The sequence below is a fragment of the Callospermophilus lateralis genome, chromosome 4, assembly GCF_048772815.1.
Source record: "Callospermophilus lateralis isolate mCalLat2 chromosome 4, mCalLat2.hap1, whole genome shotgun sequence".
NCBI classification, from domain to species: domain Eukaryota; kingdom Metazoa; phylum Chordata; class Mammalia; order Rodentia; family Sciuridae; genus Callospermophilus; species Callospermophilus lateralis.
In genome coordinates this window covers 81764789-81908967 of record NC_135308.1, presented here as the reverse complement: position 1 = coordinate 81908967, position 144179 = coordinate 81764789, and positions in this window count along the sequence as shown.

Genomic DNA, 144179 nt, shown 5'->3' with positions numbered 1-144179 from the left:
GTCATTTCAGAGCCTCTTCCAACCCAATCTTAATGTTCAGTTGAACCTTATTGTTACCAACCTACAAGTATTGAGTATTACAGACGAGCATTCAGGATGACGTGTCCAGCGTCCTGTACCACTCCAGGAATTGTACACGTACTAGTCTCCCAGCTGGTGACAGGGAAGAAATGGATTGAGACGAAGGCTAAACGACTCACCAGTTTCATGTCATTTCACCTCTTTGTGGCCACATTTTCCAGTAAGTACAGTCACTATTAATGGTTGATGGATCTCTACAGAATCATTGTGGCTCCACAGAGATGTCAGCTACATATTTGGGCATTGATATGGTGCTCCATGGACCATACCAGCTTGGGACTGGTCCCTGTACTAGCCTGGGATTGGCAGCATATTCCTATGTTGAGAACATTTATATTTAAGCTGTAGGGTTCTATAGCAGTACCTGTAGCTCTCCCATATTTTAATTATATTAAGGAAATGTCTCCTTTAAAATTTGAATTATTAAATTCAAAACTATCATTGATGTTCAACTTCTCATCAATAACTTTAATCCAGTTGTTTTCCTGCTAGCTGAAAGAATAGACTGTATGGCAAAGTCTTGGGGTGGTTAGGTTTTGCCTAGCAGGACAGACCAAGGAAGATTACCTTAACATATTCAGAGCAGAAAGACAGCACTGGGTACTGGTGTTGGGTTGTAAAGGAAGAAAAGGGAATTACCAAAAATAGACTTTGCATACTCTTCAGTTTCATCTAATTTAAACTCTGATATTTATACTGGATTAGCCCCTTATTTTTTTTTTTTTAAATAAAACTCTGCAGCATTTGGTCTGCTAGGAAAAAGTAGGTATTGTCCCTGAAAATACTGCCAGAGACTCTGTATTACAGGCACTTTTCCTGCAAGATTCATATAGGACACCTTGTCATATGAGGTGTCGAGGCCCGGGTGGCTATAGCGTATCTCAGCAAAGAATCATAAACTTTACAAAGAACTGTGACTAAGGACTTCATTTCGCACTAAAGAGACTCCAGAATATTCCAAGTCTTTTTCTACAGCAGTTTTTAATCTGCTGCCATCAAATGACCATCAAAAGTCTTTCTCAGTCTTGGTCATACAAAAAGCCAGATGTGCTAAGTAAACAATGTATACTACCAGTTGGGATTCAGGGTGTCTCATAACCTTGGGTGGAAGAAAATGTTCCTGAGGTTTTCTTGTTTCTGTAGATGAATTTCCTTTATTTTGTCACTGAGGCTCTCTGTTACCAAATTACCAAAATTAGTTGGCATTGAAGTAGGGACTCAAATTTTCCCTTCTTTTCAATAAGGAAACAGGGAGGGTCGAGAAGGTCAAATAACTTGTCAAGCAGCTGGGAGATTTCTAAGTCAGAATTTCACCTTGGGCAGACTACATCCTGAACTGTGTTTTTAAGGACTCAGCAACCCTTCCTCCCAAGGTGCAGATTGATCTGGTTGGCGTCCTGGTAATCTATAGTTCTGGATGTTGGCAAGAGCACTCTTCGAAAAACTTTGTTGAAGTTATCTTCTATGTACTTTTTCCTCAGCCCTAGGCCACAATGCCTTTATTTATCTCAGCTTCCTGAACTATGAAGATTAATTTATCTTGTTTCCTAAAAAAAAAAATTCTCTGTTCACCAACATAACTTAGAGATAGGCACTCTGTCCTCCATATTTATACAAACAAGGCACAAGTCAAATACTGTATTTTTTAAAAGAAAAGCCTGAGAGATATCATGATATAAATCGACCTACAGCAGCAATGCATGCCCCTGACCATGTTAATGATGTTCCTGACCCAATGAAAACCAGAATAATAGCCTTGGAAGCATTTTGAAAGCAAAAGGGACATTCCAATAAATGATGATCTTGTTATCTATATCGCTACATTGTATAGGATTTATTTGGCAGTTTTACAAATAAGTAATATCAAATGACCATTTTCTTTTTTTAAATTTTTTTTTATTAGCTACACATGACATTACAATGATCTTGGCAATTCATATATTTGAATCAATTGGGGTATAATTTCTCATTTTTCTGATTGTACAGATTGCAGAATCACACTGGAAAATGACAATTTTCAATTTCAAAATTGGAAAACCATAGTATATATAGGTTGACCAGAATGTTGAATTGAAATAATAAATTTAAGTGGTAACACTGAGTCACAGAGGGTTTTAAGTAGTGATAATTTATTTCATAATTGGTAACTATTAGATGGATAGTATTCAGAGTACATTTTCAAAAAATTTTGTGGGTTTCCTTCCAATTTCTAACAAATCCATGTATATTTCTGGGAAGATATCACACACACACACACACACACACACACACACACACACATACACACATGTATTTATACAGCACAAGTATAAAACCAATGTCATGTGCATTTCTACACAGGGACAGGACATTCAGCACCAGCCACAAAGTTAGCATGGAAGAGAGGTGGAAAGCCAGGCTTTCAGTCAGGCAGGTGGTTTGTTCTGGCTCATCTGCTTCCTGTTTGACATAGGCATGTTACTTAACCTTTTTGAGCTTTAGTTTTCTCACCTACAATATAGTGGCTTCCTCATAAGTTTTTTTGTTGTTGTTGTTGTTTTTTTTTTTTTTTTTTTTGTGTGTGTGTGAGAGAGAGAGAGAGAGAGAGAGAGAGAGAGAGAGAGAGAGATAGATAGATATGAGGTCAAAGCATTTGAAGCACTTAGTGCAATGCCCAGTACTTATGTAAATAGCCTTTGTGAGACATTGTTATTTTAGGAATATTGAAAAGAAATATTCTCCTTTTGATGGTGCACTCGAGTTTGATCCCTTTACTAGCATATTCCATTCAGGGCACCTGAGAATACAAATTATACTGAAAGGGGGCTATTCTTGAGATATGGTTTCACTGTGACCTCCGTCTCCACATGGGTTTGTGTGTTCCCAGTTGGCAATATGAGAGAAGGTGGAAGTTTTTAGAGGTGGGGCCTATTGGTAGGTCCCTGAGGTTGCTGCCCTCAGAAGGGATTATGGTAGTTCTCATATGACCCCAGTTAGTTCCTGCAAGAGTGAGATTTTATCCAAGAGTGAGCTGGGCCCTCCCTTCACTCTGGCTTCCTGTCTTGTCCTATGATCACTCCCCCCTACAGATGCCTCCACCACAAGACCACACACTATTAGGACCTCACCAGAGTTGGGCCAATGCCAGCATCATACCCTCAAACCTCTAGAATTGTAAGCTAGATTAATTTCTTCTCTTTATAAAGTTACCCAGCCTCAGATATTTATAGTGACAGAAAAGAGGCTAATACAAATTGTGTATCCTAATATTTCCTCAATGATCACCAAAGCAATTTTCCCCCAATTTTTTTTAAAGAGAGAGAGAGAGAGAGAGAGAGAGAGAGAGAGAGAGAGAGAGAATCTCTGTATGTGATGCTGAGGATCGAACCCGGGCCGCACTCATGCCAGGCGAGCGTGCTACCGCTTGAGCCACATCCCCAGCTCTCCCCCAATTTTTTTTTTCAATTTTGAAGTTTCAAACCTACAAAAGAATTGAGAGAATATTGAAATCCAGATTCATTTCTGTTTCATTCACCAATTAACATTTTACCACATGGGTTTACTTTCTCTGAGCCCTCTACCCTCCCTCTCCACCCTCACCAAATCATTTGAAAATAAATTAAAAGCATCATGATGATAATTTACCCCAAACACTTTAGCACTTGATCATGATAGTTGTCAAGAAAGTCAAATTAAACACAAGAATACTTTATAAACTATAGCTCATATTCAAATTTCTCAATTCTATGTCTTACATAGCCTTTTCCCATCATTTGATCTAGATGCCAACAAGTCCATGCATTGTATTTAATTGATAGGTCTCTATAATCTCTTTTAATAAAAAAAAAAAAGAACCCTACCTTTTTAAAAAATATCTTTTGTAACACTGACATTTTAAGGAGTCCAGGTTATTTATTTTGCATATTGATTCATGATTTAGATTTGTCTTATAGTTCTTTCATGATTAGATATAGGTTAAACATTTTTGCTAAGAATACTCCATAAGTGATGCTGTGACCTTCTTAGTACATCAATCTAGAGACACAGGTCAGCCTATCCCATTATTGGTGATGTTAAGGGAGTTCACTTGGTTAAGGAGATTACTTCAGATTTCTCCTTCACACGGTGTTACACCTTCTCCTTTGCAATTAACACACAATCTGTGAGTGATTCTATGAAGCTATCTGAACATCTCTTTTTAGTAATATTACCTAGTGGTTTTAACATCCATGAATGATGTTATTTGAGTGATTATAAAATAGTTACATTATATTTCTATCATTCTCTATATCTATTAGCTGACTTTCTTTTATAAAGAGACCCCCCCCCCTTGAAGAAATATTATGGACTCAAGGAACATTTGTTTTGCTAAGCATATTATTATAACCCATTGCCATTATTATTCTTTTTGGATGCTCAAATTTTACCAAATTTTGGCCATTGTGACCCTCTTCAAGTTGCCTCTTCTGTTCTTTTAGCACATTTTAAGCACTACTTTAGCTTCTGGTATAAGATATTACAGGATCATCATGTTCTAGACCTGGAACCAATCACCATTACTCCACAATGCCCCAGTTCCTTTCGGTGGTGTTTTGCCTATGAGTGCTAATGACTAAGCTATCAAAATGAATCTGTGTGTGTGTGTGTGTGTGTGTGTGTGTGTGTGTGTGTGTGAGAGAGAGAGAGAGAGAGAGAGAGAGAGAGAGAGAGAGAATTTTTAAAAAGCATTTTTAAAAAGCCATTACCTTTTGAAGAACTGGACTTCACACTGAGGATCCTTCTGGCTGCTTGGGTAGCATTTTCTTGTTTAGTGGAGCATCTCTGGGGGAACAAGGAACAAGGCCAAGGGCAGTTTCTTTATTAGTGGATCAGATATAATGACAATTTGACTTATACCTGTGAGTTTTGGCTCAATGCTAATCAAAGCTTTAAGTTAAACACACACCTACAGTATATACACAGACACAAACCCTGCCTGTCTATAATATATACATTCTGGAATCATATATATAGATATATAGATATATAGATATATAGATATATAGATATATAGATATATAGATATATAGATATAGATAGATAGAACAGATGAGAATATATATTATTGATATATAATCAAATATTATATATTCAATTATACATAGTAGAATATATAATAGAATATTATATATAAAATATATTTATATGGAAAGTGAAAATCCTTCCAGGCACTATCAGTCTTTTAAATTCCAATCAACCTGTTCAAGCCTTTGGGCCAAGAAAAGAAGAGCTGGTGGTGTCTTGCTGTCTTGGCAATCTGTCCAGGGCTTTGCTGAGAGGTGCTTTCCAAGTTCAAGTGTATTCATACACTCTGCTCTCAATCTTGCCAGCTCAGCTAAATGTCTTTCTTTGAGTCACCTCTCAATTATTTGCTTTGGGCATCTTCTTTGGGTTCTTAATGCTCATTTGATATTCCTGCAGTAGACAACTGGCATCCATCCCGTGCTTAATCTTAGAGGACAGTTGGGGGTAAATGTTCTCTGAGCTGGTTCAGTCGTGCTTTCATCTACCTTCTCTCCTTGAGACTGGCAGCAGATCTCCTCTGTTTCCTAGGCCCCTCATCTCTATTTGTGAATACTATTCTTAGCTAAAATTTTTTTCTATGTATAACTGAAAAGTCTTATCTTTGGAAATTATTTTGTCATTCAGTAATTTTAGATTAAAATTATTAGCTCCTAAGCTTCCAGTAGGTGTTAGTTGATTACAAAAATATATGTATAGCATTGGATTCGAGCATCCTGAATGACTTTGGTCATTTCCAAAAAATCATGTGCATTATGTCTTTCATTCCTAGATTCAGTTAAATTTAAAATTAAATGTTTTCTGGTTTCTTCCATAGCTCAATTCTTAATTTTCTCTGGAATTTCACCAAATGAATTTGTACAGACTCAGAATAGCTCCTAGCCCAGACCCCAACAGTCCCACTGAGCACTTGGAAATCTACCTTAAGATTTAAGGCTGTGTGTATGCCATGTACCTGGCCTCCTCTCAGAAATCGGGAGAAGGTCCACTTTGCTTCCAGGAGTTTTTTTTGCTTTCATCTATCAGAGGATACAGCCCTATCCTTATCCCCATCACACCATCACTCAGTCCAGGATTCAAAGTCTCAGGAAAAAAGACAAGCTACCTTAGGAAACCTCCAAGCACCTCACCTGACCCAGCTGTCTCCTGGAGCTTGACAATTAAATGTCTCCGGTAGTGTTAATAGAAATGGCCTCATTGTGATCTTTGAATTACAGCCTGTGGAGTCTTTCCCTATGAGTCCAGGTGTGCTGTCAGGAACACAGTGTGACTTGGAGAAGTACTAATTTAACAATACACAAATCCCACAACATACATACGGCTCCCGGAAAGCAAGGTCTCATCTAGCTATGTCATGAATTCCAAGGGATTCCACTGTGTTCCTTAAGCGCTCAGGACCACAAAAGGCATGAACACCTAGTATTTAAGGCCTGAGCAGTCTTGGTGGAGGAAACCATGTCTGGATCTGGTTACTGCAAAGAACAATCAGTCAACATACATTGAGGGGCTATGGGCACAGCAGCCTGCTAGTCAGGATAGGAAAGAGCAGGATGGCTAAACAAGAGGGGCCTCCTTCTAGATGACTCTCACACAATTCAGAATGAACATAAACTATACAGGGGATTTGCCGAGGGGAAGAACAAGGCTGGAAGGATAGAGGTTGTATGTAAATTACCTTAATGGCCAGTGATGGGTGGCATTGGAGGGTGGGCCCTTTCATGCGGATGTCATAGGCTTGGTGCCCGACACAAGAAAGGAACTCATTAAACCTTCACTGAAGGAATGACAGTTGGCAAAATGTCTTAAAACTCGAAAATGTGTTGGGCAAATGAGTGGTAGCTTTGTTCCGTGATGTGTGGTCAGCGTAGGGTACAATGGTCACTGGAGGCCCTCCTCCGTGCAACACCAGATGTTCTGTCACAAACTCCTTCCCTCTTGGCACCTTCCATCATCTGGTGGGACAACGATACAGGATCTATTGAGACAAAGAACTCTTGCTTGTCTTCTTATGGAAAAAGGTCACAGATTTTTCTCCTTTGTAATGAAAGGATGACAAAATTGTATTAATTAAAACATGAGCAGTATATTATAAATAAAATGGAACCAAATGCATACATGCCGGTGGTTAAATGCAAACGCCTCCCCTCCATACAATGTGCTTGGGTTCTTCTGGTTAAGCTCCACTCTCTCCCATAATCGTTCTCTTTACAATTTCCAAGACTGGGACAAATGCGGCTCCATGTGGTGCCCCATGGAAGCTGTGGTGAGGAAGGGCATTCTGAACACTATGTGTGTGGTACGTTCTTCCCAGAATCACTCCTGTTTTTCATAATAGATAATGTCTCTCCTGAATATGATTACCTCTTCCTTCTGTTGCATCAGTGACAAATTTCCATGATTATACACATAACATTTATAATGACAAATGTGCTGATAAGAACCCCTTTTGGCTGATGACAGCAAAGAGCAAGTACACTATAATTATGACATAAAGTGAGATTATGGAAATTTCATAATATTGGCTAGAATTCATTCCCAGACACTAATGTGCCTGTGTCTTTTCAACCATTTCAAAGTTATCTTTAATGTTCTGAGATAAATAATAATGTCCGTGAGATAAAGCCTGTTCTCTTGACCAATATGGCGGGAGAAGGAGTTATGAAGGTCCCCTGCAGATCACCTGGTTACACACAAGGGTTGGAGGACAGGGAACCCAAAGCCAGCCATGTGCTTGTCCCTCTGAGGAGTCAGCTAACCTGCCTACCAGAAATTCAGCTTATACAGCCATTTATCAGACTGCACACTCCAGAATGGTGGGGACAACACCTGTCTTGTTTCCATAATGCTGACTCAAGGCTTCTCCCTTCTTTTGCTGAATGTTTACTGGGTGCAAATAAATGAAGAAATGACTGATCTGGAAGGCCACACAGTAAGACACGGACCTGAGTAGATGGTGGGAGATGATTCCAGACCTGACCACCTCATATTCACACACATAATCCTTCTCCCAGCTTTTGATCTTTCAGGGCCTATTCTATGTCCAGGAAGCTTGGGCCATGTCTCTGCTGACAGTTAATAAATCTCCTTGACAAGTCAGCTAACAACAGGGGATAAGGGCGAAGCCTTCATGGAGAATCTGGAAAGTTCAAAAAAATGCAAATACTTCTGGTGCTGATACCATAATGTGAGTACGATCTTCAATTGTGCTGTGTAATATAGTCACCATCAGGGTTCCTTATGATGACCACCTGAACCCCTGACTTACCTCACCGAGACTCAGTTTCTTTGTGGTTCTCTTTTCCCTAAACGTGGGGATTCCTTTTTACAAGTTTTGTTTTGTTTCAGGAGAACTTTTTATTTAAATATAACATACTTACAGAAAAGTACACAGAGCATGAGTTTAGTTCTAGAGTTTCTGAGGTCCCAGAAACTCTAGATCAATAAATTAAATAAACACCCAGATCAATAAATTAAATATTACTAGTACTCAGGAAGCACTGTTGTAAAGCCATCTAGTTACTATCTATCTCCCCCAGGAGTTCCCAATATCCTGACTTCTAATAGCATGGATTGTTTACCTTCTTTGTACTAATTACAAATGGAACCGTATAGTCTTTCTATAGTGTACACACATTTCTGTCTGGATTCTTTTGCTCCATATTAAGTTTGAGATTCTTCCATTTGTTATGGGTAGCAAACTTGTGTTCCATATATGACCATAACAATGTTTATTTATCATCTTACTTTTGATAGACACTGGGATTATTCAGATTGTTTCTAGTTTGAGGAGGTGTAAATAGTGATGCTACCATCCTTCTCCTGCATGTCTCTTGGTGTCCATGGACTTGCCTTTTGGCTGGTACCTTTTTAGGAATGGCTATTTGGTTATAAGACGTATTATGTTTAGTAGATATTACCAAACAGTTTTACAAGTGGTTCTATCAATCTCCATGCCCAGGTGCAACACTCAAGAATCCAGAGGCTCCTCGTATTCACAATGCTTAATACCACAGGAATTTTATTTTAGCCATTCTAGAGATGTGTAGTAAAATCTGATTGTGGTTTTGAGTTGCATTTGAGTTCTTTTTCAAATGATTATGGGCCATATGAACATCATTGTGAAATTCTCTTTTAAGTCTTTAATTCATTTTTCTAGTAAATAGTTGTCTGTCTTTTTAAATGATTATTATTGACTTGTAGGAGTATCTCTGAGGTATAAAAACATATTACAAATATGTTCTCCTACTCTGTAGTTTACATTTTATTTCCCTTAGTATTTTTGATGAATAGAAGTTCTTAATTTTTGTTAATTTTAATTTATCATTTTCCCCTTTTATGGTTGTGATTTTCATTTTCCACCTAATAAACTGTCTGTTTGGCCAAGCTTATGTAAATATTTCCCTATCTTCTTCTAGAAGCTTTGTAGTCTCGCCTTTCATACTCAGATATACAATCCATTGGAACTGATTTTGAGGCATGGTGTAAGGTAGGGTAAAATTCATGTTTTCCCATTTAGATTTTCAATTAGCTCAGCACCATTCACCACAAGGTTAGATTCTCCCCGCTGCACTGCATTGCCCTGGGTAATAAGTCCTGACTTCCAGTGTGTGGCTTGTTTCTGGACTGTATTCCTTCTATTTGTGTATTTGTTTATTCTTGTGCCAATCTCACAGGGTCTTAACATTTTTATTTTATAATAAGCTGTAACACACAGTGGTAGAAGGGCTTAGCTTTGTTCTTCTTCAAGAATGCCTATGGTTCTCCATCCTTTTTCATAGCCACATAAATTTTAGAATCAGCTGGATAGATTACACACACTCCTTCCAGAGTTTTGATTACAATAGTTGAACTTATAGAGCAATTTATAGATAGTTTACATTTTATAATATTTTAATACAAGCATGGCATCTATCTATTTATTTTTCTTAATTTCCCTTAATAATGTTTTATAGCATAGAGTATAGTGGAATCGCACAATTCAGTGAGATTTATTCATGGGCACTTTATGGTTTTGAAGCTTTTTAAATTGTAGCTGTTAAAAAGATTGTAGTAAAAAAAAAAAAAGCACAGTTAAGAGAAGTAAGTTCTAGTGTTCAACAGCATAGTGTGGTGGCTGCAGTTTACAACAACCGATTATATATTTTATAAAGAAATAGAGAAAAGAAGTTTGTAAGCTCCAACACAAAGGAATGACAAATGTGTAAGCAAAGGGAGATGTTTGTGAGTCTGATCTGTAGCTGACACATTTTATACATGTATTGGATTATCAACTATACCCCAGAAATATGTACAGTTATCACATTTCCATTAAAATAAGATTTAAAAAGTTAAAAAATTATAAGATTTTTAAAGTTTATCTTTAAATTATTTATTATAAATTATTATAGATAAATAATTATCTATCTATTTATTGATTGATTGATTTGGATGCCCAGGATTGAACCCAGGGGTGCTAAACCCTGAGCCACACCTCCATCCCTTTTTATTTTCTCTTTTGGGACAGGGTCTCACCAAGTTGCTGAGGCTGGGATGAAACTTGTGATCCTTCTGTCCCAGTCTCCTGAGTAGCTGGAATTAGAGGCATGTGCCACCACACCCTACCTAAATTTTCTTTTTAAGTTTACTGTTTAAAATGTTGCAATTACATAAAATACAAATAATGTATTTTGATCACAAATGCGGCATACTTGTTAGTTTTACCTGTTCAATTAGATTTTCTGTACTGTTTTTAGACTTTCTACATAAGTTGTTGTCCCATATGCAAATAATATTGCTTTATGTCCTCCTTTTCAATTTTTATATATTTTTTTCTTATCTACTGCCCAGTTGGGCCCTACAACACAATGTAGGAGTCTTTTTCTGGATGACAGGAATGGCAAAAAGAAAAAAAAAAAAAGAAAGCACATGTGCCATTGCTCATGTTGATTAGACTCGGGCTACTGATGGTGGTAGTTTAATTTCCAGTTGCAGGGACACTTGACAGAGTGTTTCACCATCTGAGTTAAAGTAAGTCCTTTCCTCTTCCTAGGTTGAGAAATCAGGGCTTTTGATTTGCTTTGAAATAATAAGGTTGGTGGAGAAGAGTTTGTCTTATAGAAATGGAAGGGAAAATCCTATGGGATAAATGGTAGAACTGTCATGCCTGTTTGCCCACCTGTGGTGCAGCTGGTACAACCTGCGTGTCTATGTGCTGAAGTCTGTGTTGTTGGGAGAATAGATAGAGGAGATCGTCAGGAAGGATGTGCCCCCCACCGGGGGAGAATCTGGCTGAATACCATTACCAAACCTGGATTGGGGAGCATCTCATTCAGTCATCTACCCATAGCAGGAGTCCCTCAGAATATCTTGACTAACTTAGGATTGCAGGAAAACTATGGCCACCCCCACACCCAAGAGCTTTCTAGTCCCATCCTACAAGCCCTTCTGTGGCCCTCATTGATTCTTTTCTGCAGTTGATGAGCCTGCAGAGTTCCCTGACCTCCATCCTTTTTCCAAGTGGTACTCAGGCTCCATTGGTACCTTTGCTGCTTTTGTGGGTTGAATTGAACTGTCAGTTAAATAGCCGGAAGTGAGCATGCCATGGCCAAGCTCCCACTCCTGAGCATTCTGAGGTGCCTGCGGGGATCCACCCCTGCCTGTAGTTTTCAGTACGCACTGGGACCCTTTCCTGGGCAGAGTGGATAGAGAAGACCTACTTTATTCCAGAAAGAAATGCTAGCTACTAATGGAGCATCCTAGATCCTGTATTCTTTGTCACTCTTTCCTAAGGTAAAGTGGGAGGTATTCAACCCTGCTCTAGGTTCCCTTCCGTTTTTGCAAGTTCCTTTCTTTTGCCCTGGTCAAATCTAGTGACTAGTTTAAAGGATGAGATGATCCCACTTCTCGCCTTTCATGTCCTAACTCTCTGGGTTTCACAGTACCTACTCCCCAGGAGGCTTGTCCACTTTAGAACTCTGACTCTATTCCTCCATTGCTCAAGGTCTCAGGTTCTGGATGACAGGAAAGGCAAAGTCCTCTGGGGGTGGGATGTGGTCCCGTCACAGGTGTGTCACCTGGGTTTTATGTGGCATCGGCTCTAGCCTCCATCATCTGCTCCTAGAGTTCCTTTAGCCTGCGCACTCCCTGGGGCAGGAGGCATAAAGCACATGCCGCCAACAGAATTCTTTATCAGCAAGAAGTTTTCTGTGTAAAGAAAGAGATTCAGCAGGAATGACAGATCACAATTCACCCTCTCTGTTTCCGTCTTGTCTCTTTTCTCTCTTACCTCTCCTAGCCCTGTCTATTACTGCTTTCAGTTTCTCAATCCTGAAGGAGGGGACAAAATCAGTGACCCACAGGCCTGGAGAAAAAGCAGTTGCTCCAGGGGAAGGAGGGGGGTGCAGCTGGGGGTTTAGCATGAATGGAGCTGAAGGCTGAGCAGCTGGAGCCTCAGGAGGGTAGGGACTTAGAGTTGCCCTGGGCAGTGTCAGGGGGCTGGGCTCCTCCTCACGCCTCATATGCATTCCACACACCACCATTGGGACTGGGACATGAGCTGCACATAATTAATTTTTATTGAAAGAGTTTTTTTGTCTGCAGACATTGTGTTCTGCTTCTGCCATGAAGATAAAGTCTCCAGTACAATTTTGGATTTAATTATAGTCCTATTTCGAGGGAATGAAAAAAAAAAGAAAACCCATGTCAGAGGCACAGATAATTGGTGATGCCAGGTGGAACTGAGACATGGGTTCCGGGACTCAGAGCAGTTGCTTCCGGCTGATTCAGATTTCACGATCCATCCAGCTGGCTTTGGTTGGGTTCTGGCCTCCCTCCCCTCAGCCCCCATTTCTAGAACCAGCACAAACTATGGGCCCTGAAGGACAGAGATGGGAGGATGTGACTTCAAATTTGTGCACATAACGCTTCTCCCCAAACTCTGCCTTCCCCTAGTATCTGGGGACCTGAAGCCAGGCTAGGATTTTTTGCTCTGCTGTTAACCAGATTTCTTAGAGCTAGGCAGGGCCTTGGAATCAGTTTCACACATGCGCTCTGGGATTCTTGTAAATTGGCAAGTTTGGGACCCATTCCCTTCTGGGGGTGAGGCTGATGCTTCTGAATAGAGTCTCTAGCTGATGAGAGACGGGGCAGACAGGATTGCAGGGCAATTGCGCAGCTGGTTCAGAAACATCCCATGGTCGTGGAGAGGGAGGAAAGACAAGCAAGGAAAGGAAGCAGGATCAGAGAAGATGGATGCTAGCCCCACCATCACTCCAAACCAGAAGAGGCTGGGAGCACGCTGCCTTAGCAAAGTGAGCAGCAGCTTTTATGGGCTGGACAGGGAGACAAAGAAATTGTGTGAGTGGCTAAAGCAAGACATTTGACTTATTTGGACCTATCTCATGGGAATTCTCTGGAGGTTGGGTGGTGGTTTCTGATTGGTTAGGCTTACGATTATTTTGAAATGGCATATGTAGGACCCAGAGCACCAGAGTCCTCTCAGCCAAATGACCTCACACTTAATGTTTTCTAACAACATTTACTGGAAAGGTGCTGAGCCAACTGTTCCAGAATGGCATCAGTGGTAGCAGCAGTGGGGACAGTCTGCAGTTACAGGTGTGCCCCACTTTTGGAAAACACAGTTGGCCTTCTATCCCTTGGGTTCTACATCTGTGGATTCAACCAACCATGGATGAAAAATATTAGAAAAAAGGCAATAAAAATAACACGATAACAATACAACCTCCAAACTGAGGTCAATCAACTATTCATACAACATTTGAATATCATCATGTTAGGCAATTATAAGTACTCTAGAGATGTTTTAAAGCATACAAAATGATGTACTTATCATTTTATATGTAGGATTTGAGCATCCTTAGATATAGGTATTGTTGATGGTTCTGACACCAATCCTTTACGCATATTGAAGTACAACTGTATGGTATTCACATATGTGAACCCAGAATTTAGTTGATTCGAGGTGAAAGTGGGCTCATGCAGTCATACTTAGTGAACAATCTCAATTTTAATTTCATGAATATTTTGACTTCTCAAAGAATTTGCAATCTATTCTTGATTCAGCTCTATCATATAAAGTCTTAAGTTACAATATTATTTTGAGAATGGATAAGAAGCCCTGAGTTCAAAAAGTGTATCAGTAGAAGGCACTTTCAGTGGCTGTGGACTAGAAGAATTCAGCCTCTTAAAAAAAAAAAAAATAATATATATATATATATATATATATATATATATATAGAGAGAGAGAGAGAGAGAGAGAGAGAGAGCACTTTCAGTGGTTGTGGACTAGAAGAATTCAGCCTCTTTAAAAAAAAATATATATATATATATATATATATATATATATATATATGGAAATTTCAAAAGTAAAGCCTCTGGTAGTAAAGCTACCAGTGGTTCAGTCCAACCATCGGAGAGCAAGCCCAGCTTCTGATTGCAGAGAGCTTCGGTAAGGAGGAGCACCCTCCCTTTTCCTTGTCATTAGCCTCAACATAGCCTTCAAACACATTCTTATCCTGGTAACACTCTGGATTCTCTCCTGGGCAGGGCAACAGGTGTCAGGCTCTGTGATACAATGTCTGGGATCCAGGAAATGAACCTCTTGCCTTGTGAACCAATTCTCTCCTATCTTGCTCCCCTCCCCAGGGAGTACCCAAATTTCTGCTGGACGATGTGCTCTGAAACATTGAAAAAGAACTTAACCAATAAAAGCACCCAGGGAAATAAAACAGTGGCATAGATAGAGATTAAATAACAAGCAAATGATTATTTCACCAGGGGAGAACAGGGGAAGGTGATATTATAACTAGAAAACAACCCAATCTGCACCAATGGAGAGGGCTCCCTAGTCCCCTCTGACTGGGAAGCATCTCCTTCCATCCATGGCTTCCTCTTTGTAACCTCATATTTAAAATTCTGCTGTTTATTTCAGGTACATTGAAGTGTCTCTTCTTTGTGCCCTTATTGCTCCCAAATTATACCACCTTGTTTGCCACATCACATTGAACTAATTCCCCAGGTGTATCTCCTCCAGTATAATATGAGCTGCTTCCAGGTAAGCACAGAGCCTCCCTCCCTATGTGTCCTGTCTCTGACCATAGTGCCTGTACTTAGTGGACACTTAAGAAATATTTTTTTCCAAGCTGAGTTTAACAGTGGTAAGAGAATGAACTTGGGATTCAGGAAAGTTGTTGACTAATAGCCTCGGCATTTGCCAGCTTTGTTGTTGACCTTGAGCAAATAGTAGAACTCTGAGCTTTAACTGCAAAAATGAACATAATAAAACAAACCTCATGTGGTTGGAAAGATTTCATGAGATAATGAAGATACTACAGGCAACACAGGCATTTGCTACTTGTTTGTAATACTATTGGGAAATCCAAAGTGAAAGAGCATCAGCCCTGAAAGTGCATCCATTGCACCCACGATTGTTCATAACCCCCTGAAGGACATCTCTCCACACGCACTTGATAGTCTGAGCGAGGAAACAGGGAACTGACTGCTGGACAAGATCAGAAAGGAGAATGGAATCCTTCTAGTTTGGGGGAAGTCTCAATTCTTCCATATATAAACCATCTTCCAATCTCCTTTTCTCTTTCCTCAGTACATTATTCACAGATTTATAGAGTTACTCGAGCTTAAAAATTAGATTTCACCCTTGGTTTTAATGTCCTCTCTTTCTTTCCCTCCAGGAGGCTTGAGTTGAGGGGTCCTACCTGACCCTGCCTGGCACTTTTCATCAGCAGTGGTAGAATGGCAAAGGACTTCATCTAAACTAGGAACACACCCACTCCTCTTCTGTCTTTAAAGTCCGCTTCTCGTAGGGTGGGATGGGCTGAGACTAAGAAAGGAGTCCCTGGTGCCATGGGGGTATTATAACTGGCAAGTTGGTGGAAGATGCCCCTGGTCTTGATCTGCAGGGCTTGTGCTAAAACTGAGTGTGACAACCAAACCAGTAGCAGTGTGGGCAGGTGCGAGAGGATGGCATTGCCATCAGAGGAAACAGCACGTGCAAAGGCTCACAGGACAGGACAGCCCGCTCAGCTCTGAGACAGACAGGCACTTGAGAATAACCAGCAAGATACTAGATAAAGTTCTGGTAAAGTGGGCAAAAGTCAAGTCAGGAAAAAGAACTTTCCTGCCAGGCAGAGCAAGCTGAGTTCTAGGCATGTGTGATAAAGAACCACTAAAGGTCATTTAGGACCGACTGTGGCTTATGGGGAAAATCCCCACCCTCCTGGAGTATGGATGCAAGAGGACAAGGTGGGAGGGCAGCACACCTTGTGGGTGGCACACCTTGGCTGGAGCTCTTGGCTCTTCTGCTCTGCTGAGCACTGCCCGCCAAGGTGCTGTCAACTCCTTCAAGCAAAGGTTCCAGTCACATCTTCCTGCCCCTGCTCCCTGGGAGATCCCAAGTGCAGCTGGGCCAGGAAAATGGTCAGACTGAGTGCAGAAGGCAGCACTGGCTGCCAGTTGGAGAGAGGAAGTTTCCTTTTATGGAAGGCCTGGGATTCTTCCTTGACAACAGCTCTTAGAATCTTGCTTAGTAACGGAAGAGCCCCCCTCCCGCTTTTCAAGTTCTCCCAACAGTGGCTCCCACGCTGGCCCCACCAGCTCTCAGCCTGCCAATGGCACCCCCTGCTGAGGCTGCAGAAGAAGCTTCCAGCTAGATCTGACCAAGGTTTTTGAGCACCCTCTGAAACACATGTGCATGTATATCGATGCAAGCACGGCCTTATACTCACACACAGAATTATCCTGACTCTACCAAGGGAAGGAAATGCATGTTGAGAGGCCAGGGAACCAAACTGTATCCAATGTGATGAAAGTTGGTGGTTTACTGGCATTGGAGAGACACAAAACCCAACAAAACTAGGAAATCTGGATTCCTACTCTGCCTTGTACCTATCTAGTGAATTGAGATTACTTAAATTCTGAGCCTCAATGTCACCAACTATAATATAGGGACACTATCTATCTTTCAAGATTGTTTTGAGAATTAGAGAAGTGTTTGTAATATGTCTTACATTGAGTCATGTGATCCTTAAACTACTATTCATTTTAATAACATTCCTGCTCATATCAGCATTCGAGGCTTCTCAAAGATAATGTCTATCCAAGCTCCCCACCAAGATGCATTTAATCAGTTGATTTGTTAGAATTATAGAAAACCTACTAGATTTAGAGCACTGCATAAGTATTACAAGAGATTAAAAATATATACAATAATAACCCTATCTTTGGGTAGTTTACACAGGATGTAAGAATGGAATATTTTGCTTTCAGGAAGAATTTTAATAGTAGGTTCCATTTTACCTCCCTTACCACATCTACTTAACCCTGATTTTTAGGGCTCGTGGCCCTCTAATAAAAAAGAAAAAAAGAGAGCACATCGCTCAGCTTAACCCTCAGCTGCATATTCTTAACACATAATGCTTTGGTGATTTTAAAAAGTGTATGTAAGGCCAGGTTTGGTGGTGCATATCTATAATCCCAGAAGCTCAGGAGGCTGGAGAGTTTAAGGCCAGCCTCAGCAAAAGCAAGGTGCTAAGCAACTCAGTGAGACTGTGTCTCTAAATAATATACAAAATAGGGCTGGGATGATGTGGCTCAGTGGTTGAGTGCCCCTGAGTTCAATCCCTGGCACCAAAAAAAAAAAAAAAAAAACGTGTATGTGCACATGCTTCTGAATGTATATGAGAGGGTGAAAGAGGGCTCAGAGGTACTGAAGAGATGCTGAGTGATGTGATAGGAAGAGCACCCCTTGCTTAGGACACAAAAGGACAACTACAGAACATAAGCTCTTGGCAAGACACTGAAGTCTCTGAAATGGCAATTATAATCTGCTCTCAAATCACAGAGGAGATATTGGATCAAATAAAATAATAGTCATAAATATTTCATAAAAGAAATCTCTAGCAAAAGGTGCTAGATAAGCTGTATATAAGCCGAACATTACACGGGTGAAGGTTGGAGGACTGGTGAGTGAGATGGGGAGGAAGATCGGGCTGCAGAACATGGTGAGTGGTCCCTCCTCCTGGCATCAGCACCCCCAAGAGCTGCAGGGAGGAGGAGGCAGGAGATGGTTCTCCCCTGTTCAGAGGCCCAGCCCCTCCTCTATTCCATCCTCCCAAGTTCCCCTACCCTTGTCCTTCTTCCTTGCCACTGACATCCTCAGTAAGACTGCCTATAGGTTGGCAGGCTACCAGGTGGGCTTCATCTCCTCCATCAACATTCTGCACATTAAGGTCTTTTAAGAGGGATAGTTCACTCATTAGAGCTCACAATCAAAGCTCTTGGTGTCCTAGTTTTTTAAAACCCATTAGATGCAATATCATCATCATCATCATCATCATCATCATCTGTTACAGCATTTTGCTAAGTGCTTTACATGTATTATTTCATTTACTCTTTGTAAAAGACCTACGAGGGAATTTCTATTATTATCCTCATTTTACAGGAGAGGAAATTGAGGTTTTAAGATTGAGTAATTTAACTGAAGTCACGTAGTAAGTAACTAGAAGACCCTGACACCAAAGCCAGGGCCCTTAACTATACCAGCAGATGGTCTTCTGTCACCAGTTTCTAGGTGAATTTGGCAGGATAACCATAGGCCTCAGTTTCATTCTGTGAGATACAAGGGAGCTAGAAAGGATGCTACTGAATCTTCCCTCCAGTTCAACTGAAAAAAATAATGTGATTTGGGGATCATGTCACTCTCAGAATGCCACGGAGGAAGATCTTCAAAACTCTCTACCTCCTTTTTGGAGTCTGGCAGAGAAATTTGGCAGTTGGCATAAGAATCTGGTGGGCAAAGAGGATAAGGAAAAGGAAGAAATCTAGAAATTCTTTTGTGTGTGTGTGTGTGTGTGTGTGTGTGTGTGTGTGTGTTTCTTTTTCTTTAACTTTTCTTTCTGGCAGCCAAATAACACATCTTGTCTTGGAGAGGCTTTCATGGTGTATAATTTAAAATCTATAAATAGATGACTGTTATTAACAAACACACACACACACACACACACACACACACACACACACATTTTTCTCTCTATTCAGACATCAGCATAAATATTGCAGATAGAGAAGATAAACTAAAACAGGAGGCACCTTTCCTTCTCCCCCACCAGCTGCATGGCTTCCTCGGTCTCTTCCTCCGCCTTTTGTTCTCAACTCAGTCTGTTCTTGTAGGTTTTATTTGCACCTCTCTCCCCCCTCTGCTGCTCCACTCTGTGTTCTTGCGGTCATCTTTCTGCAACATTCAACTCTCCCTCTTTCTCTCATCAGTAATCGGTTCCCTTATCCCTTTCCAAAGGCAGTTTCATATGCTATTAGTCTTCCCTAGAATTCCACAGGCATGAAGGCAATCACATCCGGTAGAAAGAGCTAGAAGAGTTATGGAGGTTCACATCAAAAAGAAGCTATGTCAAGAAAGACAGGACTGATAATAAAACATGTGTCAGATACTATTTGTTACAGAAAAATATTAAAAAGAGGTCTGCTGGAAAAATATAAGTATGATAGATTCATTGATGATTGACAGGTTAAAATACCTTTATATAATGATATCATTTCCAAGGAGCTCCTCAATATATGAGTTCGATTGATCCTCAAACAAGTGAAGAGGAGGGCATGGGGGGCGTAGAAACTGAGGGGGACTGTCTTCTTCCCCATGATACCATGGCCAGTGAGTGGCAAGTCGAGAACCAGCACCCCAGGGCATTCCAGCACAGGTCTTCTCACCATGTTTCTATCATCACAATGACTTGTAGTGGTCTGTTTCTTGTCCTCCTTCTCCACTCCTCTGAAGGTTCTTTAATTGCATCCCCACTGCTGGAAAAACACTGACAGAGGGAAGGAGGTAAATAAACATTTTACTAAAGAATAAATGAATGAGAGGATGGGTGGATAGATGGCATGTGTTCATTTTTCCCCTAGAAGACAGTGGTAAGCCGAGCAGTGAACAAGGAGAAGTTTGACTTGGGACACCTGGCATCACCTTGTACCATGCTCTTTGCTTATGAGTTTCCCAGGGCCACAGCAGATCAGGATCCACATTCTCCATCTACTGCCATGATCCCAGTCCTTTAATCCATCCTCTCTTGTCCATCCAGACATTCTCAGCTCATTTACAGCCCGACTCTACCATTAGCTGCCTTGTTTCATAATCAGGCACACATGTCTTCCTTCCTATCACTTACTTTAAGCTTGCTTGCTTTTCTTCTCAGTACTGTGGATTGAACCAAGGGCTGCTCTACCACTGGGCCACACATAACACACACACTCCCTGCCTTCTTAAAAAAAGTTGATACAGGGTTTTGCTAAGTTACCCAAGTTGGCCTCAAATTTGTGTTCCTCTCACCTCAGCCTCCCAAGTTGCTGGGATTATAGGCATGTGCCAGTGTATCCAGCTACTTTAAACTTCTTAAGCAGCCATCTTATTTAATTTCCTCATCTACTATTGAGGGAAGAGGATGTTCATTTCATGTCTACTCTAGGCCAGACAGCATCATAACCTCAGGATTTTCACAGTTTAATGTCTATTTTATTGATGAGGAAACTGAGGCTCCAAGAGCTTAATTTATACGCTCTTAATTTATTATAACACATAATAGGAGTTAATATGTATCTCCCTAATGGAGGAAAGAAAGATGGCACAGATAGTAAGTGATTAAACCAGAATTCAAGGCCAAGCCTTTCTGATTCCAAAGCTCAAATTTTCTGCAACAGATTATTCTCTTCCAATTCTAATTCCAATTATAACGTCCCTTCCAATTTGCAAGCAACATGAAGGACTTATGAAATCACCAATGAATTAAAAAATTTAAGTTCTAATAAACCCTGCCTGACAATAGACCTTCCAAACAGATCCTACAAAAGAGCTAAACAATAAACTCCTCCTCCTAGTCTTCAGTCATATGTAATCATTATGGTAATTCTTTGAAACTATTTTAATCATTTCTTCCAGGAAGCATGAGGAATGGTATGCATAATGTTTATCACTGGTACAGTTTTTTAAAAATATATATATATACAAGGAGAACTATTACTAGTTCCATTTTTTTTTTTCAGGCTAAAGCTATTTCCTGTGTGACCCATGCTTACTGAGTGAGGGAAGGGATGGCTCTGGAGCTAAGGGACTACTTCCCTTGTCTGGATGTGTCTACTCTGGTCCCTCTACTATCAGAATAATAAAATCCTAGTTTTGTCATTAAGTTTCTTTCATTTAATTTTTTAAAATATATTAGTTTTCATGTCTCCAAAAGAAGACCCAGAAACTGAAATAAAGGCTGTCAACACACTTGGTGGCTCAGCTATTAGGAGCAACTCTATTAATCAAACGCTTCTGCACATTGCCCATTGTGATCTAGAAGAATCCTGGAGTTCGGCAAAGCCCTAATGAGCCTACAGAGCAGGGAAAAAGAGATTCAATGATTTTCTCTCTTGTTCTGGTGTTAACTATGGCCTCCTCCTCATTTTCCTGCCAATCTTATTTGTCCTTCAAAGTCCCAGAATATCTCACCTCCTCCAGAAAGTCATCTGGCCATAATCCTGTCCTTAGATGCTGGCTTCTCCAAGTCCCAGTTCCCCTCATGGTCTAGCTTTCTTAATTGTTCCTCATGTTTTACACTCTCACCAACTGGATTCTAATCATCTTACAATATGGACCCAAGCACTAGAAACACAGTACATGAATAGTAAATAAATTTTAATCTCTTCAAAACAGGAAATGCACAAAAGTTATAGACAGGGTTAATCTCTGTTAGTAGATTAATTGAAACTTCTATTTAATCCAAATTAACCAGAAAGAACTTCCCATTGCTCACACTTAAATGAAGGCTTTTGGCTTTCTGCCAACTGGGCCAACATCTCCTTGAAAGCATGCATCAGTGACACATGGTCACGCCTAATGAGGCCCCCTGATCTGACATGAGGAGCAAGCGTTGCTGCTCACGGCTACCACCCAGCAACTAAAGCCACAAGGGAGTGGGGTCTGAGGCTGACTCAGAGCTGTGACTATATTCAGTGTCCTGGGCAGCGCTCTGAATCATGTCATTGCAAATTTAGGCCTCTGCTGAAATAGGCAGGCAATTCACCACCTCCTGGTTCTCACAGCCTGCCCTGTGCCTGTCACCTGGGACCCAGCCCATCTCCAACATTGTTCCTGGCCTGAAAAGGGATGTCTCTTGGACCACAAGTTCCCAGGTCAAGGAATTATGAACTCTGGAGGCACAAGAGAAAGTGGTGTATTTCGAGACAGGGGCTTTGACATCCTTTCTCCAGACTGGGCTGCACTGCTTGGTCTGGATTCTTTTCTTCTTGCCAGGTTTTGTTGGACACTAGTGGCCGACAGTGTCACATAGTTACAAGCCCAAGCTGCCCTCTTGGGTTTTTGAATTTTAATGTAGGAAATTATGTATTTGCTAAAAATAACATTTTAACAAAATGTCCTCTAAAACCAAACCGCAGTGGGGCTGTAACATGACAAAAGAAAAGACAGAGAAGTCAAGGTCCAGAATTCAAAGTCAGAACCTCCTGGATTCTGGTTTGCAAAGCTGCTGGAAACCTGCTACTACATGCCTTAGGAGAAGATGAGGAGATGGAAGCCAATTGCTGCTGAACTCACATCTAAGGTAACAAAAACTTCCCCCAGAACTGTCCTTGGTAGTGCCCAGTCCTCATGTGGGGGTGAATTATACGTGTTCAATTAACCTCGGGGCCCAGCACCAATTAACAAGTCTATAGATAATTCCTATTTCAGTCTCAAGCTAATGTGTTCTATTTCTGCTGTTGTTTATTTGTTCTCGCTGTCTGTACAGGTACAATTCAATAGATAACAATCGCTGAGTCGGGAAAAGTGAGCAATTGTGACTCTATTTACTCTTTTTTTCATATCTAAATTTTAAAACACTTTTTGAAATGCTAAGAGGCTCTGAAATATTTAAGTAAACAGACTATTAGGTTGAGAAGCTAAGTGTCAAACAACAAAGAAACAATGTAGCAATTTGCTATTTGGTAGACAAAATAGGGAGCTACCTTGAAAGAGACGAAAAATAAATAAATTCTAATAAATCCTGCCTGACAATAGACCTTCCAAACAGATCCTACAAAAGGGCTAAACAATAAACTCCTCCTTTTGAGATGAGATTTTCCAACTGAAACAGCTTCATAAACATTCATCTCATCCCAGCCCATAATCAGTGAGGCAGGCAGAGGTGATCCTCCACAAGTCACACATGAGCAGATTGAGGTTCCGAGAGGTTCAATAGCTTTCCCATGGGTGCACAGCTAAGTAGTGATTGAATCTATGCTAAAAAATCACATCTTTGCCCTTCAAATTTAAACTATTTTCAGGATACAGTGCTCGGAGAACCAAGCATTACATTCCTCCAACAGCTTTCACAGGTAAACCTTCCGGTGTCTCACATGTGGCCTCTCCCCACCCACTGGCTGCTTCAGCTGGACTACGTTTATAGGATTATGATTATTATCATTACTCTATTGGTAACTATTGAACAGGTCCTTATAAAATCCTTTCAGCTAAGGATTTCAAAGCAGTTCTACAGAAGGGAAAACCCAGGCCCCGTGGCACTAAAACACTATTCCAGTCCCCAGACCATGCCAGAAAGGAGCAGAATATCTCTTCCTATCATTATCCCCTAATGAATCCCAGACTAGAGGTCAGCAACCCACAACAGAGATGTCCTAGCAATGCTGTGTCAGACATGGTGTCCACTCTGGACAAAAACTCTCAATCAGGGCCCCTTTCTTCCTCAAACCAGGTGAGACAGTATTTATGAAAAAATTTTAAAACTGGTGAAATACCAACTAAATGCAGAGCATTACAGTCATCTTTATGTTCTGTAGACCCAACAGAAACACATGGCTTTTCTCCTATTGCTCCGCATCCCCCCTTCTAGAGTTGCCAGACCAGCAGCCATTCTGCCCACAGTAGGCACTTGGTAAATGCATGTTGATATTTGTATCAGCTTGAAAACTGGTTTAGTCAGCTTTTTCATGCCTCATTAGATGTGACCAGAACAATGGAAAGGAGGAACAGTTTATTTGAGGACTCACAGTTTCAGTGGTCTTAGTCCATAGAAGGTCAGTTCCCTTCCTCGGGGCTCAAAGTGAGGCAGAAGAGTGGGTGGAAGGACCCAGCTCACGTCATGGTCTGGAAGCAGAGAGAGACAGGTCTCCACTTTCCAGATATAAATATATACCCCATAGCCATGCCCCCAATTTCTACCTCCTCCATCCACACCCCACCTGCCTCCAGTTAACCACATCAGGAATTAGTTCACTGATTGGATTAAGTCGCTCCTAAGTCAATTATTTCTCCTCCAAACCTTGTGTTGTCTCACACATGAGCTTTTGGGGGACACCCCATCTAAACCATAACAAACACCTTAAGGATATCCTTCCAAGAAATACTTTCAGGGACTCAAAAAAAGTCCTTCTATGTTTTATTTAATTAACCTATAATTTCAGCACACCAGGGATGGATGGGTTCTTACAGTAAATCTTACAAGATCAGCCCTACACATGCACTAAGAGCACCTCAGACACTAAGAGATGATTGTGTTTCTAGAACAGACCTGCCATTTCTCTTACCCTCATTCTGTTCCCTTCTCCTTGTCCTTTTCTACTCCGCCTTTGTTTAGCAATTGTCCTCTAAAAGATGGTACTAGAGTCATCTCTTCCAGCAAGAGGTCCCCACCCTTAGATGCCTGCACCCTGTTGAAATCATTGACTTCCTCCTTCATCATTCAGGCAACTCTTGAAAGGTCTTACCAGATTCTGTCTCACTAGCATGCTGCTGGCCCACCGACGGGCTCAGTCTGGGTTTAGTAAGTGACTCTACAATCCTGATGGTTGTTGCAACGAAAAAATAGAAAGCTGGATGAAAGAGCCTGCTCAAGTTCTTTTCTCCACAAATCTGCCACAGACTCTGGGTATCCTTGGCTCCCAAATAGACTCGCGTGAGGAGATTTCACACTTTTTGTTATAAGGAAATTTAGCCAGTCTGTTCAGCAACAACTCGGGGTCAACTATCCTCATGACTATCAACAAATGGAAACTGTTATCACGGGATGAGATGTATGGGCTTATGTATAAAAAGTACCTAAAATGCACATTTGCAGTTTGACAAATGCATAAAATAAATACCCACATGTTTCCCAGCTGGGACAAGCAAAGGATCTGCATTGCACAAGTCCCCTTGGGCCCCTTTCCTATGACTACTTTGTCATTCGTCCTAGAAGCCAGGGCAGCACTGACCTTTATGATCAGCATTCCTTTGCTTTTTCTTTCTGTGTTTTACCACTTCTGTATGCAACTTTGAAGTTTCATTTCCCCTTTTTGAAGTTTATAAAAATGGAATCACTCTGTCTATATGCTTTTGAGTCTCATTTCTTTCATTAGACATTGCATCTGTAACCTGTGAGTAGTTGGAGTTGGGGCACCATTATTGTTGTGTAGTATTCCACTGTGTGAATATACTACAAAGTAATTCATGTATTCTACTGTTGATGGGCATCTAGGCTGTAGCTGAGTTAAGGTCATTATCAACAATGCTGATGTGCACAGTTTTACACTTACTGCTGGGTGCACCTATGCACAAGAGTGGCTAGGGGAATGTTGCTGTATTTCTGGTTATGGATGACCTACTAATAATGACAGAGTGATTTCAAAATGGTTGCACTAACTTACATGCTCACTAGCATTGGAGAAAGGTTCCAAGTCTTCCACTACCTCCTCATTGTCAGACTTTCCTAAATTTTGCTCACGGAGTGAGGATACAAAGAATTCTCTTATGGTGGGTGTTTTATTTACTGATCAATAATCTTGAATTTAACCAGGCATGGTGGTGCATGCCTATAATCCTACCAACTCAGGAGTCTGAGGTAGGAGAATTGCAAGTTCAAAACCAGCCTCAGCAATTTAGTGAGACCCTAAGCAACTTAGCAAGACCCTGTCTCAGAATAAAAAATAAAAGGGGGCTGGGGATGTGACTCAGTAGTTAAGCATCTTTGGGTTCAATCCCAGTACCAAATCATCATCATCATCATCATCATCATCATCATCACCATCTTCTTGTATTTAGCAGCATTTGTATTTCCTTTTTGTGACACACGTGTTTAAACCTATCACCCCATCACCTCTTTTTCCGATGTGGTCATCATTTTGTTGTTGTTGTTTATTTGTTTGTTTGTTAGTTAGCTATTTGGAGAAATTCTTTAAGTAAACAACTAGTCTGTTGTTTGTAATATCTGTAATTAATATTTTCTCACTTTGTGGTTTATATTTTTACCTTTTTTATGATGGTGTATTTTTCTTTGGGATTTTTCTGTCCACCTGTCATTCTTAATTCATTGAAATGGACTTTTTAGCCTGAAGTAAAGTTCCAGCTTCATTTTTTACCATGTGTATACCTCATTGTCCCATGAATATGTTGAAAACTCTTGCTTTGTCCAATGATCTTGACATGTGACAGAGCCAGTGTCTTGGTTTTGTGGATTTGTTTTTTGAGGGTTTTTTTTGTTTGTTTGTTTTTTGTTTTTTTTCAGTGCTAGGATCAAACCCAAGGCCTCATGCATTCTAGACAAATGCTGTACCACTAAGTTATACACCCCCTACCTGCCCGGGATAATCTTAATCCTTTATATATTGGTAAACATTTTTAATTCAGTCAACTGATTCAAAGAAAAAAATAAAATTCATGAAGTTTTGTTTGGGTGTGCATGGAAATTATAACTCAAGTAACATCTTTTAAAAAATCAACTGTTTTGATTCATAAACTTGGTATAAATGTCATTTATTTGGTTATCTTTTTTAATGTCTCTCAGTAACATTTTTAATTTTCATGGTAGAAATATTAGAAAAAGATATTTTGTTAGATTTTTCCCCCCAAGGATATCATTTTGTTTTATACTATTGTAAATTGTAGTTCTTTCATTTCATTTTTCAGTTGTTGCCTGATTATATGAATTAAATTTATTGCTTAAGTATTGAATATGAATACAACTATGTCTAACTCTTGTATTAATTATAATAATTTCTGTATGGATTCCTTTAGATTTTCTACACATAATTACATCATCTGTGAATAGTGACAGTTATTTTCCCCTACTTTTCCATTTTTATACCCTTTATTTCTTTTTATTATTTTACTGAGCTTCTGAGGAACTTCAGGACAAGGTTAAATAGAAGTAGCAATGGTGGGGATTCTTATCTAGTTCCAAATTTCAGAAGAAGAGTTTTCTAAGTTTCGGCATCACATGTGATATTTGCAGTAAGATTGTGGTAGATACCTTTGGTCATATTAAGTCCTGTTTTGATCAAGAGTTTGATCATGAATGAAAGTTGACTCTTACCAGAAATTTTCTCATTTTTTTCTGTTAATATGGTGAATTACATATGAATTGCTTTTCCATTATTACACTAATCTTGCATTTCTAAGAAAAACCTAAATTAGTCCTGAGGTTTGGTGTTTATTCTCTCTCTCTGCTGAGTTCAGTTTGCTAACTGCAGTTTGTATCTTATATGTAGAATCTTGAGTGAGATGGGGCTTTAATTTTTCTTTCTTCTTTGCCTTTGTTAAGTGATTGAATCAAGATTTCAGGTGGCCTCATATAGCATAATGGATGATGTTCCCTTTCATTCTATTGTCTGAAGGGAAGTATATAAGTTGGAACTATTTCACTCTTTAACTTGTTTTTTCTTTTTCACCCTTTAATGCTTATAGAATTTACAGGTAAAACCATCTGGCCCATAATTTCAACATGAAATGCTTTGGGTACATTGCATTTTCCCAGGAATGTACAGATTTTATATTTATTTTCATATTTATTATCTTTTTTCATGCAGTATCTGTAGTAATATGTATTTTGTGCAGTATCTGTAGCAATATCCACTTGTTCATTCCTGATGCTGATTATTTGTATATTTCTTCTCTACTTGCCCAATTATTTGTCAATCATTCTTATATTTTTAAAGAAACACTTCTGGTTTTGTTTGATCTCATTATTTCTATTTGCATAATTTTCTATTGTATTCCACCAGTTTGTCTCTGATCTTGTTTCTTTTCTTCTACATCCTTTGTTTTTCCTGATTCCTGAAGTTGGCACATCCAGCCTTTCTTTTTCTCCAGTCCATGTTTTTTTTGAGGCAATATATCCTAACCGCATCCTATGATGTTGGAGTAAATAAAAGCGCAAGGGATCCTGATTTGTAACATACTGATTTCCTATTTCTGTGTTGTAAATATTCCACCATGACCAATTTTAAGCTACAGGTAATTTCACAACCAGTTGGAAACTTTTCTGAACAGTTAAGCCAGATTTTGCAAGCTGTTATGAGCTACCACTAGTTCCATATCTCAAATTTTAAGTACTATTTTCACCATTGTTTAGTTCAAAATTTATAAAATTAACAATATGTATTTTTTTGGCTGAACTTCTATAATTTCTAAGAATAGTGTGTCCAAATTTCCAATTACATGGGAATCTCCTAATTATTGTTTTTCAATTGTTGTTTAATTACATTTTTATTGAAGATCATTCTTGACATTATTTCAACCTGGTAAAATTTGTGAGATTGATTTGAAGTCTAGAAATGATTCATTATTTTAAATCTGATATGCTTGAAAGGAATGTTTTCTGTAATTGTTTGGTGTCATGTTCTATATCCATCCATAAAGTAAAATTTTTAATCTTGTTTAAATCTTCTATGCCATTGTGATTCTTTTTCTGTAAGATGTGTCTATGACCAAGAGAAGTATATTAAAATCCCCCATTCTGATTGATTTTTTTCTCTTATAATTCTGTCAGTTTTTATTTTATATATTCAGAAGCATTCGTTTTCAATGTTCTTACATATCAAATTTTAATTTTTTACTAATTAAGCCATTTGTCATTGTGAATTTATACTATCTCTAGGAGTGCTTTTTAGTCTTTTTTGTTTCATATTAATGTATCCTGCTATGGGTAGCCTGCAATATTGCTTCCATCCTTTTATCTTTTACCATCTTGTATCCTTATAATTAGACATATTTCTTGAAAATAATATATATAGGAATGTGTATGTAGGTATGTGTGTGCGCAACACTATGCACACAAGAATATATATGAGTAAATGTATATGATAAACACTGTTACATAATAATTTTATACAATCTATGTGTATATATATTTAATATTGCTTGAAAATCTTTGTTTTTCTCTGGAGACTTTAATTATTTAAATTCTTTTCTTCTGATTTCTAATATTTGGGGGTTAAAAAATTTACCATCTTATTTGTGTTTATATTTTCCCTGCCACTTAAATGTTTTTCTTTCTTGTATTGCCTTTTTGAGAATTTATCTCTTATTATTTGTATTTTCCATCTGTTAACTCTTTTACTATTTAAAAGATGCATTTTAAACATACATACTTAATTTCTGAAAATTTAAATTTATTCGATATCTTTATGCTCATTATAGGTACATTAAAGACTCTAGAACATGGAACTCAGCTTTCCCTCTCCAACATTTATGTTGTTATTGGATATTTTTATTCTTTTTTTTCTTCTTTTTAATCTGATAAGACAGTATGCTCATTATCTCAGTAGTCAAGTACACTTTTATTGGTGTACATATTTATATTCTTGTCCTTTCTTTCTTCTTGCCTGAAAGTACATGTGAAGTCTGGAGACCCAGGAGAGAGCTGGTGAGACAAGCTTTACCAAGAGCATCAGTGGCTTAGCCTGATGGAGCCAGATTCCAGGGGACACCTAGGAGCTGACAGTGTAGGCAGAGCAAGGGTCAACAGTGAGAAGGTGAGAAAAGAGAAGTGAAGGAATTCTAGCTGAGGCAAAGAGCCAGATCTTATGTAAGCAATCAGAAATCAGAGATTGGGGCAAGAAAGTGATAGACAAAATTCAGCAAATTGTCTGAATCCCAGGTATAAAGACTCACAAACCAGAAGACCTGCAAATTGAGGTCTCTAGCTCCATCAGGAAGCTTCTCGTGTGCCTTTTGCTGAGTGGGCACAAGCTCACAGATGTGGTCAGTCGTTGGAGGGAGCTAGAGGCTGAAGAGAAACAGGGATCAGGAATAAGAGGAGTTCTCTTTCCAAATATTGACATTTGTGGTCACAGTATGGACCACACTACGGCTCAGTGCCCAACATTTAATAGGCACTTAATCAGTAAGTATCTGATGACTTATTTACCAACTCTCATTGGACAAATGGGACTATGTCAGTATTTAGAATAATAAAAATATGAATTGGATATATTTCCTAACTTCAAGGCAGTTAGATCTAGGGCTTGTGACTGACATATTTCTAAAACATAAGGCAGGATGATGTAGATACTTAGCAGAAGTTAACATACAGGGTGGAGCCCTTAGTTTCACTTGAGATTATCGGGATGGTTTCATGGGGTAGGTGGGAAGCTTGATTGCAAAGTCACCTAGGGATCATCTTTATGACAATGACAACCACAGGAAACATCACTAATACTCTGAACTGGTACTTCTGGATCTATAAGCCCTGGAGCTAAGGACAAGGACTTGTTTGGTGGTGGACTATGTTACTGGTGAAAGTGTCTGACAGATTCCTCCTTCTATCCTCCCCCTTTCCCCCACCAGTACCATAGGTCTCTGCCTTTTACAAATTTTCTGCCCAAGATATTTACAAGTAGCCACCTGGTGCTACTTGTTACATTCTGCTTTGTATTCCAGATGTGCTAATCCTTCAGCACTCTTTGGTTTCTAAGGATGAAATCCAGGCAAGCCTCATACCTGCATGCACTTTCTGCACAGTTCTCCCAACCCAAACCAGATATCAGCAAAAGTCATAAGCTAATAAGTATTGAATAAATTCTGGAATAAATGCAGGAATGCCTAAAGAAATGGGGGATTAACTCTTTTTTTGTTTTAGCAAAAACAAAAATAGACTTGTCAGGTGAGTTCTCAAATGAAGGTGGAGGAGAAAAGACAAGAGCATTTACGTGTTTGGGCCTCAATTGTTCAAATAAGGGAATATCAAAATGATGAGTGCTCAGGGAATAAGAGAAGGGCAATGCAAAGAGACTAAGAATCGGACCAGGGCAGATTCTTGAGGATCCCCAAAGCCCTTAACGACAGACGTTACTGGGATTCAGCTCTAAGTTGAGGGCCAGCCATGACCTGCACCAATTCCACTCCTATCTCAGACTTTGAGTCTTGCTGCAGCAAAGAAAGCGAGTAAAGGCATGCTGCATGGCTTCTATCTTCCACGGGTAAGAACCCTCCAGCTCTCCAGGTCTGCACTCTCTCTCAGCTTTCCCTAGTCCTGTGTGAGCACTGCAGAAGTTTCCAAATGGCAAACAAAGATACAGGCTGCCTAAGATTCCCTCAGCTACATTTTCCTGCCTGTCCATAGCATCCCAGGACCCCAGATTGAGTGACTTCCAAGGCCACCTAAACATGGTGGTCAAGAGTATTAGTGGCAATTCTTGTTCTATCAAGGAGAAAATCTCCATCTGAGCCCCTCCCCAAGCCTGCCATATTCTCCACTAAGCCCTCCCTGTGATAGTTCCTGTCTTGTCACTTGTCATTTTGAATCTGCTCAGCACTTATGTCACCCTGCCTTACAATTACATGTACAATTTACGTGTTGGCATGCACATAGAGTCTTAGAGGTGAAGTCATGTCATATTTGTATCATCACAGGATCTAGCACAGTGCCACTCATCAAGGAAGAGTCCAACAACAAGCCAGTTGACAGACAGCTATGGTTGAATGCTTATAAAATGCCAGGTTACACTCAGAGAAGGTATTCTCTGAGAAGTAGCTTTGGGTTGAGAGTTGATTAGCGTATTAGTTCCTGGGCATGCTGTCATAAATTTCTACAACATGTGGCTCAGAACAACAGAAATTTATCATCTCACAGTTCTGGAGGCCATAAATCTGAAATCCAGATGCCCACAGAATTGTTTCCTTCCAGTGTCCATGACAGAGAATCTGTCCCATACATTTCTGCTACCTTTTGGTAGCATAGGGCATTCCTTGGCTCACGGAAGGTTCTCCCTCTGTCTTCACACTATCTCCATCTGTATGAGGCTTTGTGTGTGTCCGTGTCCAACTTTGTCATATTGCATTAGGGCACACCCAAATGATCTCATCTTAACGGGATCAGTAACAAAGACTTGATTTAAAGAAAAAAAAAGGTCACATTCATTGTGATTAGGACTTCAGCATCTTTGGGAACACACAAGTTGACGCATAACAACTAGCATTTGGATGTGTGCAGATTCAAGGACAGGCATTTTAGACTGTAGATAGGAAAGAAGCTAAGGCACAGAGATGGGAAGGGGAGTGGGTTTGTGTGCTTAAAAGGGCGATTAGCTTCATTCTGCTCTGTGATTAGTGTAACATAATGAATATAAATATCTGAAGAGTGTATCCATGTATGTAAAAATTGTTTATATATAAATTCCCAGTATAGATACTGACTCACTTAATCTCTTGCTCTGGATTTCCCAGTTTTTGTGTTTCAAAAGGTTGCAGTTGGCCTGAAAATGCTGCGTTGGCACATTTAGCATCCCCTTTAGTTTTACAGAGGTATGTTATTGCCTGATGTGATGAGTATCCTTCGTGAAACACATGGTTGAGCCTTTGATCAGGAAGAGAGAGTTCAGCACAGCATGGCTCTCAGAAAGGGAACTGTCCTCCTCAGCCACTAACTCCTCAGAAGACATTATGTAAACCCTCTCATTGCCCATTCTGAAAGCACTGTGTCCTGTCCTGAATTGACAGCTCCCAGGAGACTGGCATTTGCAGACTGCTCCAGGCTAAGAGTAGAGTTTGTCATAGTGTCATCTTCACTCAGTCACCACCTTGTACTTCAGCGTACAGGAGCTATGACTCAGGTGCCACTTCTAAGAAGTGCCACGGGGTCACGAGTAAAGAGATGCATCATGAATGTTTTTTAGTGTGGATGATGGTGATCTTAGCCATGGCCAAGGTGATGATGGAGGTACTGGTGATGATGGAGGTACTTGCTATGAAGGTGAGAGTCATAGTGCTGGTGACAATGATGATGGGAAATGTAGCATTTTAAGCCATTACTTTAGTGCATGTCGCCTCAGCCTGAAGCTTGCTGAGCATTAGAACCAGATATCCCTCCTGATGCCTAGCCCAGAACTTTTCCTACAGTGAATGATAATCATTCAATATGATCATTTCCTAATGAGTTCACAGTTCCTTACTTAGAAATTGAATCCTCATCCTACAACTTATTCATTCTGTGATTCTACAGAATTTACATCAACACATCTTGACACTCTGCCTCCTCATGATGAGCCCTCAAGTAATGGGCTCTGTTAGTATTATTATCTTAATGTGGAATTCATTCAAAACAACCAAAAGTCTCTCACAGACTAGTCGTGGAAACCCTGAACCTCTTTCCCCACTTTCCAGCAGCCTAGTGGTGGGTGAATGAGGAGGTGCTGACACAGTTCTTCAACCCAGACCCTCAACAGCCATCTGTTCCTACCCCTACACAATGCTAACTGTGGGCTTGCAGTGAAGATAAGCATATAAACGACCAGCTTATTCAGTGACTCAGCAATAAAGGACTGAAATTGCTATTGATTCATTAAATCAGGCCTCTACTGCCTGTGAATAATATTTCTAAGCCCTTTGTGCTAGGGAAGGAAGGAGGATTTGACTCAGGCCCCCCTCCTCGCCTCAGCACTCCTCAGAAACACAGGATGAAAAGGTACAAAGAAGGTCAACGCTTCATCTACAGAGATTTTTCTATTAGCTTCGACTGGATGGCCCTTCCAATTCTTTTTCACCAATCCCTTTTCCTTTTCTACTGTTGGTCTATCTCTTTCTGTCCTCTTGCCATTCCTTCAGGGAGTTTTAAACTAACTCATCTTGTTTCTGCCTAATAAGAAAGGGAACCATATTTGGGAAAAGGCCAAGGCCGGTTTGAAATTACTGATCTATAAAGATAGTATGTATCTTTCAGGAAAGTGGTGAGTAGTTAGAGAAAGAAGACTGACCCATCCTCTCTTTAGGTCTGAAATTACTCATCATGCCAAAGAATGGAGCTCAGGAGTAGAGCACTTGCCTGAGGTATGTGAGGCTCTGGGTTCAGTCCCCAGCACTTCGAAAAATAAATTACTTATCAAGATGGGAAATTCCTCCTCATTCCCTCTCCCATGGGCATATGCGCGCGCGCGCACACACACACACACACACACACACACACACACATTTAAGTCCTTCAGGTTGAAAAGATATTTATTAAGCAGCTCTGGAGGGTGATGACTGTGTAGAAGAAGAGGCAGGTGCATGACCAAGAACTTGTTTCCCAGACAGGGTGACGGTGCTGTGATGGAGGTCCAAACAGTTTGCTGTGGGGACCTGAATGGGTCCAGCTGGATGGATTGGAAAAGTCAGCTGCGGCCCATTTCAATCAGAGCTTTGTTTTTCCCAGCTTTGTTAGTAGTTGATTGTCTCAATTTTGGTTAGAACGGAATCAGCTGTTAGCATTGTAGAACTCTCCAGACCAGCTATGCTTCTGTGTTTCTTAATAACAGCTCATATTTATTTATGCAGCTTTTCCACACAGCCTCCAACATACATTATTTTGTTTTACCCTCCCGCTACCCCTGTGAACCAACTCTGGCAGAAATTGGGGCCGGCTCACTGCTGCCACCCGGTAGGAACCCAAATGTGTTTTTGTTGAATGAGGTTGGCTGGCTAGCTGGAGGAAGGAAATTACCTTTTTAGTTTAAATGGCTTTCCTAAAATGTCACGGGTCTTTAATGACAGACTCGGAACAGAATCCAGCCGTTCAGTAATTTTTGTCCACTGTCCACTGTCTTACTCTGCTTTTATGTACCAAGCAGTCAGGAACTAGCCCTTCACCAGGTGGGAGTAGCACTCTTCCTTGGAATTTCTGACCTTACCGAAGTGGACATATTTTTCATAGGGCCTTCTGGTTATTTTCATGCTCTGTATTGATATGCAAAATGCAGTAAAACAGCAAAAGAAATATTTTCTTGATTATAAGAGTCATCAACACCATTATCACAACTCATTTGGAAGCCTATGATCTGCGTAGAACATTTACATTGATTAAAGTCACCTTTTCACACTTGCCTTCTTTTGCCGGATGGACGGAACGTCTCAGTATGAACGAACCTAAAACTTCAAGCAAAAGTGATTTATGGATTTTTCTATTAACCACATGTATACCTAAGTTTCTATTCAAAAGATGATATAGTCAGAGCCTTAAAGACATGGTGGGGAGAAAAATCTAACACCTACAGTATTAATCCCAGGTTCATCTTTGTATACCACCTTCCCAGGTTTGTCATAATGCATAGTAATAATTACAGTTACAGTTTCAGACTAGTTTTTTTTCTTTCATCCATTATCAGTCTATCATAAATATTTTCCATTTTACTCTGTAGATGCTCTAATTACCATTTTAATAATTACATAATATTCTGTCACAGTGATGCACCATCATTAGCTGAATTTTGCACCTCATTCTTGGGCATGATTTCCTGTTATTTGTTACTACCGATAACATTGCAGTGAATATATTTTAATTACAGACCACCGTGTTTCACTTTGATGCCCATGACTCAGACAGAAGCCCAGAATGGGGGCTTGATGTGTAAGTTCATCCATGTTCATTGGATAGTTACTGCATGCTTAACATCGTGTTATAGATGCTAGAATATTCTAAGGTCATTCTTTCCCTCAGGAAATTTACAGTTTTGCTGAGAAGGAGCTAGATGTACACAAGACCCTTAAATCCATACAAGAGAATACAGCATGACATTTTCATATTGGATAGACACCAAGGGCTCTAAGATTTATAAAAATAATCTGCAAATCAAAAGGAATAGTGGGAAGGTAGAGGACAAAGCACAGGGTCTGGCTTGCTGGTGTTCACACCTCCCAGAGGGCTGGGGCCTGCCTTCGCTCTGTCTCAGCGCAAAGCTTTACTTCATGTACATACCGACTGATTGCAAGTCCAAAGAAATTAGTGACAAGGAGCAGGTGACCCCCAAATCATCAGAAGGAGGCATGCAGTGAGGGAGTCAGGAGATAAAGAAACTCTGAGAATGGGGTCTCAGTAGGGAGGAGGTGACCAGGTGTGTCTGATGGAGGAGCCTCCACCAAACACAGAAAATACCGTTGGGGCCAGGACTTAGGCAAGAGGCTGCAGGAGACTGGAGGTCTGTGTTTGCTTCACTCTTCTGGAAAGCAGAAAAACTGTCAGGAAACACATTAATCCTGCTAAACAATGTGATGATATTTCATTCAGATATTGATTTAATAAACATGTATTAGATATCAGCAGGGCCATTGTGTTCTGAGAGCTGTGCTAGGCTTTGGGGCTGAATTTCTGAATAAAACGTGGATCTTATAATCTATTAAAAGAGACAGATTTACCAACCAATATCTGTCAGACAGCAGAATAAAATGAGTGCTCAGTTGTAGAAAGGAGTCAGACGATCAAGGGAGGCTCCTGAGTGGCATTTGATTTGGGCTTTGAAGGCAGAGGGCTTCCACAGGCTGAGAATGGGACAGCAGTAAGGAAGGCATCTGGCTTGCGCAGAGACCCGGGGGCAGGAACAGTGTGCTTGAAAGCCACGGGTGGTCAGTTAAGAGAGGAATAGAGGCTTTGCACAGAAATATGGTTAATCAGAGACTGGAAAATGTATGGGGCCGGGTCAGTGAGGATCCATGGATGCCAAGGAATGTAAGCTGAGTTCTCCTTCCAGGGACAGCTGCCGAAGGAGCTGATAAAGCTCCCCCACTCTTTGGAAGCTCTGGATTTAGCTTGAACCAACCCCCCAGTTTCTTGTTGCTCATAAATTTGCTCCAAGACTGATTATCACTGGGGCCCTGGCATATGCTGGAGCACCTGTCGCCTCTGGCTGCGGCCACCCAGCCAGCTGACCTTTGCCCTTGCACATGAGGCGAGAGCCTCTGTCCAAGCTTTGCTCTGTTCCCATCTCTTGGATGCAAACCAGCCTTGCCTTTGCCATCCCCATATTGAATCAGAGACCCCACAGACAATGAGCCCTTTGTGCCTCCAGGAGAGGACAGGATCAACTGTATATAATCTAGGTCACCAAGGAAATAAGCTACCAAGGCAGAACTGCCCCAGGAATGCTATCAGGAGGCTTCTACAGGAACCTAACTGGCATTTTGCCTTGACTTCTCCAATCCATGTACCACTGGGTGTCATGCCCAGCACTAAAACACAAGTAGCAAAAAGGCTGGTCTCTTTGACAATTAAGAGCAAAGAATTTTCTTTCCAGTTCTTCTAAAAGAAATCTGTCTTGAGAGGCCTCACTTACATGGTGTATCTGTGGAAGTTTTGTTCATTTCAACTAAATTTACTTGAGTGGTTAGAATTTGCACAGCATTATATCGAATGTTGTTTTGAATGCGTGGGTGAAACCGATACAGATCCTTCTTTCAGGAACACACAGTTTTCAATAGAATTGAGACCCAGTCTCAAGAGAAGGCAGGCGAAAAGCTGTAACCTTTGAGAGGAGAAATTGATTTCTTCCAGCTTAAGAGAGAGAGAGAGAGGCAAGACAGAGCAAAACTTCGGAAAGAACGTCATATCTGAATGAGGGTAAAGGGAGGCATCGAAGCATGAATGGAATTTGGGCAGTGGTTGATGGGGGCAGGTGGATGAAGAGCTTCGGGTGATGGGGACAGAAAAGTTAAAAGCCCAGAGGTGGAACGGGGTGGGATCTGGAAGCCACTTGAGATCAGAAGCATTGCCTTTTATCTTGGTATCTTCAATGCCTTGCCCAGTGGTTCAATAAATATCTAGTGAGTCTGTGAATGAGCGAATAAAGAAAAAGGAGTTTGATTTAGTTGAAGCCTAGGGAACATAAGAGGAGTAATGAGAAAGGATGTTGCAAAGGCCATGCCTTGAATGAATGTGGACTTTATTCGGCAGGGAATAGAGGAGCCGTTGAGAGGTTTTAGCAGGGTTAGGTTGTGATGAAAGCTGTACTTCAGGCAGATTAACCTGATGTGTAAGACCGCCTTGAGTGAGGTACGGAGACCGTTTGGGAGGTTATTGCTGCAGTCCAGGCAAGGGGTAATAAGCACCTGAATTAGGGCAGCAGCAATGGGAACAGAGGAGGGGTCAGATGTGAGAGATAACAGGGAGGCAGAATTGATGACAGGCTGGTGGGTTGTTTGGGAGAGGGAGAGGGAGAAGCAGCGATAACAGGGAGGTTTGAAAGCCTAGGTGGCAGAGAGGATGGTGATGCCATCAACAAAAATAGGTAACACAGGAGGTGGTGCTGGGATGACAGGGAAGCTGATGAGCTCTGTTTTGCACACACTGAGATGCGGAGATAAGTTCTTTTCTACCTGTAACATGAATCAACCCTTTATCGAGGAGATGCGTGAGGGTGGTGGATGGGCTCCCTGGGCCCAGCAGCTGCCTCGTCCCATTTTTATGGACTAGGTCAAGACCTAAGTCATTTCCTGAATACTGATTTTACAGACAAACTCGAACTATGCTTTACACAGAGACTATTTTGGGAAAAGAATATTCTGTTTTAATAAAGATTTGCGATAAAAACCTGCCAGCATTCTTCCTTTTCCTCATTATTAATGAATTAGGAGATACTCAAACCTAATAAAAAAGCACATAAAAGGCTCATAAGCATCCTTCAGATCTTCTTACCAGTCAGTCATTTTCATTTTATAAAGCTAGAATTTCCAGTTTTTAAATATTGTATAAGAGCAGAATTTGACTGTAGTTTCAACATGCTATTTCCACAACCACACACAAAAAAGTGTTGAATAAGCACTCTCTATGGACTGGTACCATACTGAACACTGCAAAATAGTGAGAAAAAGAGAAAAAGGAAAGGTTTCCACATTCAATGAGGCCACAGTCTAACAGAGGGGTTAAACAAAGCAATGAACACATTTATTATGATATATATACCATCATAGAAATGTAAGCAGGCAAGAGCTGGTAGCAACTTGAGATTTATTTTATATCTTTAGAGAAAGGATGTGGGAAGACTTCATAGGGGAGGTGACATTTGCCAAGGGATTTAGAGCATTATTTTGGAACAATGAATAGAAGCATTCTAAGCAAAGATAGAAAGTTGAAAAAAATGAAGATGATTGTAGAGGTTTAGGGAAAGAAGGAAAGGAAATGAGTAGCCAGATCATGGAAGACCATTGTATATGTCAAAGGCTTTCATTTTGAGAAGGTGGTTAAATTTGCACTCTTGTTGGGGTTACCATGACAGTGCTTCTGAGAATGTCTTTGAGACATATGAGACAGGGAAGGACCAGTTACAAGCGTTGCCATAGTCCAGGTGACAGATGATCAAGGTTAGAAGGGATGGAGAGTCAAGAACAAACATAAAGGATAGCTTCAGGACATAAAATCAATTGAACTTGTTGATTAATGAAAGAAAAATAGGGGTCAAGGATAAATCTCAGGTTCCTGGATGATGACACCTGTTGAGAAAGAAAATGCAAGAGAAAAAACAATTTGAGGCAATTTGAGACAAAAAAGATGAAAGAGTGCATTTGCATTGTTCCATTTATATGAAATACCAAAACAGGAAAAACTGATGTTTGTGGAATAATATCAGAAAAGTGGTTTCATCTTGGGGGGTGGGTGGCAGTATTGACTGTAAAAGAATATAAGAGGATTTTCTGTGCTGATGGATATGTATCTGAACAGGGTTATGGGTTACTTGGATGCATGCATTCATCAACCCAGTGAATGTCAAGTCAAGAGACAATTGGTAAAACGTGAGCATGTATTGAATAGAACTGCTAAAATTTCTGATTTTGATTATTGTGCTGTGATTATGTAAGAAATGTTCTTGTTGTTAGAAAATACAGAGTGAGGTGTTCGGTCCTAAAGGAGCATATGCTCTAACTTACCCTCCAGTGGTTCAGAGAACAAAAACCATACACAAATTGGGAAAGAGAGACTATGGGGAGGGGGAAGAGGAAGAAAGCAAGACAAAATACAAATAATTGGGATACAGGGCATAGGGGACTTGTAAATCACTGCAACTTCTTGGTGAAGTTTGAATGTAAACTTTTCTGTAAAGTTTATATATAAATAAAGTAAGTCTAAACCAAGACTGGAAAGAAAAGGGAGGTGACAAATTCCCAGGAATTTAGACATGGAGAAACAGAATATGGAAGTAATTGAATTGACTGAGTTACTCCTAGGTCTCTAATTGAAAACTAGATGGTGGTGATGTTACAAATGGGAGCGGGTCCACGTGGGGCAATGAGGGAGGAGCTAGTGGGTGAGATAGTGAGATCATTCAGCTCCATGTTGATTTTTATCGCCAGTGTGACACCTGGGTGGAGCTCTATACAGGCAGATGAATGAACTGTATGTCTGCTCAGTAACTCAGTAACTCCTGAAGGGGGTGAGGGGGAGTCTTCAAGTCACATGTTCATTTTATTTCATTTACTATGGCCTGACTTCAGTCACTTCAGGTCACGGTCCTGAGGGTCTTTTGTTCTCCTGGGCCTATAGCTCCACTTTTTGAAATCAGAAAGAGTCTATGGAAGATAAGGATTTGATGGGTGGAGGGAGCAGGAATAGTTCCTTTGACTGCTTCAGACTGGGAGACTGTTCACAGGGGACAGACCAATATGCCCTCTTCTAGCACCGTCACTGCTGGAGACCTCTCCATCTCCGGCTACCCACCTCCTACCCCAAACAAGAGAAATAACAGCCTGAGAGTCCACCAAGAGCTTTTGACCAGTGATAGAACATTAGTTTGAATCCCAGGCACTTCAAGAAATCTCACAGAGCTCTACTTGTCTGGTCTGATAAAGGCTTTAACCCTCACAATCCATGCCCAATTCCCTCTCAGTGGGCCCTGCTTAGTTGTTAAATTAGCCTCAGCTCTCCACACCGACCAGCATTGTCTGTAAATCAGCATTTAGCCGGTTTTTACTAGGTGCCAGACACAAAGGCTCTTTTTAATTGTTTTCCAATTCTGGGTCAGGCCCAGAGCTCGGCAACCCACTCCAGCTGCTTTTAACAAGCATTATAAAACATTCAGGTGGGCAGAAATTGTACAAAGAATAATATTAAGTTCCTATGTGTATTAGTTTTATATTATTGCACGACAAAACCCTACAAACATAGCAATTTAAAACCATGCTCATTTACTAGCTCACAATTCTATAGGCAAGACATTCAGGCCCAATGTAGCAGGGTCTCCGACCAGGGTCCTACAACACTCAGACCCAGGGAGAGTCCAGACCGATGATTCATCTCATCTGTGGTTTGGTTCCTTTTCCAGGATAATTCAGGTTATTTATAGAATTAAGACTTTCATGGTTGAGGACCAAGGTTTCTTTGCTGGTTGTCAACTGGGACCAGCCTCAACTCACAGAGCCACTCTTGATTCTTTGCCACATGGTCTCTTCCATCTTCAAGTCAGTGGAGGGGAAAAAAATCTCCCTCATGTCAAACCCCTCCTATGCTTCAAATCTCATTCCCTTTATAAAATGCTGAGCTGATTGTTTTAAACCCATCTAGAATAATCTTAAGGCCCATCTTGAAGTCAACTGGTTTGGAACTTTAACTACATCTGCAAAATCCTTTCACAACAGAAGCTCCATTAGTATTTAATTGAATAACTGGGAGGAGGTGTGCAGGCACCAGTTTGATGAGAGTCTTGAGGACCCCCCTTAGAATTCCGCCTACTACCCCATGCCCCTGCCATTTAGCAAGAAAAAAATATTCTATTGAATTGATGCCCCCCGTCTACAGCCATACCACCCTGAACGCGCCCGATCTCGTCTGAATTGATGCCCCTGCACACCATTGCCTTTGCCATTTTACTTAGTGTGGTGCTTATCATTTTTTTATGCTTTCCCTACATACATACATATCCCTTCTGGATGTATAGTTGTTTAATATCTATAAAACCCAGCATTCTGTATGTGTTCGGTAACTGTTTCACTATTTTTCCTCAGCTTTATATTCATGAGATTCATCTATGTTTATCTGTATAGCTTTAGCTCTCTTATCTTAGCTGATCTATGGTATTTCATTATATAACTACATACTGAGTCATTCATTCTCCTGAATGAATGAAAATGTGAATTGTTCTCAGCTTGTGAATACAAATGTTTCTGATATGAACATTTCTATATCTGCTTCTTATGCCTATGCAAGCATATGCCCAGGAGAAGAGCTTCTTGGTCATAGGGTATGTATGTCCTCATCTTTACTAGAACTCACCAAATGGTTCTCGGAAGAAGTTGCACCATTTTACAAACCCATTCCAGCTACTACTTACTAGTAATATAAATGATCAACTTATTGTGCATTCATTATGCACCAGGTAATAAACTCTTACACGTATTATTGTATCCCATTATCACAAACTTATGAGTGAGGTATGATTATTTGTCCCTAATAAACAAATATGAAAACTGAGACTTAGGGGAAGTATCTTTTCTGAAGTCAGAAAATTCATGACAGTGCTCGGATTCAAATTAATCAACCCGATTCCAGAGGAAATGTTCTGATAACTATACAACACTGACCTCCCTTTCCCCTTTCAGAAGAAAGCAGGATGCAGAGGGGAGGCAGAGAGTGGAGAGAAAGTAACTCAGATAGACATGTGTCCCTCTCACCTACCATGGTTTTTCTCAACCAGACGTCCCTGAGACTACATTCCTCAGACTCTATCTGAGTCAGCTGAGATTAAATGGAGATGTCTTGAATGGAGCCAGGCCTTCTAGGTAGAGGATGCTGCCCTCAATACCAGCCTGTGGGAAATAGCTCCAAAAGATAAGCTACCTTGGGCACTGAGCCCCTAATCGGAGCGGCAGATGGCCCTGGTTCGAAACTGTTTCTTTGCAGCTATATCACAGTCTGGCTACGGGTGAGTCACTTCCCAGAGCATTTTGGTTTCCCATCTGCAAAATGCAGTGACAATTCTAAACCTGTGCATCATGAGGGGAGAGTCCGGAAACAGGAGACACAACTTCAGATTCAGCCTGACACCAAGAAGAAGAAGGGCACTAATTCTGTTCTTCTGGTGAGAAGGATTTGCTACTGTGTTGAGTCACAGATTTTTGCCTTGGCTCTACCTAAGCCTAATTTCTCTCCAGGGCTGAGCTCCATAAAATGCCTGGCCGACATAAAGGGTGGCAGAGTTTACAATGTTTCATCATAATAGCCTGTAGGGTATGCATGATTCAAATATATACCTCAGCAAAATAAAAAAAAATGAGCATGTTGTCACCCTTTGGGGTCTCTGTCCCAGGGTCAAAGCTGTAAAAATATTGGTCATGTTTATCAAATTTTGTCTGTTATAAAAGTGATATGTGCATTTAATTTTAAAAAATTAAATGTTCAAAACCTATAAAGTGGGTAGTAAAAATAACCCATAAACAACTGTTAATATTCTGGTGTATTTCCTTCCAATCTCTCTATATGTAAATAAGATAATGGGATCGCATTATGTGAATCCAATTTTACATCTTATTTTTTATACTTTATGCTATACTGTGGGCATTTTCCAAGGTCATTAAATAGTCTTCAGAAACATGATTTGCAATAGTTTCATAAAATTTCCTCCTATGAGCACAATATAATTTATTTAACCTTCCCCCATTTGAGGACATTTATGTAGGTTGTTTCCTATTTTTTTTTTTCCTCTTATAAATCATAGTGTACTTAGGGTTTTTTGTATGAATTTATGATTATTTTGTTAGGAAATATTCCTAGAAGTGAAATTACTGGGTCAAAGTTGGCAGATTTTAAGGGGCAAATAACAGAAAATTAAACTCAAACTTGGATGGCTACCAGCCACAAACAGGGCTATCAATGTTCTCAGCCACATCCAGAGTGAGAGAAGGTATTTGATTCAGATTTCCAAGCAAGAGTCTTGGAATTCACCCTTATTAGAATATACACCCTATACAAACACTGTGGACCAGCGCTTCAGATGTTCCAACTAGTTTTAAGCCAATCAGAGACATCTAGGAAGGTAGGGAGGGGATCAACTTCCCCGATTGCAAATAAATGGTTTCTTGGAGAAGGATGATATCCAAACAAAGACCTGAACTGTATTAAGAAGGAGAAAGGCAGAAATGAGGGCTGAATAGACACCAGTAAATACTCATTCAAGGATGAACTTTTTAAAGGGGTTTGACATGAATGTACAAATCACTTCCCATAATGGTCGCACCAATGTAAAACCAGGAATGTGCTAGAAGGTCTGTTCAACTGTGCCCTTGCCAACATTGATTATTTTATTTTAAAACATTTTTAACTTACTTAAATTTTATTGGATGGGCCCAAATAACTTGCATCTTGATTTAAATTTAACTTTCCTAATTACTATATGCTCTTGGCCATTTAGGATTTCAGAATTTCTAATGTAAAATGTAGATTACAAATATTCTAAAGAGCTCCAAACTTTAGGCTGATCTAACCCCTTCCTGACAACTGAGAAACGAAGAATGTAATATTTGGGGCCCTGTTTCTATCAGTGAGAGGAGCCTAGACTTAATTCAGCCCTTAACTGTATGTTCCTTTAGTGGGCTCCAGAGCACCCAGAAAGTACTTTGTGCTTCGGAAAGAAAATTCCCTCCTAGACCCAGCTCTAACTCTTACTTTATCCTCAGATTCCTATTGGGGTTGGCTCTAAGCGGAAGGGGTGTAGAGCTGAACCCATTTCCAGTCACAGTTCTGGCTTTCACTCAAGCAGGAAAGACCAGTCGTGCTTCCAAGTCATGGTACTCCAGAGCTCTGAGATTCTCTGCCACGCCCACTCCTTAGGGAGTAAACCTCTTAAAGAGCCATCTCAGAATCTGAGACAGGACCAGTACTTACGCTATCGTGTGACTACTTGCCAGGTGGGTCTCTCTAGAACTGGCCCTCATGATCCTAGTTCATTTCCATCCCCTTCCTCGGGCCCACCAATGATATCTCACCCTGCATCTCAGCCATGTCTGACCAATACTACCAATAACATGGAAGTCTAGCCCTTCACCATAAACCACGGCTTGGCACCTTTTGAAAGCCTCTACTGCTGAGCTTCCTCCTTCTGGGGGCTGCCATTAGGAAAAAGAAAAAGTTATACATAATTAAAAGGCAGAAACGGACTCAAGATTATATTTTACCTTCTAGGAAATGCTCAAGGAAGAGTCAGGAGGAAGGGAGACCTCATCAAATAAGTTGTGGGATGAATTATAATATATTCCTTTCTCAGCTCAGTCCTAGGCTTCTCAGACTTTCAAAAAGGAGAAAGGAGTTCATAGCTACTTTTCTAGAAAAGTCTGCCAGGATGCTAGTTCAACATGCTGAACATCTTAGAGTAGTAGCTCCTTAATGCATAGAATACTGTGGATCACCTGCATTTTTCAGCAAAATGTGCCAGCCTTGGGCTAGTTGCTGGGAATATTAAATGAATCAGATTATGGCCTCTGCCCCCAAGAGTAGAAAGGTTCCAACAACCAGAATGCATGCAAAAAAAATTATATATATATATATATATATATATATATATATATATATATATATATATATATAGTATCCAGGCTATGATAGCCACTAATTTATCTCTGGCACAAAGAAAGAAGGGTTCAGACTAACTCCCTAGAAGAAGCACCCTCAAATTGAGTTTTTAAAAGTATATAGGGCTTCTTCAAGTACACAAAATGGCATGAGATGTGCTAAGCATGAATAAAAGCTGGAAAGAAGCTAGAAGACATAGAATATTCTGGAATATTCAAAAGAACTCTAGGTAATTCAGCATTGCTAGGTCATGAGAAAGAGGGAGATGGAGTTGCAGAAATTGATCAAGCCTGCAAAAGGGTTTTTAATGTTTATACTGTGGACTAGAAAGGAAAGGACATGGATGTTTATTTCAGATGTCCATATGGAGATTAAATGCAGTGCCAAACTGAAGGCAAGTAGGAGATGACTGTCATGATCCAACTATAAGATAGAAGAGGGAAAGCATATGAGAGATGGTAAAAATTAGAACACACCAGCTTTGGTTGCCAATTAGATATGGAGTCCAGGGGATAATAAGCTATAAAGTGAGGCTACTAACTCAGCCATTCATACATTCATTTAGGTATTCTTTCTCTAAATGAGTACAGCATTTGTAAGCTACTAGTTAGGCACAAAAGATATAAGATAGTCATGAACCCTGTCTTTATGGAAACTTAGAGAAAATTAAACTAGTGATAGCAATGTAAACAATTGGTGTTATAATAAGGAAAGTACATAGAAACTGAAGGTGGTGAATCTTGTCTAGGGACAAACTCACCGAAAGAGTGAGTTTTACACTGATACAGGGAGGATGCGTTGAAGTTAGCTAAGGAAAAGAAAGGATGGAGAACAAAGTGTCCTACATAGAAGAAAATAATTCATGAAAACCCAGAGTAGAAGAAAATGGCATATCTGGACATTGAAAATGGATAAATATGGCTGGAGTATAGAGAAAGAGAAAGAGACAGGATGTGAGGTTACAGACGAGGCTACATTCAGAAAACAAATGCTAGTTAAGTCATGTTGCAGTTCAACCTGACCCTAAGGCTGAGGAAGCAGGCTGCAGAGTTTAAAACATAGTGTAAGTTCTTTCAATCCTGCAATGTAGTTTCTCAGGTGAGTGACACTCTCAGATATGCATTTGGAAAATATTCTGTCTTATGAAAAATGGTTTGAAGAACAGCAAGAATTGAGATAGAAAGACCCAATGGGAAGTCAATGCATACTCCAGGAGATCAGAACCAAATTAAGGGGAGCCAGCTGGAAGGACCTGGTAGTGAGGATCAGTTAGTTTATAAAACATCCATGGAAAAGCCATAAATTGGCTATAATTTTATGTTTAGAAATGCTTTCCCAAGCAGAAGTCTATGTGACTGGAAGTAATGCTTTGATAAATCTCTATGATCGTGGAGCCACCTCCCGGCCTCAAGCATCCTCTGCAAACCCTACCAAGGGACATAAGCTGACTTACAGCAGATAAATTGTTTTATCTGTGATGAGACACTTACATTGAGTTCCTCACTTGACTATTATGAATAGTGCTACAATAAACTTGAGATTGCAGACATCTTTTTGACAAAGTGATTTAAAAATTTGGGGGTAAATATCTAGAAGTAGAATCAATGGGTCATATGGTATTTTTATTTTTTGAAAAAAACTCCATATAGTTTCCCCTAATATTTACACTGATTTACATTCTCACTAATAGTGTAATGGGTTTCCTTCTCTCCACATCCTCACCAACACTTGTTATCTTCCATTTTTTTAAACATAGCCAATATGACAGGTGTGAGATGATATCTCATTGTGATTATAATTTGCATTTCCCTAATGATTAGTGATATCAACCATTAACAAATGAATGGATAAATAAAATGTGATATATATGCACAATGGAATACTAATAAGCCTTAAAAGAAAAAGAGATTTTGCATTTGCAAAACATGAATGTAATTGGAGAACAGCATATTAACTGAAATAAGCCAGGCACAGATAGACAAACACTGCATGTTCTTACCGATAATGAAATCTAAAATAATCAAACTGAAGAAAGTAGAGAGTAGAATAATGTTTACCCTAGGTGGGGGGGCTCATGGAAGATGGGAAGATAGATGATGGTCAGAGAGAGGGTGTACAGCTATAGTTAGGAGTAATAAGGTTTCTTTTTCTTTGAGATATATTGCACAGCACATAAAATATAGTCAATAATAATATACTGTACATTTCAAAATCATCAACAGTAAATTTCTAATAACAAAAATAATTATTTGAGGTGATGGATATACCCATTAGTTGATTTAATTATTCCACATCATTTTCATGAATCATACCGTCACTTGTACCTCATATATATATTTATATATGTGTGTGTGTGTATCTGTTAATTTACAAGTCAAAATTAAAAGTTAGAAAAATTAAAATAAAAACTAAGACAAGTAAATAATTTCATAAGGAAATATACAAGTGTGATAATTTGACATATATGTTTGTATGTGTTTGGACATATGTATGTGTCATGTATATATTATTATATACACACAATGTGTACTGATCAAATCAGAATAATTAGCATTTCTCTCTGCTTAAATATATATCCTTTCTGTGTGTGTTGGAAATCTATGGATGCTTCTAGTTCTTTTTTTTTTTTTTTTTTTTTTTTTTAAAGAGAGAGTGAGAGAGGAGAGAGAGAGAGAGAGAGAGAGAATTTTTTAATATTTATTTTTTAGTTATCGGCGGACACAACATCTTTGTTTGTATGTGGTGCTGAGAATCAAACTCGGGCCGCATGCATGCCAGGCGAGCGCGCTACCACTTGAGCCACATCCCCAGCCCCAAGCTTCTAGTTCTTTATAAAATACATACAATAAATTATTTTGAACTATCAGCACCCTCCTGTGCTATGGGAAATGGAATTTACTGCTCCTCTCTAGCTGTATTTGGGTACCATTAACTACCCCTTCTCCTCCCAGCCTGTAGGCTAACTCTTTTATACTCTCTGAAGTCAACTCTCTTGGCTTTAGTGCTCCTTCCATGGGTGTTGCTTTTCTTGCAATTTCTCTCTAAATAAATGATGAATACACTTAAATGATGTTTTGAAAGTATACCAAAACAAAACAAAAAAACCAAGCCAACTTGGAGAACCCACACCTCTAACATTCCCCTCAGATGCCAGTCGGTGGTAATCTGGACTGTGGCAATGGAATAGAGAAGTAGATGGAGACAGACAAGGTCTAGTTAGGTGGTGGCATTATTAGGATTGGGTGATTGGTGGGTGTGGTGTTAGTTAGACTATGAAATTATGAAAGGCTTCCTGCATTTCTGATCTTGCTAGCTGGTGGAATTTGGGATAATAGAAGAGAAAAGGCTGATTTGCAGAGTGGGAAGGAATAGAAGATTTTAGGTGCGTCGACTGCAAGTGTTTGCATTCTATAAAGATGGAGTTATCTTTTGAATAAGAAATGGAATTCTGAGCCTAGAGCTGAAAACACTTCCTGGGCTAGAAATAGAGATCAGAAAATCATCAGTAAGCAAATGAATGGAAAAAACTCAGAAAGAAAGAATGTCAAAGGGCTAAGAACAAAAACTGGGAGAGAACCGCATTCAAAGGGCAGGTAGGGGCAAAGGAAGCAGAGAATGAATGGAAAATGAGCCGCCCAAGAGATGAGGGCAAACCAGATGAATGTGAAGTTCTAAAAGCCAAGGAAAGAAGATAGGAAAGGAGCAATGGTCAATAGATTTCAATTTGTAAAGTCAGAGAGGGAGAAAAAATGATCCAGAGGAGTTTCTTGAAATGATGTAAGCATTTCACAACAGTGAAGCTTATTTTATAGAAAGCAAATAGACCTCTTTAATTCTGGTTGCCGTCTGGCCCTTCCTCCTTCTCCAGTAGAGCCAACTAATAAGTCAGAATAAACATCCAAAACTCAGCCACCCATGGCCCAGTTGTGATGGGAAGGAAGATCAGGTCTTAAGGAGGAGAGACTTGATTTCCCACCAAGAGCACCCAGGGTGTCTGGAGATAACTGTTAGAGAGGTAGCCTTATAAATAGGAGAGCTTCCTTTCCCTTGCTCACAGCCCTGGTTACATCCTCTTCTTTTCTATCCTGGGGACCCCATGGTAGTCCCAGACATGTCTCTGTGGCCTCCCCCAGCCATTCTACCATCCCTCACTGTCTCCTTCAATGCCTCTTCTTCTAGGGTTTCCATCATTTCCAAACTTACCAATGCTCAGCACACCCAGGCATACCATCAAGAACTGTCTAGTGAATCAAAGAATCAGGAAAATAACTCTAAATAATTCCAGTCCTGTGAGGTGAAGAAAATTAGAGTTTGTGATGAGGAGGCCCTAGCTGAGCTGCCCTCACTGTCCTGCAAGAGAGAAAGTGCTAATTGCAGTAATAAGTCCTGCTGAGATCTTGCAGGGTGAACATAGCTGACTTCCCACCTGATGAGACTTCTCTCCCTGCCTCACTCCCCAGGAGGAAGAGGGGTAGAAATCCTGGGTGATGCTCCACCCCTGAAACTTGGCTAATAGCCCACAACCTCTTGGGACTGTGCAGAAGCGTAATGGCGCATCTCAGTGGGCTGAATGGGAATGAAACAAAGCCCATTACCTTACTCAAGCTTGGGAAAGGACACTGGGAATTAGACTATGGTAGAGACTCTCTTGGGTAAGGAGCTTCCTTGTACTAATCTAATTACAAAAACAAGGCATGGAAAGGGGTCTTCTCTCTATTCTACCTGTAATGTAAATGATTTCATTGAGTGAGTTCCATTATTGCTCTTGAGTTCTCTCAGATTTCGGTGATTCATGGTCTCAAGGGTAAATCACTAAACATCAGGTTTAATCACGAAACATTAGCAGGTATAGCATTTAAAAAACTACTACTAGTTTCTAGTCTGCAAACTGGGTAGTTATAGGATTGTCTCTTACATGCATTGTCATGGAAACCAGCATGCAGCCTGAGAGTAATCCTGGCAAAATTCCCAAGCATCTGGTGGACAGAGGATGTTTGGATCTGTATGAAACCGGTTTGCTGTGCAGTCTGAACGTGATGGGGTGTATGCATAAAATAATTGTGTTTTTTCCAGTCACTGCTTCCAGCTATGCTCTATAGAACCACCCTTTCCTACAGAGCACATCCCTTGATAAAATTTTGGTAGATTCTATAACTTTTTGGTCATGTTTGGCTCTTAAAGTGCAGCTCAAGTGAAAGTTTCAGTCATCAATGGACTTAAATCACACCTCCTTCCCCTCCCACCTGCAAAGCTTTGAGCTTCAGAGAAGCTTCCTGAGGCTGAGCTAACAAGGTGCAACAAATTGGGTGGCTGAGAGCAATAGAAAATTATTGTCTCAACAATCTGGAGGCTGAAAGCCCCAAATCAGGGCTGTGATCCTTTTAAAAGCTCTCTTGCCTTTTCCAGTTCGTGGCCCCAACTGGGTTACAGCAGCATCTCTCCATTGTCACCTGGTGTTCTCCCTATGTCTGTCCACTCGTCTTTCCTCTGTATATCTATGTCCAACTTTCCCCTTTCATTAGGAAATACATGGTCACATTGGATTGGGACGTACCCTAATGACCTCATTTTAATGTCATTGCCTCTGTGAGATTCTATTTCCAAATAAGGTCACTTTCTGAGGTACATAAGCATATCTTTTTGAAGACACATTTTAAGCCCTAACAAGCTGGGACCTGGGACTGTGCTTGGTCTCTGAGCCACCTCTCCTGCCCTCGTCTGACTCCTCTGTGCTGTTGAAGTGGGGAGAAGGCAGGGGGAGGGGTCTATGGCTGGCTACTGCTGCAGTCCTCTCTCTGATGACTTCTCTGCTTCCCTAGCTTACACAGACTGGCCCCGGAAGCCCTCCAAGCATCAGTCCTCCAACTGTGGGCAGTGTCTCCTGGGGCCCAGGTGTGAGCTCTCATGTCCTAGGAGCCTCCCTGCAGCACAACTCTTGATGTAAACAATTCACCTCCAATTTGACCTCTTCTGCCCCTCAGTCCTCCACCTCGCAGACTGTGAACTAGAGTCCACCCCAGCCTCCTGGGGAGAGGTCCTCGCCCTAGCCCTTGGTAGGCCTTGTACCAGGCACCAATCCCAAAGCAATAGAAAACATTCCCTTTGACACACACACGCATACACACACACACACACACACACACACACACACATCTCATACTAACATATCACTGAGACAAGCCAACAACAAGCAGGTTAATGTCTTGGACAGTGCGGAAGTTTCCTAAGTTGATATCAACTCAGTTATTGGCATTGTCTACAGGGCAAACAGTCCTTGCCTTTACTCCTTCTTTTCCTAAGCCTTATGATGAGTTCTGAACATCATTTCCATGCACCAAGAATTTCTCAAGGAGATAGTTGAAGAAATAGTGGTCACAATTTACCTATCAGGGGAAGGCATTAGAAAAGGATTACATAGAGTGATTGCTACCACTTGTGGGTCAAGTTCTTATGCCTCTAACCATGCTAAATGTTTTCATAAGTCTTAGCTAAGTTCTGTACCAAGCCCTCTGAGATAGGAATTGTCACTACCCCTGTTTAATAGGACACTTATTAGCGCAGTTAAGGCCACACCTGAGATCAAGCTGCTACTGAGATCTGCAGCGGGCTGCTCAACACAGACCAACTGCAAGTTCACACCACCACGGAATCCTGCTCACCTCGGGCACTGTCCTGGATCATTTCCCAAAATATACATCCCAAGTCCACCGAACATTCAAGTCATTTAGTGTCTTTTGTTCACCCCACTTTAGCTTCCACACCTCACTGTTGCTGACCTTTAAGGAATCTGCTTTGGCCTCCACCTGTGCTGAACTGTTCTGCTAGTGAACTCGGAGCCTGAAGTGAGAATTCATCAATATTTTAGGTTTAAATAAGCGTGCAAGGGACAGGGAACTTAAAAAAAGACACACAGACAGGGATGGGAAAAAAATATTCCCCTCAGTAGAAACCAAAGAGTGGGAAAAGGGAGAGAGAAATTATCACATTAGTTCTCTTTATTGATCAAAGGTCAATTTGAGATATTCAGGATAAGAAAGAAATGTATGATGTAACAAAATTTATGTGCACATCTTTGAACATGAATAATGGGGGAGGCAATGGGATGGAAAACAGAGAGCAGGAAGCCAACAGAAGGTAAGAAAGAAAGAAAGAAAGGGAGTCCCGATTGAGGCCAAGAAGGAGGGGGAGTTTTTGTTGAAGTTCCTCTGGCGTTTTCTCAGCGGAGCCCGTCGAGTGAAGACCACCACCATCCAAGGCCCCAGCGATGCTTAGAAGAAGTGTCTGACCACAACATGAGGCTACTTATAAATGGATGAAAACAAACAGTAGAGAATACAGCAAGGGACAATTGGCAGAGTGAACTATAGTGGACTCAAGTCCCTGGTTTCTGTTGCTGATGTCTTTGGATAAAAAAAGATACTCACGATTCTCAATAAGCAATGAGAATAAGCATCATACATTTCTTTCTTATCCTTGCTCTTCTGAGGAAGAGAGAGGAAGCACACTCTCCCCGTGGGTGGAAAGAAGGCTGGGAGCATCACAGGAAACACACACATTCCCATCTCTTCTCCACTCATCGCTCGCGGCTGGCGGTGCCTGATCCCCTGGCACACACAGGCTGCTGTTCACTGGAAGTCCACCACGTCATCTGCCACGGGGATGCAGCGATGCAGTCATCGATGCAGTCATCGATGGAGTTTGGGCCCTAAAAGAGTGATCCATAGGTGATTAGCATCAAAACTCCAAGAAATGGAAGATTTAGTCAGGTACTTGGTACAAAGAGAGAAATTTGACACAGAAGTATGGATAGCTGTATCCAGAGAAAAGAAAAGGTCTAAAACCCCCAATACCTTCATCTCTGTGAATGGCCACTCTATTTTCCAATCTCTTGGTCATCTTTTTTGACTTGATCCTGAAAAATTCTTCCTGCTTTATGGAAGTCACATATACTCCCAAAGGCCTCCATTAGTTTATTTGTATACAAATCTAATTTAACAATTAGAAGATTAACAATTAATCTTCTAATTGTTAAATCACAGCACAGTGCCATAGAAATGTTGTGTCACAAGAGAACCTGTGGTTTGCTTGACACACCCAACATTTTCAACCATACACACCAATGTAAATGACAGTCACGTAAGCCACAGATATTGGGGGACCTGCCATGGGCTGGGAATTACCATCCAGTTTCCAAGTAAGTTAGCTTTCAGGTAAGTTTCCCTGCTTTCTCACTCAGGGAACCATACTTACATGCAAGTCAGTAAATTAAAAATTATTATTTTGGAGAAATTTGATGTTCTTGATTCATTACTATAACAGGGGAAATCATTTATAAACTTCCAAATTTTTAGACTTTATTAGTAACAACACTCTTCTTAATAAACACCAGGGTTGAAACTCTTTAACTGATCCAATTTTCTACCAGCTTTAGGGAATTTATTTTTTGTGATATTCATAACATGGTCATCCAGTTTTGGGTCAAAACTTCCCAAGACGCGATGATTGGTTGCATGACGAGACCCTTGTTTTAGTCAGCTCTTTCGCTGCTGTGACTAAAAGATCTAACCAGAACAAATATAAAGAAGGAAAAGTTTATCTGAGGGCTCACAGTTTCAGAGGTCTTAGTCCACAGAAGGCAGGCTCCATTCCTCAGGGCTCAAGGTGAGGCCAAACATCATGGCAGGAGAGTGGGGCAGAGGGGAGCAGCTCACATGGTGATCAGGAAGAAGAGAGAGAGAGACCGCTGGCCAGATACAAATATATACCCAAAGCCACCCCCCAAATCTCACCTCCTCCAGCCACACCCTACCACTTGGGTTACCACTAAGTTAATTCAGGGGATTAATTCTCTGATTGGGTTAAGATTCTCACAACCCAATCATTTCTCCTCTGAACCTTCTTGCACTATTTCACACATGAGCTTTGGGGAACACCTTACATCTAAACCATAACAACCTTCCAAGGGCTTTTTTTCCATCACCCCAACCTTGAACTCTGCAAAGCAGCCCCCACCTCATTATTGAAGAGTGACAGATTGTGCCCTCTACAATCTGCATCCCTTCTCCTGAGCCTTGCTCTGAGCTTAACTCTTAGATTTGCCTTTGCCCTCTGAACATTTCTGTGGGAAAATCCCCTCCTTTACCTTGAATCCTATGCACCTAAATTGAAGTTTTCCTTCCCTTTCCATACAGCTGAAATCTGAAGTTCCCTCTCCTGATTCCTGAACTCCTCTATATGATATTGTCTGTTGTTTCTGGAAGATATTGAGCAATCTAAAATTAATTACTTAGCATAACCTCACTTTATACTTAAGAAATTTGAGAGGCAGACCACGTGACCTGGAGAAGGGGCCCAGCGGCCCGCTGGCGGGGTAGACAGACCACCCCAATTGGAGGAGGGACCCAGCCGCCAACTGCGCCTGCACAGTAGGCAGACAGTGCAACACGGAGAAGGGGCTCAGTGGCTCGCCTGCACGGTAGACAGACCTCCCCAGTTGGAGGAGCCCAGCCTCCTGCCGGTGCGGTAGACAGACCACTCCAACTGGGGGAGGGGCCCTGCCGCCTGCCCGTGCAGTCACCTGACCAAGCTCTTGACAAACATAAAGTTTCCCCAACACCCACACCTCATCAAACACCTTATGAGAAAAACTGATGGAACACATCTTGGAAAATTCTACCAACCCTTAAAAACCACCAACCGGCTGGCGTGGCTACCAGTGCGGTTCTGCAGCGGATCAGGCACCTGGTTTACATCCCAGAGAATAAGAGTAGAGAGGCCACAGGTGGAAGCTCAAGTCCTCTCACACTGACTACCACCACCATCCTGAACCCAGAGACTCAAGCTAGGAATAGACAATGCCACCAACTGGAAAAAATGAAAACAGAGTTCTGAGAGACATTTTTTTTCTTTCTTTTTCTCTCTTTCCCTGTTTCCAGCCTTTCACCCAGTTTCCTCTATTCTTCCCCCTCTGGTCCTCACAACCTCAACATATGTGAAACCAAAAATTGTGCACGAAAAAGGTCTTTAACAACTGAATCACAGGAATAATATACTATAGAGGAATTGCATATGCTCCACCTCCCTCCCCCCTTTTTATTTCTTTTCTTTTTTCTCGTATTTTCTTTTTCCCGCTCTCTTTTTTCTCTTCCTTTCCTTGTTATTTGTTTTCCTCCCTCTTCCTCCCTCTATCCCACTTGCAACCCCCTAAATTTTACTATTCATAAGTAGGGTAATCTTATAAATACAGATAGGAATTTGAATCTATACATTCTTCCATAAATTACCCATCTATTGGTTAGAGCTTTCCAAAGTTACTAAGTTAGATTAACCTCATACCCTTTCTCCTCTCCCCATAAACATAACATCCTACACCTGAAATTTAGTTTCCTTCAAGCTACCAGAAACGGTATGTCTTTCATGAAACTATTGACTATATTTGTAAACGATAATCGAAACCAACATTTGTAGACATAGAGTCTAGCTATAAATGTAGTAATAAGGAAAACGTGTGCTTAGATGATGTATTATTGATATTGAGAACTGTTAACATTGTCTTTCTCCACAAAAGGGAGACTTTGCAACTATACAAGAGCAATATAAATATATAGGGGGAAAATTCAATAACACAACAGTTTCACAAAGCAGAAATGTGAGCAGCATGAAAAGACAAGGAAAGAAAGGACCACAAGCAATGCAGGTCAACTCAACTTTAGAAGAGGTAATAGCTGCAGCAGATGGAATGTCAGATAAAGAATTCAGGATTTACATGCTTCAGATGATCTGGAGTCTCAAGGAAGACATTAGACAGCAAAATCAGACAATGAAAGATCACTTCGACAATGAATTACATAAACAAATCCAAGAAGCAAAAGATCAACTATACAGGGAGATAGAGGTTATTAAAAACAAACGGAAATCCTAGAAATGCAGGAAGCAATAAACCAAATTAAAAACTCAAATGAGAGTAATACCAGCAGAGTAGAACACTTAGAAGATACAACATCAGACAATGAACACAAAGTATTTCAACTTGAAAAGAACATAGACAGCTCAGCAAGACTGTGAAGAAACCATGAGCAGAACATCCAAGAAATATGGGAAAACATAAAGAGACCAAACTTAAGAGTTATTGGGATACAAGGAGGTATAGAGGTCCAAACCAAAGGAATCAGCAATCTGTTCAATGAAATAATATGAGAAAACTTGCCAGACTTGAAGAATGAAACAGAATCCCAAATCCTAGAAGCCTACAGGACACTGAATATGCAAAATCATAAGAGATCCACACCTAGAAACATTATAATGAAGATGCCCAACATACAGAATAAGGAGAGAATTTTAAAAGCTACAAGAGAAAGGAAGCAGATTACATTTAGGGGTAAACCAATCAGGAAAACAGCTGATCTTTCAACACAGACTCTGAAAGCTAGAAGATCCTGGAACAACATATTTCAAACACTGAAAGAAAATGGGTTCCAACCAAGAATTGTGTATCCAGCGAAATTAAGCTTCAGGATGGAAGATGAAATTAAAACCTTCCACGATAAACAAAAGTTAAAAGAATTTACAGCTAGAAAACCAGCTCTTCAAAACATCCTCGGCAAAACATTACAGGAAGAGGAAATGGAAAATAACAATGAAAACCAACAGTGGGAGGTAGTACAGTAAAGGGAAAAAAACAATCAAAGAGGAAAAACAAACCATGTTAAGTAACATAAATAAACAAATATGGCTGGAAGAACAATCCATATCTCAATAATAACCCTAAATGTTAATGGCTTAAACTCACCAATCAAGAGACACAGGCTAGTAGAATGGATAAAAAAAAAGATCCAACAATGTGCTGCCTACAGGAGAGGCATTTGATAGGAAAAGACATACATAGACTGAAGGTGAAAGGTTGGGAAAAATCATATTACTCATATGGACCTTGGAAACAAGCAGGAGTGTCCACACTCATATCAAATAAAATAGATTTCAAGCCAAAGTTAATCAAAAGGATTAACTTAAATTAAAGAGGGACACTACATACTGCTCAAGGGAACCATACACCAACAAGACATATCATAAATATATATGCCACAAAAAAATGGTGCAGCGATGTTCATAAAACAAACTCTTCTCAGTTCAAGAGTTTAATAGATCACCATACAATAATTATGGGAGACTTCAACACACCTCTCTTACCACTGGACAGATCTTCCAAACAAAAGTTGAATAAAGAAACTATAGAACTCAATAATACAATTAATAACCTAGACTTAATTGACATATATAGAATATACCACCCAACATCAAGCAGTTACACTTTTTTCTCAGCAGCACATGGATCCTTCTCAAAAATAGATCATATATTATGTCACAGGGCAACTCTTAGAAATTATAAAGGAGTAGAGATAATACTATGCATCCTATCTGATCATAATGGAATGAAACTGGAAATCAACAATAAAAGAAGGAAGGAAAAATCATGCATCACTTGGAGAATGAACAATAGGTTACTGAATGATCAATGGGTTATAGAAGACACCAAGGAGGAAATTAAAAAATTCTTAGAAATACATGAAAACACAGACACAACATGTCGTAATCTATCGGACACAATGAAAGCAGTTCTAAGAGGAAAATTCATTGCCTGGAGTTCATTCCTTAAAAAAAGAAAAAACCAACAAATAAATAATTTCACACTTCATCTCAAAACCCTAGAAAAAGAAGAGCAAAACAACAGCAAAAGTAGTAGAAGGCAAGAAATAATTAAAATCAGAGCTGAAATCAATGAAATTGAAACAAAAGAAACAATTGAAAAAATTGACAAAACTAAAAGTTGTTTCTTCAAAAAAATAAATAAGATCGACAGACCCTTAGCCATGCTAACGAAGAGAAGAAGAGAGAAAACTCAAATTACTAACATACGGGATGAAAAAGGCAATATCATAACAGACACTTCAGAAATACAGAAGATAATTAGAAATTATTTTGAATCCTTAAACTCCAATAAAATAGAAGATAGTGAAGGCATCTATAAATTTCTTAAGTCATATGATCTGCCAGATTGAGTCAGGAGGATATACACAACCTAAACAGACCAATATCAATTGAGGATATAGAAGAAGCCATCAAAAGACTACCAACTAAAAAAAGCCCTGGACCGGATGGGTATACAGCAGAGTTTTACAAAACCTTTAAATAAGAACTAATACCAATATTTTCAAGCTATTTCAGGAAATAGAAAAAGAGGGAGAACTTCCAAATTCATTCTACAAGGCCAACATCACCCTGATTCCTAAACCAGATAAAGACACTTCAAAGTAAGAAAACTACAGACCAATATCTCTAATGAACATAGATGCAAAAATCCTCAACAAAATTCTGGCAAATCAGATACAGAAACATATCAAAAAAATTGTGCACCATGATCAAGTAGGATTCATCCCTGGGATGCAAGACTGGTTCAATATACGGAAATCAATAAATGTTATTCACCACATCAATAGACTTAAAGATAAGAACCATATGATCATCTCGATAGATGCAGAAAAAGCATTCGACAAAGTACAGCATCCCTTTATGTTCAAAACTCTAGAAAAACTAGGGATAACAGGAACATACCTCAATATTGTAAAAGCTATCTATGTTAAGCCTCAGGCTAGCATCATTCTGAATGGAGAAAAATTGAAGGCATTCCCTCTAAAATCTGGAACAAGACAAGGATGCCCTCTCTCACCACTTCTGTTCAACATAGTTCTCAAAACACTGGCCAGAGCAATAAGAGAGATGAAAGAAATTAAAGGCATAAAAATAGGAAAAGAAAAACTTAAATTATCACTATTTGCAGATGACATGATTCTATACCTAGCAGACCCAAAAGGGTCTACAAAGAAACTACTAGAGCTAATAAATGAATTCAGCAAAGTGGCAGGATATAAAATCAACATGCATAAATCAAAGGCATTCCTGTATATCAGCGACAAATCCTCTGAAATGGAAATGAGGACAACCACTCCATTCACAATATCCTCAAAAAAAAAATTAAAATACTTGGGAATCAACCTAACAAAAGAGGTGAAAGACTTATACAATGAAAACTACAGAACCCTAAAGAGAGAAATAGAAGAAGATCTTAGAAGATGGAAAAATATACCCTGTTCATGGATAGGCAGAACTAACATCATCAAAATGGCGATATTACCAAAAGTTCTCTATAGGTTTAATGCAATGCCAATCAAAATCCCAATGGCATTTCTTGTAGAAATAGATAAAGCAATCATGAAATTCATATGGAAAAATAAAAGACCCGGAATAGCAAAAACAATTCTAAGCAGTAAGTGTGAATCAGGAGGTATAGCAATACCAGACCTCAAACTATACTACAGAGCAATAGTAACAAAAACAGCATGGTACTGGTACCAAAACAGGCGGGTGGACCAATGGTACAGAATAGAGGACACAGAGACCAATCCACAAAATTACAATTATCTTATATTTGATAAAGGGGCTAAAAGCATGCAATGGAGGAAGGATAGCATCTTCAACAAATGGTGCTGGGAAAACTGGAAATCCATATGCAACAAAATGAAACTGAATCTCTTTCTCTCGCCATGCACAAAAGTTAACTCAAAATGGATCAAAGAGCTTGATATCAAATCAGAGACTCTGCGTCTGATAGAAGAAAAATTTGGCTCCGATCTACATATTGTGGGGTTGGGCTCCAAATTCCTTAATAGGACACCCATAGCACAAGAGTTAATAACTAGAATCAACAAATGGGACTTATTCAAACTAAAAATTTTTTCTCAGCAAGAGAAACAATAAGAGAGGTAAATAGGGAGCTTACATCCTGGGAACAAATTTTTACTCCTCACACTTCAGATAGAGCCCTAATATCCAGAGTATACAAAGAACTCAAAAAATTAAACAATAAGAAAACAAATAACCCAATCAACAAATGGGCCAAGGACCTGAACAGACACTTCTCAGAGGAGGACATACAATCAATCAACAAGCACATGAAAAAATGCTCACCATCTCTAGCAGTCAGAGAAATGCAAATCAAAACCACCCTAAGATACCACCTCATTCCAGTAAGATCGTCAGCCATTATGAAGTCAAACAACAACAAGTGTTGGCGAGGATGTGGGGAAAAGGGTACACTTGTACATTGCTGGTGGGACTGCAAATTGGTGCGGCCAATTTGGAAAGCAGTATGGAGATTTCTTGGAAAGCTGGGAATGGAACCACCATTTGACCCAGCTATTTTCCTTCTTGGTCTATTCCCCAAAGACCTAAAAAGAGCATACTACAGGGATACTGCTACATCGATGTTCATAGCAGCACAATTCACAATAGCTAGACTGTGGAACCAACCTAGATGCCCTTCAATAGATGAATGGATAAAAAAATGTGGCATTTATACACAATGGAGTATTACTCTGCACTAAAAAATGACAAAATCATGGAATTTGCAGGAAAATGGATGGCATTAGAGCAGATTATGCTAAGTGAAGCTAGCCAATCCCTAAAAAACAAATGCCAAATGTTTTCTTTGATATAAAGAGAGCAACTAACAACAGAGTAGAAAGGAAGAGCATGAGGAGAAGATTAACATTAAACAGGGACGAGAGGTGGGAGGGAAAGGGAGAGACAAGGGTAATTGCATAAATTGAAGGAGACCCCCATTGTTATACAAAATTACATACAAGAGGAAGTGAGGGGAAAGGGAAAAAACAAGGGGGAGAAATGAATTACAGTAGATGGGGTAGAGAGAGAAGATGGGAGGGGAGGGGGGGAGGTGGGATAGTAGAGGATAGGAAAGGCAGCAGAATACAACATACACTAGTATGGCAATATGTAAAACAGTGGATGTGTAACTGATGTGATTCTGCAATCTGTATACGGGGAAAAATGGGAGTTCATAACCCACTTGAATCAAATGTGTGAAATATATATGTCAAGAACTATGTAATGTTTTGAACAACCAACAATAAACATTAAAAAAAAAAAGAAATTTGAAGCCAGGGGCCCTATATTATTTTTTACATGACAGTAGAGTGTATTTTGACACATCATATGTATATGGAGTATAACTTAGGATCCTATTCTTGTGATTGTACATGATGTGGAGTTTCACTGGTTGCATATTCATATATGAAATAGGAAAGATATGTCTGATTCATTCTGTTGTCTTTAGTATTCCCCCTCCTTTCCCTTGATTCCCTTTGGTCTAATTCAGTGAAATCTTATTCTTCCCCATGCCTTATTGTGTATTAGAATCCACATATCTGAAAGAACATTTGGCCTTTGGATTTGGGGGATTGGCTTATTTCACTTAGGACAATAGTCTCCAGTTCCATCCATTTACTGGCAAATGCCATTAATTTCACTTTTTATGGCTGAGTAATATTCCACATACACAGTGTGTGTGTGTGTGTGTGTGTAAAACACATTTTTAATCCATTCATCTGTTGAAGGGCACCTAGGTTGTTTCCATAGCTTAGCTATTATGAACTGAGCCACTATAAACATTGATATGGCTGTCACCATAGTATATTGATTTTAAGTCCTTTGCATATAAACCAAGGAGTGGGATAACTGGGTCAAATGGTGGTTCCATTCCAAGTTTCTGAGAAATCTTCACACTGCTTTCCAGGGTGGTTTCACCAATTTGCAGTCCCACCAGCAATGTGTGAGTGTACCCTTTTCCCCACATCCTCACCAACATTTATTGTTACTTATATTCCTGATAATTGCCATTCTGACTGGAGTGAGATGGAATCTCAGGGTAGTTTTCATTCACGTTTCTCCAATTGCTAGAGATGTTGAACATCCATTCATATATTTGGTGACCATTCATATTTCTTCTGTGAAGCATCTGTTCAGTTCCTCTGCAGGGGCCCCTATGTTACTAATCTTTGCATCTTTGGATAGGCCCACATCTGGCCAATTACAGGTGCTCGGTACATGAGTGTGCAGGCATCACTGAATCCTCCTGAAATCCAGGTTTGAAAACATTCAAGACGCGTGTCTGATCCACCTCTAAGCATCATGCCCCTATGCACAGTCTTCAGTGGCTTTCAATGGTGTGGAGGGAATGTGCAAGCTCAGCGGCCCAGCTTCGACCGCCTTCATAATCCAGTCTTAATGCTCCTCCCAGCTTTGCTCCTAACACTTCCATCTTCTCAATTTTCATCTGCTCCAACCAACCTGGCTCACTCATTTTCCTCTGACAGACTTTCCCGCCCTGCCTCTGCACGTAGGTCATCCTCCACTCTCCCTCCCTGGTAATGTCCCCCATCCTCCTCCATCACCTTCTTAGCCAGTCCTCCCCATCCTTCAAACTGCAGCTTGAGTCTTCTATCTTCTGAGGAGTCTTTCCAACCCACCTGTTTTGAACGCTGATGTTTTTGTGGTCTATATCTTTCATTGTGTCACTAAACACACAACGCCTCGTGACATCTCCTATGCTGCCATTGTCTCGGTGGCTATTTCTCTCTCATAATGTTATTTAACTTCTCACTGATTTATGTCCTGCCTCTACAAGTAGATCACGAACCTGCCAAGGGCAAAGACCCTGTCTTATAATTCTTTGTATCCCCCACAGTATTTAGTGTCATATCTTAGGCACAGTGGGCACTCAATAAATATGTTGATTTATTCTCCCCCATCTTTCAAAGTCCAGTTAAATTCCACCTCATTCACATTCCTTTCCCTTAAGACGCCAGCACACATTTATTCTCCTCCTTTAAGTTCAATCGTACTTTGTGTCTATCCTGTTCATTGCATGCATTAAGAGGTATAATCCTATCTTGTGTATAAAATGTGTTCATCTAACTAAATAGTCTGCTTCTTGAGAACAGACCCCCATGGGCTTGGGACTTTTCTATATTCTTTTTTTTTTTTTTCCTGGGGCTAGGCACTGCATAAGCTCTCAGTAAATATTTTTTTCACTGTGATCTAAAATAGCTTTTAAATTCCAGTTATATGTACTCTAACAGGATATAAATTTAAAAAGATGCCCCAATAAGGCTCCAATTGAATATGTATACAACTGTTATCACAGCTTGCTATTCTTAATTTGTAAGTAGGAACCAACAGCAGAGCATATCATTTCCTTGTCTGGGATTCTGCTGTGATGAAGATCTACTTGAAGAGTTAGAAACAGACCTAAACAAAAGCTCACAATCGTAGAATGCGTTGTGAAGGCTCCTCTCTCAAGCTGGGGTTGGCTCAAAGAGCCCGTTACCTCCTGGGAGTTGCTCCTTGAAACACTGCATATTCAGATAGTCACTAGGATAACTGATGGGAAGATGCCTCATCCCAAAACCCTTTGCCTTTTATTGGATAACAGATTTGTTCATTGATTCATTCACTACAGACACTGTGTTAGCACTGATGATACAAAAGTCAACAGAGTAGAAATGCCCTGGCCCTATATAGGAAGAGAACAGCTAAACAAGTAATCACAAGCAAATAATGGAAAAAAATAACTGAAAAAATTTCTATGTGAATACAGCCTTAGTCTGTTCAGGCTGACTGGGTGACTTATAAAAAATAGAAATTTAGTGTTCACAGTTCTGGAGGCTGGGAAGTTTCAAGGTCAAGGCAACAGTCAAGTGTCTAGTGAGGTTCCTCGCTATTTCCTTGTTCATAGATGGTATCTTCTGGCTGTGCCTTCCTAAAGTAGAAGAGGCAAATGAGCTTTTTAGGGTCCTTTTATAGGGCACTAATCTTATTCAAGAAGGCAGAACCCTCATAATCCAATCACTTCCCAAAGGCCCTCATCTTTTAATACTATCACACTAAAGATTAGGTTTCTATATGAATTTGGAGGGAGGGAGACACAAATATTTAGACCATAGCAGACAGTAGGGATAGATTCTCAAGAAAACCCATGTAAACTAAGGCTTGAAGGATGAAAAGAACTCAGTCAAGACAAGAGCTAGATAAATAGTGTTCTAAGGCATTGCATGTGCAAAGGACCTGAAGTAGATTTGAAGAACTTAAGGAAGGGCAGTATGGCTAATACATAGTAAATAAAGTGACTTTCATGAAGACAATCTATTTAAGACACTGGAGACACGATGACCTTTAATCCTTGCTGAGTGCCAGACTCTAAGCCTCTCCAGACTGTGTTCTTGGAAATTTGACCCTTAGATCAGATCACCCTGGATTATGGCTGATCATGGGGCAGAAGAAAGACACTGTGCTGTGGGACAGAGACCAAATTAACTTCTCAGTTCTACAGCCACACTGCTGCAAGTCTTTGAACCATCATTTCACCTCTCTGAGCCCATTCTGCTGTCTGCAGGCTTTCACCCATACATTCGTTCTTTCATTCAACCCAACAACTGCATACCAAGCACTGCTTCATGCTGAAGCATATTCTAGATACAATGGATACGTAGTGAGAAACACACAGGACAGAATCCCTGCCCTCGTGGGGTGTCCATACCAGGGGGATCAGTCACTCTTTATTTTTGCTGGGAAAGTTAACCAGCAGGGAGACTGTGTCTAGGTGTACACCACAGAGCTTTCCTTTAACCTCCTGAGTGCCAGACAGACCATTTGGTCTTTTGTAGGTACTATTTCACTTGGTCTTTAGGACAGGTCTGTGAAATAGGCATGATTTCCCCTTTTTAGAGTGTCCACCTGTCCTTCCTGCCCTGCCTCTCTGGCCTGTGCCTAGCATGGACTCAAGACATGGGGAAATGCTACTTCTTGAGCACTGGGGTGGGGGCAGGCCCTGGGAAGTGCCTCCAGCCTTGGGCCTCTTCAGATTTCCTAGGGTGTTACGTAAACCTGCTCACCCTTTATATCGGCATGAGCAAGGCTGGAATTCATTTAAACGTTCTTAAAAAGGGGGTGAAAGTTGAGGTCATTATGAAATCATATCTAACTTCTGAATCACTTGTGTTTTCCAAGGTAAAGGGAGGGACGAGGTGAGGGAAGAGGATGGTTCCTTGTTTTCTGTGCCCCTGGAGGCTGTAGGTGTAGCTGGGTCAAGCAATGAAGTGAACAGTGATTGAGAGACCTGCAGAGAAGCAGGAGAGAGAGGAAGTGGGAGACCAAGAAAACTCAGCCAGTGAGTGGGAGCACCGTAGGAAGCAGAGAGGGAGCAGAGACCCTGTTGAGGAGCAGGAAGATGAAACATTTGGGGACGAGACTTGGAGTTAGAAGATTTCAATGCCATGTCAAACCCTCCTCCATCACTATACAAAACCTCCTGGTTCTGCAATCCTTGTGGCATGGGTGGATTCACTGGGAGGGAAGGAAAAGGTACTGAATTCTGCTGACTAGACTGAGAAAACATCAGCCTCCCCAGATAAGTGGAGTGAGGCCATCTGCCTCCATGCCGAGGGGGAAGCTGAGGCTCACAGCCTTCCTAGAGTCATGTGGGAGCCGTTGCTGAGCTCTTCCGGCTTCCACAGCCAGAGTTCTTCCCACGCCAATGTGCTATGTCCTTGGCAGAGATTCCAAAAATTTGGACCTTAAAATGTTTTTGGGGGGCTGGGGTTGTAGCTCAGTGGTAGAGCATTTACCTAGTACATGTGAGGCACAGAGTTCGATCCTCAGCACCATATAAAAATAAATAAATAAAATGAAGGTATTGTGTCCAACTACAACTAATATATATATATATATATATATATATATATATATATATATACATACATATATCGTTTTTTTCTGGGGTTTTATTTTTTCTTCACAACCTGACCTCCACTAAAAATGAAAGAAAAGAAAGTAAAACAAATAAACTGAGTGTTTCATGGGAACACAATGGGAGGTAGGTTAAACACCTGTGAAATCGTGTATACAAGAAAATGTTCAGTTTAACTATAAATCGCAGGAGAGTGAGCAAATGCAGCCTGCACTTGTCTTTCAGTTATAAAATGAGGGAAGCAGAAGTGGTCCTCCATGGGAGACTGTTCAGAGGCTTCAGGACATACACCTCTGCTGTCAGAAAATAAAGGAGTGTATTTTCAGAGGTAACATTTTTAGTAATATAAATATTATTATTATTATTATTATTTTAAATTTTAAAGTTGGCTTTCCCTAAAATAATGCCTGAAGGCTGGGCAATAAGAAAAATGAATAAAAACCTAGAAACTGAATGCCTTTTGGTGTGTTCCTGTCCTCAAACTTCTGCTGGGACAGGACTTATGCATCATTTGTATAGCAAATAGCTCACCTGAAGGAGCAGTTTCTGCAGTGGCTGCCTGACAATCTCTCTTTTATTAAAAAGGCACATGAAAGTATTGGAGCGCATTAGTCTTCTTGCCTGCATCTGGCAAGTCTTTTAGCCGTAGTCTTCTTACCTGCCTCTACGTCAGTGCATATTAACTTTGCTCTGGACTGAAACCCATTGGACTCTGATCTTCCTAACCATAAAATGGCAGAGAGGCACATGCATGCAAAGTCAGGAGTGGGCTGGAAGATGGGGATTCAGGCACAGAATCTCCATCTCCAGGATTTCTCAGAGTTAGGTCCCTGGACTACCTGCATCAGAGAGATCCAAGATGCTGATTAAAATCATACGCAGGTCCCTCGCCCTATCCCACACTTAGGGAAGAACCTATAAGAAGTATATTCTTGAGGACCTACATTTTTCCACTTTCCACATGAGCCTTATGCCCAGTAAAGTATGAGAAACATACTCTAACATACCTGGGAACTCAGATTTAAAATTCCTGATTTAGGACAACCTAAGCGCTTATTAAAATGCAGATTCATATTCAGAATCTGTGATGGAGTAGGGCTAAGATACCAGACAGAAATCTACATCTTATTCACTCAGGTGGGTTGTAGGTCAGTGGTGCAGTGGATCACCAGTTAGACTATGGATCAGAAGATTCTAGGTATGGCTCCTGGCTGGCTCTCTTGGCTCATCTTACTCACTCTGGTGATTTGGATGTAGAGGTTCCAACACCACACTTGCAAAGACCTCTGGGGAAGGTGATTTTGGAGCTTCCTGCCTGTTTTTGTCTCGCATGTGGAATGTGCTTACCACTAGAGCTGACTCTCTAATACACAGGCTTCTCCCATCAAGCTTATTTACATAATTCCCCCCAAGAAAAGTTCCTTTAGCACCTGTCATTCTCTGATAGCCTAACCCAGCTGGGAGCAGTATTAACTTGAAAAATGTTAGAAGTTTTGTCATGCCAGGTAATATAATTTCAAATGTATTTATAAATGTTAGGGTCCTCTACTACTTCAAGCCCTAATAGGGAACAACAGTGGATATTTTCACAAGAGTTGAAAGATGGATAGCCCAGGTACTGAGTTTACAATTCCACCACTGCTAGATTTGAAGTCAGTGAGAGTGTAGGCTATAATGTCTTTAGGTTTGTGTGGACAACTCTGATATAAGTTGTACAACATAATTGATGCTCAATAATTATGATTTGATCCTCAGACTCCTTAAGCTTGGTAACATCCATCCATGTCATTGATTTCCTTTTATAGGACCTAGAGAGCTGTGCACCTAGGTATGTCTGGGGTGGCAGAACTGGGTGACCAAACCCTTATCCAGAGTAGACCATGTGTTATTCTTTACAAACCCATCCAGACAACATTTCAGTCACTGGTAATACAGAAGGGAGCTGATCCCAGTGATTTAGTTCTCTTTCAACTTTCTTTCCTTTAAGGAGAGAAGGTTGTTGAAAGTGAAAAGAGATGAATGCTCCTACCTTGAAAAATACTTCGAGGCAAAGAAATGGTCTGGCAGGTTTGTGTGCTCCAAACTAAGCAGCTGGAAAGACTACCAGTGAATAGACAGTTTCAAAAAAGCAATTTGTCTTAAGAAAGTTTCCTTGGAAACTTAGTTTAAAATTGGCTTGGACAGGAACCCAGCCTCATTGATTAAACACTGACTGAAAGACCATAGGGTAATGATAAATTGCCAAGGATCCCATTTGAGGGTAAGTGTCTAATTGGTGCCATAGGGTTTGGAGTGAGACCTGTCTTTCTTCACAGCTTTATTAATGATCTGGAAGTGGTTGGAAATGGTATATTCATGCTCAATTGGGAGCTAGTACAAGCAAGAGAACAGTAGAATGATAATACAAATAGACTAAACAAAGTGGAAAATAGCCCCATAGCATTCAGCTTAGAAAGATACACTTTGATAATTTTTTTTAAAATAGGAAGACAAAGGGAAGCAGGAGTATTGAAAAGAAAATATTTACCAAGTTTAACAAACCTAGAAATACCCAGATAGAGGGGTGAATGCACAAGCCTTTTGGAGTGTTGAATAGCCAGAGGAGGGATGATTGTTCAGGCCATGAAAGAGTGTGGAAAGAGGTCAAAGCCACTTTGTCCCCACATAATAGCAAAACCGGCCCTAGCATGCCCATGCATTCTGAGTGTGCCCCAGAAGTAGCAATATGATGATAGCTCTGTAGTTGGGGTGTAGGTTCCTGACACTCACAAATTAAGGGAAGGGTCTCAGGAGGAAATAATCAAGAATTAGAAGACCGGTACCTGGTTGGAAGTCAAGACACTCTGGCTGGAGCCAAAATGTCTCAGATGTCATGAGGAAAACAGGTCTAGACAATGGTGCTCACACATCTGTCAGTGTCCAAATAGATTCTCATGACTTCTCATGTTGATATTTCAATGCACAGGCTCAGGCCAAGAAATAAAACAACTTAAAATTTGTCATGAAGAAATAAATACTACATCATAGGAATGTATTATTTATTTCTTCATGAATCTGGTATAAGACAGTGGAGTGACAAGTTCTCAAATTCATTTGGAAAAAAATAAGATATCCAGAATAGCCAAAGCAAATCTGAGCCAAAAAAAAGTGATGCTGATGGCATCACAATACCAGACCTCAAATTATACTACAGAGCTATAATTAAAAAAAAAAAAAAAAAAGAAAGAAAGAAAAGCATGGTACTAGCGCCAAAACAGACATGAAAACCAATGGAATAGAGTAAAAGAAAGAGACAAAACCACATAAATACAGTTATCTTATAGCAGACAAAGGTGCCAAAAACATACATTGGAGAAAAGATAGAATTTTTAACAAATTGTACTGGAAATTTGGAAATCCATATGTAGAAGAATGAAGCTTGACCTCCATCTCTCACTGCATAAAAGCCAACTCAAACTGGACCAAAGACCTAGGATTAGACCAGAAACTCTTGAACACATCAGCAAAGGAACTGACTTCCTGAACAAGATTCCTATAAAACCAAAATTCAATAAATTGGATGGCATCAAATTAAAAAGCTTCTATACAGCAAAGGAGATGATTAAAAACATGAAGAGAGAATCTACAGAAGGGGAGAAGATCTTCGCCACCTGCTCCTCTGATAGGGCATTAATATCCAGAATATTTGAGGAATGCAAAAAACTTGACACCAAAAAAAATCCAAAATAATCCAATTAATACATGGGCAGAAGAACTTAAACAGAGACTTCTCAAAAGAAGAAATAGAAATGGCCAAAAAATACACAAAAATTTCAACATCTCTAGCAATTAGGGAAATGCAAATCAAAACTACATTGAGACTTCATCTTATTCTAGTCAGAATAGCAATTATCAAGAATACAAATAATAATAAATGTTGGCAAGGATGTGGGCAAAAAGGTACACTCATACATTGTTGGGGGGACTGCAAATTAGTGCAGCAACTCTGAAAAGCAGCATGGTGATGCTTTAAAAAACTAGAAATGGAACCACCTTATAACCCAGTATATATCCAAAATATCTAAAATCAGCATACTATAGGGATACAACTACATCAATGTTTATAGCACCACAATTCACAATAACCAAGCTATGGAACCAATGTTGGTGCTCTTCAATAGATGAATGGAGAAAGAAAATGCAGTATATATACACAATGGAGTATTTTTCAGCCATAAAGAATAATGAACTTATGATATTTCCTGGTAAATGGATCAACTAGAGACTATCATGCTAAGTGAAATAAGTCAGGCCCCCAAGTAGACATTTGAATGTCTACTATCTTTCTCTGACATGCAGAAGCTAGTTCAAAATAAAAGGGAAACAATTTGGTGTGGGGGGATGCAGAAACCATCAAAACAGAAGTCAGATTGGTGGACTAGATGAAGGTGTTTCAGGGGAGGGAGAAGAGTTGGGACAAGGGAAGAACAGTGGAATGAATCTGACCTAACTTTCCTGTGTACATATATGAATATACCACAGTGTATTTCATTTTCATGTATATCCACAAGATACTAAATTTAAAAAAATACAAGCATAAACATCAGTATAGAAGAGGGAAGAAAATAGGGGTAGGAAGAGAAAGGAGAGAAAGGGGAAATACTGGAGACTGAATGAGAGCAAATTATATTCCATGCTTTCATAATTATGTCAAAATGAATCCTAATGTTGGGTATAACTAAAAATAACCAATAGGGGAACAAAGAGTGCTGGAATGAGAGTCAGGAGAATGGGCCCTTGAGTTTCTGTCTCTTTGCCACCAATCTGAACATGTCCATAGGACCTTGGATACCAAGACCCCTGGTTAAGGGAGCTGAGGAACCAATTCAATGGAGCAGCACCACTCTCTGCCTCTGCCCTTTTAGCCAAAAAGTTTTTATCCCTTTTTTGGGAAAGATCAAAATAAGAATGTTGTACTCCCTTAAAACAGCTAAAGGCCATTAGTAAGAAGTAAGTCAGGTACAATAGGAAGAGGCTGATGTTCAAAGTATATTTAAATAGGTTCATTGTACCTGGAGCTTAGAAACTGAGGGCAGAAATGCCACAGAGAACATATATTAAATTGAATATTTTCCTCTCATGTCCACACAGAACCTCAGAAGGTGACCTTATTTGGAAATAGGGTCTTTGTAGATGGAATCGGTTAAAATGAGGTTATTCTGGATTAGCACAGGTTTCAATCCAATGATGGGTATCCTGCTCAGAAGAGAAAAACAGACATAGCCATATAGGGAGTCTGAGAAGACAAGAGGCAGAAACTGGACTGTCAAGGCACCCACAGACCAAGGATTACCAGCAACCCCGAGAAGCAAGAAGAAGCAGGGACAGACTCTTTCCTAGAGGTGCTCCTGCTGACATCTTGATTTTGGACTTCTAGCGCTCAGAACTGTGAGAGAACATCTTCTGGTTTTTAAGCAAGTCGGTTTGTGACACTTTGTTATAGGCACCCTAGAAAACTAATAAAACAAGATATCCATTTCATCCCTATTAAAGGTAGAGAGGATCAAAGCCAGTGAAGAAGCTCCATCCACTATAACAAGAGGCCCTGGGGAAAGGTCCAAAGCAGAAACTTGGGTCGGCAGCTAAGAATGCTGGTTTGCACTGGCAACAAGAAAATTTGAGACATGAGGGAAGTTCTTAGTCTAAGATATTTGTGTTAAAAGCAGAAGTAATATTTTATTAAACCCTAAATCAATAAATGCCAAATCAAGAAACACATAGTCCGATATAGATTTTCTTTAAATTTGGAAATTATTTAAATACAGTCTTGGGAGATACAAAAATTCAATTATACATTTTCATTAAATATATGTATTTAATCTCCTTTGTCAAAATAGTAGTTATAATTAGCCCTTAGCAGCCCAAGAAAATCCAGGTGGAATCTGGATATCAGAAACCAATCTTTTGAGTGAGCGATGCAGGAAATTGGGACTCGGTGGCTGCCTGAAAAGGAGGCCAGAGGCTGAAGAGGCACTGACCCCTGCAGCAGCAGAGGCAGAGGCCAGAGGACCTAAACCTGCCCAATGCGGTCACCACCAGATCATCAAGCAGACCCAGAGCACCATCTCCAAAGCTGCCACTGTCACTGCTGGATGCCACACCCTGTGCCAACCACTCTGCAATGAAAGGGAAGCACAGGTTGCCCAATGCCAGTGATGTGCCCTTGGTCACAGAAGAGATGGCATTCCAAAAAGCAGCTCTGGGAGCATGTAGGCAGGAAGGAAAGGCAAGAGGAAACTTCAGAGCAAAAGAAGAAGGATAAAGACAGACAGGGAAAATAAAACAGACCCAGAGGAGCAAGATGGGAGTAGGGATGAGGACGCTGAAGATGAAAAAAGGTTAGAACAAGAACAGAACCAAGAAGAGGTCATGGACAATTGAGTAGGGTGGGCAGACATGGCACCAGGGGCGCTCCCACACTGAGATGTGGCACCTGTTTGTACTTTATGTGCAGCTTTTCCCTGCTGGGCAGAGCCGTCTCAGGCACAGGTCCCTGAGAAGGTCAAAATAAAAACTCGCTAGAATTATCTCCAAAACCAGCCCTTCCCCAGACTCAGAGCATCTGAGGTGCCAGAATCTTCTCTTGCTTGATCAGTCTGAAGGTTGTGACTTTTTGGTAACGGATTCTGAACAGCTAATGACATTAGTCGATTTGATATCTCTTGTTTACTTGCATGTATGGCCAGGGAGACTTTGATCCCAAGTCTCCTGGCCCCTCCCCAAAAAAGTAGTAATTTCCAGGCTGCCTGTCATGTTTCATATCACAGAGGCAGTGCAGGCTCAGGAGGAACTGGAGCTTTGATCATAGTCAGCCTATGTTTGGTTATACAGTATTTGGCAATAGTAGCTGATTAAGAATAGTCCAAATGGTTTAGCTTTAGGAAGGAACTACTAAAAAGTTGTGGGAGAACAATGAAATCTGTCATCTCTTCACTTGACAGTTGCATTAATTTGAGTTTCATTTCCTCTAGACCCACTTGGCTTGCAGTCCTCTTAGATTGACTGCAGACAGTCAGCCTGTAGGATGGCTGCACTCTGGGGACATATGCTTTTAAATTAGCAGTGCTGATTGGAATTAGTCAAGCAAGGGTGCCAGTGCCTTACTTTTACAAGACAGATGGCATAGTGTTAGCTGTCCTTCACTTCTTACCACGGTACAGATATATTGTCACCTCCTGCAAGGTACAAAATCCCTGGCTTCCTCTTCTTATACTCCATCTCCCAGACTCCTGTCTTTGGCTTTAGTTCGTGATGAGTTTCAGACTTTGTTTCCTCAAGGCACAACTTTTTCCCTCCGTGCTTCTCCTTGATTCCTTTCTCTCTTCTGCCTCTTTTCCACTTTGTCTCCCTCTTTTACTCACTTCATCCTCTAATCTAAGAATTTCGATTACCTGCTTCACTATCCCAAAGTGCAGCTTCCTTTGATTTCTTAGTTCTAATCTCAGATCTTAAAAATGATTTGATGGAAACTGCTCTGAACCTTGGGGAAATCTGATGGTGCTCATGAGTCTGACAGCCCCCCACCCACCCACTCCACCCCAACAATTTCCTTTAATTGCTTCTAAAGTATCTCTGTTGGTCTTTCTTAGCCTTTTTCTCTTGCCATTCAGTGCTCCAAAGCACTTCTTATCTCCAGGGAGCACTTGGGTTGACAAGGTAGTGTGGTGCAGTTTCACACCTGTTAATTTTGTTCAATGACTACAATGAAAAGTTTGTTGATAAATGAAGACTGTTGGAAAGATTATAATGCTTTGTACACATAAAGAACATTTTTGTTTAAAGTGAAAAAAAAAGAAAAAGAAAAAAACACAATCTTTCTGTGGTCCCAGGCATCGAGCCAGGTTGTGTACCTGCTTTGTGCTCTGGGTACACTAACAGGGTCTGGGGTACCATGGTTAAAGCCAACAAGTAACCTATGAGAAGATCCTTTCCTGAAGTCCAACACACTCTCCTAAAACCCCACCCATAAATTAAATCTTTAGTAGTTTTGCCTCCCAGCCCTTCTCCACTATAATATAAACACTAACTCCATAAAGGGTGTTACTGTAAGCCATTAAAACCTCAGCAGCGATTGAGCTATCAGATCAATCCTCATGTTGAAAGAAAACTGGTGTGAATGGAGAAGAAGGGGTAAGGGAGAGAGTAGGGACCAGGGGATGGGTCTGGAGGCGGGGCACAAGGAAGCTGTGGTGAGGGGCTGAGTAACTGGATCCCAAATAGGACACCAAGCACCCAAGGGAGGCGACACACACAAGGAGGAAAAGAAACCAGAGGAGAGTTTTGAGGATATCAAAGCAAACTTGGCCAACTTCACAACTCTGCCATCTGGAGTTCTGAAATTTCAGGTGCATGAAATCAGGAGAAACACAGCAAAGCCAGTTTTAGTATTGTTGGTTTACTTACTAAGGTATTTGTCTCAGAACAACAGCAGGCAGCGAATGCTGCAAGATATATATAAAATTGCTTTCCCTCTGCTACCTGCAGTCTGTTATTCTCTCATTTTTGTAACAAAGAAAAAAATGGGAGGGGGGGAAAAAACCTCTCTTTGGCAGGTGCAGCTCTGGTCCTGCCTTCCCTGAGTCGAGTTGGGGATGTTTGTATATGGGCTCCAACTGCCCAGTTGTTGACATTCCAAACAGACCTTCAGGGTGGGGTCCCTGTTCCAGAGGCCAGTCTGACTGGGCTCAGATATTCGAGGCCCAGAGATACAGCTCAAATGTCAGGATGCAAAGCAGAGAAGTGGACAGGCCCAGCCGGGACCTTTCATGCCAAGCAAGAGAGTTCAGCATTAGGCTGCAGACAGTGCCTCCCACACTGATCATGATTCTTGATCATGGGTCTCAACCAAGATATGTACCTGTAATATAAATTCTGGGACTCATCCCCAACCTGATGAGTGAGAGTCTCAGAGGGAGAGCCTGGCCAGCTTTGTGCTGGCATCCACCTCAGGTAGCTCCTGCAATCAAGAGAGGCCTGAGAACGCCCGAGTGCCAGGGAGGATTTTAAGCAGCTGTGAAAGGTGGTCAGAGTTGTGATGGCTGAGCACCAGACCATAAGGTGGGAGGAGACGGGTGGGAAGGTGATGAGACCACCGCTGGGGAGACTGTTTAGGGGGCTGTTTCAATCACATAGGAGAAACACAAAAACAAAACAAAAAGATGAGTGCCTGAATGGAAGCAAAAGCCAGTGGAGACAGAGGGGCACAAAGGCCTTAGGATCAACGGGACTTACAAATGAGCAGACAGCCCTCAGAGGTCCAAAGCTCATGCTGAGTACCCCTCAAGGAAAAGTCTTGACCTACTAGGTTCATTAAAATAAGACCCTGTAGGAAGCAAGAGTCCTCGTGGCACTCTGTGGAAAGTCTAAATGTGCCGAGACACGCTCTTTAACGTTCTGACCCTTTTCCTGTCAGCCATTCTCTCTGATTCCTGGTAGCCTCGGTTTCCCCATCACAGTGACCTCTGTGTTTCTAAGCTAACCTTGTCTCTGACCTTCAACCCCTTCTTACTCTGCCTTACAGACTGCAATTTCTGCTCCTCCATAAAAGTCACCTCGTCAACAGGGTGAGGGCTCTGGGTGGACCATGGCATAAAAGTTGTGACAGTCATCAGTGCACCCCAGTACCCAGCAGCTGCATTCCGTGTGACTGGGTCTGCAATGGCTTGGATGTTAAATGTCCCCCAAAGCCTCTTGTATTAAGTGCCTAGTCCCCAGGGTGGCAGTATTGGCAAGTGATAGGAACTTTAGGAGGTGGGACCTTGTTACTTTGGTCATTGAGGCCCCCACCCATTTATTCTCATTTTCTTTCTTTCTCTCTCTTTCCCCCACCCTTTCTCTACTTCCTGACTCAAGATGACCACATGCTCCTACGCACACTCCCACCATGATATGCCACCATCTGCCACCATCACCAGAACTGAGCCAATACAGGTGCCATGTCCTTGAATCTCCAAACTGTGAGCTTAACCTTTTCTCTTTGTGAAATTAGTTGCCTCAGGTATTTCATTTTAGTAATGCAAGCTGACTAATACAAGCTTCTCTTCATCATTCCATCCACGCCATCTGTTCAGGAGCACCCTGTTTCCTACCTCTGGGATAGCTTCCTCCTTGGGATCTCAACTGGCACACTTTCCAATCTATTCCCAAGCATTTCTTTCTCCTGTGCCCACGCCTCATGATTTTTTGTTGCTTCTGTTATTGACTCTGTGACTGAATGTTTTAATTAAATTGCCATAAAATGCCTTTGTGAGGTTGTTTTCCTTAAACCCCTCATTCATTGGCCACCATCTGTGTTATTTAACCTTCGCAGCATTCCTGTCAACCTTCAAAGGTGGTCTGACAAGGGAAAACTAGGTTTCCTATTATTTTCTCTACTGGGGTTCTGCTAGGTGGGGTTATATCAGTTTAGCACCTGAGATCTGCGTGGATGGGAGATCTGCAGGGTGATTTTCTGTCTATATTACAGAGGAGGAACGTGCAGAAAGAAGATTGGGGGACTTTTTCCTCCATTGTCCCTTCTCCCCAGTACAGTTGCCCCTTGCTATCTGATAGGGATTGGTTCCAGGAAATACCTCTGCCCCCATGGATACCAAAGTCCATGATGTTCAAGTTCCCTATATGTGTTTGCATACACTTCCTCCTGTGTACGCTAAATCATTTCTAGGTTACTTGTAATACCTCAGACAGTGCAAATGCTCTGTAAATAGCTGCTATGCTGTATTGTTTAAGGGGAAATGACAAGAAAAAAGTCTATATATATTTAACATAGACACAATGTTGGGTTTTTCTGGCTTTTTTTCTCCTCTAATTTTCGATCTGTTGTTGGTTGAATCAATGGATACAGAACGTGTGGATATAGAGAGGTGACTGTAATTTGCCTTTCTTGGTTTTTGTTTGGTTTTGCTTTTGTTCTCTCTTTCAACTTAATCCTGATCTGACAGCTGCATGGAGAATGAATTGGGGGAATATTTTGATGCTCAGAAAGCGTGGGTAGGATTAAATTCCCAGCACTCAGAAGCAGACAGAGTTGGGTGGCCAAGGCTGGAATAACCAGGGGACAGTGGGCAATCTGCAGGAAGGTAGGGAAGAGAAGGGAGAAACTGAGGAAGCTGTCTGATGTCATCATGCTGATTCCCTGTGGAAGACGTGAGCAAGATGGGCTCCCATACCGCCCGTTGCAGCCTCACTCTGGGCCTGGGCCTGACTTTCCTGCAACCCTCCAAGGCACTGAGAGCTGCCTCAGCATGTGCAGGGTCCCTCCCAGCATGCTCAGGCCTCCTCTTGATATGGACACCATGGTAGTGATCCTTTCCCATAAGCTAAAAAGAAAAAAAGAAAGTGTTTTTCATTTATAAAATGAAAGATAAGAGCCTTTTCCTTTTGTTGTCTTCCCACTCATTTTTCTTCCATGTCTCAGATAAGGGAAGCAGAGTTGTTTTAATTATGTTTTCAGTGTAAGAATACAGACTCTTCCCTTATGCAGTTTTCAAAGTTCCCTTTGGGGCTACTGGGCTTTTTTACTGAGTCTGTTTTCTTGGAAAGAAAAGAGGCAGCTTCTTTGTCTCTGGGAATGATGCATCCAGCCTCCTTCAAAGGCCATAGTCCAGCCTGGGGAGTGGGGAGGACTGGGAAATAGTGCTCAGTGTTGTTTCTCAGGAAGATTCTCAATTGCATGTGGAAATTCTGTCTTCTAAAACTCAAGGCTGAGACCACTGTCCAAATAAACAAACAAGCCGAGGCTCCATCCTGGCTCAGGCCCTTGAGCCCTTGGGCTATCTCTTCGCCAGGGTGACTAATTAATTGGTGTGCTGTAATTGTGTTCTCACTGCCAAGTCCCTTCACACAGATGATCTCAAGGGAAACTTCATGGGCTATACTGTGGGGAGGAGAGCAGTATATTTATGACAGTTTTACACATAAAGAAACTGAGGCACAAAGAGATGAAATGACCACACATATGCACACTGAGGATCAGGAATCAGTAGTCCTGTTCAGACTTCAGCGCAGTCTTCCTCATGCCTGCCTGTCTCCTCAGCCATTATATCTGAGAGCTAAATAGCAAGGCCTTTGAGTGACACCTCTGGCTGTCTCCTCCTCCTCCTCTCTTCTCCCCATGCCAACCAGTCATGTTCTGCTGATGCTTCCTTTCCATGACTATTTTAGTCAGCTTTTTCACTGATGTAACTAAAAGACCTGACAAGAACTATTTTAAAGGAGGAAAAGTTTATTTGGGGGCTCCCGTTTCAGAGGTCTCAGTTCATAGACAGACATTCCTCAGGGCTCCAGGTGAGGTAGAACATCATGGCGGAAGAGTGTAGTGAAGGGAGGCAGAGGGAGACTTCTCTCACCAAATACAAACTATATACGCCAAAGCCATGCCCCCAGTGAACCACCTCTTCCAGCCACAACCTACCTGCTTTCAGTTACCACTCAGTTAATCCCATAAGAGGATTAATCCACTGATTGGGTTGAGGCTCTCATAACCCAATCATTTCCCCTCTACACCTTCTTGCATTGTCTCACACATGAGCTTTGGGGGGACACCTCACATCCAAAACATCACATCACATCATCTATTCCTCACATCAGATGAGGGAGCCAGAGTTGTTTTGTAAACCCTGGGTACTTCAACATTTAGGATAATGTCCTCCCTGCTTTTCTATGTCTAGGATCCCTTTGTCTTGAATCTATCCCCAACACATCTGCCAGATTTCTATTCCTACTTGTATATATCTTCTGTGGCTCTCTCTTCCCTTAAGGTTAAAATCCCCAATCCCACCACCTGTTCTTCAAAATCATTGCTGTCTGGCCCCTGCTGATTCCCCAGCCTGCCCCTCAGTTTGTTAGCCCATCATTCCAAACTTTACTTCATCCAAACCATGTGCTCTTCTTGATTTTCTTTCAACACGTGCTCATCCCTGCTTCTGGGTAGTTGTTTTAATGCACTGGTTGAAAGCAGAAGAATCTGGGTTTGTACATCTGCTTTGCTTCTTAATTTTGTGAAATTTGTATTCCCTAGAATTTCTAAATCTCTGTTTCTTCACATTCCCATTTCTGTGAAATGGGAATGCTATTACTACTTGCTCATAATAGTCTCATGATATTATAAAAATAAGTGCTTACCATTTTTATCCATTTAAGTGCTTAGTTATTTTTATTATCCTAATTTTCTCCCCGCAAAGCTGACTTTACCCCTAAAGTTCTCTCTTAAAGTCCAGTAATTAGAATACCAATAATGACTATAGAAAACAACTTACCCAATCTTTCTCCCACGCCACACATTATTATACATGCTTTGCAAATATTAAGTCATTCATTCTTCACATCAACTCTACACTGCGTTATTATTATGTCCATTGTAATGTAAGGAGAGGGAAGCTCATAGACATTACACAACCTCCCCACCTTTACCCAAACAGGAAGTAATAAGCACAGGACAGCTCCATGCTGAACTCCAGAAACCCTCCCCAGACCCTCACTGAACACCCAGCTTATGCCATTTTCTGGTTCATTAAAGGCAAGGACTGGGCCTAATAACACTGTTCACCTGGCAAATGCTCAGGAGTCAGTGTTTTTCTGGTGATGGCGATGTGGCTTGTATACAGCATCTTTCCTTTTTCCCATTCTTTCCCTTTTACCCATTGCTGTAACAAACTACCACAAATCAAGTGGTTTAAAACAAGACAGATTCATTATCTTACAGTTTGGTTGATTTGAAGCCCAACGTAAGTCTTATGGTTATGGTCAAGGTGTGGGTCTGGCTGTATTTCTCTCTGCTTGCTGCAGCCAAGGAAGAATTCGCTTCCTTGCCTTTTCCAGCTTCTAGAGCTTCTCTATTGCTCAGTTCTTGGCCCTCTTCCTCCATCTTCAGATGAGATTGGGGCTTTCAGGGTGGTATGGGGGTGGACTCTTCCTTCATCTTCAAATCCAGTAATGGCAAGCTGAGTCCTCACCCTGGCTGTGCCTTCTACCTCCCCTTCCACTCTGAAGAATCTTGGTGAATAGATTAGACCCACCTGTATAATTAAGGTCATCTTCCTATTTCAAAGTCAGGTGACTAGCAACCCCAATTCCACCTGCAATTGTAGATCCCCTTTACCACATAACTCATCCATAGGTTCTAGGGATTAGGGGATGGACATTTTTGGGAGGCTATTTTTCTGCCATCACAATTCCATACAGAATTTAAGGTCAAAGCAATACCTAATCATAAAATAAGTGTAAAGAAATCTAATAAAATGCTAGTTTTACTTGATGACTTTTAAAGAAATTAAATAGAAAAAAATTCCCCCCAAACCACATCTTTCTGTGGTGCTCTACATGTGAGCCCCCTCCGGTCACTTCGGTCCAGCACTGGCTGGGAACCTTCCAAGGCTACTTACTGCTCCTGATCACTTCTCTCCCACCTCCCACAGCTGCTTCACCTCTTCCTTAAGCCCTGGGGAAGATAGGAAAAGTAGAGTGAAGAGGAGGAGAAGATAACTCAATGACAGCCCAAAAATGGGATGTGTGGATTTGGGCCTGCAAAGAGGGTGGTAAGTGGATGTCCCACCTCCATGTCCCCTCTGTGGCCAGCTGAGGGGGTGGGAGACAATGGCACTGAGGCTCATGGGAACAATCAAAGCCTGAGAATGAAACTTCATCAGGCAGTGACAGGAGAGAGAGAGAGAGAGAGAGAGAGAGAGAGAGAGATTGAGATTGGTGGGATCAACACACAGAGAAGAGAAAGCCATGGTCCTATTCATATTAAATGCTTTTCAGTTTTTATCATAATTAAATGTTTTAAAAATGTTAATGAAATAAATTGAACTTGACTTCCCCATTTTCTCCAGATCCTGCAATTATGCTCAAGGCCTGTCTTGAAAGGATGCCAGAGGGTGATGGATTAACTCTAAAATAAATCAAATTCCCCTTGCCACAGAGTTAGGGAAATACAATAAGCATTCCATCCGGCCTCTGGTGATGGAGGAGTCGCACCACCTCTTCTGTGGCCATTCGGCCAAGGACAGCCTGAGGTTTAAGTCTGCTAATGTAGTGTCATAAACCAAACTCCATCCGGGCAATAAACCCCTGTTGCCACCGAGCAGTGGGTGAATGGGCCTGGGCAGCATTTTTGCCCAGCTGCCACTTCTTGCCAAAGCTCCCTCCCAGTAAATATCTAGCTAGCGAGCTCTTGGAAATGAACTGGGCGTGACGCCAGCCAGACTGTCCACTTGCCAGGACGGCGGTGCAGAGGGCCAAGCACCTGCTCCCTCTGCTCTTGCTGGGGTGGGGCATTGCTGACTGGGGGATCTCTGTGTACCATCCACGAGGGCTGGTGCTCCATCAGCACCCAGGCCTGAGTCAGCAGCAAAAACTCCTGCCTGTGCCAGGAAATGCTGAAACCACACATGGCCTGGGAGCCTCGGTCCCCTTCTTGGAGTCAGTGAGTGTGGGATAATCTGAGTTTATTAGGAGTGGGAATCTTCCTTCCTCCCACAGGATTTGGGACAAACAGAAATGAATGCAGGTTTCCTACACATAAATCACTGATATACATCCATCTTCCTTATCTTTATACCCTCTCTTTACACCCCACCCCCCGCAAGAACTTTTCACATCCATCCTTTATTCACATTTTTTACTGATATCACTTTCAAGGACATTTGAATAGGATAGTCATCAAAGCCTTATGCTGTAGAGACAAAGTGCTAACGGGGAAGTTACAGGCCACGTATGAACTATGAATTTTGTTTGAGCCATCATAAGGCAGGGAAGCTGCTTTTCTGGGAACTCCTGGGTGAAATTCTCCAGTTCGACAAAGCCCAGATCATGCTGGCGTCTTGCCTTAGCTCACAGCCCTAGATTCAAACGCAGCCTCCCAGAGATGGGCATAACCTGCCAAGCACCAAACAACCTGTTTTACCCACTCTTACCCTGTCTTCCTCAGGAAGACTGCCACCCTGAAACCTTGGGTGTATTTCCCCTTAAATAAAAGATTGGGGCCTTTTTTCCTTATTCAGTTCCAGTTCCTATCAGGGCTGGAACCCACCAGGCACCCCCCTTTTTAAAATCTAATTTCTGTCTTTGTCTTTTATTCCTTACAGACTTTTTATTTCCCAACTGGTTCACACCTCCAAGCAGGAATGTGCTCTACCAGGTGCTGGTAACCCCAGCATAACAGGCCCAGGCCAGGAAAGACTTTTCTGACCATTAATGCTTTTCAGAAGTTTCTGAAACTAAATGGATTATAGAGTTTGTTAATTTCCGTGACACAAGAGGACGTTTCAGACACTATCCACACCAACTCACATACTGTTTGAATTACCATGTGTTCCACTGTGGTATTGGAGTAAGTTCTGCATCCAGCATCCCATCTCTGGAGAAGCTCTTTATGTGGAGCCCTCACGGGGTCCTCCAGAGCTTTCTCACACATATGCTCATTCCACCTTTGAGAACATCGTAGCCTACTAAGGCAGACTTCAGATACTGAAGCTGTCTCTATGTGACTCCTGAAATTTCTCATCTCCATTTTTTTCCATCTTCCTTAACTGAAAAGTGTTTCAGGTGTTTATTCAACTTAGCTTCTCTTCTCTATTCCAGCCTGTTCCAACTTAACGTGGTGCTCAGAATGGAAGGCAAAATTCCCAATATCTGACCAGCAGAATACAAAAATGAAAGATCATCTCCTCTATTGCAGACTCTCTACTTCTATTATTATTAGCCCAAGATCCAAGTTGAGTATTCTGTTGATGCAAACTGCTAAACCTTTTCACGAATTACAGCTAAGCTGTGTCCTCTCTTTCTTAGAGTTGTGCTAGTAGGCACATTTGTTAAATATCATATTGACCAAATCTTTAATCCAGCCTTTCAAAAATCTATCTGTGTATCATCTATTTATCATCTGTCTATGCAATTATATGTGTATATGGAGAAAGGGAGAAGACAGGAAGTTTTACTTAGCTCCCCGTCTTCTGTAATATGTTTCCTTCTAGGTCACGGATCATGAGCTTGCACAAAGCAGAACCAAGGGAGGGGTCCTAAACCAGACAACTTTAGATAAATTTTCTCAACATTAAGCAGGGACTTTGGTGCCTAGATATTCAACTAGTTACAATATGCCTCTGCACCATGGATACAACCTTTGTGTATCTGGTTTATCCACAACTAGACTGCAAGAGTACTTGTTTGGCAGCGAAAATCCTATCAGGGCTGGAAGACCCTTGATTTACCTGTCAAATGTGACCTTGTCAGAGAAAGAATTATGGCTAGCCTGCTCTGATTTGCCCTTGCAAGACCTATGTTGGATTCAAGTGATCTAAGTGTCTTTTTCTAGTTGCATCTGAACATATCCTTCAAAGACCTGATGGAATTTTGGCTGTGTTGTAATATCAAGCTATAGTTTGTAGCATCTGCCCCCAGGGGCACTTTGGAGCAGAGCCCTGTGAATAGGCAGACATCACTTAGGCCACTGGAAGCTGCAGTCGGTACTCTGGATAACTAGAGACCTTAGCAGACATTTGATGAGCAGACTGCCACTCTCCCCTTCTCCTCTTCACCTTAGGCCTACTGCCTGTCCCCCCAGATCTGCCCTTGGAGTTCATAGGGTTACCAAGTTGTGTGTTAACCTTCAGCTTCTGATATGGGCCCCCAGCAAACATCAGTGAAGCCCAACTAAGAGAGAGTAGTTTTCAATACCATGCCCAGGAGCTGCCTTTGGGGGTCTTGGCACTTACTGTAGGTTTGGGGTTACTTGGTACAATATAGGTAAAGTGAAATCTCAGAAGAAGATCAGAGTATATATATATACTAAGAAGGGGCTGAGATGGGGCAAAGCTCATGAAACCATAGGAAAGGGACAGAGGGAACTATCTTTCCCAGAAAACAACACGTGAACCTTCTTCGGTTAGGACTTGGGTAAGGATAACACCTATTCCCCTTCCCTCATAGGGGAATGAGCCAAAGCTTGTGCACCAGACAGTGAGGACTACCGTGAGGTAGAGGGGGAGAGTGGGGGGTCATTCCTAGAGTTTAAAGCATGGAACAATTCTCTTACTGCTTGAGGGCAACAACTTGGAGAGAAAGGCAGAGGACAAAGGAGCTTGCCATTTGCTTCCCAGAAAAGAAACAAAAAAATAAAAGCAAAGGCAAAATGAGTTCTCTTATAGGTAGGGATATCACTCCACATTACTCTTTCCGCATCACCCTTGATAGGACAACTATCAAGGGTATTTCCCACCCTTACCTGGTCAGAAGAGTCATTTGGGGATTGTGTTAAAAACAGAGATTCCTGGGCAGGGTGTCGTGACCTTGGTTGTACATTAGAAACGCCCAGGGATCTTTAAAAATCTGGATGTTTAAGCCACAACCCAGACCAGACCAAATCTCAGAACCCAGGCCAGGGGCTGCATTGGCCTGGTCTGAGAAAAGTACTGCCAAATCACACAAAGAAAATAAGTCTCTGCCAAAAAAGAGGGCCCTCCACCAAGTACTCAAGCTTCCTCTGGCAGACCTCATTCCTGAGCCCATTCTAGACCTGCAGTTTCCACCAAAATCACAAAATGGAGCCAAGACCCAGTCCTCTTGCCAGCCACCCCTGGCTGGTGGGTATGCCCCACCCTCTTCTGGATGGATCAAGTTTTCTCATCATGAATGTTTTTCCTCTAACTCTTAGAACAACATCTTCTAGATGCTTCTACTCCTCTTTTGTGCCCTTGATTTTCTTTGCAAACTGCCCACCTGCCTTTCTTATCCTCAGTCACCATGTCTTAAGGCCAACCTCTTCCCACATGAGAATGCCCTTCATCTTTCAATGGTAGCTGTGTGCCTCGAGGTTCTTAGACAAACCTACTGTCCTTATCACTGTTGGCTAATATCAGGGCTTCGGCTCAATTCCAATGACCTTCTCTCTTTACATTTACCCCCATCATCCAAAAAGATGCTACTAGGCAATGTATCTGGAGTTTCTTATAAATGAAACCACTTCCAGATAATTGCACTTATTTCAAGAACACTTTCATTGTCCCAAATGTTATTGCAGTTTCTTTTTTTGAAGTTGCCTTTGGAAATTGTGTCACATGAATATCCTAGTCCCGGTCAGACTCTGTTCTGTGTTCATCAAACTAAGGTTCCCTTGATTTCCTTTAGATCAGAATTGGTAAATAAACACATTTTTGGTTATCAAATGAAAAACTAAAAAGATAAAGGGTAAGTTCTAGGAATTTTTCCTAGAGAAAGAATATTGGATATATGAAAAAAAAGATAAGAGGCAAACCTCTTCCACATGAGAATGCCCTTCATATAACAGAATATTTGTAGCCATCCAATGTGATCTTGTGACAGACCATATAAAGCCATGAAAATACATTGGGAGAGCAGGCCATGGGTAGGGTGGAAGGTGTGATTATAAAAGGGAACATGAGGGATATTAATGGAAATGATCAATACCTGACTGTGTGGCAGATACACAAGCAGCATGTGTAATACAATTTTAGAGAACTGAGTACACACACACACACACACAGACGGTAAAACTGGAGAAATCTGAACAAAATTCTGTGGATTTTATTAATGTCATTATTCTGGTTTTGATATTGTACTCTAGTTTAGGAAGATGCTACCATTGAAAGAAGCTGGCTAAAGATAAAGGTAACTTTGTTTTATAAAACTACATATAACACTACAATTATTTTTTTGAATAAAAATTTTTATGAATATAAATTTTTATGAATAAAAAATTCATTTAAAAAACACATTGGGTCCAACAGAGAAAGCGTGATTTAAATATCATTATATAAACCTCATCTTTAACTTCAGGAAAGAACTGGTTATAATCACCCATAGAGTAGTACAAATAAATGATTTATGTATGTTATGGTTTAGATATGTGTCCCCCAAAAGCTCATGTGTGAGAATTTGTCCTAGAGAAAGAATATTGGACATATGAAATGAATGAGAGTTTAGAGGTGAAAAGATTGGGTTAGGAGAGCCTTAAACCAATCAGTGAGTTAATCTCCTGATAGGGAGTAACTGAGCGGTAACTAAAGGCAGATAGGGTGTGGCTTGAGGAGGTGGGTCACTTGGGGCATGGCTTAGGGGTATATATTTTGTCCCTGGAAAGTGGGGTCTCCCTCTGTCTGCTTCCTGGTGCCATGATCCCAGCTGCTTTTCCCCACCACACCCTTCTGCCATATGTTCTGCCTCATTTGGGCCTCAAGGAATGGAGTCAGCCATTTATGGACTGAGACCTCCGAAACCGTGAGCACCCAAACAAACTCTTCCTCCTTAAAACTGTTCTTGTCGGATCTTTTGTCACAACAGTGAAAAAGCTGACTAAAACAATATAATACATATTAGGGAAAAGTTTATGGTTTTATAGCAATCAGACAGCAGTTTATCTAAAGCTGACAGAATAGATTTATTTCACAACAGGACCAGGATCATGGTAAGGACAGTGAGCAACTTGCAGGGCATGAGTAAGTGGCTCCTTGGATTTTATTCCCTAGGTACCTCCCTTGCATGACCCTAATCCCAACTTTGTTTCAGATTTTCACATTTTAGTGAGTTGAGGGTACAGAGGCTGCTCAGGAAAGTGGGTAGCCAGAGGCTTTCAACTCTCAAGGTCATGTTGACCTTGCTGTGGATTTCCTCACTGGGTGGAGAAGTTATTCCTGGTGTAAGAATATTTAAAAAGAAAAACAGATATGGCTTTTAAAAACTGCTGAAATATTCCTGTTTTGTGTTAGTCAGTTTTGGGGTTTTTTTTTTTTTTTAACTTTTAAGCTCCTACTGTGTGCCAGGAATGTTTCTAGAGGTAGGAAAACAGCAGTGAACAACTGTCTTCCCTTCTGAAGCTCACGTTTCCTCATTTTAAGACTCTGTGATTCAATATAAGAAATTTCCAACCTGAAAGAGTTCTGGGCTGAAACAAGGCTCCTGATTTCAGACAGTAGTTTAATCTGTATGTTTTTGTCTCATTTTATCCAACTTGACAGGTTCTGATGTGTGGACAATCAGTGGAATTACAAAGTGTTAACAGATGGAGAGGAAGGGAAGAAATGGAAAGAGCTTCCTCCCAGATGGAGTGATTGATTTCTATTAACTACATGGGAGTTTGGGGGAAGCATGTCACCATGGGGTGACAGCCAGAGCTCTGGCAGCAGGTAGACTCTGATGTAAGCCCTGGCTCTGCCTCTTAATCATTTCCATAGGATTCAATTTTCCCAGATGAGGTTTTCCCAGACATGAGACCACACACCAATCCAAGGTGGTTGTGACAATCAGGTCGCAGGTGGAAGGAAAACCACACGTCAACACATTTAGCAGTTATAGCCACATCGGAGGCAGTGAATGAACTTCAGTTACTGCCATAACTACACAGAAGCCTCTCGGGGTTGCAAAGGAACCTCTCCACAATTGGTCTCCTGATACAACTGAGGAGCAGAAATCTGGAACATTTATTCTTAATTATGCACAAACAGCTGGGCAGTATCATAACTGAAAGGGCCTTAAAGACAAGTCCAACTCTTAAAAACTTTAATATATTTTCTAAGCACCTTCTTCTAGGGGTCAAAGTAGAACAGAGTTCAATAAACACTTACAAACTTTAAATCAATCTAATAAGTATTCATGGATCCCAAGCTTGTACATTGAGGCACTGGGGTAGAGGGTGGGTAGTCCTGATGATTCACACAATTCTCTTTGGGTTCAAAAGAATTAGGCTGTGAACAACTAACAGTCCCACATAGAATAATAAAATGCATGTCAACATAGGTCGGTGAAATGAGCTGTGTAAAACATCATCAATTTTCTAACGCACTAATTAAACACACACTATGGTTGTGGAAGCTTACTTTGAATGTGTATGATTCAGCAAGCACTATTTGCTAGACCCTGGGCCTCAAAAATAAATATTAATGGGCTGGGGATGTGGCTCTAGTGGTAGCGCGCTCGCCTGGCATGCGTGCGGCCCGGGTTCGATCCTCAGCACCACATACCAACAAAGATGTTGTGTCCGCCAAATACTGAAGAATAAATATTAAAATTCTCTCTCTCTATCCCTCTCTCTCACTCTCTCTTTAAAAAAAATTATTAAAACAGATACACTTATTTAACAGTCCAGCAGGAGAGACAAATAATCATATATGTAGAATAATTAGGTACAATGAGAGAAATACATACAGACACACAAGTAAAAATGAGTCAAGAAGATTTCAAACATAAGATTTTAAATTTCACAGGGGGTAAAGGGGAACGGGGGAGCTGGCAGACATCAGGGATGCACCCACCTCTGGGGGAAGGGCAAGGAGTTCATTACGTTCCAGTTAGATTTGAAAAGCCAAGAATGGTGGCATCTGAGGTAGAGATTGGGGAAGACCAAGATCCTGGAGGCCCTGTCATGCCAGGCTTAGGATTATACACTGAAGAAGGTTCTGGAGTGACAATCAAAGCTGCCTTTTAGAAAGAGACTGTAGAGATGATTTGAACAAAGGCAAGAAGATGAACTAGAGATGGAGAGACCAGCTTCCTAACTGAGCTGGGGCCATTTCCTTGGTGATAATAAGAGCTTGAACTGAAGCAGTAATAGAGGAAAAGGAGAGGAAGGAATCAAGAAATATTCATAAATTGGAATTCCAAGGAATTTGTAATGACAGGGTGTAGGCAAAGGGGAACTCAGGCTTCTTAAAAGACCACAGATGAGGAGGTAAGACATAGAAGGCAGTGAAGTAGGCACTTCGCCACAGGCACAGAGAAGCATGAGTTCTGAGAAGGTACAAGACCTGGGAGAGAGATGTTTGAGTCTCCAAAGTTAATGCTCTTTCCATCTCCAGGTACCCAAGGCCACCCAGGACTGGTTCTATGCAGCCGCATGAGAGTGGGCATCTATAAGAGCTTATCTTGGGTACAAGCAGGACAGTCACAGGGTGTGCACATGGCTCTCTCCCTCTCTGTCACACTTCCTAAAGACTCTCACAAGAGCCCACTGTTGGCAGAGCCACATTCAGAAGTCAAACTTGATAATTGATGCTGTAATCCCCTGGATTCCCTCATTAGCAGCTGCTAATGGCTGGTGTGTTAACGATTCAATTAGGGCTCTAACAGGCCCATTGTAAACTGCATCCTTTCAAAGAGAAGGGAAGAGCTGGAAGAGATAACTGAATGATGGTCCTGGACAGTAATAGGGACCTCCGGACTCTCTGACTGGAGTGTCCAGGCCAGATTTAGCCAGAGGCCAGCCTGGTTTCCAGATTCTAAAGGTTCTGCCAACCCTGAGGCCTCACACAATTCAAGAGACCCAGAGGAAAGCTTGATGGATGGATGCCTCCTTGTACTTTGTAGGATGAGCTCTAGAAAGATAAGCCTTAATCAAGCCAAATTCCTTACCAGCAAATGCGGTTAACACTGGCGGTGAGCAATCTCTGCTAGAGAGAGGCCAGTATGCAATTGCACATCTGCCTTTTAGTTGGTCAGTGGAAATACGGGCACATGGGATTTTCTAGAAGAACTGATTCAGCCTCCAGCTTCAAGTCTGCCAACCATACCTGCTTTATTTTTTTACATCTCCTTCTCTATCCTTTATTCCTTAAATTCTCCCTTCAGATAACAAATGCAAATGTTCTTTAAAGCATGAACTCTCCAATCTCATATTCACCTGCCTTTTAAGGTCCTGCACCCAGACAGCCCTACAAGCTTTGGAGCCTCTAGTCTCACACCAAGACCTTGAACTGGCCTCAGGGTACACATCACTAGCCCATTCCCACAGAAAAACTGAAAACCAGGGAACTGAAGGATGCTGTTTACTATTGTCCACATCTTTCCCAGCCCTACCTGTCTTTCTTATCTCAATTTTTCTTCTACAGCTGCTAGGATTCAGCTTCCTGGGGGTGCTCTGCCAGAATCTGCCAGCATGATGCTTGGACTATGCAATTTCTCATGCTTCTTAGGTCCAGATAATATACCAGTAATCCCACCTGCTGGGCTGCAGGGCTGCAAACAAACTGAATACATAATGAAAAGTTTGTCTGAGATCACTAGAGGCCAGGGCAAAGAACCAGCAGTGAAACCAACTAACCCTAGTGTTGACTGAAAGTAGCCGAGAGAACACTGAACTAAGAGCTCTCTAATTAGATATGCCAATGTTGGTTAAATCCCATCTCTCCTCTGGAATCACCTCTAAAAGGAGGAGATTGTTGTGCTGATCATTTAGTACCACCATAGGAATAGAGACCCCTGCCTCTTCTGAGAGCTCCAGGATCCCAGAGCTGCCTCCTTCCTTATTAAGTGTGAGCAAGAATAGCCTATAGGGAGCACACAGACCCTGAACTTGCCCTGACAGAGCTGCTACTGCTGGGAACACACCTTGCAGATTCTAATACCTGCTAGTGCCCCCACAGACTATTTTTTTTTTAAATTCAATATGTAGCCAGAAATGTTTTATCCACCAAGGAAGCTGGCAGAGGGAATCTGGCAAAAAAAAAAAGTTGGTAGGGAGTCACAAGAGAGTCATGTTACCTTTGTTGTAGAGGCCGCAAGAGAAGGGATGTGCTCTAGAGTTAGTTGTAACTACACAAGTGTGGTAGACAGATTTCTAAGCTGGACCCCACGTCCTTGGCCCCTGGTATCCCTCCAATGGTTATATATGTTCCATGTCAAAATGGCTTTGCAAATGTAATTAAGGTTACTAATTAGTTGACTTTGAGGTAGGGAGGTTAGCCAGATAGGTCTAACCTCATCACTTGGACCCTTTGAAGGCAGAGAACTTTCTCTAACTGGTGGCAGAAGGTGAGAGAAATGTGAAGTTTGAGAAGCATTTGATGAGAGAAAGTTATCTGTTGCTACTATGGAGGGATCACATGGAATGACCTCAGGAGAGCAGTGTCCAGTGACCACAAGGAACAAAATCCTGCTAACAACATGAAGGAGCTTAGAAATGGATTTTCCCTACAGACTCTAGATGATTGTGCAGCCCATCCAACACCCTGATTTTCAACCTGTAAAGGCCTGAGCCAAGAGAATCCAGCTGAGCCCACCCAGACTGTGAAACTCTGAGATGATAAATGGGTTTCTTAGGTCATGAAGTTGTAGTAATGTCTTACAGAGAAATTTTTAAAAGTTAGCACAACAAGTAACTCTGACTTTTTTTCTGAACATCTTGAATCTGGAGCTGATTTCAGGGCTGTTCTCTCAAAGAAAGAAACCCAATAGTGATGGCTAATTTTAAGTTTCAATTTGACTGGGCCAAGGGATACCCAGATTTATGGCATTTCTGGATGTTTCTGTGAGGGTATTGCTGAAAGACATTTAACATTTGAATAAGTAGACTGAATAAAGAAGATAGCCCTTACTTACATAGATGGGCATCATATAATCCACTGAGATCCTGAACTTTCTCTCAACTTGAGTTGAGATAGCCATCCTCTCCTTAGACAACGGAAATCCTGGTTCTGAAGCCCTTGGGTTTGGACTGGAACTGCACCACTGAGTTTCCTGGGTCTCCAGATTCTAGAAAGCAGATTGGAGGTCCTCTTAGCCAGTTCCTCAGAATAAACCTCTGTCTATCTCTCTCCCACTAACTCCATTTCTTTAGAGGGCACTGACTAATACATCAGTGCAATGGAAAGATTTCTAAATGTGAGTCAGAAGCCTGGGTTCCTATTTCTACTCTGTCATTTATCATCTGTGTGGCCTGACGAAGACACCTACTGACCCATTGTTGCCTGGCCTTTGACGTAAATGGCTAGACCAGACCAGCTGTCTTCTGACCTGCTCTGAGAGGCTCAGGGGCCAGGCAGATGAGTGGTGACCAGGCCAGGCTTCAGGCCCCTCTTCAAGGAAATAAGCTCTGCTCTGAACTGTACCACACACAGGGTTTCTGAGTAAGATTTCATTTGAAGAAGCATTTCTGTTGCCAAATGGAATCTGAAAACCACTGAGCTGGGTGATTATTAGGACCCCTTCCAGCTATTATGTCCTTCCTACATGCAGATTGAGTTCAGTCGTACAGCAGCTGGAGCTGTGGAAAGAGATGGTATGAATTTGGATTTGACTTAGTGGACACAGTCGACAAATCAGACATTCCCTCTCAGCCAAACCATCTACATTTACCTCTTTTCTCTGGAGGCCTGACCTTCTGGGAGCTAAAGGATAAACCAGAAAAACTTAGTTCAAAATCATGACTCTACATTCAAATCCTGACATTGGGTAACTAAGTCTCTTAAATTCTCAGAGCAGTAAGTCCCTAACCTATTAAATGGTGCCATCAATTACTTTGCCCAGTGGTTGTGTATATATTCATTGGTGTGATCTAAACTGCTACAACAGGAAGACACAAAATGAACTGGCTCAAGAAAAAGTGAAGATTTTTTTTTCTTTTTAACATTAATAATAAAGAGGAGGCCTTTGGGTGAACCTTCTGCTCCAAAAATTCTCTCAAGGATCTAGAAAAGTGGTAGCTCCATAAACGTCAACACATGGCTCACAAGGGACTTCTGGGCTGGTGTTGTAGCCTTCAGGAAGGTGGGAGTGGCTGTGGGGGAGGTATGGAGGAGGTTTTATGGACAAGTCTGAAAGTGGTTCACATCCCTCCACTCATGTTCTATTGGTGAGAGCTTAGTCATAAGGACACATCTCCTTCCAAAAGAAGCCAGAAATTAGTTTGTCTGGATAATTACTTCCCAGCTAAAATTATATTACTCTGGGTTTGGTGAAAAATCAGTAGTGCCTTCCATCATATTAGACATAGAAAAGTGCTTAATACCTGGGAAGCTGGGGCTCAGACTCTCCCTCTAGGTTCAGTTCTGCTAATGGGTTCCCATATCGGGGTATGTAAAAGTACCTAGCAACTTTCCAGGTCCTCATTTCAATCCACATCCCCTAAAGGACTCTCTTAGGCTGCATTCCCCTCATCCTAGAGTAGATGCATCCATTCTCTGATGATCCTGTCAGGCTTCAGTCTCCCCTGGCTCACAAACTATCACCCCCCACTGGCCCGTCTGGAATCCAGCCTTTTGAATCCTGTCAGTCCTGTTCTCCATCACCAAAGGACTGCAGTGGGATTGTGCCAAGTAGGCTGCCAGCCACAGGCAAGCTTCCTGAAAAAGATGTGCCAACTCCAGCAACAGAAAGCACAGTTCCCTTGAATAACTTTGTTAATATTTGAAAATTAGTTCCTTTACTCCTTATCATGCTCCTGGGTATTAGAATGCAAGAGCAAGGACAAGGGCAATAGCAAATTAAAATGATGTTTTACTCGTATAAACTGCACAGATATGGAAGGGCAGGTCCCATTCCCTATAATCCTGGGATTTTTAGAAGCTCCCACTTTCGCTGAACCAGTCATGCCTTAGGGATAGGAAAAGGAAATTTTCTGGGATTTTTATTTTCCATCAAGCAACACTGGTAGTGCACACTTAAATTAAAAATTTTCAAAACCCAAACCCAGAAAACAGCTGCTGTGAGCCAAGTTCTGCTCCTCTGGCTCCAGATTTTATTCCCAAGAGCATGCCCAATGCTGGGGTAACAAGAATCTGTCGGTTTCCACATGGATACAATTTATCTTTAGAACTGGGTATGAGAGCATGACACCCAGGCTGCCAGAGGAATAACCAATGAACACCAGCCCTGGCTAAAATATGAGGGGGTTGTTTCTCTTCGATCTCTTAAAAAAATTTCTCACTATCAGATAAGATTGCACACTTGAAAGAATTGATGACTGATTAGACCAATATGACTGCTCTCAAAATTTCTTATATTTTAGCAAATTATCTTTTAAAGAAGGAGGAACCATCAATGGCAATATTTCAGGCTTTAGTGAGACATTTGGAGAAAGAAGTCATCTCAATCCTCCTAACACACCACACACCAAATCACACAATTGATGTGAGCCTACTCTAACTAGTCTTAAGACTGGTTCCATGGACAGACAACAGGGCTGGAACCCATCATCCTACTATAGTAGGTTGGCAGGGAGCCCTGGAGAGGTAAAGATGACAGAGACAAAAGTAACTAATGGAAATACAGAAGGAGAAGCTTTGTGGTCCTGGTAGGGGAGAGTTAGAAACCACAGATCTGGTTACATCTCCTTGTTTTTCAGATGAGGAAACTGATATTACAAGACTCCCAGTGATGGCTCACCCAGTCCATGAAAGGGAAGTCAGAACCCAGGCCTCTCTCAGCAGGCTCCTGCTCTTTGGAGAGGTGCCACCTCTGGATGTTTGAGTTCCACAGATCTTCTCTGTAGCAGCCAAAGTAAAGAAACCACATGAGAAACCTCTTCTCCTTATTGCCATTTTCCCACTGATCTTTCCATCTTTCTCAGATAATCAATGGCCAGAACTTTTTCTGTATGTTCCCCTCTTTCCAACAAATGAAATGTGCTGCTGGTGCCCTTTTCTCCCTTTTTCCTTTAATATTCTTGATTTTTCCTGTGTACTTAGATGTTCCAGGTCTCAGGAAAGTACGATCTTTGGCTTCTCCTTAGCAACAGATGCGAGTATTAGGAAGAACTCCCTGGAACAGTCTGAGTGCTCTTAGACACATTCTGCTTATTACACAAGCTCTTCCCCCAGGGGATCCCAGAGACCAACAAAATCCACCTGCACTACAAGAAGGAATTGCTGGGAAGAGACAGAGGTTAGAGACTGGACCGGGAACCGTAATTGGCAAGGAAGAAGCAGAAAATAAAAGAAGATGTGAGGCATCAATGTCAGCAGTTGACGTGTGACAGGTGTTAGATATATGAGTCACACTGTATTCCTGTCATTTATACAGATCAAAAAGAATTTCCAGAGAGTTCTTCCATAATTCAGCCTAAGCTCACTTTAAAATGTTCACATTTTTTACCTTTTCAGAACATTTTTATCTAGCTAGCTGGCTTGCTTTCATTCTCAGAGTGGGCAATCAGGGGAAGATTCTCATCTCTATTCTGCAGCTGAAGAACTAATGTTCCAAAGGGCTAAGTGTCTTGCCCATGTCCTCAGTGGTACAGACTACTTTTCTGCATCTAGGGTCCTACTTTTGCTAATATTGGGCTCCCTTTACCTGTTCCGATGTTTTCTGAGGTGGTGACAAATTAGGAGATGTGCAAGCTTCGCAGGCTCATTCACAAGCTGCGGAGACACCACAGGCTTCCAGCTCCATGGGAGTCTGATGGAGAGCTGAAAGATTCCCATTTCCACCTGTCATGTTAGCTAGCACCCAAAGAAAGCAGAACATCAAGGAATTCCACCACCTCTCTGCTTTGAAAATTTCCTAAGAGTCGTGGAATTACAAAAAGCATAGACTCTGCCACATTTTTCCATAGGAAAATCAAGATCTATAGAAGCAGCAGGGGCAGGGGCAGGGGTTTAAAAAGTCCTGGACAGCCTGTCCTAATGAGGCTGGAAGCAGACAGAAGGAGGCTACCACAGGCAGACAGACTGCCCTTCTCGCCTTTTTGCCGAGGAAGGGAATTTGAGCCAAAGGAACAAGTGTATACTTAAGAGGTTTCTTTAAATTCTTCCTGTTATTATGTGGTGTTGGAAGATGAGGGATCATAATATATGTTAGCTTAAACACTTGACTGGACACTTTGCCAAAAAAAAAAAAAAATACTGCTTTATTTTCTTTTCCCCTTAGGGAAAAAAAAAAGACAAATCATATTAATATTGTATTTAAGACTTGGAGAATTAGTATGTTTTGACTTAAAAGATGGCAAGAATAAGAAAATCTCCTAAGAATCAGCAGAACTTAGCTGGAGACATATTTTTTATTCCTGCTATTGGTTAAACACTGACTTCTTAAATACAATTGTTTCATCGATAATACTAATACTCAGATGCTGACTTTAGATTCTAGTCTTAAGAAAAAAGAAGTCTAAGAAATGAAAAAGAACCCCATTCTGAAGAGAGTGTCTGCTCCTGATTGGCTCAGGAAACAAAATTGCAGTCAGAAAGCTACACTCCAGTTATGGAGTGAGGATGCCACACAGCACACCTTTGTTCTGTTGCTACTTTCTCAATTCAATGCCGATCATTTTCCCTATAAAACAAAATAAGACTACATCTTTCTCAGGACACCTAAATGTAAAGATCTTTTATCCTGAACCAGAGGTAGAAGATTAAGAGCAAAGTGAGTGATAATCAGTTTCTTCCTCCCAATTCCACCACCCAAATAATTAGGCTACATCTTCTCTTTTGCTTCAGAGTCTCAAGTACTCAATGCAATTGAAACATTGACAGGCTGGAGAGGATGGAGATAAATGGGTCCTTAATTTCCTGGGCTAATCCTGAAGCCACCTGCAACCATGTGAGACACATCCATGGACTCCCCACCTCTCTCTCTCTGTCTCCCCCTCCCTCCAACCCCTAGCCTCAGCAAGAAAAGGGAAAACAACTTTTATGTCTCTGTCAGCATTGTTTCTGAAGACAGTTCCTTAGGCATGAAGAATACTTAGACATTGACTAAAAAGCAACATAATCCAAGGCTTTAATTTGGATCAAAATGAAATGAAACTCTCACCCCAGATTCAAATATGGTTTTATTTCTCGCTGCCAGCTCCCTGTTACCGCCAAATTTCTCAGTGCTCTTTCCGGTGGTTTCCAGTGTCAAGGATATACCCCTTCCACTTCCTGGCTATCCCCCTCAATTGTATCCTTTCTTACAATCAACTGTCCTGCAGAATTCACTCTTAGGTGTGGCTTTGGGGACAGAAAACCTATTTCCTAAGAAGTCAAGAGGATCATAAGAGCTTGATCTGTATTCAAGTTTCCCATTTCAGAGCAGCTTCTGTCAGTAGGAAACCATTCTCTGCCTCTCTTTGCTTCAGAACTGTCTTCTAGCTTCTGGACCCACCTACTCTAACTGCAGCATTGCGCTCTCCTGTTTGATGTGAAATCTTTCCTTTTCTGTTTTGATGACCACTTCATACACTGTACGACAAAAACATCGAGCTGAAATCTGGATCCTGCACAAACCTGCTAAGAACAAATCACTTCGTGTCTCTGGGCCTGAGTTTTCTCACACATAAAATAAGAAAGTAGAGCTGTTTTACTTTCAAAGTCTCTTCAGTTTTAATTCCTATTAAAAAATAAAATCAATTGTTTCCTTGGTGCTCCCATAGCTCAGTGTTCATCCTTCTCTCAGGATTTCTACATTCTGTTAGAGCTTATCTCTTTACCAACTCACCTTCCCTGCTGGTCTTGCCCCTAAAGAATGAACACTGCACCTTATTTATCTTTGCTATCTCTACCTGTGGACAAAAGAGAAAAAAAGGAGGAAAGGGGATGGTGTAGCACCAACATTTGTTGGGCTTTTACTAAATGGAACACTGTCTACACACCATACATAAAGTACTTCTTTATAAACTCACAGTGTAAACATAAACACAAGTCTGCAGATGAGGCAACTGAGAGGTAAGTTTATGAATGTCCCCCAAAAACTGATACGTTCAAGGCTTGATCCCCAATACAGCTGTGTTCAGAGGTGGGGCTTTTGAGAAGTGAATGGACAAGAGTGCCCTAACCTAACAAGTGGATTAATCCATTGCCAAATGGATTGCTGATAAGTGGTGAAAACTGTAGGCAGTTGAGGCATGGTTAGAGGAATTGGGTCACTGAGGGTTTACCCTTAGGGACTGTGTCTTGTCCCTGTACCCTTTTTCTTTCTCTGTTTGCTGACTACCATGAGATGAGCATCTTTCTTTCGCCACACCCTTCCACCATGATGCTTTGCGTCATCTCAGGCCCAGAGCAAAAGGGTTATCTAACCACGGACTGAAACCTCTAAAACAGTGAGCCAAAAGAAAATTTTCTGCCTTTAAGTTATTTATGTCAGGCATGTTGGTCACAGTGACAAAAAGCTGACTAACACACCTGCTTTGCCTACTATCCCAGGACCCAACAAGGGCAGCAAGCCTCTACTAAAATTCTCCAAATATCTAACAGATGCTGAATAAATACTCATTCAATGGGTGTGAATAAATTCTTTTGTTTGGCTTTTGGTCAGGTCAGGATATGCCTTTGATCCTTATCTACCCTGAGAAGGAAAGCGGGCAGGGTTGGGGTAGGAGGGGGAGAGCACAGAAACACCATTTTCCTTCAAGGACTTCAGAATTCTTTAATTAAGAAGGGGGAGAAACAGAGCTCTAACTGGTTATTAGGGAATAATGATGACATATTATCAAGGTAACTCAAGGTCTTAGATATTTCACCCTGAAGAATCAGCCAAAGCCCTAATTTGCATCATCACTCAACCTACAGATTCATAGAGGATGCAGTTGTTTTCACAGCCCTGGAAGGTTGCATTATTCTTTCTTGCTCTGGTGCCCTTCACAGTTATGAGCAGGCAGAGAAATCTACACTAAAGCCCCAACGTGTGGGGGCCTTCACCTTAGAAGCCTGTAAGGTGCTTGACCTGAGGACTTTGTGCCAAACAGTATGGCCCCCACCATGTGGCCTGAAAAGCAGTGCCATTGGAATTGAAATGAATCACTGTCTTCAGGGCACTCTAGCCTGGTGCCAACACCCGGGAAAGGCTCTTTGGTTATAGTTAATTTATCTTAAGCACAGATAAATTTTAGGAGCCAACTGAGTTAATAGTTGCCTTGGGGGAGAAAGGAAAAAGAAAAGAGATCATCTGTTCCTTAGGGTGCCTCCGGATTGTGCCTGAAGCACTTAACCCATTCAGGAGCCACATCAATCTCTCACTGGAGAATCTAATGCTGTTTTCCCCAAGAGGCAGAGCAGGGTAGCGAGAAGGAGTATGCTCTTTTCTGTCTGTGTAGCGGTGAGTTAATGTCTGCAGGCAAAGTACCAAGCACAGAGTACATTGCATTTCTTTCTTTTTAAGTAGAATACTGCTTTCATAGCTGTCTGGGGATGGGGCTGTTTGGCATTCACTTCTGAAACAAACAAACAGATCCTGACACCCTCAAAGAAGGGGACCTTGCTGTAAGGGGTCCTACCTAAAATACAGAGAATAATGGAGCTAAACTCTGGCCTTTTCTGCTTAACTATATGCTCTGGTTTGAATTCGACCCCTCCAAAATTCAAGTCTTGAAACTTAATGGCCAATGTGATGGCTGCTGAGGTTTGGGTGTGGTTTTAAGTATGTCCTCCAAGGTTTCATGGGTTGGAAGGTCTGTCTCCAGGGTGGCAGTATTGGAAGGTGGTATGAAACCTTTAAGAAGTGCAGCTGAGTGGGAGGTAATCAGTAGATCAATAGAGGGTGCTGCCCTCCAAACGGATTAAGGTAGCTCTCCAAAGAGAACATGTTATGGTTTGGATGTGTGGTGTCCCCCCAAATTTCATGTGAGAGACAATGCAAGAAGGTTGAGAGGAGAAATTATTGGGTTGTAAGAGTTTTAACCCAATCAGTAAATTAATCCTCTGATAGGGATTAACTGTGTGGTAATGAAGTGGTAGGGTGTAGCTGGAGGAGATGGGAATTGGGGGCATGGCTTTGGAGTATATATTTTGTATCTGGAGAGTGGAGTCTCTCTCTCTCTCTCTGATTCTGATCACCATGATGAGAGCTGCTTCCCTCTGCCACTCTCTCCACCATTATGCTCAGTCTTGCCTTGAATACTAAGGAATGGAACCTACATTTTTTCTGTCTATGGATTAAGACCTCTGAAACTGTGAGCCCCTAATTAAACCTTTCCTCCTTTAAAATTGTTCTGGTCAGGTCCTTTAGTCACAGTAAGGAAAATGTTGACTAAAACAGAACAGAAAGTTAAGGAGTCTGGCCCCACCCAGTTATCTGGCTTCCTGTTCAGAAATGCAATCCTTTCCTCTGCTCACACTTCCAGCATTGCCATCTGCATGATATAATGCAGCCAAGAAGACCCTCACCACAGCTGAGCCAATGTCAGCACCATGCCCTTGAACCTCTAAAACTATGAACTATATTAAACTCTTTTCTTTATGAAGTTAGCTTGCCTCAGGCGCGTTATTATGGGAAAATGGACTAGCATAAGGTAAGGGAGTTGGGGGCCTTTAAGAGGTAAATAAGTCACTGGGACTCCTCCCTATATACATTAAGGCTCTTGTTAAAGAAGTTTCATGCAATGTTCAGCAAACTTCCCCTCCACCTTTTGCCTTGTGAGGTCAATTGTGTGTGTGTGTGTGTGTGTGTGTGTGTGTGTTTTCCCTGCAGAGGATGAGCAACAAGGTACCATCTTAGAAGCTGAGACTGGGTCCTCTCTAGCCAATGCCTTGAACTTAGATTTCCCATACTCCAGTACTGTGAAAAATAAATTTCTGTCCTTTATAAACTACCTAGTCTCAGGCATTTTTGTTTCAGCATCACCGAATGGTCTAACATACCATGTAATGGATTCAGTTCATTCATTCAACAAATCCTGAACACCTGCCATTAGAGGCGGAACAATAGATTAACTAAGAGCATAGACCCTGGAGCCATATCCTGGGTCTAAATCCTAGCTGATCCTCTTATTAACTATGTGACTGACATTCTCTGTGTCTTAGTTGCCATATCTGTAGAATGAAGATAATAATAGGTTCTATGTCAGAAGTTTATTATGAAGATTAAATTAGCTAATATTAAAAGCATGTAGAATACCTCTAAGATATTATGAGTGCTATGTAACAGTGCTATGTAATAATAATTATTAATGTTGTCAAATGCTGAAGCCAAACCTATCATCCAGGCTATTAGGATCCATAGAATGAAGAGACATTGAATGGAATAGATTTCTTGTCTGGATAGGAACAATCCCTACCTCAGTGACTTATAATACTTTTCAATTTTTATTGCAAAAAAAATAGCTTTATAATACCATGCAATTTTTATCCAAAAATTTGGCACATATATCCCAGTTGGTAAACCAAAGAGTTGGAGGTGGTCTAAGGAAAAACAGTTTTCCTAATTTTTTAAGTTATATATTCAAAATCAAGTGATTTAAGAAAAATATAACTGTCACATTACATTTTTATGTTATAAATATTATTACTTGGGAGTAAGTTAAATGAAAAACAAGTTCATATAAGTAGAAGACTAGGGTTACCATAAAATAATGGTAGCTGCCTAAATCTAAGTTTCCCATATCCTTTCCAAAAACCAAATCAACAACAAATGAATACACCTAAAACCCCAGCCCATGATAACATAACCAAGAGACAAATTGTAATAAAATAGATGATTTAATTATTTTTCAGGATATATTCATTCTCACCCTCCTACCTTTACCATCATTGATACTGAGAGTAGTGATGAGAATCTCTTTGGCCAGTGACAGAACTGGGACTAATAACTGGCAGAAACTTGCAGTGAGCTGCATGGTTGAGCTTTGTCTTTTGCACTTTACATTTGTCATGAGAAGAACATGCCTTATTCAGCAGTTGGCTATTTTTAAAAAATGAGAGACGTTTGAAGAGGACCTGGATATAACTTGAAACTTGTAAGCAAATGTAGAAGAGCCCAACTGGATCAGATGAATACCAGTCACATTTCAAAAACATAAGTAAAAGAATTATTGCTTATTTTTTTATGCTCCTGAGTTTTAGAGTTGTTTCTTTTGAAGCAATAGCTAGCAAATATAGAAAATAGTTTCAGGAGTGAGATACGCTATAACAAAACATTTGGTATTAGTTCAGGGCCTAGAAAATAAACAGCAAGGAAACAGTTATATAAGGATGCAAACAGTGATCTCTATTTTCAGTGGCAAATTATTAGGTAAACTATCACCTGCAGTATCTTAAAGGGCAGCAAATCACCTAATAAATATTTCCTATTGGAAGAGGTAGATTACTGAAAGTGTGAGCTGGTTGCAATTAGCTCCATTTGGTAAGGTACTAGATGAAAGTGATTATGTCAGAATAATGATAACCAATTTGCAAGCAAAATTTAGAGAAAAATTACAGGGTTGAAAAATAAAAGTGCCTATTACTAAATCAAAGGTGTTTTTATTATGGCACAGTTTCAGAGAAAAGGCCAAACCCAAGGTACTTCCATTAAAACATGACCTGAGGATAAAGACCAAATCAAGGGTATGGCTATTGCACTTCCTTATATCTCTGAAGAGATGGGATTAACGTCTAGTAGATTCTTTCAATTAAAGAACAACCAGAAAACTTGATGAGAGGATGACCCCATAGAAGCCTGGTGTATCTGAATCTGCTGCAATTTAAGTCTAAAAAGGGAGAGAGACATTTATCAATGTGTGGGGTGGCATTAGGTTTCCTAGGAATCAAATAATAAAATAAGAAAGAACTCCCTAAGGGTAAAATCTCCAAAATAGTGAAAATCAATGGTGTCAGTACTATTCTCACAGGAGCTCAACAGAGTTTAATGGATGAATATTTCTAATTCTAGTCTAGTAGAATCTGGCATTTGCCCAACAGAATTTTGTAAGGTCTATGCACCTGTGACTAGGTGCTATATGATGGCTCTTCTTACCCTTTTCAATTTTGTAGTTTATCTCTGGTTCACCATTAACTGTTCATATAAATGGGTAATGGTGGTACACAAAAACTTGTCTTCTTAGTTCAAAGTTCTTATGAAGGCCTAGACTTCAAGCACGATTTGTAGGACTCTGGGCACTATTGGGATAGTGGTGAGAATATTTTTAATTGGGGAGGGACATAAATAATTATTCATGAACAGGAAGGAAATCTATGGCAATTTGGGTTGTTGTCCAACAAATATTTACTTCTTGTCTCATCCAGTTTCTATGGGGAAAGCACTTTTTTCTGTGCCATTGATGTCGGACTTTTTCATAGACCTTTCTTTGGTCAACGGGATGTATTGTAAGTAGAAATTTTAGATACATGCTCATAGAGAGAGAGGTTTGGTTTCTTGAATTTCCATCTTTTGGAAATAACATGCCTTGTCCAGATACTAGTTAGAAGAGGATGAAAGCCTTGTAGAACAGAACTGGGCCCAACACTGAATCCAAGTTCAGCCCAGATCATCCAAATCCCAGCAGACTTGAAAATGGATACGCAATAAATAAATGCCTATTGTTACATGTCATTTAGGGTTTTTTTTTTTTTAAACACAGTAATAGCTTACTGATGTACCAAAAAAAGCTACAAACTTTGCATTTCAGGTAAATGGAAAATAAACATGTGAAACCAGAAGAGCTACATGAATACCTCATGCCAGAGCAGAGATTCACGGAGAAACTACATAAAAAGAGTGTGAAGTTGTGGGAATGGCAGAATAAATTCTCCTCAAAATAGAGAGGATCCAATTCTGAGTAGAGATACACTAAGAAAATACCTGAAGTAGTAGCTAAGAATATTGGCAACTGGGAATGGAAAATGAGGTGTTTGACAGTGAAATATTACTCAGCCATAAAGAACAACGAAATTATGGCATTTGCTGGTAAATGGATGAAACTGGAGGCAATCATGCTAAGTGAAATAAGCCAATCCCCACAAAAAACAAAGACTGAATATTCTCTCTGATATGTGGATCTTGACTCATAACAGGCAGGGGGAAGGAGGAGTGTAGGTTCACTGGATTGGACAAGGGAGAATGAGAGGAGAAGGGAGGGAGGATGGGAATGGGAAAAATAGTAGAATGAATCAGACATAATTTTCCTATATTCATATTTGAATACATGACCAGTGTAACTCCACATCATATACAACCATAAGAATGGGAAATCATACTCTGTGCAGGTATGATATGTCAAAATACACTCTACTGTCATGTATAACTAAAAAGAACAAATTTAAAAAAAAACTTAAAGAATGAAAACAAAACTAAACAAAAAAGAAAGAAAATAAGGTGTTTAAAAGGATACAGTTTCAAATGTGGAAATAGTGTGTGTGTGTGTGTGTGTGTGTGTGTGTGTGTATGTGTGTGTGAAGCAATAGCCGGATAATACAGAAAACAGTATCAGGAGTGAGATGCTGCTGAAACAAACAAAATATTTTGATATTGATTTGGGGCCTAGAAAATAAAGTAAGGAAACAATTATAAGTATGAAAATAGTGACCTATATTGTTCAGTGGTAAATTATTTGTAAACTGTCACCTGTAGTATCTTAAAAGGCAGAAAATCACCAAATATATATTTTCTGATAGATCAGATGGATTACTGAAAATATGACGGTTTCTAGGAAAGGTAAAGCCAATTATCTTGTCTCTCAACTTCACATCTGCCCGCCCTGGCCCTGCTTCTTGACACTGAAGCTGGACCCTGTGAACATGTTTCCTTCTCCAGCCGGCCCAATGCAAGCCTTGATCAATGAAGGATGCGGAAGTAACTCTCCAAGGTGATAGCCTCAGGGGAAGACTTTTCTTCCAGATTCTAGTCCTCCATTTTCATCCATTATCGCAGTGTGGGGCCAGCTCTGACTGTGCCCTCAGGCTGCTCTGTCCTCTCTGGTGGCCACTTGTGACCCACTCCACTGGACTGCTTCTTTGGTGTGTCCAGCTGCATCCTCAAGCCACACTGCACCCACCTAGCAGCTGATTCTAGGCAGCTCCTGTGGCGGCCACCTTCACGGCAGCTCCAGGCACAAATTCAAGCCCTGTATCCCCACTTGCCCCAAGTCCTGTGGCAAGTCCTGTCACTGCAGGCAGCCTGCACGTTCCTCTTTAGAGAGGTGTGATTCTCAGGTATGAGTCAGAGTGCTCTTCTCAGTCCTCTGTTCCTTCTCTGCCATGTCCCTCCTCCTAGAAGTGATAGTTGACCTTTTAGCAAACTATTTTTAGGCCACTCAGACCCCTCTCTCTCTTTTGGTAGTCAACTACTTATTACTAGTTGAGAATTATTTATATTTATATTAAGTTTTCCATTTCCAATTACTATGGCATTTTTTGTCTTCTGACTGAACTCTGAATAATATAGTGTCTCTTGGAGAGGCTTGTTGGTGTAGGGAAAATTTTTCAAGTAGGCAAAAATAACAGAAGAGACAAATACAGAAATAATAGAAGACACAAAAAACTAGTAGCCTCCTTCTCCCCAAATAGACACCATTTGTTAAAGAAATTGCACTTCACTGTACAAAAGAAAAATGAAGAGACTGACGAACCATTCAATGCCTTTCACCCCACCATATAGGCCTCTACTATTGTTTCTCCAGGAACATTACACAACATTTTAAAACAAACGGAAAATATCAGTAAACATCCAAGCAAAGCTACAAGAAAAATACAGAAAATGACAATCAAAACTTCTGAGATGATTTTAAAAAGCTCCCCCCACAAATCAACCATACAGCAAAAGGAAACTAACATAATGCTCCAACATGAATTCAATATTAAAGCTGCATTTTCAGAAGGAAGATATCCTTCAACCAGAAATTCAAAAATTCATAACACAAGTGGACACACACAAAAAAAGACATAAAATAAGAATTAGCTACACTTAGGAAATTCACTGACAAAATTAACTGACAAAGTCTCAGAAATGAAGACTAGATTTTAAAATCCTCTGGTGAAAAAATATTTTATTGAAAATATATTAAATGAAATTGAAAAGAGAAAACACTCAAAGGAATAAAAAGAAATGAAAGAATTTGAAAAAAAATTTTTAAACTATGCACACCAAAACTTTTTAGAAATTATTTTTTACAAACTGAATTTACCTATGGAATCTACAGTGTACTTTACAAAGACTTGACCCTAAGTGGTTAAGACATAACCTAATAAAATTATTAAGACACTAAATGTAATTTTTAAGAAATAGCTTCTGGAATTCCAGACAAAAAAGTCTTCTTTTTAAAAAAATATGTTCTTTTTAGTTAGAAGTCTTTTGACAGTAGAATGTATTTTGACATATTATACATACATGGAGTAGAACTTCCCACTTTTGTGGTTGTACATGATGAGGCATTATACTGATGGTACAAAAGGTAAAGGGAAAAATCCACATGGAACTAGGAAGGGAAACATCTGGGAGACCTCAGAAAGCAAGTGTGTGTGTGTGTGTGTGTGTGTGTGTGTGTGTGTGTGTTGCTGAGGAGTGAACCAGCTTTGCACATGCTAAGCAAGCAACTATCACTGAGCTACTTCCCCAGGCTGTTTGTTGTTTGTTTGTTTGTTTTTTAACTCCATCTAAAACCACAGAAAATATTGCTCAGTGAAGTTAGAAAACCTTTCTTGACCTGAGCAGAGCTGTTCTCTAAAGCTATGTTTGTTTCCTTCTACTGTCTTTCCCATTCCCATCCCCCTTCCCTGGCCCCTACTTCCCCCTGTCCAATCCAGTGAACCTCTACTTCTCCCTCCCCACACACCCTGCTGTGAGTCAGCATCCAAATATCAAAGAGAACATTTGGCCTTTGGTTTTTTTGAGATCAGACAAAAAGACTTCTTAGTCAAAATTGGTGGATACAGAGGTAGCTTCTTGCTTCCAAAAACATTACAAAGAGCAACTTGACAGTGAAGCAACATTTCCAGTAACTCAAAAAATATGAACTTGGTGCCGTCACATATAAATTTTGCTTCAATACACTTGATTTTTTTTCCCAAACCAAAAAAAAAAAAAAAAAAAAAAAATTGAATTTTAAAAAGTTAGTGGAAGATTCTGGTAAGATTGGAAGACTGCCATCACAGCAGTGTTTTAATCTTCCTGAATTCTCACAGTAAAACAAAGACAGCAACAAGATAGCAAAGCCAAAAACTAATGAATAACATGAACCTCAAATAGCCAACAGGTACTGATTAGCATGCCTCCTAGGCCAGCAGGAGACCTGCACTGCACCCTGCAGTGAGCTTCCTCTCTGGCTGCAGGAAGAGCAGAAGGGAGCGGAGAAGTCCAGTTTCTGTCAACTCCCTAAATGGACTAGTTAGGTCTGGCCTTCAGGAGAGGAGGCTCAGACTGAGTAGAAACTGGAATGGAATTAAAATTGACAGTGCAGAAAAACAAAAAAAAATCCACATGGAACTAGGAAGGGAAACATCTGGGAGACCTCCAAAAGCAAGTGTGTGTGTGTGTGTGTGTGTGTGTGTGTGTGTGTGGCTAAGGAGTGAACCAGGGCTTTGCACACACCTATCACTGAGCTACTTCCCCAGGCTGTTTGTTGTTTGTTTTGTTTTTTAACTCCATCCAAAACCACAGAAAATATTGCTCCGTGAAGTTAGAAAACCTTTCTTGACCTGAGCAGAGCTGTTCTCTAAAATTTCAGGGAGATTAATTTCATATAGATAAAAGCATGAAAATGTATTGAGGTTAAATCCTACATGAAGTAATAATAAGAAAAAATAAGAATAAAGAGCAGAATAACATCCCTCCAGGGTTTAAAAAAAAAAAAAGTGCACACAAAGAGATCAAAACTGGAACCTTCTATTTTGAAATTAAATGAAAGACATTTAAAGAATGTCATAAAAAATAAGAGAATAATGTAAGTCAAAAACTATAAGAAATTCAGAAATGGGTCACAGAACACAGAAAAAAATTACAAATAAAAGAAAAAAAAAACAAAAAATGAGAGTTAAACAAGAAAAAAAAATATGAGTAGGTGAATAAAGACATAGCTAACTCCTTAAGAGAACTAGAAAGTGAAAAGAAAGGGAAAAAAATCTAATCAAATAGGAATGAAGAGAAAACGATTTGAGACAGAGACAAATATTGAAAATTGGCAAAGAAAATAAAGTATATGAATAATAGGCAGGCCTGGGAAAAGAAGCCAAAACAAAGAGAACAGAGCAGTTACATAAAAATTGTGATTCAAGGAAACTTTTCCTATGATTAAAAGAAAAATTACTGCAAATTGAAAGAGCACAACCCGTATCTGAGAATATTGACTTATAATGATCACAAACAAGATATATTTATATAATTACTTGACTTTAAAAGATGAAATATAATTTGGACAATAAGTAGACCAAAAAACAAGTGACTTACAAAGAAAATAAAATTGGATTGTCTTAGGAATTATTGCCAACAATGCTTTCAGCCATACAAAAACCAATCACTTACAATGAATGGGCACCAAATCTCTTAAATTCTCAAAAAGTAATATACAAGGTGGTGGGACAATGAAGAAAATCTTTCCAATAAGCTCAAAAAACTTAAAATCAACTAGTATAATTGAACTAAATTACACTTCAGACCATCTTTTTTGTTAATAAACAGAACTGAAAAGAGTTAATATAAGACATTGGAGAAATGTTAATAATATACTCAAAGAAAGAAAATATGATCCAAGGATTTTATAATCAACCAAAACTGATCTTCAAGAATGAAGAGCTAACAATGTGCAAGAACCCTGGGGAATATATCATTCTCATGATACTTTCGGAGAAATCTACTCAAGAATAAACTTCAGTTAACTAAAATGGCTACAGCAACTTTTACATATGAACCAGAGCATTATTTTATGAATTACTTAAACAAATATGAGTAAATGAGGGCTGAAAAATAAAAAGTATAGCAGGAAATGGCTATAGCTCTGACAATGTAGATATAGAATAACTGCAGAGACGGGGGGGGGGGGGGGGGGGGGGGGGAGAATGGAGAGGACATTTACAAAACAATTTTAGCACTTCTTAGTTACTGTTTTGATGTGATACTGATATTATCCTGAATGTTTAGGTCACCCTTAAGAGATAGGATGGACCCTGCCCAATTAATAAGTCAAATGTCAACATTGGTGATGCTACCCATGCACCAAGAGTATGAAAAAGTTTATTACAACAGTGCAGTGGCTCACCCCTGTAATCCCAGTGACTTGGGAGGCTGAGACAGGAGGATTGCAAGTATGAGGCCAGCCTGGGCAACTTAGCAAGACTCTATCTCAAAGTGAAAAATAAAAAGGGATGGGTGATGTAGCTTAGTGTTAAAGCACCCATGGGTTCCGTTCCTAGTACAAAAAGAAAGAGAACAAAAGTAAAGAAGAGAAAAAGTCTTTTAACTTGCATAACATGGCTTTCAGAGGAGTGTAGGGCAAGCTCCTAACAGGTCCAAAATTCTTGAGGAAGTATGGACAGGCAACCAGCTTGAAGTTTATTGTGGCTGAGGGTGAGGCTGCCATGGGGGTGTTCCCACATGAGGTTTGGGACTTTTGTGTGATTTGAACTTTCCACCAGGGCCAGGAAGTGAGCATGCAAACTTTATTATCAACTTAGCCTGATGTAAGGCAAGAGGGAAGAAGGGAGCTTGGGGGCTATCAGCAGTCGAACATCCAAAATAGAGGCATTTGGCCTATGAAAAATCCTAAGTAAATCCCACCATCATGACCACCCACAAGAATGGGGTCCAGATTAGAATAAGACATAGTCCATCCTTGTATAATTTTATCAAAATGGATTCTATTGTCATGTATAACTAAGAAGAACCAATTTAAAAAAAGTAGAGGCAGACTCATATGGCACTGAGATTGTTATGTGTGTAATTACAAGAAAAATACGTAAATAATAAGGACTAGGCTAATTATGACATTCCCTGTGTCCTTGGGAAACAGAATTCTTAGTGTGGAAGGAAGTGAGGTATGAATATAACACAGAAAAGGCTAAGCAAAAAAGCAAAAATTCTGTAGTCCTGGATTTGAATTGGAAGTATTAGTATGCATTCATGTGGTATTTCATATTGAAATATATGTTTAGCTATATGTGTTTGTTTATTTATTTATTTATTTACTTACTTACTTACTTACTTATTTCTTAGCCCTGACCACTGAAAATGATTAGAAACTATGACTGATCCTATCATAAGGAAATCTTCTAACATTCAGAATATGGTCTTAAAAATTTCATTTCTCACTAACAGAAACACTGTCTTGGGTAAATGGCAGAATTCTAAGTCTGAGGCAGAATATCATAAGATAATCTTGAAATATTTTACATAACAGATAAGCAAGAAAGCTATCAAATGTATGAGGGTCATTACAAAAGAACCCCAGCCAAATTGAATAGGCTCCACTAGGCCAAAGACAGAACATTCTGAGCTTCATTAAGTACAATAAGTGCAACAGATGTAGAACCTTCAAATATGCCTAACTCTATGAGTTTATAATGATAGTAAGAGGAAACTAATTGGTCTTCAAAAAAGGAAATAATGGAACTAGAATATCATTGCTTTGTATCACCTAATGGATCTAAGCTTTGTGGTCAACAGATACTGTGCGACTTCTCCCAGCGAGAGCACATACCACTATCTTCAGCCAGAGGGATTAAGCCTTATCTAAACCTCTGGATTCAATTGCCTGTTTCCAGAAAATATAGAGGACAAAATAACATATCAAACTGTTATGTGAGAATACAATCAGCAAACCCACCCTGAAACTCTACAAGCAAACAACCCAAATCCGGCAAATAAACTGTAAGTAAAAGGAAAGACTGGAAAGAAAACCTGAGATTTAAATATGCTTAAAGGACATATTTTTGTAAAAAGCAAGACTAAACTACAGTATCCAGAGCTGCATATTCCTGGTGGTGGAGAAGAGGGATAAAACTATAATGAACTACAAGAGATAAAATTAAAATGAAACACCCAAAAAAATCAAGGCACAGTGGCTTTTGGATGAGGGAGAGGGTTCTGACTGATACAGGGTGCATGAGGAAGGGTCTAAGGTGAGTAGCAAAATTCTATTTCATAACCTTGTCAATGACACAAAGGTGTTTACCTGTATGAATCAGTGTTTTATCTTACCATGAGATGGGTTTTTTTTCCCCTAAGTTAAAAGGAGAGGTTGGATTAAACAAATAATGAATAATTATTCAGATGGTAGCTAGATGAAGCTATTTTGCTGATAGAAATTTAAAACACTCTAGAATTGTACTTGTGCTCTAGAAAGCCATAAATAATGTTCTGATCTCCATTCTGTTGATTATTGACTATTTGATTTCTGAGTTTCAGTGTCTTTATCTATAAAATCAATATCATCCTAGTAACCACCTGAAAGGTTTACCTTGCAGTATAAATGAGATAATCCATATGAAGAGCTCAGTGAAGTGCAAGTCACATAGTAATCACTCAATAAAGTCTGTTGTATTGTTGCTGCTGTTAGGGATGATGGAGGCATTCAGCTGTGTAGGCACCTTTTTTTTTATGGATCACTGGGGACTTCTGTGAGGCCCCTTTCAATTTCCACTACAGCTATTGGAGTACTTTTTCTTCTCCACTGCTCCAATTATAGTCCTGAGAAAATTTTGACTTCATTTCTTTAAACACTAAGCACTTTAGGAAACACAGGAAAATGAAAAGTGCTATAGATTTCCAGACTATATTAAACCAATTTAACTTGCTGCCCAACTGCTACAGGGACCAGAATGGCAGTAACTGCTAGATTGATGAAACCAGGAAATCTGTGAGAATTCAGTTAGCCTGTAGCTAGTGTGCCTGCTGCCTCCCCAGGTATCAAGAGACAGTTGTCATCCTGATCCTCCCAGGTTGGGTCAATACTAGGAGATATAACCTGTATTGCAAAACAATCCCCTTCTCGGCAGACTGTCTTCTGAGTGTGTGTGTGTGTGTGTGTGTGTGTGTGTGTGTGTGTGTGTGATGAATATATGTAAAGTTCATGGTTCATCTGCATTCATTAGCCAATTGCTTCAAGGAATGTAAATTTCCTTTTCTCACTGACCTATCCAGGGCCTACATCATTGCCTTTTGCCCATCTAGCAGCAGGTATGGAAGAGGCCCTCTGGGATGGAGGGCTTGGAATTAGTTTAGCCTAAAGGACACGATGAGTAGGAGGTGAAAAGTTCCTCTACTTTCCAAGCATCTCCTCTTCTATACACCTTCCATTTGGGGCATAAACATACTATGTACATTTCCTCTACCCAATTCTCACAGCTAATGCAGCCGACCCTGTTCTATCTCAGGTATCTTACTTTGCCTGTTATAATTCATATATTGTTTTCACCCTAATCATTTCAACTATATCAGGCAAGTATTATTGACTCCTTTTGTTGATGTTGCTGTTGTTAACAAGGAATCCGACCTCCTAGTGAGATTGCATATATTCATCACATATTTGAACAACTTGTCTGCTATTGCACAGGGCAGAGCTGGGTAGGAACAGATTTCTCTCCGTGAGGTAAGTTATGTCTCCAAGTCACTTTGAGTTCTGCAGAGATACTGCCTTCCCCGTAGGAGAATTCGACACTTTTATCAATCTGAATGTACTTAAATTATCCTATTGGCTATATGTGTTGACAAAGAATAATAGATAAGTAACAAGTCTAAAACAATTCCAAGTTAGTCACATTTTAACAGGTGATAAAAACAGATTTGCAAGAAAATATGATCGTAGAAAAATGTAGCTTTACTTCTACAACTCCACTATCAGATATGCTGATATTTCTTCATCTTTTCTGGGACAGGCTTCATTTCATTTTTTTTAATCCATTTGTAGTGATATATTTTTAAAAAAATATTTCAAACATTCAAAAACGTATGAAGACTAATCGAATGAACACTGTGGACCACCTACCCTGTGTCATGGACATTTCTCCTTACTTGCCTTAACAGTTTTTCCTTTTTTGAAATAAAAGGTTTCAGAAAAGATCAACATTCCCTGCGTTCCTTCTTTTGTTTTCATTTCTTCCTCAACAGCCCCAGGGCCAACCACCATCCAGAAAGTGATATGCATCTTCTGCTGATGTTTTAAAATGTTTACTGGGCATTTATTTCTCTAAAAACAACATTCATTTAAAAATAAATAATGCATAGATGTATAATAAGTAATAATGTTTCAATCTTTACACACATGTACCATTATACTGTATATATTACTATATAGAACCAACTTTTTTACCCAGCTTTATGTTTTCAAACTATAAAAGGTGAGATTAATCTGTTTTCATGTGTGTGTGTGTTTACTAATATATTTATTTATTTTTATTTTGTGTCTTTTCTTTCCATACTTTCTGCTTCATATTCTCTTCTTTCTTGACCTTCCTTGAATTAATGAAGTTTTTCTGTAGCCTGTCTTTTCTTCATTTGCTTATTTGGAACTGTATATTATTTTTCTAATCTTTGGATCATTATCCCCACATTTTTAACAAAGAGACTTAACAGTATATTTTTAATACAGTGTAAAATTATTAGTTATTTCTATCCTCTTTAACGACCATGCTTTAACTAACTACTGAAAATCACCCCACTCTTAATCAAAGACAACAAAGTTTAGATAATACAAGATAAGAAATTTCTGGCTAAGATGACATTGAAAGTTGACTCTTTGAAGCTTCTCTTTTCTATACGTGGGAAGTTTTTTACAGACAATTTCAAAGTCAAAGCAATTTCAAACTCAAGTCCTAAGAGATTGACTGTACAACATAGTGCACAGAGTTAACAAAGCCATATTATATACTTAAAAATTTGCTGAGACGGTTTTATCACAAAATAATAATAATTATTTATGAAGACAAGAGAAAACTTTTGCAGATGATAGACATATTTACAGCATTTTATGGTCTTACAGTTGTGAAACTTACCTCCAAGCTCAATAAGTTGTACACCTTTTAATATGTACAGTTTTTATGTGCCAATATACCTTAATAAAACATTTTTTAAAAGTTTAATTGCTAGAATTTATTACCACCATTTTTTTTACAAACATTGTTATGCTTTTTAAAACCTTTATGGTTAACTTGACTAACCAACATTTTCATATTGTCTCTTGCTTCCTTCTAATTCAGGGTTTTTCAACAGTAGTATTATTGACAAAAAAAAATTCTTTTTTTGTATTCAAGTATCCTGTGAGTTACAAGATTTTAGCAATGTTTATGGCCTCTATCCACTGGATGTCAAGTAGCACTCCCAAATCTTAACAGTCAAAAACGTCTCCAGTTATTTCCAAGTGTCCCCTGAGGGGCAGTCTCCCCCAGCTGAAAGCCACTGTTGGAGAAGTTCCTGGTAGGGCTCTGCCGGCAAGTATCAAATGCTGGGGGAGGGGTACAAGGAGCATAATGTGTTCAACTTTCATTTATTCTCACTGTTGAATATTTTTAAACCTAGATTTTTTTTTTTTAACCCATCTGAACCTTTATTTTTCTCAGAACTTTGAAGCTATTACTTTGCCAATTTTTCAATTGTGGCTATTGAGTGACTTACTCATCATGGAAGAGACGCTTCTTCTTTCTGAAGTGATCTGGAATCGTTCCCCTCTCTGGTAGGTTGTTTTTTTTTTTTTAAAGTTCCTCTTGTATTTTATATTTTTCAATTTCACCACCATATGTCCAGGTATGGATTTATTTTTATTTTATTATGTGCACTTTTGGTCAATCCTGGAAAATGTTTCTGTGTTCTTTCTTTCAGTACTTCTCTGTTATTTGTTCTGTTCTCTTCTGGGATTCCCATGACACCTGCCTATCCACATCTCTTATCTGCACTTTTATATTTTTATCTGATTTAATCTGAATGCTTTCCTCACTAAATGTTTTATAATTGACTGATTCTCCTTTTGTGTTCCTTATGGGATTTATGTGGTTGAGATTTTTCCATTTGGATCATTCTTTTTTTACTTGTAGGATTTTCAATTACTTATTTTTTGTAAATGTCTCTTCTTGCTTTGTTTCTGACTCTCACTGTATCCTAACTTACTATTCTTTTGAGGGCTATTCTTTCTCTATCTGCAGATCCTAATGCTCAGAACTTGAGGTTCTTTTTACATTTCATTAGTCCATTTTAAGTTACTATAATGAAACATCTGAGGTTGGGTATATAAGCACCCAAAGAAATTTATTGAGCCACAGGTTGGAGGCTAAAAATTCAAACAGCATAGCACCAGTTCTGGTGAGGTCCCCTTTGGTTGTATCACCTCACAGAGGCTGGCACATAATGGTAGAAGGTTCTCTGAGAGAGAGACAGAGAGAGAGAGAGAGGAGAGAGAGAGACAGAAATCACACAGCAAGACAAGAAACCAGAATGCTAGGAGTAGCTCTTTATAACCACAATGTTTTGAGAACTAACTCAGGGTTCCCCAAAAACTGACTTAATCTCTGCCAAAGGCAGCAACCCCAATGACCCAAGGATCTCCTCCTGGGAGTTCAGACTGACACACAGAGGACCAAGCTTTAATACATGATTCCTGGGGAAAACTCTGAGACCATCTCCAAATCATAGCACCCTATTATTTTCACTTCATTAGGATGAATTCTCCGAATTGTTGATTTTTTTTTTTTTCATCTTCTCTCTTTAGCATTACTTTCCCTTCATGTTTTGGAGATTTCCATTTATAGACTTATATCGAGAACACCCCTCCCACACACACACATACCTTTTCCCCCTCCCTCCTTTCTCTCCCGTCTTCCCCTGCCTATATCTGTTTCAGTTAGCAATTTTGTGGTTGCTTCCATGCAGCCTTCTCGGGCTCCCCGTATAAAGCTGAACCCATGCTACCTGTCACAGACCAGAAGCCCTTGGCCTGGGTGCTAGAAGCCCTTGCACCTTGATGTGAGCCAGAGCCCTAGGAAAGAGTCCGAGGACATTTGGATAACCTTGTTGTCATCTAGCCCTGCCACCGGCCTCAGGCCCTCAGCAGGAGTGGGACCCTTTTTTTGGTCTGTTGTTCTGCGACACCTGAAAACCCTGACTGGCTTTGCCTATTTCTAGAGCCTGTTCCCAGCAGGTCCCAGGCCAGTTCCAGCCCACTTGACATTTTTGGTTTTATTTATGCCAATCAGAGGTGTTTATCCCGTCTTTGAACATAGGTCTGCCTTTGAATTGTCTCTTTTTAGAATGTGAGAGGTCGAGGGACCTTTATGTAGAGAACACAGAGGCTTCAAAGAGTCCACTTTCAAGGAATTTCCTAACCCCCTTGAAGCCCACTCTATTATCAACTTTACCTTGGAATTTATTGCCCTGAGGGGAGCATAGTTAGCCTTTCATGCAGGTTAAATCATCTTATTTACTTCTCTCTGGACACCCTCAGCTTTTTCCAATCTCCTGGAGTCTGTGGGACCAGATGAATAGCTGACTGTCATAGTTTGGGTCTTCAACATCCCCCAGAGGCCCATGTGCTAAAGGATTGGTCACCAGCCTGTGGCTTATTGGGAGGCCATGGGACCTTGGGGAGGTGGGTCCGGGCTGTTAGGATCTCCCATTACCACTGCTGCTGTGATGGAGCCAAAACCAGGCCTGCAGATAAAAGAAAGCTCAGATAAGAAGTCCTGAAGAACTAGCGCCTGGGGAAAGGGTGAGTCTCTGCCCTTTGAGTCAGCCCTTCTTCAGGAAACCTAATTACACCTAAACTAAAGGTAGGTGGGCCTACCTTTAGTTAGTGTAGTAACTCCCTCTAGGAACCTAACTGCTCCCCTTTGAAGTGTAAATGCCCCTGGTGAGGCTTTGGGCCTAAGGCCACAGATTTATTGGAGGCCTTGTAAGAAGAGTACCCCACCCCCTACTCCCACAGCCTTCTATCACGAAGAATAGAATTTTTACGCACCATACAGCCTCTGTGAGAAATTGGGGATGAGGGCTCAGAATTTGGAGTTTGATCTCCTCTGCCCCCCCACCCCATTAAATAAAGTTGGAGTTCTCCCACTCTCCTGGTGCCATTTGCCGCTTCTTGACCAGTACAGCTCGGGCAAGACTATTACTACTTTCTCTCCTCCTCTCCCTACTCTTCCTCCCCTTCTTCTTCTCCTCTTTCTCTGTCTTCCCCCACCCCATTCTCTCACAGCCACCATGAGGTGAACAGCTTTGCTACTCCCTCCATGATGTTCTTTCTGCATCACCACAGACCTGAAAACAATGGAGCCAACCAACCATGGACTGCAATCTCTGAAACTGTGAGTCAAAATAAACCCTTCCTCTTTTTAAGTTGATTTTTCTCTGGCATTTTGTCACAGGGACAGGAAGCTAACTAACACATTAAACTTCCCCTTGATTAGTTTTAGACCACTGATACAGTAGTGGTCTAGAAAGGAGAGGCTACTATATCAGTATTTTAACAGTTCCACCCACAATATAATCCACTGAACTTGCCAAGTCATTACTCTTTTAGTGTCTCTTTTCCATTCAGATGTCCAGTGTTATATCTGCACATTCATTCCTTCTTATGTCCCTAAGCTGCTGAGGGTGCTTTTCTTCTCACTCCAGTCTATGCTTCATTGTTGATGGTCTCAGAATCCACCTTAAAGTGTCTTAGACTATTGACCTTAAGGCTCTCATTCTTAATCACTTGTTTGTTTGTTTTTGCAATACTAGGCATCGAACTTAGGGCCTTGGCAAGTACTCTACCACTGAGCTACATCCCCAGCCCTTTTGTTATTATTTGAGATGGAGTCTTTAAGTTTCCCAAGCTGGCCATCCTCCTGCCTCAGTCTCCCAAGTATCTGAAATCACAGGTGTGTGCCACCACCACTATACCTGATAAGGTTCTCATTCTTGATGACATAATAGATGTGTGAGCCAACAAGACCCAATTGCAGACTGTTTCATCACTAACTCTTTAACTCATCCCTTCCTTAGGTAGACTTTTTGATTAATTCCTCTCCAAGGAACAGGAACTCCACCTGGATTCTTTCCCACCCTCTTTGCCTATCCCCTTCCTTGTGTCATTCTAGAATTGTATTTTCCTTGTTATGTGTATTTCCATTGGTTCAATTATTCATTAATGTAAAACACATAGAGATCTTACTGTATTCTAGAGTGACATTTGGCCCTAGGATAAGAAAATCCAGCAATGATTCAAATGTCAAGCATATTGTGAGGAAGCTTATAGCCTAAAATAGGAGACAATACACATATAGAAAGAATTAGAATATACTCTGAGAATTCAGAGGAGGGAGAAGTTTCATAAAAGAAGCATCATTTGCACAGTTTCTTGAAGGATGGGAAAAATATGGACATGAGGAGATGAAAGAAATCCAGGTCTGGGGAAGCCTATTCAGTTATCATTTGCCTTCTCCTCTAGTTTCCTTTTCTTAAGAATAGAAAGCATATGTTTGATTTTTGAATCCCTCACGGTGCTTTCTTTATACAAGTCTACATATAAAGGAATTCAATCAATACTGAATGGATACGGCTATTAAATATAGTGCGAAACATCTTTCCACATCTCAGTCTCTGCCTTGGTGCTCATCAAATGAGTCACCCATTTATGAGTTCATTCTAGCAACTCTCAGGATGTCTGCTGTGTTGGCCATCCTAAGGAGAACAATGGAGAGATGAACAAGTCTCGCCTTCCCAGACCATCTCTGGGAGTGCCTTGGGCTCTGAGGCTGGAAGTATGCTGGGGCTTCAGGCTCCAGGTAGAGCAAAGAAAGGCTTCAAACAAGCTATTCCCTGCTTCAGAGGTCACCAGCCCCACAGTCCTGGGGCTTCCCACTTACTCTGAAGAGTGTTCACTTCATTCCAAGGAGTTTTCCAGGGAAAGAGGCCTGGGGGTGTATTTGCCCTGGGCCTTCTCCCAGAAGAGAAGAGGATGGGGTGAACTCCCCCAGGCAGAGAGAGCCTGAAGGGTAACCCTAGAGGCAGGGTTTTGTCTCCAAACCACACAATTACCTGGCTCCTCCTTGGACTCTTGCCATTCTTGTTTTTGAACCCTCAGTTCTCAGAGGCCATCTTTCTCCCAGGCAGGCAAGGCAAATTATACTGGAAAGCCAACTAGGTTATTCAGAGAGAGAGAGAGAGAGAGAGAGAGAGAGAGAGAAGATTATACTGCACCCGGTAATCACCAAAACCACCAAAACCAAGCTGAGGGTCAAGAATGGTTTTTGTAGAACAGGGAAATGAAGACCTAATTAGGAATCAAACAAACAGGTTTGAAGTCTGACTGCAGCTTTCAGCAACTTGGATTTGGACTTGAACTCTCTGGACTTGTCTCTTCATCTGTAAAATGGGAGTAAAGGTGCTACAATGCTAAGAGGGTTGTTGTGAGGGTTAAACACATGCCTGGCAAATCCTCACTAACCGGTGACAACTTTATTTTTATTATGATAAATACTATGAACGTCCAGCACACTCAGGCACAGTGGCTGCCTGGGCTGTTTTCTCCCTCCCACTCTCCATCTGCTTCCATCAGGAGCAGGAAAGAGGAGCTCCGGAAAGGAAGCCTCAGGGCTGTGACTACAGTCGGTTGTTGGTTGTGTGGTAGTGGAGCAGCACAGCCCTCTCTGTCCTGGTTGATAATGTAGACTCCTTACAGTCAAAAGGCACGGACAGGGCCCAAATCTCAGCTTTGGAACCTGTCCAACTAGGCCAGATACCTTCACTGACACAGAGAGATTTTTGATCAGCAAGTTGTCCTGTATCCAAGATGCTGTGGTAAGATCTTCAGTTTTCATATCCTAGAAAAGCTACCTCTAGGTCTATGCATGAGTGACGTGACTGTGACTCACTCAGAAGCACAGCATCCCCACCTCCCAGACAACTGGAGAAGTGCATCGTGTCACCAAGGAGCCCACCATCATTCCAGCCTATGGGGGTGGATTGTGCTCCCCAGGCAGTGGGAGGGGGACCAGCCAGAGTGGGGTTCTTTCTGTAACTAGTCCCCCACCACCACCAGCCAGAGCTACTCACAGTTGGGGTGCACCATCTGTCTGCTATAACCTGGACGCCATGTTCTCAGAAAACCCAACACAAATTAACAATAAACCAGGCTTGCATGGCTTCTCTTTTGAAAATATGTGCCCATTCCTGGCTCTACCCATCTTTTCTCTGCCACACACGGGCCTTCTCTCCCCACCTCAGGCATCTTCACAGGCTGCCTGATTGGAGTGAGGGAACACACAAGATAGCCTTGCAAACATCTGGAAAGCATCTGTCTGCCCTTGTGAAACTGATTGCAGGTGGTGCTGGAGGAGAGAGCTAATATTACTAATGAATAAGCCTAATTGATTATTAAGCACTATTAGCCTGGCAATAATACCCTCTTGGAAATCTGCCAGTTCTTGAGATTCAATCGCAGAGAATCCTTATTTTGCTAGGGAACAAGAAATGCAGGACATATCAGGATGTCTAAACTAGTCGGGAGACTCTGGATCCCAACAGTGAAAAATGTGAGTAATATAAGTTGTTTAAAATGTATATACCAATGACATCCCCAAGGCCTCCTAAGCACCCGCGCAGACGGAGCTTTATTGTAAAGTTCTCCACTACCTTTTAACTTCATAGTGATAATCATCTATTGCTCCTTGGAGGTAGGAAGTTGGTGGGGAGGCGGTCTTAGAGCAGTAGATTAGGCCTGAAACAAACCCCATGATTCTGTCCTCTCCTTCCCTCATAAAAGGAGAAATTCAGAAAATATACATTAAAAACAACAGACTAAGGAGTACATGCTGTGTATATGAGCAAGGGTGCTTTGATGGTGTTTTGAAGGAAGGAGGTATTGTTACATTTTCTTTTCACAAACATTTTTGAGAGCCTAAAATAATCTAGGCACTATGCTAGGTGCTAGAGAGAGGCATATTTTGTTTTTAAAATGCTCACAGTCCACAAAGCAGAGAGAGATATGTGTAAAGATCAATTTCCTACAATTTGGCTGATGAGATAGCCTGATAGAATCCTTCTGCTACCAAACAACTAGAAACAATATAATTTTAATGCATTCTTAGAATCACAAGAAATCTCCAAAATATTCAAACCAACCATCTCCTCTGCCCCATAAGGAGTCAGTGAAATCAGTGAAATGGTGACACTGAGCCAGTAGCAAATTGGAGAAATTAAACCTGGGATACTCACAAAGCCCTTAAAGGAAGATGACATGGTCCCTGGCCAGGAGCAGCCCCTGTCTCTTGACAAAAGTAAATGCAGTCCCTCTCTAGAGAGAAATATTTCTGATTTATAACCTCGGGTTCCCATAGATTAAAAGCAAGCAAAAGTGAGCTCACAGTGAAAAGCCACCATGACTGAGAATCAGGGTCATATAGAACAAAGGGTCAGGCAGACACCTCTACAGTCACCCACGAAGGCTAAAACTATCAGCAGAAGGTCAGCAAGAGTATGGGACCTCCAGGTCCTTTACATCCCAAAGAGAGGCATGCTTGAGCCAGGGTGAAGTCAGATTCACTGTAGATCTGGACAATATACTTGCTGTTTTTCCTTTTTATGCTGGGGAGGGGTGAGTATGAAACAATTATCAGTAATGGTATAGAACTGTGAATTCAGCTCCATAGTTAGGTTAAAAGGTCATTTATTTAAGGCAGTAGCAGGAAATGTTAGCTGCCAAGCCCCTGCAGATATGAGGGCCCACTAATTCCTTAGAAGTTGAGTTGCAGCATAACATCTCTGGATAGGTCAGGGGATAAATTAATTCCTCTCATGGGAAGTAGGAGCCATTCTGGCTAGGACAACAGGAATCATTGGCCCCTTCTACCTCACTGCTAGGCAACTCAGTGAACTTAGGGTCATTCATAGGCAACCCTGCTTGTCAATCCATCTGTAGCTATAACAAGAAATAATAGATTTGGACCTGAAGTCTTCCAATCTGCAGTTGACAGATACCAAATGTGAAACAGCTACACATGAAATATTTATAGAAATGAAGAATCAGATCGCAAAGGTGAGTGTGCTAAAATAAATAAACTACCATGAGAAACAAATCAAGTGGAACTTCAGACATGAAAAATATCATTGTTGAAAAAAAATCTTAAAAGACTCAAAGTGTGTATTACACAGCTGATTATAACATCTATAGAGAGAATTATTAAACTGTAAGATAGAACTGAAAAATTATCCCCTAAGACACCATGAAAAATTAGGGAGATGGAAAATACGAGAGGTTAAGTTATGTGGAAGTGAAAAGAGAACTTTTAAAATATGTCTAGGGCTGGGGATGTTGCTCAAGCGGTAGTGCGCTCTCCTGGCATGCGTGCGACCCAGGTTTGATCCTCAGCACCACATGCAAACAAAGATGTTGTGTCCGCCAAAAAAATAAATATTAAAATTCTCTCTCTTTAAAAAAAATAATAAATAAATAAAATATGTCTAATCAAGACCCCAAAGACAGAAAATAGAATGAAAGACGACATAGAAGACAACATTAGAAGGGATTCTGCATGAAGATTTTCCAAAACTACTGAAAAGCATGAAACGACAGATCTAGGAAATATAATGTCCCCCAAACAATGTAAATAAAAACAAGTACACACTCTTTATCCATCACAATGAAACTGTAGAACACCAAAGAAAAAGCACTTAGGTATTAAGACAGAAGTTTCCATAACCGTAAATTCTTGTTTTACTCTCATTTTTGGCCCTTAGGTACAAAGTCATTACCATTATTATTACCACCTTTCAAGGCCTCTCTGTTGACTGACTAATTGATTCTCTTATTCATTTATTTCTTCTCTGTAGCTCCAGACCATATTCCCATTCTCTTCCCTGCCTCATAGACAACCATTTTATTTTATTTATTTTATTTATTTTATTTTTTTAATGTTCATTTTTCCTTTATTGCATATATCACATTTATAAAACTGAAATGTACAATTTATAAAAAATTATAAATAAAAAATTTTATAAAATTATAATTTTTACTATTTAAATTTTAATGTTCATTATCCCATTTAAAATGTAAACTAATAAAGGAATGTCCTCTTTTGTTTTTACTTATTCTTTTTTTTAAAATTTTTATTGTTGGTTGTTCAAAACATTACATAGTTCTTGACATATCATATTTCACACTTTGATTCAAGTGGGTTATGAACTCCCATTTTTACCCCGTATACAGATTGCAGAATCACATCGGTTACACATCCACTGTTTTACATACTGCCATACTAGTGTCTGTTGTATTCTGCTGCCTTTCCTAACCTCTACTATCCCCCCTCCCCTCCCCTCCCCTCCCATCTTCTCTCTCTACCCCATCTACTGTAATTCATTTCTCCCCCTTGTTTTTTTTTCCCTTTCCCCTCACTTCCTCATGAGGGTCTCCTTCCATTTCCATACAATTTCCCTTCTCTCTCCCTTTCCCTCCCACCTCTCATTCCTGTTTAATGTTAATCTTCTTCTCATGCTCTTCCTCCCAAATCTATTCTTAGTTACTCTCCTTATATCAAAGAAAACATTTGGCATTTGTTTCTTAGGGATTGGCTAGCTTCACTCAGCACGATCTGCTCTAATGCCATCCATTTCCCTGCAAATTCTATGATTTTGTCATTTTTTAATGCCGAGTAATACTCCATTATGTGTAAATGCCTCATTTTTTGTATTCATTGTCTATTGAAAGGCATCTAGGTTGGTTCCACAGTCTTGCTATTGTGAATTGTGCTGCTATGAACATCGATGTAGCAGTGTCCCTGTAGCATGCTCTTTTTAGGTCTTTAGGGAATAGACCAATAAGGGGAATAGCTGGGTCAAATGGTGGTTCCATTCCCAGCTTTCCAAGAAATCTCCATACTGCTTTCCAAATTGGCCGCACCAATTTGCTGTCCCACCAGCAATGTACAAGTGTACCCTTTTCCCCACATCCTTGCCAGCACTTGTTGTTGTTTGACTTCATAATGGCTGCCAATCTTACTGGAGTGAAATGGTATCTTAGGGTGGTTTTGATTTGCATTTCTCTGACTGCTAGAGATGGTGAGCATTTTTTCATGTACTTGTTGATTGATTGTATGTTCTCCTTTGAGAAGTGTCTGTTCAGGTCCTTGGCCCATTTGTTGATTGGGTTATTATCTTATTGTCTAATTTTTTTAGTTCTTTGTATATTCTGGATATTAGGGCTCTATCTGAAGTGTGAGGAGTAAAGATTTGTTCCCAGGATGTAGGCTCCCTATTTACCTCTCTTATTGTTTCTTTTGCTGAGAAAAAACTTTTTAGTTTGAGTAAGTCCCATTTGTTGATTCTAGTTACTAACTCTTGTGCTATGGGTGTCCTATTAAGGAATTTGGAGCCCGACCCCACAGTATGTAGATTGTAGCCAACTTTTTCTTCTATCAGACGTCGTGTCTCTGATTTGATATCAAGCTCCTTGATCCATTTTGAGTTAACTTTTGTGCATGGCGAGAGAAAGGGATTCAGTTTCATTTTGTTGCATATGGATTTCCAGTTTTCCCAACACCATTTGTTGAAGATGCTATCCTTCCTCCATTGCATGCTTTTAGCCCCTTTATCAAATATAAGATAGTTGTAGTTTTGTGTATTGGTTTCTGTGTCCTCTATTCTGTAGCATTGGTCTACCTGCCTGTTTTGGTACCAGTACCATGTTGTTTTTGTTACTATTGCTCTGTAGTATAGTTTGAGGTCTGGTATAGCTATACCGCCTGATTCACACTTCCTGCTTAGAGTTGTTTTTGCTATTCTCGGTCTTTTATTTTTTCCACATGAATTTCATGATTGCTTTATCTATTTCTACAAGAAATGCCATTGGGATTTTGATTGGCATTGCATTAAACCTATAGAGAACTTTTGGTAATATCGCAATTTTAATGATGTTAGTTCTGCCTATCCATGAACAGGGTATATTTTTCCATCTTCTAAGATCTTCTTCTATTTCTCTCTTTAGGGTTCTGTAGTTTTCATTGTATAAGTCTTTCAACTCTTTTGTTAGGTTGATTCCCAAGTATTTTTTTTTTTTTTTTTTGAGGATATTGTGAATGGAATGGTTGTCCTCATTTCCATTTCAGAGGATTTGTCGCTGATATACAGGAATGCCTTTGATTTATGCGTGTTGATTTTATATCCTGCCACTTTGCTGAATTCATTTATTAGCTCTAACAGTTTCTTTGTAGACCTTTTTGGGGTCTGTCATCTGCAAATAGTGATAATTTAAGTTCTTCTTTTCCTATTTTTATGCCTTTAATTTCTTTCATCTCTCTTATTGCTCTGGCCAGTGTTTTGAGAACTATGTTAAACAGAAGTGGTGAGAGAGGGCATCCCTGTCTTGTTCCAGATTTTAGAGGGAATGCCTTCAATTTTTCTCCATTCAGAATGATGCTAGCCTGAGGCTTAGCATAGATTGCTTTTACAATATTGAGGTATGTTCCTGTTATCCCTAGTTTTTCTAGAGTTTTGAACATAAAGGGATGCTGTACTTTGTCGAATGCTTTTTCTGCATCTATCAAGATGATCATATGGTTCTTATCTTTAAGTCTATTGATGTGGTGAATAACATTTATTGATTTCCGTATATTGAACCAGCCTTGCATCCCAGGGATGAATCCTACTTGATCATGGTGCACAATTTTTTTGATATGTTTTTGTATCCGATTCACCAGAATTTTATTGAGGATTTTTGCATCTAGGTTCATTAGAGATATTGGTCTGTAGTTTTCTTTCTTTAGTGCATCATTTTGTGTATGCTCTGGAAAAACATGTAATGTCATTTTGTATGAATGTATATTTAATTCAAATAGTGGCACTGAGTCACAGATCACAATCTACTTAATAAGATCTATCTATACCATATAGCAGTATTTTTCTAACCAAAGGCCATGTTTCAATAGTGAGTCATGGAACCAATTTGGTGGACTCTAGTAGCATTTTTAAAAATGAAATAGAATATAATAGCAAATAACAAAATTTATCAGAAGTCATAAAGGTAGGTTTTATTTCCTAATACTTTGTTTCACTTATATATATATGCATATGTATATACATATATACTCAAGTACATATTTTATATATACAGTATTTATGTTTGAGATTGTGATATTAAATATAGTTCTTAGAGGAACACAATCAAAAAGACCATTTAAAAAATCTCTTCTTCTATGAGATGTAGTAGAGACACAAAGGAGGCAGTTACCAGTGCTACCAAAGTGGTGGTTTTAGGGATTACAAGCTAGGACCAAAGAGATATTTGTGTTGATACTTGGGAGGGTTTTTCTCGGCTGATAAAAGGAAGAGTATGCCAGGTTTTGATGAAAGATCCATGAAAATGGGCATGTAATTAGGATTTTTAGAAGGCAAATTAGGGTTAAAGTTAATGCAGCGAAGAGTGGGATGGGGAAGGGATAGTTGGAGATAAAAGTATGGCAGGAACCCTAATGTAAAGAACGACCTGGACCATCTCAAGGAGTTGGGACATTATCTCATGGACCATGAATAGGCACTAAAAGATTTTAGGCAGAGACGTGATATGATTCATTGTGTGAATTAGACAATTCTGGCAGCATCTAGGGAATCATGACTGAGTGGACACTAGTATTGTCCACCCAAATCAGAACGGAGAAAGCAATAGCTTTGAGGAAGAAGAGGATGAGTAGTCAGGATAGTTCCAGTTTCCAATATATTGTAGATGGTATACTGATGAAATTATCTGCTACCCTTTACCCAGGATACCACTCCGGCTTAGTCATATGACTTTTTTTGGCTGATGAAAGAGAGTTAAAGCGATGGAAGCTTGGAGCACCACCTTGGAGCACTTGGGCTTCTACGTGCTCTCTTTTTCCTCTACCATGAGAGTTGGGGTGTGTAAGCCAGGATACGCTGTTGGCCTGGACCCTAAAGTGGGCATGATGTGGAGCATACTGTTGTCAACCTGTGGTGACCAAGTCGAGAAGGTGAGAAAGAAAACTTTGCTATTATAAGCTGCAGAGTTGAGGACTTGTTTATTACAAGAGCATAATCTAGCCTTCCTAACTAAAATGTCTGTGAGGGCATTGTATTTCCATGATATTTAACAAAAAAGCCTTTTTTTTTTTTTCAGTTTTAGAACTGACTATCTTTATCTGTTCCTTCTGGAAGCTTCTGGATCACTGTTCATTAGCTTATGTTGTGTGTGTATGTGTGTGTGTGTGTGTGTGTGTGTGTGTTACTGGGAATCGACTCCAAGGCCTCATGCTTGCTGGACAAGCCATTACTACTAAGGTACATTCTCAGCCTAGTCTATCTTGAGAAAAGGCATGGGCCCATCCAAGGGGACCAATCTATTATATTGTGTCCCTATCTCAACATATAATCTCCACAGTAAGGGTGACTACAACAACTGGGACCCCACAGGAAAGCACAGCGTCGGGGCAGTGATAAGTGAATTTAACATTCAGTGAATGGTGGGTGACAGAGCTCAGTTAAGAATATTATCAGCAAACATGAATTTTTATCTCAGAGTAGATGTTGCCACAGAAGAAGGGCTGTTGACAGAAGAGTAGGAAAAGAAAACCAATGGGAGGGCTCAAGGCAGGTCTAAAATAGAGGAGAAAGACTGGGAGGGGGGCTCTGGGGTCTGCAGAGAAGTCCGTGAGACTGTAGAAAGGGAGGGCTCACACAGACCACTGGGTCTGGCATCTCAGACCCTGGTGGTGTCTTGGTGCCTCTTTCGACAATTCCACATGGCTATTTGCTGTCACCTACATGTACCTCTAAGATCCCTCTTTGGGGTGACATGTGGGTTTCTGCATGTATCATTTTTGCCTTCTCTGATTCTTTGGGGGAAATAGAAATTAATAAGATTTTGTTTTCTGAGTAGTTTGACTCTACCCTACCTTGATCATGGGAGTACATTATATGTATAAGAGGAATATCAAGTCCTGACCTAACAGGAGGGGAAAGGGCCACAGGGGATGCCTCTCTTTCTCCCAGAAAGGCCAATAGTTGGTTCAGTTTGGAGAAGAATCAGAACTCTCCCAGATAGTGAATGTCACAAGAAGAAAGAACAATCATGAGAGAAGGAGACACAAGGGAAGGAGAATTAAGGAAAACCTAGTAAGATGTCTTCTTAGGAATATAAGTTCTACTGGAGAAGATGGAAGGGGATTGTGAGGACAGAAGAGAATTTCAGATGAACCAAAAATAAATATCCAAGAAGGGTTTCTCTGTACACTTGTATAGTCGATAAAAGATTCTGCCTCACACACTCCTCCTTTATTCACTCATTCATTCATTCACAAGTATTATTGAGGAGCATCTACACATGTGCTAAGCATTAGTCCACTTGGCCTGCTCTAACAAAACACCTTAGAGCAGATAAATCACAAACAACAGAAGTTTCATTTCTTATAGTTCCAGAGGCTGGAAAGCAATTCAGCTAATGGTGTGGCTTTATCTCTGTTTCATAGCTGATGCTTCTAGCAGTGTTCTCACAGAGAGGAGAGGCCAAGCAAGCTCCCTGGGGCTCTTTTATAAGAACACTAACCCCATTCATGAGATCTCCATCCTCACGACCTAATCAACTTCTCAAAGACCCCACCTCTTGATACTCTTCTTTTTTTTATGAATTAGGTTTCAGCAGATTTTCAGCAGAATTAGGAGGACAAAAACATTCAGACTATAGCAGACCCCATTCCTGACATAAAATGTCGACTGTCTGTCATCCATTTTAGATGCATTATGCATCTCCATTAAAATATTAGCTCCTTAAAGGTTAGCACTGTTACTTTCAATATAGCACTCGATAGGTGCTCAATGAATATTAATTGAAGGAATAGGTGTCAAATGGGAGATATACACTAACAAACAAGGTCTATTCAGTATGATTTCTCTGAAAACCTAAGTTGCCATGGGAACCTTGAGAGAGGTTTTCTTAGCAAAAATGCAGCACATTGACATAAAGGGAAACTTTAAGCATGAATAGGAATGTCCAGGCCACAGCAGAGCAAGGTAAGCCAAGCACAGAGCTCTGAGGACTCAAAGCAGCTTGATATAATTAGGGGAGTTGCAAGAATTCAACATGTCTAGGGTAGAGTCCCTGTGAGATCAGCTAACAATGAGAAGTTGGGATTTTACCCTGTAGGCAAGAGAGGGATATTAAATTTTTTTGAAAAGAGGATCATGATCAGATTTGTACTTTTAGAAACAGCATTCCCAGCATAGATGATGGATTTTAGCAAGGGGAATTCTGAGACAAAGGGACCAGTGCAAGCAGCAGCACTCGTGGGAATGACCAGAAGGATATGTATAGGAGAGAGATTTAGAAGCTAGAGTCGAGGAACTGAAAAATCCATTGGTGTTACCTAAGTAGTTATAATAGCACTCAAAAATCTGGTACTCCATAAGGAGAGTGGTTAGAGTGACAGGAGGAAGCTGTCCTTAGAGCATTCTAAGTGAACACACACGAGAAAATCAAACACTCATTTGGTGGTCAACAGGCTGTGGTCAAAATAACCTCATGAGACCTGCATTTATTACTTACTTGTGCTAAGAAGGCAGGGAGAAAATGAAGGTCCTACCCAAAGCTGAGTGGTGCTGGAAAGAAGGCAGAGGCATTGGGTCACTCTGAGGCCCATGTATATAGCTGGGCACGCCCACTGCTTCTACAGTGACAGCCCAGGACTAGGGAAGACTATTGTCTTCATGAGGGCACAGGTCAATTGTTTTGGCTTTTTCACCAGAGTGTCCCCAGTGAGAGCAACGTCTGGCACATGTTGGCAATAAATATTTGTTTAATATATAGAGGGAGATCAAAGTATGATTCAGATGGGGGTGTATGTAAATGGAGAGAGCTTTATTTTTTGCTTTCCAAACTCTATTCCTGATGATGGAGGTGGGGAGAGAGAGGGTGGAGGAATTTAAATTTACCAAGTGACAGTAATTTAGCATCCTCTGGTTTAAAAGTCTTTTTCAGTTTAATTTCATTCCTTTAATTATCTGATGGTCAGTATTTCCTTCTTTTTGCTTTTCTCCTCCTATTTTCCCAAGGATGAGAGAAGATCTAAGGTCCCAAATATTTAGAAGTTTGTGGTGCCATTAATCAGAGGAAGTGGTACACATTTAGCCCACACTGTCATCTGGTTCTTGCTGGAGGTATCACTGGAGCCGACAGATAATGTACTCTATATTCTTTTCTCTTGGTCCAACAGAAGCTCCTGTAAGCCCTTTATTGACTGGTCATTTTCTGTGTCTCCTACTGAGCATGCAGATATGATACAGCTAGAGAATGCCAAGGATCAACCACACCAGGAAAAGTTAGGGAGATACCAGGGAGGATTCTACCTAGAATCTCAGAGGGATCATGGCCCTGCTGACAACCTGATTTTGGACTTGCAACCTCCAGATCTGTGAACAAATACTTTTCTATTGTTTAAAACCATCCAGTTTGTAGTACTTTGTTACAGCAGCCCGAGGAAACTCATACATTCTTCCTTTGGGTTCCTCACCGACCTCTATCAGCAATATCCTCTGTCCCCATGTTAGGAGTTATAAAAACTACTGTTAGTTCCCCTGCATGTCACACACAAATTATATCAGCCAAAGGGCTACCATGCCACATCCAGTAAGCTCAGAACTGATTCTACCATTTTTCCTGTTGTCCATGGCTCCTCACTTGTCCTGAGGCTCCTCTGACAGGCTTATAGCCTGAGTAGGCCACTCCTACCAGGAGTGGATATGTCCCACTTCCTCTGATTAATGGCACCACAAACCTTCTAAATATTTAGGACCTTAGATCTTCTCTCATCCTTGGGAAAAGAGGAGGAGAAAAGCAAAGAGAAGGAAATGCTGACCATCAGATATTTAAAAGGAATAAAGTTAAACCAGAGGATGCTAAATTACTGTCAGTTGGTAAATTTAAGCAGGGATATATACTCATTAGTCTCAAATTTACCCAAACCTATTTGGGTGGTTTTTAATTGTTGCATTACAATTGTACAATAATAGTGGGATTCATTGTTACTTATTCTTACATGCACACAATATAACAACATAATTTGGCCAATATCATTCCCCAGTATTTTCCCTTTCCCTGCCTATCTGGATCTTTTTAACCATACACTGAATTCCAAGGTTGAATGTGGTGGTAGCAATTGTGATTAGTTTATTTTCTCAGTTTCTCCTCCCCAAACCAGAGATACTCATCATTTTTATTCTTGTCTAGAAGGCATATGTTACGGGCTGGATATGCAAAGTCTGCCAAAATCTCACATGTGAAAAAAATATAAGAAAGTTCAGAGGTAAAATGATCAGGTCAGGAGAGCCTTCATCTAATCAGTGGGTTAAGCCACTGATATGAATTAACTGGGTGGTAACCGTAGGTAGATAGGGTGTGGCTGAAGGAGGCGGGTCACTGGAGATGTATTTTGGGGGTTTATATTTTGTCCCTGGTGAGTGGAGCTCGGTCTCTGATCCCTGGCTCATGTCCTGAGCTGCTTCCCTCTACTGTGTCTTCTACTATGATGCTCCCCCTAATCTAGCTGACCAGGGACCGAACCTCTGAAACTGTGAGCTAAAATAAAGTTTTTCTCCTCTCCATTTTTTCTTATCAGGTCTTTTGGTCACAATGACAAAAACACTGACTAACATAGCATCTCAGCCTGTCTTGCATGTTGCTCCTTTATAACTCACTTTTCCATCTGGGAACACCACTGGAGGAATGAATCCTAATTTTCCCAAGCTACTTCACTTTGAACTGGGAAGTCCTGTAGTGTAAACCTTGACCTGCAGGAACATATCTCTGGTAGAATTTCATGTCCTTCCTGTCAGATTGATGGAGAAGGACTGTTGAGTTGCCAGGTGCTCTCAAATCGCCTTGACCTACATAAATGGGCATCTGACCCAGTCCAGAGTCACAATTTTACTGTAGTCCCACTTGTCTTAATCTTTGACAAGTGCCCTAGTCCTTTATTTAATGCTAGATAGCATTTTCCACTTTATTCTCTAAAGTGTATGGCAGCAAAATAAGGCCTATTGGCCTACCAGCCCAAGGCCTGTTTCTGTATGGTCCTTGAGCTAAAAATGGTTTTCACATCTTTAACAGATGGGAAGAAGAAGAAGGAGAGGGAGTTGGGGAGGGAAATAAATGTGCACAGAGACTATATATGGTGGGCAAAGCCTAAAACCTTTACTGTGTCTTTTCAGAAAAAAAAAAATGAAGAAGGAATTCCTGTGTCAAATTCATAAGGTAGTGTGGGGTGAGAGTCTCTTTAATCCCCAAGGGCTCATTCAAAGCAGGTCATTTTAACTAGATAACCCTTTGTCTCCAGAAGAAATTGAAACTCTCATCATTTTCAAAGACTCTGAAGACTCATAAAGGTAGAAGGTAATACTGCTTTTATACCATTAGATAGGATTTTGTAGGTGACCTCTCAGTTATAGGCTGCTGCTCTCCAAAGGTGTAATGTCAAATTCATATCATCACACCTTGAGCATCAGGAATAGCGAAGAACAACCACTCAAGAGTCTGCCCAAATGGCTCAGGAGGAAGGTCTGGGGGCACCACCCAGAGGACATAGGCCACTGCCTCAGGTTGCAGGGTCCCAGCACTCTTGAACCCAGATGGGGGAGGGGGGGATGATGGGAAGGAAAAGCAAAAGTCCTTTCACTACTCACAGTTTATTTCACTGTGCACCACCTTGCTGCTCTTACCACTCCACTTAACTCCAGCACACTTCAGACACATGTGCCAACGCTGGCCAGCTTCTGCGAAGAGCCCAGTGTGGTCCTATATGCAAAGACAGAAGCTGATTACACTTGTGAAGTCTGCAAATCCTGATAGCTGCAAAGGATGGTCATAAATGACCCCATATTTTATCCACTGGGGTGGTCCCAAATTCCTCTCCGAAAAGCCTATGCATTATGTTTCCTGTGTAAATGGACCCCGCTCATCCACCACCATCAAAGGAACACATTTCTATTTTGGTTTCATTCTTCAAATTCACACTCTGTACACAGCACTGAGTCAAGTCACTGATCTTTCTTCCAAGCCACAAGCTTTTGTTCGTCTGGTTGTGTATACACCCATGGTCACGGACTAATCTTTTTTTCTACGGCAGTACAACAAACACAGAGACCCCTGACAGATGTTGGAACATGAAGGGCAGTGATAAATGAGTAGCATATCAGATTATAGCCTGCTTCTTACCCATCTCGTTCTGGTAACTTCTGTGGCTGCTATGCTCTAGAAGTCATCCAGTGACTTAGGTATCTTCTAAATTTGTAGCTATATTACTTGATTTTGTGGCCTTTACTCCAGGCTTGGAAACTTGGCATTGACATTATTACTACCTTGGAAAACAGTATCCCATTCTAGGAGTTTTTCTAAGGGTGTCTATTCAAACAGAGCCAGAGCTCTGATCTCAGCAGATTTAGCCGCTGCCTTACAGCAGGGTCTAGGGAAGGATGTCAGGTCTCTCCTGGCCCTTCTGAGGCCATGCTCTGATAATTCTAGTAATCATCTCTCACATTTGGAAGTTGCTTGGTCGCTTGCCCACCTTTCCCCAGGCATCTCCCTTAGTCTTGTACACAAGGGGGTGCACTGGCTGTTAATTCCCAAAATTCATCACTGAGGCTTGAAATATAGTTACCTGAGTTTGTGCCTCCTGCCAGGGCTGGGCAGGCCTGCAGGGTGTCTTTCTAATCATATTGAAGAGCAAATAGGGATGCAGCCTAGGCCCTAAAGCTTAATTTAAAAATATGAAAGGCAATACAGACATTATGGTTACCAATGGGAAGGATTTTTCTTTTAGGAAAGAGTCTTTGACCTTCCACTCACTAATTCACTTGGCAGGTATCTAATGAGTCTATTCTGTAACAATATTGTATTAGGCCCTTGGAATATGGAGATATAAAAGGCACAGTCCTTAGTCTCCAGGAACTCAGAGGCTAATGTAAAATCTGAAAATAAAAGAACTCTGCTAGACACTCTTAAAACACTGTTAGTTTGGATGATATTCCCAAATATTTCCGTTTTCCTCTCTTTCCTAGTACAAGGTAGGATTAGATTTTCCTGATTCTATAAAAGTTAGACATGATCATGCAACTTGCTTTACCAATGAAATATGAGTACAAGTGTGGTATATGACTTATAGATAGAAGTCTTTAAGAAAGAATGTGTTACCATATCCCATTTTCCTGCCTGAGAATGGTATAAGAATATGTGGAGATGGAGCATCTATCAGTCTCAGTCCCTGAATGACTACAGTAAGCATAATGCTTGGTCAATCCACATGAGATAAACTTCTGTTGGATTCAGCCACTGAGATGTGGGGGCTATTTGTTACCAAGCACAACCTAGCCTATCTTGACTGATACACTGGCTCTGGAAAATGAGGCTTTTCTATCCTTCAGAGATCCAAGAAGACACTTTGCATGTCAGGACTAATGTTTACTTGAGGAACAACTAGGTACATGGATATGTTGGGGGACCCTCTTGAATTCAGCCTAAATGACATCTCCTATAGTAGTCATGGGTCACAAAGAGATCCTTGGATCCGCCCTCCTTTGCACTTCCCATTTGTAGAACCCACACCAAAGTTGTGAACAAATCTCCCAGCCTTTGGCATCCCCTAAGAGAGATGGCCAGAAATCCAGCATTTCCAGCAGCCTGTGCTTCCCTTTATCACAGCCCTTCTCACACTTGATTTTTCTGTCCATCTCACCAAGCTATGAGCCTGACCAATGATACCCAAATCATAATAAATGTCCAACGTCTATTTTTTAATAAATACATGTTGAATCAATAAAAGAACCCATCTGTAGCCACCTTTGCACACCATGTCTTTGCATGAAAAACAGCAAGTCCTTTCACTAAGGATGAGAAATTATAGTATACAGTGCAGGACGTGCTCCCTATGGGGTTACGGCACCGTGAGAAGAGTCCTGGAGCGATTGTCCAAGACCCTGGCTATAGCATCTCCTGTGTGTCTCACTTCTTAGCTATGTGTCCTTAAGCAAGTCACTTAGCCTGTAAGTCCAAATTTTTGTGAGGTTTCTGATAAGATACTGGACATAGTTCATGGACTATCAGAGATGGAAGGGACTCCTGAGTATATTATTCTAACTCAGCTGGCCAATGGCAGCATTAGGAATAGAGGAATAGAACCCAGGGCTCCTAAAGTCAAGTTTGCAGTTTTAATGCTGTTATTAAAAGGAATATAATCAATTATATCATGGATCAGAAAATAAGGGCATTAAAGAAGTAATACCCTAATGTATTGTTCTTTCTTCATGCTGTTCAGTCTTTCCACTATTGTTAGAAGGAGGAAAGGGGATTTAAGAGAGACTGTCTTCTGATCACTCAGTATATGCCAGGGGGTGACGAATAACTTGTGTACGTTGATGCAGCAGGAATAGGAGCCCTTTATTGTGTGATAACAGAGGTATTTATACATTTTGCACAGCTTATCTTAATTAGCATAAACTAGATACAGCAGTCAACCAATCAGGAATCTCCACACTTAATGGCTCGCTTTTGTTAGTTTACAAACCACTCCCTCTGGCATTTTGCCAGGTGCCATCCAGACTTGTTTACAGACTCTAACATATCCCCCTTTTGTTTAATTTAAATAACGACCATAGTGTTTTTTACAGAAACACCATAAATAACCTGCTAGAAACAGAAAGGGAGGATACAAAATGTTACAATACCAAGCTAATTGATGGCTCCATGCAAGAAGCCCTTGGAAAAATTATACCAGCAATGACACCATTTGTAAAGATATCGAGTTACATTTTGTTGTAAATTACAGTTTGTTGTCTCAGTCCAGATAAAGCAGTGTCTCAATAGATTAACTCACAGTCCAGGTAAATCACAGTCCAGGTAAGTTCTGCAGGCAGCTAGCTTAAGTTGTAGTAGCAGAAACAGCAACAGCTCCGAAGTCTCCTCAGGTTCTCAGCTGAAGTTTCCTCCAGTTCTCAGCAACATTGTAAATTCTTCCACCTTTGTTTTCACCGGCACTTAGATGAAGGCAGGAACTCCGGATGGCTAAAGAAAATCCTGTAGCATTTCACTAAGAAAACAACCTTCTGAACAATTTAGTACATTATTTCAAGTTTTTTTTACATTTGAAATAAACCTTAATAGTACTCATTACTCATCAGCCTCCAGGTGTGGGAGACCCATTGTAGTTACTGGCCTTGGAAATGATCAAACTCCAGGGACGCCAGTAGCGTCTTCTGCCAGCTGTAGCATCCCAGGCAGCCCCAGATGGCCCTGGGGAGAGTCCCAGACTCAAACTGCTTCCGGGCACAGGGAGCAAAAGCCTTCGAGACTGTGCCTCCAGGTCAGGTCTAGATTTGGGCTCACAGTGGCGATCCGCTCCCCTGGGCAGGGGGGCGGGGAAGAGCCCGCAACTGCCGCTTGGAAAATTCTTGCTGCGCCATGATCAGCTTGGGCAGGTGGCAGCCGCCTTGTCGTTTCACGCACCCTCCGGTATCGAAAAGTATTCAGTAATAGCCTTTTGGTGCAACTTTTTTCCTGATAATCCTTCTTCTTCTGAACTTTCTTTTTCTTTCTGACTAGAGTTTCTGGGCTTTTATCAACACATGCCCTAACTATTCTTGGTTCCACTGGGGTGTCTTTTTCCCTTAACAATTTACTTCTCACCCCTTCCATATTTTCATCACAAAGACAATACAACATTTCAAGACAAAACAAGACACAAACATACTGCATCAATCTTCTCCATTTTCTCGAAATGGCCATTTTTCCTCTCGCCCTATCTGCCTAGGGACGAGCAGATTGCTCCTGTCCTATCTATGGACGGGCAGCTTTTTTCGTCACTTACCCCCGAGTGTCCTGGGGCTCCCCGTACGGGCCACCATCTGCCAGGGGGTGACGAATAACTTGTGTACGTTGATGCAGCAGGAATAGGAGCCCTTTATTGTGTGATAACAGAGGTATTTATACATTTTGCACAGCTTATCTTAATTAGCATAAACTAGATACAGCAGTCAACCAATCAGGAATCTCCACACTTAATGGCTCGCTTTTGTTACTTCACAAACCACTCCCTCTGGCATTTTGCCAGGCGCCATCCAGACTTGTTTACAGACTCTAACAAGTATATACATATTCCTACTTACTCACCAGCTAAGTTTCAATGAAGGCTAAAGCCTGGTTACAATTCTTGAGGGCAGCTAGCAGATAACCCCTGGGAAGCTATTTTCAAAGCTAGAAAACTCTCATTTTTTCCTAAGTTAAAAATGATTGGCTTAGCAAATTGCACTATATCCCTAAAATGGATCCCCATCCTCTAGCATGGAAGAACTTCCGCACAAATAATAGAAGAGTTGATTGGGATTTAAGTAACATTTACATAAAATAGACACATAATTTGCCTATAGTATTAATTAATGAACAACCAAAAGCTCTCTGTGTCAATGAGTAAAATTACCAAGAGAGGCCTCTGGGTGGGTGTCCTGGATCTCAGTGGGGAACACCACTAGGAGCTGGGCAACCTTAGAGACAGGAGGCTACGCATTCGGCACATCAGTACCTGCAGATAGGCAGAATATCGCAAGGCAGCTTGGTGTATGGCATATTGTGGAATTTCTAATGTAAATTGATGTTAGATAATGGTCATTATATACACACAGAATCCAGATGTACACATGTTCTCTGGCCTTCGGGGCTTCCCTTCTTGCCTTTAACTATTGATAATCATGTGAAATCCCACAATCCTGAAAACCATAGAAATTCAATCTTCAACTGGCTTTCCTGTCCATATCATTTCCCAGAAGCTTTATAGACATTCACATGTTCCCCCAATCTATCCCTTTGCCAGGGAGCCCTGCATGAGAGCTTAGCACGTGAACGACTTGTCTGGGATTGGCTTCTTCCTGCTCCCACTACTTTCCCTGACCCTCCTTTCTACTCTAGTTGACTTTCTCACTATCGCTACACTATAAATTGTCTACTCTTTGAAAAAGTGAGTATCAGTTATTTGACCTTCTGATTACAGTATGAATTAATGGTCTGTAAACATTTTGAATAATTTTTTATCAGTTACATATGCCCATAATCCTAAGGAACCAAATAATATCACAGAGCAAGTTACTAAAAATAGTAACCTAACCTTCCCAATATCCTCTCATTGAGTCAAAATATACATTACTAATATTGATGTTTATATTAATATGTAGTTTTTTATTATACATATACTTTTTTAAAGAGAGAGAGAGAATTTTTTAATATTTATTTTTTAGTTTTCGGTGGACACATCTTTATTTTACTTTTATGTGGTGCTGAGGATCGAACCCAGCGCCCCGTGCATGCCAGGCGAGCGTGCTACCACTTGAGCCACAGCCCCAGCCCCATATACATGTGTTTTTTGTGTAAAATTTTCATAACAGTTGGTGAATATTTTGTCCTCTTTAACTCCTACCCTTACGCCCATATCCCAGACCATCCACTTTTCCCATTATCTGTCCTCCCAATGTAGTTACATTTAATTTTAGTTAGAGTCATATTGAGTTGTTATGCTACTTGGATATATAAATACTATTCATAGCTGGGCCATGGACTGTGTTGATTGTTGCTATAGACTGCATACTTGTGTCCTCCTGAAATTGACGTGTTAAACCCTAATGTTCAATTCAATGATATTGGGAGGTGAAGCTTTGGGAGGTGATTAGGTCATAAGGACTGAGCCCTCATGAATGGGACAAGTGCCCTTATAAAAGAGGCTCCAGGGAGCTACCCTCCCTTTTGCCATGTGAGGAACAGCAAAAAGATGGTCATTTGTGAACCAGCAAGTGGGCCGTCACTAGACAACCACTATCTTAAGCACTCCTAAGCTGTTGGGAATAAATTTCTACTATTTATAGGACACCCAGTTTATGGCAGTTTATTATAGAACCCAAAACAACTAAAATGATTTTTGTTTTGCTTTTAAGCATAATTATTTTGTTTCCCTGAAGTCAATAATTATTTATTTTGTTTAGTTTTCTAAGTTACTATCACTCAGTCTGCTTCAAGCCTTTCACCAGTTGCCTAAATCCTCTCCTCAGGGATTCTATCAGTTTTATCTTGCAGAAATCTTCCTTGGAGTCTTCAGGTCTGCTCCAGCAGGTACCTATAATGCTCTACAACTGGTACAGGTGTCATATTGAGATTTCCCTTCAACATTGCCGCTGCAGATTGAATGTTCATGTGCCCCTCAAAATTCACACGCTGAAATGCTAATCTCCAGCGCACGGTTTTAGGGGGTGGAACCTTTGAGGAGGGAATTGTTCATGGGAGGCTCTGCCCTCGTGAGTAGGACTAGTGCCCTTATGAAAGAGGCTCACAGGTCCCTTCTTCCTTTCTTCCAAGTGAAGACACAGCAGGAAGACACAGTGAATAGGCCCTCAGCAGACACCAAACCTGCTGGTGCTATGATCTTCAACTTCCCCAGATTCCTGCACTGTAAGATATAAACTTCCTTTGTTTATAAACTACCCTTGTTTATGGCATTTTTTTTCATAGCAGCACAAATGGACTCAGATAATTGCCTTAGTAATTCTTTTTTTCTATGCTATAATGTATTGCTAGTTTCCTAAGTCTGTCTTCCATTTTGGGGATTAGTCACTTGTCATTCATTTTCTAAGAAAAAGTCTATAAAAGATAACCTCTTAGTGACTGAAATGTCTTTGTCCTACCCTCACCTTCAATGTATGTTTGGCTAGGTAGAGAACTCTATGTCAAAACCCATTTTTCCTTCAGAATTTTAAAGACACTTCTCCGTAGTGTTCCAGAGTCTAGAATTCCTGTGGAGACATCCAAGACCATTCTGATTTTATATCCTTGTGCATGACATTTTTCCCCCTTCTCTGGAGGCATGTAAAGACTTACTTTTTTGCCAGTTCTCTGAAATTTCAGGATATGCCTTGGTGTGGGTCACCTTGGTCTGGAAACTTCTTTTCCTCTTCAATCCTATGAAGTTTGTTTTATTTGTAATTTTGATGATTTCTTCTCCCACATTTTCCTGTTCTCTTTTTCCAAAGCTCCTATATTTTTGATTGTTGAACATCCTGAAGTGATTATATAATTTTTTTTCTCTTTTGCATTTCTTTGCCTTGTGATATTTTCTGGAAATGTTCTCAAACTAATCTTTCAACTCTCCCAGATTTTTCATTGCTGCTATCATTTTTAACTTCCAAGAGCTTTTTCTGTTTGTTTTCTGAATGCTTTTGCTGTAGATTAAAGTGTATCCTTATTCTATAGATACATCATCATCTCCTATATCTCAGAATATCAAATATCTTGAATGTTCTTGTGCTTGCATAGTCTTTGCTTCCTCCAAGTTGTTTTAATTTTCTCTGTGTCTCCTCTTATCTGCTGCTCTTATATTGCAGACTCACCTCTGCCAGGTGTGGTTATCTTGGTGGTCTGTTTATATGGGACAGTTAAAAACACCAAGTGACGTCTCTGAGCTAGTGCACAAGCTGTTAAGGTGGTTCACCATGAAGGGAATTAGCTGACTGACATCCCCTCTCCTTTACAGGATGTCAGCTGTGCCTGGTGGTCCCCTCACTTTAATGATGTTCTGATTGACTTTCTCCCATCTGCTTCCAGGGTGGGAGAGAGGCAGCAATTCTACTGCACTACATGGGGGCGAGGATTTGGGACTCTAACTTCTTCCCAAATAGGTTTTCAACAAACCTCTTATTATCAGCCTCCACCTTCATATCCGCTTGCATAATAACCTCAATTTTTGACCCTCTGGAGAGTTCTTCAATGTTACTGCAATTACTTCTCAGTAATTTTTTTCACTCATTTCCCACAATCTCAGGTTTTACTAAGTCAATTCTCATTCATTCAACTGGTGTCCAACCTCCAAAATTTAATTGGCATTCTCTCCTTTCCTCTTCTCTTTATTATTGCGGGTAAACAGTTTTTTAAAATCCCTTTTCTAAGGGGAGTGGAGGGAGGGAGGAGGGAAGGGAAAGAAGAGGCCCTGGGGACTGAAATGGAACCAATTAAATTCCGTGCATGTATGATTATGTCAAAATGAACCCAACTATTATGTGTAACTGTAATGCACTGATAAAAGCATTTAAAATTTCATTTTCCATCATTCCAGGGGGATTTCAGAAGGGAGTGAAAATAAATACATGTGTTCAATCCATTGCTTTACATGGAAGTTGATCTGTAATCGTTAGTGAAAATATACTAAAGGTTTCTTCTTAAGAAAAGCACATTTCCTTAAAGAAATTTTCTAAATGCCTCATGGAAAAGCCACCACCTGCCAGTGGCCAGCTGAACCCAGTCCTAGAAAGATATCCATATGTTTTCTCTCCACCTTAAATCCTGGCTCCCAGCCCACTTCCAGGCCCCAAAGAAAAGATTCCCCATTTCTTAGACCAAAGCCCTCTTCTTTCCCTGCCTCAAGATGCACAATAGTAGGAACATGTATTATCTTCAGGAAAAATACTACCTCCCACCCAGTCCATCTTGCCTTTTGGATCCAGATGAGGCACACTGCATACACTTTCCCCAGTAGTTGGCTCTCGCAGGGGACATCAAGATTCCTTTCTAGATGATGCTAAGTCAATACCATCCCAGCACACATTCACAGTCTCTTTTCCTATATAGCTGAAGGTAAGCTGAATCCAGGACCCCTCCTGTCATTATCTGATCTCCCAGGATCTTCTGAGCAAATGCTTTGACATAACCCACCAAAATACATCAATTTTAGTGAACATACTTATCTAAATCCACAAATTAAAATAGAATCTCAATTCTATAAAGTCACATTTTTCTAAAGACACAATATACATTACTAAACAGATTATTCAGTGTCTCAGTCTGCACCTGAATTCAGATTCATGGTGAATTCATAACTTTCTATAAGGCAATGAGTGGGTATCGAACACTATACCATACAAAGACCCTGATTTGGGGATAATGATGCTAAGCACTTGCCTTCTGTTGAGCTGCAGCTGAACCACTGTGTTACTACATCCCACCAGAGCAGGGTTCTGCCAATTCTGTTTTGGGCAAAACCCAGAATTTATGACCCCTTTCTGATCCTCTACCTGTTATAAGAGAACACTGTTCCCAAATGGTACTAATCACAGCCTAAGCCACTACTCAATAGTTCCACTTTCTTGAATTTCAATCGTTCTTTGTATAGATGTGTTACAGCGGGTTAAATTATTTGAAATTGCTGACATTCAATTTTTTTTTGACCTGCAAACATAGCAATTTCATATGATTCAACATAATAGTGAAAAAAGCACTTAGAGCCAGGAGGCTTGGTTTTTGAATCTTGGCTGCCCTGCTCAATGGCCGTTAAGCTTTAGCTAGTCCCTGAATGTCTGTCCAGGCTCAAACTTTCAAATGAAGCCAGATATGTCTGCTTCAAAGGATTATTGCAGAGATTAAATGAGCAATGGAATCTGCCATCCTCAATAGATGTTCGCTGAGTTAATTTTCAAAAAACTTTCACACTTATTACCTTATTTAATTTTCACAACAAGTCTATGAGGTAGATATGGAAAACTGAGTCTTTTGTTGAGTTTTAGAGAAGAGAAAACTTATGCTCATAGATTCTAAATGTTTATACAGGAGCAGATAGAAGAGCTAGAGATAGAACCTAGATTCTTGGTCTAGTGGGTGCTTTTTTGATCTCTCATGTTTTTCTGGTCAGCAGAGTACTGCAAAAAGAAAACCTGCAGGGATGAACTAAACTGCGAAATTCCTAATGCAATAAACAAACAGCACCAAACTGAAAATTCTCAATTTTAATTTTTTTAAGTTCTTGAATATTTCTTTCAATGGTGCAAAGATCAACCATATACCTGATGCTCTACCTACACTTTATTCATTTAATTCCAACAATAATTCTTTGGGGGAATTAATAAGTCCCCATTTTTCAAATAAGAAAGCAGGCGTTCAAAGTGATTTGGTAAGTTGCTCAAGACCATACATCTTGGGCTAGGGATATAGCTCAGTCGATAGAGTACTTGCCTCGCATGCACAAAGCCCAAAGATTACCTCATGGTAATCATTTTAAGAACCAATTTCTGCTGTGTGGAAGATGGATTAAAATTTCTTATTTGCAAATAAAATAGGAATATAAGAGCTTGACTTAGATTTGCATGGTCTCTGAAGGCCATGTGAATATTATTTAACAGAGACGAAATCAAGTTTCCCTAGTTCTGGCTCTGTGACCTTGGGCCAGTCACTTAACAAATCTGAGCTTATGTCTCTCCGTAAAATATGGTGTTATCTCCTTCTAGCTTTTCTATTGTAGAATCCATAATTTAGAAGGTCCTTTTACGCAACCAACTGCTCTCTACCTGGGAGTTACTCAGGGAGCCCCGCTTCCTATTATCAGCAGCTTTTACCACAATACTGTGAGCAGTTGTGGAAGAACCAGGGTCACAGCTGGTCCGTGTCAAAGTCTGACATAGAGAGAGTCTGGAAAAAAATTCTAAGCAAACTCTGTTTGCATAGCCTCTGAGTAGTGATCAGATAAGTCTAAGAAATTAGAGAATCCCAAATAAATGTGCCCATCAGTTTAATTCTCCAGACAGGGTCCATTTCCAATTGAACTATGTGCACCTCTGTTGGGAAGGTGACTCCATCCAGAGAATCCCCCCCTCATGATCACCCCAACATTTCCTGCCACCAGGTTTCAGTGAGCATCCCTCCCCAGCTCTCTAGAACAGGAGATCTCGGCTTGTTTTTCTGGAGTGAGAGGGCTAGAAGCAGCTGAAGGTAGAAGAGCAAGTTTCCTTGGCAGCTGGGTCCTTTCCTGGATTCGGGAACCATGCGGCCGTCTCCTGGTGAGAAAACTCCAGAATGCTCTGGAGTGTCTCATATTAACAACCCATCTTGCTTTACTCCTTCAACTTCTTTGGATTTCAAAGGTGTTGCCTCTACCTAGGTTGGTCTCCTATTTTTTCCTGGTCTCTTTGATTGTTTGCTGTGAGCTTTATTTGGCAGCCATTGCTACCTGATCATATCTGCCCACAAGCTGCTACTTCCCCCTTTCATTCTTCCTCAGTTTCCTTGACTGATCCTGCTCCATGCATGACCTGACATCATGGACATGGCCTTTTGGTGACTGGCCTCTTTTTTCTTTTTATCTGCAAATGCCTCTAAATAGGAGGATGACTGCCAGCCTACGGGCGTGGCATTGAGGGCAGTGACTCAGGCAGCTCAGAAACGAATGCCATGGCCCGCAGCCCTTGGGGCAGGGAACCAAGTGAAATTTCAATCCCAACTGTGGCTCTGATAATTGAAAGGGAAATTAGTCCGCTTCTGCCTAGGCTGGGGCAATTCTAAGGCAGTATTTTGTGTAGCTGTGTCTCCTAAAGTCATAGTGAGGGAGAGTTTGGGTGGGTGGTATTAACACAGAGGTTCTGCTCATGCTCTAACATGATGATCAGACTCTCTTAGAAAAAATGACTCCAGGTCTAGATGAATTTTATTTTCTCCTAATTTCCCA